Here is a 128,746-nt window from a genome sequence, read left to right as displayed (position 1 = left end):
TTTGTTTAACTACACCTTTGCTACCTTTGGACTCTAAAACTCAAAAACCTGTTTGTCCAGTTTAGTACATGGTTATTTTTTCCCTCACCCATGACTTACAATCATATTGCTGTAAGCTGATAAATATTTGGAACTATGTATACTTTTTATATGCTTAGATTATTATAAAAAGTAGCACCAATATGGAGAGGAGATAGCAGTAGAGACTCAGAGTTTTCACATTCACGGTATTTATTAGATGAGTAACTTTTTTAAGATCAAGATAGGTCAGGTGGCCAATCTGACAGCCCATAAATCACAATTTAGAGACTTACCTACCTTTTTCTGAAGTGTACATATAAAAGGATATAAATAACAGGCTTTTTAGATAATTGGGCATCAGTGATTCTTTTCAATAAAAATATAATCAGAGTCTTCATTCTTTTAGCAAATGTTTATTGAGCCCATACCACGTGCTAACAGTCATTATGCTAAGTTTTAAGTATAAAGTGGCAGACTAAATGAACATGATCCCGGCCTTAGAGAATAGATGTATTACACAAAAAACTCTTTATATATCTGTATACATACACACACACACACACACACACACACACACACACACATACTCCCTGGTATGAGTTATGAAGGAAATATATGGAGTTCACAGCAGGAGTAGAAGAAACTACTTTTTTTTGGTGGGGGGGTGCCATGTGGCTTGCGGGATCTTAGTTCCCCAAGCTGGGATTGAACCCGGGGCCACCACAGTGACAGCGCGAGTCCTAATCACTGGACCTCCAGGGAAGCCCCAGAAGAAGCTACTTTAAATAGAATAATCAGAAAAGGAACGGGAGGTGCAAAGAAAAGCATTCTAGGCAGAGAATAGCCTGTGCAAAGGCCCTGAGGGAGGAGGAAGGTGGGCTTGTTCAAGGAACAAGAAGAAAGTTAAGTTCCATGAGGAAAAGATTTTTCTCTTTTGTCTAGAACAATATTTTAAATAGTAGACACTACAGAAATATTTGTGTATGACTGAAGGAATATCTGTATACCTAGGATGTAGTGAGTACAAGCTGAAGTTGGAAAAGTAGGCAAGATCTAGAAGACAGCAAGTCCTGTTAAAAAAAATAGGGGGCTTCCCTGGTGGCACAGTGGTTGAGAGTCCGCCTGCCAATGCAGGGGACACGGGTTCGTGCCCCGGTCCGGGAAGACCCCGCATGCCGCGGAGCAGCTTGGCCCGTGAGCCATGGCCGCTGAGCCTGCGCGTCCAGAGCCTGTGCTCCGCAACGGGAGAGGTCACAATAGTGAGAGGCCCGAGTACCGCAAAAAAAAAAAAACTGGGGGATCTAATTTACATTTTATAAAGATCACTCACAACTGTGTGAGCAATTGTTTGGTGGGGAGCAAAAATGGAAGAAGGGAAACCCAGGTTCGTGAGTGCAGTAGAGGTGGAGACAAGTAGATCAAAGAAATCACTAAATGACTGTATGTTAGAGCCAAGATCAATGGGTTTAACTTCCTGCACATTTCACCTCTTCAGCATCTTAGCAAAGTGAATGTATCTGATTTACCTTTGTATCCCTAGAACTACCACTGCCCCTCAACCCTCAGACCAAGCCCCAAAAGAAATTAACCTTTGGCAAAGAATTTAATCGAGCCCTTGAAGAAAATAATTTCAAAGTTTCTCCTGGGTCTTTGTATTATTGAGGGAGTGACCATCCTAAATGCAGTCGCAAGGAAAATCAGAAATGTGTGTTATTCTGCAAGATTACAGACTTGGTCTTGTAAAAAAGTCAATGCCATGGAGGAAAAAAGGCAGAGAAACATTCTGGTTATCTACTACTGTATAGCAACTTATGCCCAGTGAGTATCCCTTCTGAAGAGATTTTACCACAGGTACAGAAGCAAAAGCAAAGGAAAATCATTTTTTAAATGTTGTTATGCTCAATAAACCCATGCAACTTAAACTAATGGTGATTTTTATAGAAGGCTTGCCCCTCTCACACCTCCTCTGGCACTATTGTAAGGGGATAGCTTGTTTTGTGGGGCCTCTACCCATAGTTCTAAGGAGTGACCAGCAGAGTTGAATCTTGGTACTAGCAGAGAAGTCTTTGGGAAGCTAAGAAGTGATTGCTTGGTGGAGAACTCAGAGGGACATTAAGACAAAACTCTCTTTTTCCCAACATATACTAAAAATAACCTTGAGGGGAGCTGCAAAGCTAATGGTTGTTTTATAGCACTGATCAGCACATAGATTCTCAGTGAATGGGGATTTGCTACCTCTCAGAGTAGTCTGTTCTACTTTTGAATTGCCCTAGTTGTTAGGAAGTTATTTCTTTCACTGAGCCAAACATTTTTACCCTCTTATTCCCACCCACTGCATGTGGTTTTACTCTCTAAAACCTTAGCAAATAAGGCTGATCTCTACTGTTGGAATTTTAAGATTTAATTTAATTTAATTTGGAATGGCTGCCTGGACCACTTTCAATCTTTTAATCTGTAAGAGAAAGTGAAGCTGTAGCAAGAGTTAAATTTAGTTGATGGGGGCTTCCCTGGTGGCACAGTGGTTGGGAGTCCACCTGCCGATGCAGGGGACATGGGTTCGCGCCCTGGTCCGGGAGTATCCCACATGCCGCGGAGCGGCTGGGCCCGTGAGCCATGGCCGCTGAGCCTGCGCGTCCGGAGCCTGTGCTCCGCAACTGGAGAGGCCACAGCAGTGAGAGGCCCACGTACCGCAAAAAAAAAAAAAAAAAAAAAGTAAAAAAAAAAATTTAGTTGATGCAGTAGACAAAGTTCCCCATGTGAAGGCAAGTTTTGTCTTAAGATTTGTCAGTCTCTACAGCCTTTTTAATGAGGCAACTCAGTCTGCTCCTATATAACTGCCAATTTATTCTCCTGGATCTTAAAGGAACCCCAGCTCCAGGTGGGCAGGCCTCTGCTGGAATAATAATAATAACCAAACTAATTAAAAGCCAGATCACCGCCCTATTCCCTTCCCTCTCCCCCTTTCCTAAGCCATCTACGTAACTGGTAGAATAGAATCAAGATCCTCCTTTTGAGTTCTACGGTACTCATCCTTTCACTACCTTGCTCTTGGTATGACCTGGTGCTTCCCATTCCTGAGATACTGCCAGGTTCTGCAGAAAGGAGTGGCTGTCCCCTCGGCCACACTCTCTGCATTTCTCGGCTGCACTGTTCCCTGCCCTCTTTCTTCATAGCTAATCCTCCGCCAGATTTCCTTCTTCCAGAAGTCTAATCTCTCAGCCAGGTATAGCCTCTACCATTCTCTTCATTTTGTGGTTTTACAAATGCTTCATTATCATTGTATTGGGGCCTCTTGGGGAAGAAGAGATAAATATGCATTGTCAGTCAGCCAACTTGAACCAGAATTGTAGTTAAAATCATATTTTAATATAACTAAATCATACTCCAGTGATTTTTTAAACAATTCAGTGATTTTTAGCATATTCACAAAGTTGTACAACCATCACCACAATCTAATTGCAAAACATTTTCATCACCCGAGAGAAGCCACATACCATTAGCAGTCACCCCCTTTTTCCTCTACGCTCCTGCCAGCCCTAGTCAATCACTAATCTACCTTCTGTCTAAAGATTTGTCATCAGTGCTGTTTGTAGAGGGGACAGGTGCAGATGGGGAGAAAGGTGAGCTCAGGTCTGGAGGGGAGCTTCTTCTTCTGATCTCTGCTTATCTGCCATCCCAGAATTTGAAGTGAAAACTCCTTGCTTCTTTGAAGATTAATTTCATTCCAAAGATTGTATCTGATCTCCTAAGGTATTTACATACAGTATTTATAAACATAAATAGATACATAGATACCAAAATTTAATCTTATTTCATAACTTTAATCTTATTTATTGGGAATGAGTAACCCTAGTACACACACATGCACACACTCCCACCTTTTCCTGAGTTATATTTCAAAGCCTTGTCTATACTGACAATAAAGGACACCATGCCTCAAACACTTTCCTCTAATTCCCTAATTCCTAGGTTTTTCAGATCAGGCTGCCATACCTGTATCTTGTTGATTTTAGGTAAGATATCCGAAATACTAGGTGACAATGAATGAAGCATGGGGAGTGACTTAGAGGAAACACCCTCTCTGCCCTGTGTACAACCAGAACTGAACATGGGGAGATGAGGAGGGGTAGCAGGTCAGTGTGGGAAGGCTCTTTAGCGGGTACTTTTTCTAGCCAGGGCATCTGGGCCTCCCCAGCACCCCCAGCCCTCAGGAGTGGTTCTTTGTGATGTATCAGCCCCCCGTAGCCACCATTGGCTGTCGGGAGTGCCCTAATGACCAAACAAAGCAGAACAGGTATGACTCCTCATTATCCTGGGGAGAGGTATATATACAGAGGGAGGCCTGGCAGACAGGTAGACAACTGAGTGGCTTCAACATGGCAGAAGTGACCAAGAAATCATGGAAGCCACAAACTACAAGCATCAAGCAGGGGAAGAAGAGGAAGACCCCCTCTCGGCCTGGATCAAGAGGCAAGGTCAGATGACCCTACCCGATCTCCTCTTCTTCTTTCCCTTTTATGCCCTCTATCCCCCAACCCACCCCAGATAATCCTGCCCCTGCCTGGCACAGACCTCCTCCTTAGCTGCCCCCTTTCCACCCAGCCCCCTTCTCTTCTCCCAACCAATGACCTCTGGGCTCACCTTGTTGCCTTAACAGGTGGTGAAGACATGTAAGAAGGTAAAACGACCACTTCACGTGTGTTCAAGGAAAAAATACTCTTCTAAAGTTTTAACTACTTCAAGAAGGCAGAAGAGGGCAAGAAGGGCCAAAAAGCTTCAGCCAGTCCCATAGACTGAGCCAAAAGCAGCTAGGCCAGGCCCAACGCCCCTGTAGAACAACACCACTCTGAGATAAGACCCAAGCAAACATCACCTGCAGAGCAAACTTGAGAAACCTCACACAATCTGCTGTATCTAGAGTCCTGGCTGCAAAGAAATGGCCAACTGGATAGAGACTGGCTCAGACGCTAACATGGAACATGGAACACAATGATGGTTATTAAAATAAAGTCAGCAAGGTGTGAGAAGCCGGTCGAACAAATAAAATTAGGCACTGTGCACAGAAATGTATCGTGTTGCATTGGCGTTGTCTGATATTGTTTCTCAAACTAAGAGAGTGAGAGGACAGAGAAATTTAGCATCTTTGATCCCCCCATATCCACCTGAGGAGAAAATGTACACGCATCTCACCAAGGGTGGAAAATACCCTTTCCACCAGGTTCCTCAGCTCTGGCAGACCAATTTCACCATTTCTGTACTTGGTAGTCAACATTTATTTTAAGTGTGAGTGAAGTCAGCAGAGCACAGCAGTGCCAAGTACACTCTAATAGATTTAAAGGCAACGGAGAAGGGAAAGGGGGAGAAAGAACAAGGAGAAAGCTCTGACTTTCTCAGTTATAACACAGAACTGAGCTGCGCTGGTCACTTGGGATAATTCAGTTGTGAGTTGAAGGCCCCTGAGCCTCATGGCTCCCTCATCCTTTGTTGACCTTGTGATGAGTTTTGTAAAAAGGAAAGGGCAGCACCAGGCCCAGCCCCTAGGAGAGGATAATCACGAGGCCACACTGAGCAGAGACCTTACCAGATACTTGTTGCTAGTCTGATTATGCCCGCCTTCCCCAGTCTCACCCTCCCCATCAGTCATTCTTCCCCTTTAAAGCCCAGAATGGAGTGCTTACTCAGAGTCCCCCACAGAGGCGGAAATGGTTGGGAGTTCAATATTTATAGGTTAGAACAGTGATCCTCAAAAATTTGTTTTGTGTCTCTCCAAGAATTTGAAAAACTATGCACCTCTTTACACAGTTTTAACTTAACGTTCAAAATTTTTATCATGAGTTTAAATATTTACTAAGGACATAATTTTTAATTTATTGTAAATACTGCTATTAAAAGTAAAACTATTACATCAGTCTTTTTTTTTCTTTTTTTAATTTATAGTCTGATGTATATTTTTATCTGGATAAATTCACCCCAGTTTGCTAAGGAATTAGACTAGAGGGGTGCCACCAGACAGGGTTATTATCTGGCGTGGATTTTTCTCTCAAAACTTTGAATCTTTGAACATGCACATGGTTGAGACTCAGTTCTTTGCCATGCCATATAAATGAGAGGATTTTTTTTCTGTACGCTTTTAAAGGCTGCTATTATGTGATATTGGCCTGAACCGTAAGTGCCTATCTGACTGCTGTGCGCTCCGTGCCCGTGGAACATGTTAGCTGCAAGCTGCACACCAGCAGTGGAGCCAATGAACTGATTGTAGCCGGTTGTTTAGGAGAAGTCACATAAAAGCCAGATGTCCAGTGTTGTACAGCGTCTTTTGTGAACAGGAATGTCCTGACCGTATTTTGCTAGTGAAAAATATAACACAGGTGTATTTCTATAGATTTGCTGAAATTTAGAATGCTTACAGCATAACACCAAAAACAGTCCCCTGTATCACCTTTTGGCTTTTTTCTATGTCTCTTTATTAAATTTAAAACGTTTCTTTGTCCCTAGGAAGATGGATCCACAGAAAATGATAGCATTAGTTGTCTCTGGAAAGGGGAACTGAGTGGCCTGGACAGGCATGAGAGGGAAACCTCTATTGTATGTCCTCTTGTATCTATTGAATATTAAGCCATGTGAATGCATTGCATGTTCATATTTAAAATCTAAAAAATAAGAGTTAACTATGTGATAACTTAAAAAAAAGACTTTGCTTGCCTGAATTGTAGTAAGATGTATTTATTTTGGTTTTCAATCATTAAAACATTTGTCTAGTTCTTGAAGATTTATCTAATTTATCCAACAAGCATACATAGTAATAACATAATGGCAACAAGAAAATTACTGTCAAGAAGACATCAAAACAGCATAATGAAGCCAGATTAGGGAAAGGGGGCCCAAATAAGAAATTAAGACTCAGTACCCCAACTTTTATTTTTTTAAACTGGGAAGGAATTCCCTGGCAGTCCAGTGGTTAGGACTCTGTGCTCTCACTGCCAAGGGCCTGGGTTCGATCCCTGCTCTGGGAACTAAGATCGCATGAGCTTTGTGGTGTGGCCAAAAAAAATAAGATTATATAAAATAATTAAATAAAAAACTGAGAGATTAGTACAATGAACATCCGTATTAACACTCTTCATTTCAGTTTCACCAGTTGTTAAATATATTACAAATACCATGTTTGCATTATCACTAATCATTATTGGGCTTCCACAGGCCCAACAGACCCCAGTGCTGTCTGGGACCTTTTTGATCTTGTTAACAGCTTCATCAGACTGTCCTATCAGGACTTTTCCCTGTGAAACTGTAGAGCATATTATTCTCCTATCACCAGAGCTGCTGGTCTGGTATCCTCAAAGAAACTGCAGACCTGAGGGTGCTACGTACTTTCACAACTTGGATCTAGGCCCATTTATGGTCTAAGAAAATCGTGAGAACTTGGCATTAACTGAATTGATACTTAACTTTTGTCAGGTGTGTTGTAGGCAGGTACTGTGGAACTGGTATAAAGGAAGGAAAAAATGAGGGCTCCTTGGAGGAGTTAAATCCCTTCATGGTAAACCAGTGACCTAGGAATAAAATGTTTCTCTGAGTTCTATGAGCCACTCTAGCAAATTAATCAAACCACGGGAGGGCGTTGTGGGAACCTCCTCTTTATAGCCAGTCAGTTAGAAGCACAGGTAACCACCTGGACCTGTGATTAGTGTCTGAAGTAGGGGGCAGCCTGGTGGGACTGAACCTTAACCTGTGGGATCTGATGCTATCTCCAGGTAAATAGTGTCAGAACTGAGTTGAATTGTAGGACACCCAGCTGGTGACTGAGAATTGGTTGGTGTGGGGAGAAAACCCACACATTTTCATTGGTGTCAGAATCGTAATAAACAAACAAATAGATGCGGGATTCAGGTGCCAAACCTAAAGAGAGAACTAGGACACTTAAATGACATTACTGTTAGAACATCTACATCTAATTTAAAAACAAATTATGAGGCTAATAAAACAACTTTAAAGTAAAAGAAAGTGGTACAAACTTCCTGGTTTCATCTCTCTCCCTCTGCATTTAAGAAATAAAGAGTGTAAACTGGAGAAGAAATATTTGTCTACATGCTTTGCCCAACAGGACCTCCAAATAGCAGAAGTGAGGACTTCCCTGGTGTTCCAGTGGTTAAGAATCCGCCTTCCAGTGGGGACGGGGGTTCAACCCCTGGTCAGGGAACTAAGATCCCACATGCTGCAGGGCAACTAAGCCCACACGCTGCAACTACTGAGCCCTCGAGCTCTGGAGCCCACGCACCACAACTAGAGAGAAGCCCGCATGTTGCAACGAAGACCCAACACAGCCAAAAATTTAAAAATAAAATAAATAATAAATAAATAAATATCTTAAAAAATAGCAGAAGTTACTTCAGAGAAGGAACTGCTTCTATTGGACAAAGAGAAAGGATAATTAACAGGGACCATTCTGGAGAGAATCATGTATCTCATGGTGGGGATTTCTGGGGAGTCTTTAATGAGGGTTGAACCTCAAGAAGCCAGACAAGCTGCTCACAACGCTGCCCCCCCACCAACCCCCCCCCCCCCACCAACACAAAGGAATTACCCTCATTCAGAAACTGAGAGACTTAATCCCAGAGCTCCTCTCTGTTCTTGCAAACCTGGGTCCCAAAGAAGGCCCCCAGATAGACCATTTTTTCTAAAAACATTCTGCATACTTGGTCTGGTATTTTTTACTTTTTAAATGCAATCCATCAAAATATTTTTCTATTTTCTAGGTTATTTCTATTTAAGTATAAAATTAAATTTATTTTAATGATATTATATGCAGAATTCTAACTTACAGATACCTCCATTCATCAATTTCTTAAAAGCTTTTTAGTTTAAGGTTTTCACAATATTTAATCCATACTTCCGTGGACTTTTATGTTCTTAATCCCATGATTTTTAACTTTCTGTTTAACCTAAACCTCAGACTTGGGAACCATCTCTTCACATAATTGTACTTAATCGTTCATCTTGCCCAAATGTCTTGCATTTGACTGAACATGCCCAGTTCTTCTGACAATTTTTCATAGGTCTAATTTAACAAACCTTCAATCAATTGCTGTTCTCTGAACACTCTCCAAGTTTTTTCCTGTATATAGCATGGCATGTAAAGTTGAATATCGTTTGATCCAACTGAAGCCTGGCCAGTGTCAAATAAAGCAAAAGTAACTGCTTTTCTTTTCTTTTTTTTTTTTTTTAACATCTTTATTGGAGTATAATTGCTTTACAATGGTGTGTTAGTTTCTGCTTTATAACAAAGTGAATCAGTTATACATATACATATGTTCCCATATGTCTTCCCTCTTGCGTCTCCCTCCCTCCCACCCTCCCTATCCCACCCCTCCAGGTGGTCACAAAGCACCGAGCCGATCTCCCAGTGCTATGTGGCTGCTTCCCACTAGCTAGCTATTTTACATTTGGTAGTGTATATATGTCCATGCCACTCTCTCACTTTGTCACAGCTTACCATTACCCCTCCCCATATCCTCAAGTCCATTCTCTAGTAGGTCTGTGTCTTTATTCCTGTCTTACTCCTAGGTTCTTCATGACATTTTTTCCCTTAGATTCCATATATATGTGTTAACATACGGTATTTGTCTTTCTGACTTACTTCACTCTGTATGACAGACTCTAGGTCATTCCACCTCATTACAAATAACTCAATTTCGTTTCTTTTTATGGCTGAGTAATATTCCATTGTATATATGTGCCACATGTTCTTTATCCATTCATTCAATGATGGACACTTAGGTTGTTTCCATCTCCTGGCTATTGTAAATATAGCTGCAATGAACATTTTGGTACATGACACTTTTTGAATTATGGTATCTCAGGGTATATGCCCAGTAGTGGGATTGCTGGGTCATATGATAGTTCTATTTGTAGTTTTTTAAGGAACCTCCATACTGTTCTCCATAGTGGCTGAACCAATTCACATTCCCACCAGCAGAGCAAGAGTGTTCCCTTTTCTCCACACCCTCTCCAGCATTTATTGTTTCTAGATTTTTTTGACGATGGCCATTCTGACCGGTGTGAGATGATATCTCATTGTAGTTTTGATTTGCATTTCTCTAATGATTAATGATCTTGAGCTTTCTTTCATATGTTTGTTGGCACTCTGTATATCTTCTTTGGAGAAATGTCTATTTAGGTCTCCTGCCCATTTTTGGATTGGGTTGTTTGTTTTTTTGTTATTGAGCTGCATGAGCTGCTTGTAAATTTTGGAGATTAATCCTTTGTCATTTGCTTCATTTGCAAATATTTTCTCCCATTCTGATGGTTGTCTTTTGGTCTTGTTTATGGTTTCCTTTGCTGTGCAAAAGCTTTGAAGTTTCATTAGGTCCCATTTATTTTTGTTTTTACTTGCATTTCTCTAGGAGGTGGGTCAAAAAGGATCTTGCTGTGATTTATGTCATAGAGTGTTCTGCCTATGTTTTCCTCTAAGAATTTTATAGTGTCTGGCCTTACATTTAGGTCTTTAATCCATTTTGAGCTTATTTTTGTGTATGGTGTTAGGGAGTGTTCTAATCTCATACTTTTACATATACCTGTCCAGTTTTCCCAGCACCATTTATTGAAGATGCTCTCCTTTCTCCACTGTACATTCCTGCCTCCTTTATCAAAGATAAGGTGACCATATGTGCGTGGGTTTATCTCTGGGCTTTCTATCCTGTTCCATTGATCTATCTTTCTGTGTTTGTGCCAGTACCATACTGTCTTGATTACTGTAGCTTTGTAGTATAGTCTGAAGTCAGGGAGTCTGATTCCTCCAGCTCCATTTTTCGTTCTCAAGATTGCTTTGGCTATTCGGGGTCTTTTGTGTTTCTATACAAATTGTGAAATTTTTTGTTCTAGTTCGGTGAAAAATGCCAGTGGTAGTTTGATAGGGATTGCATTGAATCTGTAGATTGCTTTGGGTAGTAGAGTCATTGTCACAATGTTGATTCTTCCAATCCAAGAACATGGTATATCTCTCCATCTATTTGTATCATCTTTAATTTCTTTCATCAGTGTCTTATAATTTTCTGCGTACAGGTCTTTTGTCTCCTTAGGTAGGTTTATTCCTAGGTATTTTATTCTTTTTGTTGCAATGGTAAATGGGAGTGTTTTCTTGATTTCACTTTCAGATTTTTCATCATTAGTGTATAGGAATGCCAGAGATTTCTGTGCATTAATTTTGTATCCTGCTACTTTACCAGATTCATTGATTAGCTCTAGTAGTTTCCTGGTAGCATCTTTAGGATTCTCTATGTATAGTATCATGTCATCTGCAAACAGTGACAGCTTTACTACTTCTTTTCCGATTCGGATTCCTTTTATTTCCTTTTCTTCTCTGATTGCTGTGGCTAAAACTTCCAAAACTATGTTGAATAAGAGTGGTGAGAGTGGGCAACCTTGTCTTGTTCCTGATCTTAGTGGAAACGCTTTCAGTTTTTCACCATTGAGGACGATGTTGGCTGTGGGTTTGTCATGTATGGCCTTTATTATGTTGAGGAAAGTTCCCTCTGTGCCTACTTTCTAGAGGGTTTTTATGATGAATGACTGTTGAATTTTGTCGAAAGCTTTCTCTGCATCTATTGAGATGACCATATGGTTTTTCTCCTTCAATTTGTTAATATGGTGTATCACATTGATTTATTTGTGTATATTGAAGAATCCTTGCATTTCTGGAATAAACCCCACTTGATCATGTTGTATGATCCTTTTAATATGCTGTTGGATTTTGTTTGCTAGTATTTTGTTGAGGATTTTTGCATCTATGTTCATCAGTGATATTGGCCTGTAGTTTTCTTTCTTTGTGACATCTTTGTCTGGTTTTGGTATCGGGATGATGGTGGCCTCGTAGAATGAGTTTGGGAGTGTTCCTCCCTCTTCTATATTTTGGAAGAATTTGAGAAGGATAGGTGTTAGCTCTTCTCTAAATGTTTGATAGAATTCGCCTGTGAAGCCATCTGGTCCTGGGCTTTTGTCTGTTGGAAGATTTTTAATCACAGTTTCAATTTCAGTGCTTGTGATTGGTCTGTTCATATTTTCTATTTCTTCCTGATTCAGTCTTGGCAGGTTGTGCATTTCTAAGAATTTGTCCATTTCTTCCAGGTTCTAAGAATTTGTCCATTTCTTCCAGGTTGTCCATTTTATTGGCATAGAATTGCTTGTAGTAATCTCTCATGATCTTTTGTATTTCTGTAGTGTCACTTGTTACTTCTCCTTTTTCATTTCTAATTCTATTGATTTGAGTCTTCTCCCCTTTTTTCTTGATGAGTCTGGCTAATGGTTTATCAATTTTGTTTATATTCTCAAAGAACCAGCTTTTAGTTTTATTGATCTTTGCTATCGTTTCCTTCACTTCTTTTTCATTTATTTCTGATCTGATCTTTATGATTTCTTTCCTTCTGCTAACTTTGGGGTTTTTTTGTTCTTCTTTCTCTTATTGCTTTAGGTGCAATTAGGTTGCACCTAGATTAGGTTGTTTCTTCGAGATGTTTCCTGTTTCTTACGGTAGGATTGTATTGCTATAAACTTCCCTCTTAGAACTGCTTTTGCTGCATCCCATAGGTTTTGGGTCGTCATATCTCCATTGTCATTTGTTTCTAGGTATTTTTTGATTTCCTCTTTGATTTCTTCAATGATCACTTCGTTATTAAGTAGTGTATTGTTTAGCCTCCATATGTTTGTAGTTTTTACAGATCTTTTCCTGTAATTGATATCTAGTCTCATAGCGTTGTGGTTGGAGAGGATACTTGATACAATTTCAATTTTCTTAAATTTACCAAAGCTTGATTTGTGACCCAAGATATGATCTATCCTGGAGAATGTTCCATGAGCACTTGAGAAAAATGTGTATTCTGTTGTTTTTGGATGGAATGTCCTATAATATCAATTAAGTCCATCTTGTTTAATGTATCATTTAAAGCTTGTGTTTCCTTATTTATTTTCATTTTGGATGATCTGTCCATTGGTGAAAGTGGTGTGTTAAAGTCCCCTACTATGAATGTGTTACTCTCGATTTCCCCTTTTATGGCTGTTAGTATTTGCCTTATGTATTGAGGTGCTCCTATGTTGGGTGCATAAATATTTACAATTGTTTTATCTTCTTCTTGGATCGATCCCTTGATCATTATGTAGTGTCCTTCTTTGTCTCTTGTAATTGTCTTTATTTTAAAGTCTATTTTGTCTGATATGAGAATTGCAACTTCAGCTTTCTTTTGGTTTCCATTTGCATGGAATATCTTTTTCCATTCCCTCACTTTCAGTCTGTATGTGTCTCTAGGTCTGAAGTGGGTCTCTTGTAGACAGCATATATATGGGTCTTGTTTTTGTATCCATTCAGCCATTCTGTGTCTTTTGATGGGAGCATTTAAACCATTTACATTTAAGGTAATTATCGATATGTATGTTCCTATTCCCATTTTCTTAATTGTTTTGGGTTTGTTATTGTAGGTCTTTTCCTTCTCTTGTGTTTTGTGCCTAGAGAAGATCCTTTATCATTTGTTGTAAAGCTGGTTTGGTGGTGCTGAACTCTCTCAGCTTTTGATTGTCTGTAAAGGTTTTAATTTCTCCATCAAATCTGAATGAGATCCTTGCTGGGTAGAGTAATCTTGGTTGCAGGTTTTTCTCCTTCATCACTTGAAATATGTCCTGCCACTCCCTTCTGGCTTGCAGAGTTTCTGCTGAAAGGTCAGCTGTTAACCGTATTGGGATTCCCTTGTGTGTTATTTGTTGTTTTTCCCTTGCTGCTTTTAACATGTTTTGTTTGTATTTGGTTTTTGACAGTTTGATTAGTATGTGTCTTGGCATGTTTCTCCTTGGATTTATCCTGTATGGGACTCTCTGTGCTTCCTGGACTTGATTAACTATTTCCTTTCCCATATTAGGGAAGTTTTCAACTATAATCTCTTCAAATACTTTCTCAGTCCCTTTCTTTTTCTCTTCTTCTTCTGGAACCCCTATAATTCGAATGTTGGTGCGTTTAATGTTGTCCCAGAGGTCTCTGAGACTGTCCTCAGTTCTTTTCATTCTTTTTCCTTTATTCTGCTCTGCAGTAGTTATTTCCACTATTTTATCTTCCAGGTCACTTATCCATTCTTCTGCCTCAGTTATTCTGCTATTGATCCCTTCTAGAGTATTTTTAATTTCATTTATTGTGTTGTTCACCGTTGTTTGTTTCATCTTTAGTTCTTCTAGGTCCTTGTTAAATGTTTCTTGCATTTTCTCTATTCTGTTTCCAACATTTTGGATCATCTTTACTATCATTATTGTGAATTCTTTTCCAGGTAGACTGCCTATTTCCTCCTCATTTGTTAGGTCTGGTGGGATTTTATCTTGCTCCTTCATCTGCTGTGTGTTTTTCTGTCTTCTCATTTTGCTTATCTTACTGTGTTTGGGGTCTCCTTTTTGCAGGCTGCAGGTTTGTAGTTCCCGTTGTTTTTGGTATCTGTCCCCAGTGGCTAACATTGGTTCAGTGGGTTGTGTAGGCTTCATGGTGAAGGGGACTAGTGCCTGTGGATGAGGCTGGATCTTGTCTTTCTGGTGGGCAGGTCCACGTCTGGTGGTGTGTTTTGGGGTGTCTGTGGACTTATTATGATTTTAAGCAGCCTCTCTGCTAATGGGTGGGGTTGTGTTCCTATCTTGCTAGTTGTTTGGCATAGGGTGTCCAGCACTGTAGCTTGCTGGTCGTTGAGTGAAGCTGGGTGTTGGTGTTGAGATGGAGATCTCTGGGAGATTTTTGCCGTTTGATATTATGTGGAGCTGGGAGATCTCTTATGGACCAGTGTCCTGAAGTTGTCTCTCCCACCTCAGAGGCACAGCACTGACTCCTGGCTGCAAAGAAAGACAGGAAGAGAGAGAGAGAGAGAGAAAGAAAGAGGATAAAAGAAAATAAAATTAAGATAAAATAAAATAAAGTTATTAAAATAAATAATTATTAAGAAAAAAAAATGTTTTTAAGTTTAAAAAAAAACGGACCGATAAAACCCTAGGACAAATGGTGAAAGCAAAGCTGTACAAAGTCTCACACAGAAGCATACACACTCACTAAAAGAGGAAAAGGGGAAAAAATCATAAATCTTGCTCCCAAAGCCCACCTCCTCAATTTGGGATGATTCGTTGTCTAATCATGTATTCCACAGACGCAGGGCACATCAAGTTGATTGTGGAGCTTTAATCCGCTGCTCCTGAGGCTGCTGGGAGAGATTTCCCTTTCTCTTTGTTCTCACAGCTCCCAGGGGCTCAGCTTTGGATTTGGCCCCGCCTCTGCGTGGAGGTCACCGGAGGGCGTCTGTTCTTCACTCAGACAGGACGGGGTTAAAGGAGCCGCTGATTCGGGGGCTCTGGCTCACTCAGGCCGGGGGGAAGGAGGGGCACGATGCGGGGCGAGCCTGCGGCGGCAGAGGCCAGTGTTACGTTGCACCAGCCAGAGGCGCGCCATGCATTCTCCTGGGTAAGTTGTCCCTGGATCCCAGGACCCTGGCAGTGGCGCGCTGCACGGGCTCCCGGGAAGGGGGGTGTGGATAGTGACCTGTGCTTGCACACAGGCTTCTTGGTGGCGGCAGCAGCAGCCTTAGCGTCTCATGCCCGTCTCTGGGTTCCGCGCTGTTAGCCGTGGCTCGCGCCCATCTCTGGAGCTCCTTTAAGCAGCGCTCTTAATCCCCTCTCCTTGCACACCAGGAAACAATGAGGGAAGAAAAAGTCTGTTGACTCTTCGGCAGGTCCAGACTTTTCCCCGGGACTCCCTCCCGGCTAGTCGTGGTGCACTAGCCCCTTCAGGCTGTGTTCACGCAGCCAACCCCAGTCCTCTCCCTGCGCTCCCACCGAAGCCCGAGCCTCAGCTCCCAGCCTCGCCCGCCCCGGCGGGTGAGCAGACAAGCCTCTCCGGCTGGTGAGTGCCGGTCGACACCGATCCTCTGTGCGGGAATCTCTCTGCTTTGCCTTCCGCACCCCTGTTGCTGCGCTCTCCTCCGCGGCTCCGAAGCTTCCCCGCTCCGCCACCCGCAGTCTCCGCCCGCGAAGGGGCTTCCTAGTGTATGGAAACCTTTCCTCCTTCACAGCTCCCTCCCACTGGTGCAGGTCCCGTCCCTATCATTTTGTCTCTGTTTATTCTTTTTTCTTTTGTCATACCCAGGTACGTGGGGAGTTTCTTGCCTTTTGGGAGGTCTGAGGTCTTCTGCCAGCGTTCAGTAGGTGTTCTGTAGGAGTTGTTCCACGTGTAGATGTATTTCTGGTGTATCTGTGGGGAGGAAGGTGATCTCCGCGTCTTACTCTTCCGCCATCTTCCCCCTCTCCTCAAGTAATTGCTTTTCTCCTTTTTCTCATATATGCCTTAATACACTCCTATTAAGTACTTATCTCATTTCAACATAGAGAAGACTCATCCAACTTGACACCAGCCATAATTGTTGGATCTCACTTGGCTTTGTTTCACTCATGGTTGTCTTAGCCTGTATTTCCACGTTTGTTGCAAATCAGTAGCATATTAAAAGTTAAATGTTAAATCCATAAGAGGATTCCATGTATTTTTCCTTCATAGATTGTTCCCTGAACAATTGGTATAAATGTGGAATTTAGTGCTTGGAGTCTCAAGGACCCCAAGGCTTGAAACATTCAGAATATTTCTGTGATGTGAATTGGAAAGGATTCAGATGGCTAGATACCAGGAGAGGTTGCTGAAACCTGCAAAAGCAGCAGGCTGCCTTTGCTTTCTCTTATCAGAGTTCAGCTGTAAGCACTATAAACCAATTTCAGCCAACTTAAGCAAAGGGGAATTTATTGGAAGGATATCAGTATTTTCAGTAGGCTGAAGAACCATGCTTAGAAACTAGCAAACACCAAGAATGCTCCAAAAAGCAAGAATCTCAGCCATGCTCTGAAGAAGAGCATTAGCATCCACTTGTTGAGACTGTTGTTTGGTTCTTCCTGAGTCCTTCAGGGTTCTAAACCCTGGTGTTGCAGGAAAAATGCACTTCAAGAGGATGGTCATGTCCCAGGTCTCAAGTTTGAGTCCCTGGGATGGGCTGCCAAGTGAGGGTCCTTGGCTTCACACAGGAAAGAATTCAAGAGCGAGCCACAGTGAAGTGGAAGCAAGTTAATTTAGAGAGATACATATTCCACAGACAGAATGTGGTCTGTCTCAGAAGGGAGACTGGCCCCCAAATATGGGGTGGTTCGTTTTTATGGGCTGGGTTGTTTCATAGGCTAACAAGTGGGAGGAGTATTCCAGCTATTTTGGGGAAGGGACAGGGATTTCCAGGAATTGGGCCACCACCCACTTTTTGGCTTTTTATGGTCAGCCTCAGAACTGTCCTGTTGCTGGTGGGTGTGTCATTTAGCATGCTAATGTATTACAGTGAGGCTCAAGTTCTACTGGAAGTCAAATCTTCTACCATTTTGGGCCTAATCGGTTCTAACCAGTTTATGTCATATCCTTGGGTATGTCATTCCTTTAAAGGTTATTCTCTGTATCTATAAGCTTAGCTTTATATACATATTTTAGATTCCACATTTAAAAAAGATCATACAGTATTTGTCTTTTTCTGTCTGACATCTCACTATTTCACTTAGCATAATGCACTCGAGGTCCATCCATGTTGTTGCAAATGGTACAATTCCATTCTTTTCTTATGGCTGAATAATTTTCCATTGTGTGTGTGTGTGTGTGTATATATATATATATATATATATATATATACACCACAATTTCTTTATCCATTCATCCATCAGTGGACACTCAGGTTGTTTCCATATCTTGGTTATTGTAAATAAGGCTGCAATGAATGGAGTTCATTTATCTTTTTGAATTAGTCCGTTTTCTCTGGATAAATGCCCAGAAGTAGAATTTCTGTATCATATGATAGTTTTATTCTTAATTTTTTAGTAATCTAAATACTGTTTTGCATAGTGGTTGCACTAATTTACATTCCCACGAACAATGCAGAAGGGTTCCCTTTTCTCTACATCCTCTTTGAGTCCTTTTGATAATACCCATTTTGTCATGTATGAGGTGATATCTCATTGTGGTTTTGATTTGCATTCGCCTGATAATTAATGATGTAGAGCATCTTTTCATGTACCTGCTGACCACCCGTATGTCTTTGGAAAAATGCTTGTTCATATTATCTACCCAGTTTTTAATTGGATTATTTGTTTTCTGATATATGAGTTCATTATATATTTTGGATATTAACCCCTTATCTGATATATGATTTGCAAATATTTTCTCCCATTCAGTAGGTTGCCTTTTCATTTTGTTGATGGTTTCCTTTGCTGTGCAGAAGTTTTTTAGTTTGATGTAGTCCCACTTGAATTTATTTTTGCTTTTGTTGCTTTTACTTTTGGTGTCTATTGTTCTTATTCTACAAATGATGAAATTGAGAGAGCTTAAGTGACTTGCAATGATATTGCACAAAGATGAATTACTAAGAGCTATCACAGTAATTTTATCAGCACAATCCAATTACTTGGGGGTGATGAGATGTGAAACTCAGAGTAAATTCTTGCTTGATTTTGTGGCTTGCATGTAAGATCCTCCCAAAATTAGTAAATTATAACTTAATAAATAATTCAAGTAATTTATTAAGAATATGTAATGTGACAATAGCCAAAAGGTGGAAACAACCTAAATTTTTATTGATAAATGAATGGACGAACAAAATGTGGTATTTCCACAGAAGTGAGTATTATTAACCTTAAAAAGGAGTGAAGTTCTGATACATGCTACAACATGAGTAAACCTTGGAAACTTTGTGCTAAGTGAAATAAGCCAGGCACAAAAAGCAAATACTGTATGACTTCACTTACATAAGGTGCCTGGATTAGTCAAATTCATAGAGATGAAAAGTAGAACAGTGTTCGCCGGGAGCTGGGGGGAAGAGGTAATGGGTAGTTATTGTTTAATAGGTACAGAGTTTCAGTTTAGGATGATGAAAAAGTGATGATGAAATCTTTACATGGATTACCTGACTTAATCTTCACAACAGCCCTATGATGTAGATACTATTATTATCTCCATTCTGTGAATAAGGAAATCAAGGCACAGAGTGGGTTAAGTAATTTGACCAAGATAATACAGTTGGTAAATGTTAGAGCTAAGAATTAAACTTAGGCAGTTGACTTCAGAAGCTCTCTTGTATTAGTTAATTTTATTACATCCCTTGAGGGAATTTGAGATGCTTTAGGGGGCTGAAAATGGGGGAATTCCTGCCCTACCAACCAATATTTTCAACTTGTTCAGTTTCATGTCCAACACCTGAATAGGGAAAATGAATTCATAGAGTTGTTGATTATTTTATTTATTTTTTGCATTGCAGAATCTTATTTTGGAAGAGACTTTTTGGTTTTTCTAGACATTGGACTTTCATATACAGTTAAATTTTCAAGATTACTTTTGGAGACTAACATGGAGTTTACTTTCATTTTTGCCAAGGTAAGTGCAAGAAAATATAAAACTAGCATTCATCACCACTACTAACAAAAAGGACCTCTTAACACCAAATAAATAGGAAAGTCATAAAGACAGAGAAAAAGAAATTTCAATTCAATTGGGTACGTTTACCCTTATGAAAGTGTCGCTCACTGCATGTTTCTTATTTCTCTGAATGTACCAGTGGCTAGTGGAAACCTTGACATAGAGAAGCAACATTCTTAGAAAAAGCAAATGAATATTTGGTCTTAGTCAACCACCTTCCACCAATATCCAGTGCTTGAATTCATCACATTCTCCCAAGTGGCAGGGAGCCTCTGATGTCTCACTTGGAAGAATGTGATTTCTCTTAGGTATGTTTTAATGACAGTTATCACTGGGCTATTTGAAAGTCTTGTGGGGACCTGCAGAGCATATGTTTATTTAGTGAGAGGGTAGCACTAGCTGTAGCAGGAGATTGCTTTGGACATTTAACCTTTTATAGCTTATGGCATAAAACTTCTCTACATACCGATTTTGAGTATAAAATACAAGGTGATTTTATGGTTTTTAAACCTAATTTGCCGGTCCCTTGATTCCCATCTCGGTAGGCCGCCATTGTGATCTCTAACAGGAAAATTGAATAGATTTGAAATTATTGTTTATGTTGCTCTCTATACAGACACAATAAAAAATAATTTGTCTCTCATTCTCTTGAAGAGACTAAAATATATTTTTAAAAATCTCACAGTAGCTGTTGAGATGTGTGCTAGCTTGTTGAACTTGTGCTGAATATGGAAATGCTCTTCCAGGCCAAGGAAATCTCAAAGAAAATTATCGCCTTAAAAAGGTAATTTTAACACTGCAGCACATTTAAATTTCCTCAGGTATCACCAGTCTGAAGGTACAAGAGGAGAGTAACATCAACGGTAATAATTCACATTCCACTGACTCTTGCCCCCACTGATTTACAGACAAACTTCGCATTTGTTTCTGGGCAGTCCAGGGTGTGTTTGCAAAGTGCCCAAACAGTTCTGGGAAGTTTTCCTATGGTCCCCATCAGAAGGCAGGGCTGGGACTTCCCCGGCCGTCCTGTGGTTAAGACTTCACCTTCCAGTGCAGGGGCTGCAGGTTCGATCCCTGGTCGGGGAGCTAAGCTCCCACATGCCTCGGGGCCAAAAAACCAAAACAGAAAACAGAAGCAATATTGTAATAAATTCAGTAAAGACTAAAAAGTAAAAAAATGCAAAGGCAATGCTGCTTCTTCCCAGCCATGGGCTTTGGCACAACGTGCCCCACAAGTCAGCTGAGCCTCAGCGGCGGGTGCACGGTAGGCTGGTGCTGAGGTTCCTGCTGCACATATGGAAACCATGGTCCCTTCTGTGTAATTGCAGTTCCAGCTCTAGGTAACCAACCCATGCTCTTATTTTTATGTTAAGGCTTATTTTTATTTTAGAAAAACTTCTTTCATTAGTAGTGGCATGAAATATATGAAGATTGTGTTTGGAATCAAGCACTTGAATTCACTACTTCCTTCAGTGAATATGTATTGAACACTAGTATGTGCCAGGCAGTGTTCTACATGCTGGGGATAAATGATAAAACAAACTAAGCCCCTGCCCTCAAGGAGAGTAACAATAACCAAATCAACATTGACTTTATGATGCCAGCTCATTTCTGCAAATATAACATCTTGATTTCCAGCAAGTTTTCTGAGATTCTGATCTAAAGAATTGCTGCCTTCAATAGCACAAATCATTTGACGGGGAGAGGGGCCAGTTATGTATTTCCTCTTTTATAATTAAAGTAACTGTAAAAAGAGGAGGAGAGTTCTGAGGGTAAAGGCAGAGAGTGTTGCAATCTTGCTAGATTTCACATTGAGTCTCTGACTCTGATTGATGCCATTTACACTCCGTGCAACTCCTTCTCTAGATCTTCGCCAGGACTTGACAATTCAGGACACTATAGACTAATTTACTTTCTAATGCATTTTATGTCATTTGGAAGCCCTTCAGTGCCCAAATACTATATACTATGTTTGCAACTTACTTTGAAATGTATCAAAAAATAAGATGGATTAATGTATGATAGAGGGATGCATAGATGGTTAGGTATGCAATAAAGCAAATATAACAATGTTAACTGTAGAGTCCAGGTGACAGGTATACGTATAATTAGGTCACTGGATAGGTCATGGTATAATTCTTTTAACTTCTCTGTGTTTGAACATTTATGTAGTAAAATATTGAATAAAAATCTCTTTACTAGACTGAAGATTTATACTTTTTAGTTCACATTATGGAATTAAAATTTCGTGAAGACAATATTTAAATTACCTTTCAGTAAAATAGTCTTCATTAATGGACATGGATTAATTTTTCTTAACATGGATTAATTTTTAAATGTTTTTAAAAAACACTGGGGGGAGGGGGAATTGGAGGAAGATGGTCAAAAGGTACAAACTTTCAGTTATAAGATAACTGAGTACTAGGGATGTGCTGTACAACATGATGACTATAGCTGATACTGCTGTATGACATACAGGAAAGTTATTAGGAGAGTCTCATCTAAGAGCTCTCCTAAGAGCTCTCATCTCAAGGAGAAAATTGTTTTCTTTTTATTGAATCTATGAGATGATAGATGTCACTTGAACCTATTATAGTAATCGTTTCACAATATATGTAAATCAAGCCATCATGCTGTCTGCCTTAAACTTGTATGGCAATGTTTGTCAATTATTTCTCAAAAAACTGGGGTGGGGGGGAAGCACTTCCGTGTTTCTTTTTAGAAAGTTTATACAATGGGAATGTGAAATTGCTATATGATTTTTTTGTTTTAAAAAGACATATCTTCCTAGAATATCTATTTTACATACTCAGGCAAATTGTTAACAAGTTTAACTATTAATAAATTCACTTCTTAAAATCAGAGAGGCAACTGTTTGACAACTGCTGAAAATACTTTTTCTTAGAGGAACTGTATTGGTCAGTGTTCAAAGCAGAGAACAAAATCTACTCTTCAGTAATTTAAGCCAAAAGGGATTTATTACATGGTCTATTACAAATGGTTGGCAGGATTGCAAAAACAGCCTGCCGGCTAAGCTTCAGGAGTGACTCACAAATCCAGGCTATAGAACCGAGCTGTCAAGGGACTGTTGTTCAGGCCATTCTCGAAGTCCACCTGTTGAATGGGGAAGCCACCCCTACAGCTACTGGTTCCACAGCCATATGTCCTTCACTACAATACACCCTGTCACGAAGATGCCTCATAAACTGCTCCTCCCCCACTTAGTTCACTCTACACAAGTGCCTCTAGTGGTGGAATTTATATCACATCAATAACTCTAGCTGCAAGGGAATTTGAGAAATGCATTTTCAGCCTTCTAGATACTAAAGCCCAAGAAGGCATGTTAAGAAGATGGTGGCATTAAATGAAAGACTGTTGGAGACTTTTTGATGAACAAATCAGCCTGACAGTGCTCACTGATCAACATTACCATTGAGTGTCTACATTATTAACTATAGCCCTTCTGCTGGGTGTAATGAGTAAATGGCAGCACCTATGAAGCCTTCTTGCCCAAAACATCAAACCTGAATCTGAGAAAGCCACCAGATCCAACTATCAAGTTTACAAGAACTAGAGGGATAGAGGCACATGGTAACACCACCACAGGGATGCAATTAGCAAAATCCAGTGTGGGAAACTTTATAGGACAAATGACACAGTTCAACAAATAAATGGAAAGGGAAAAAAAAAGGGAGGGGAACCTAAAATTAAGAAATTTAAGAGGTGTATCAAGTAAATGCAGTGTGTGAATCTTGTATGGATCTTGATTCAAACAAAACAATTGTCAAAAACATGAGACTCTCAGGGAAATTTGAACATGTATAATACTTGGAAAATTGATCATATTAAAGAATTATTAATTTTTTTAGATGCGATAATGGTATTGTGGTTATGTCAACAATAGTTTCAGTCACTTAGACAATAAGCTCTTTGCTTTTCAGTTGGTTATATATTGTTTCTTTCATAATTTATGGCTTCATGTTTTATTTATTTATTTATTTTGCTGTATTGGGTCTTCGTTGCTGCATGGGGGCTTTCTCTAGTTGCAGCGAGCGGGGGCTACTCTTCGTTGCGGTGCGCGGGCTTCTCATTGTGGTGGCTTCTCTTTGTTGCAGAGCACAGGCTCTAGGTACACAGGCTTTAGTAGTTGCGGCGCATGGACTTAGTTGCTCTGCAGCGTGTGGGATGTTCCCGAACCAGAGCTTGAACCCGTGTCTCTGCATTGGCGGGCGGATTCTTAACCACTGTGCCACCAGGGAAGTCCGTGTGTTTTATACTAAAGAGAAAGTTTATTGTGCTAGGCATTTTATGTATGTTAAATAATTTAATCCTTGTAACAATCCTTTGGTAAAAGGAAATTATGGTGTTCATTAAGGGAAACACCTATTACAGCCTTTCTGGAAGGCTGTAATATCTAATTTAAATATCTATCTATTTTAAAGTACACTTAGTATGTTTAGGAAGGAACAAGGAGGCAGAGAGTCTTTCAGGGAAGGAAAACCATTAGGCCTCTCAGCTAATTAATGGGTAAGGCAAATTATCAGATATCTCCTTTCAAGAAAACAGATTTGTTAGATTCCATAAAGTAAACATTAGATTCAATGTTCAAAATATTTTCAAATTTTTCCCTTGTCCCTAAAACTATGAGAGAGCGTGAAACTACTGTCTCATTTTAAAGATGAGGAAAAACCCAAAACACACTCCCATCAGGGTGAGCTAAGGGTGAGAAGCACATTGAGAGTCTTGATATTTTCAGACACAGCCAAGGGGATGACACCTGGCCCATCAGTGCGTCTAAAACTAGTTGGGCAGAATCTTGAATTTGCAGTTTTCTGTTAATGGGCTTATACCATGCATTCTGAAACTTCTTTCTTGGAGGCAAAAAGACCCTTAGATATGATAGTGGCTTGTGTCCCTTCAAAACTCAACTCTACCCAACAAAATCTTATTCCTTATTTCTCTCACTAGGAAGAATTTAAATTTAATTTAAATTTTCTCCTATACGGGGAGGGCAATAATGGAAAAAAAAAGTTTCAGAAACACTGCCTTAGTCCAAAAGATGTTTTATTTAGAATACAGTGATTTTTTTAAACTATAGTTGATTTGCAATGTTTCAAGTATATAGCAAAGTGATTCAGTCATGTGTGTGTGTATATATATATATATATATATGTATGTATATTCTTTTTCAGCTTATTTTCCATTATAGGCTATTACAAGATATTGAATATAGTTCCTTGTGCTATAGTGCTATACAGTAGGTCCTTGCTGTTTATCTATTTTATATATAGTAGTGTGTATTGGTTAATCCCAAATTCCTAATGATCCCTCTCTCCACTTTCCCCTTTGGTAACCATAAGGTTGTTTTCTATGTCTGAGTCTATTTTTGTTTTGTAAATAAGTTCATTTGCATCCTTTTTTAGATTCCACATATAAGTGATGTCATGTATTTGTCTTTCTCTGTCTGACTTGCTTCACTTAGAATGATTATCTCTAGGTTCATCCATTTTGCTGCAAATGACATTATTTCATTCTTTTTTATGGCTGAGTAATATTCCATTGTAGAATACAGTGATTTTTAAATCATGTTTTCATGTTCTTAGAAATGGATATCATTACATTTTTAACACCTTTATTAGAGTATAATTGCTTTACAGTGGTGTCTTTTTTCCTGCTTTATAACAAAGTAAATCAGCTATACATATACATATATTCCCATTATCTCCTCCCTCTTGCATCTCCCTCCCACCCTCCCTATCCCACCCCTCTAGGTGGTCACAAAGCACAGAGCTGATCTCCCTGTTCTATGTGGCTGCTTCCCACTAGCTATGTTACATTTGGTAGTGTATATAAGTCCATGCCACTCTCTCACTTCGTCCCAGCTTACCCTTCCCCCTCCCCGTGTCCTCAAGTCCATTCTCTACGTCTGCGACTTTATTCCTGTCCTGCCCCTAGGTTCTTCATAACCTTGTTTTTTCCCTTTAGATTCCATATATATGTGTTAGCATATGATATTTGTTTTTCTCTTTCTGACTTACTTCACTCTGTATGACAGTCTCTGGGTCCATCCACCTCACTACAAATAACTCAATTCCTTTCCATGGCTGCGTAATATTCCATTGTATGTATGTGCCACATCTTCTTTACCCATTCATCAGTCGATGGACACTTAGGTTGCTTCCATGTCCTGGCTATTGTAAATAGAGCTGCACTGAACATTGTGTTGTTCATTACTGTTTGCTCTTTAGTTCTTCTAGGTCCTTGTTAAACGTTTCTTGTATTTTCTCCATTCTATTTCTGAGATTTTAGATCATCTTTACTATCGTTACTCTGAATTCATTTTCAGGTAGAATGCCTATTTCCTCTTCATTTGTTAGGTCTGGTGGGTTTTTACCTTGCTCCTTCATCTACTGTGTGATTCTCTGTCTCCTCATTTTGCTTCATTTACTGTGTTTGGGGTCTTCTTTTCTCAGGCTTCAGGTTCGTAGTTCCTGATGTTTTTGGTGTCTGCCCCCAGTGGCTAAGGTTGGTTCAGTGGGTTGTGTAGGCTTCCTGGTGGGGGGACTCGTGCCTGTGTTCTGGTGAATGAGGCTGGATCTTGTCTTTCTGGTGGGCAGGACTGCGGCCGGTGGTGTGTTTGGGGTGTCTGTGACCTTACTATGATTTTAGGCAGCCTCTCTGCTAATGGGTGGGGTTGTGTTCCTGTCTTACTAGTTGTTTGGCATAGGATGTCCACCACTGTAGCTTGCTGGTCGTTGAGTGGAGCTGGGTCTTAGCATTGAGATGGAGATCTCTGGGAGAGCTTTCACTGTTTGATTTTACGTGGAGCCGGGAGGTCTGTTGTGGACTAATGTCCTGAACTTGGCTCTCCCACCTCAGAGGCTCAGGCCTGACACCCAGCCAGAGCACCAAGGCCCTGTCAGCCACATGGTATCTAGAAAAACGTCTAGGAGAAACCACAGCAAGGCCGGCTGCTTAGCAGCTGCAGCTGTAACAGGAAGCTTATTCCTCCCTATGGATGGGGCAAGTTGTCCTGCAGGTGCAAGGCTGCCTCCTTGGTCCTAAGGAAACTAACTTCTTTTCACCCTCACTGTGGACTAGGCGCCGACATTGTGTCATTACATTTGGTTTTAATTAAATTAATTTTAAAAGCAAATACTCAAGCATATATATAGTTATTTTTTTCCAGATTCCAAGTGGCTTATGAAATCAGAATGCTACCTTATCTTCCTAAAAATGATTCACCAAAAATAAATAAATTTTTTAAAAAAGAATTCTAGACCTAAGGAAACATGATGGAAAGAGCAATTGATTCTAGAAGTCAAGAGAGTAATATACTGAGAATTAGGAAGGCTTTATGGGGAAAGCACTACTGGTGGACTTTGAAAGGTATGTAACTCCCCTTTTACATTTGAAGAGAGTTCTATGCAGGGGGTCAATATTGGGTGGGACCAGATGAGCAAAGCACAGAGGAGAATAATTCCGAGGTATATTTGTTTTTTTAATAAATTTATTTATATTTTATTTATTTATTTTTGGCTGTGTTGGGTCTTCGTGGCTACGTGCGGGCTTTCTCTAGTTGAAGAGAGCAGGGGCTACTCTTTGTTGTGGTGCGCAGGCTTCTCATTGCAGTGGCTTCTCGTGGCGGAGCGTGGGCTCTAGGCATGTGGGCTCAGTAGTTGTGGCTCGTGGGCTCTAGAGCGCAGGTTCAGTAGTTGTGGCGCACGGGCTTAGTTGCTCCATGGCATGTGGGATCTTACCGGACCAGGGATGGAACCCATGTCCCCTGCATTGGCAAGCGGACTCTTAACCACTGCACCACCAGGGAAGCCCCTCCAAGGTATATTTTGGGGCTGAGTTTTCTATAGCTGAAGTTTACGGTGCAGGGCCCAGTGGTGGCAGATGAAGCTTTACGATTGGAGCCACATCATGGACCTCAAACGACATGCAAAAGCCTCCCTGCTTTCAAAGATACTTCTCTGGGAAGAATTATTTAAACGGAGCTGTTATTTGAATACATACCACCACCTAACTCCACTTCTGCCTCCTTCCCCTCCCCCTTTATCTGAGAGAGAGCAAAATGCCCCTGCATTGTTAACCTTGGACAACTTACTTCTCTCTGTACCCTGATTTCCTCATCTATAAATGGATATTAAAGGTAGTACCTACTCATTGAGTCACTTATAGCAGTATATGGGCATAGCAACGTATGAGTGTTTGTTACATAAATAATGGATATAGCTCTACCTAGTAGAAAATCTCAAAACATTATTCTGAGTCATATAAGGAAAGGGAAGGATTTCAGATCTGTTTAGATCTCTGCTAACTTCCAACCTTGGGCTTAAGACTTTTCACATTACAAATTTAAGTATATCATTACAGTCTTAAAGAACATAATTGCTAAAAGGACTGCTAGTGTGCCCTTTTATTTTAGAGCTCAGGTAGATGCTGCTTTTCCAGCCCTAGGAGCTGCTTACAGAGTTTCATTAAACGAGTACATTTCTAATTATGTAAGGCATTATTTAAGACTTTGGAAATTCCTTGGCTTCTAGCTACAGCATTTTGACATTTTCAGTTCATTACCAACTGTATATACACCTATGAACCGTGGAAAAGTGATAGTAAATAGGAAAAATGTGGAATCTACATTAAATATTTTGAGATTTGACTTATGCATTTTCTGTTCTCCATGTTTGTAGTTGTTACAGTAAAACATAATGTCTTTAAAACAACACTTTGTTATTTTGCACAGTTCTGGGGATTAGGAGGGCCACGTGGACACTGCTCCACGTGGTGTTGGCTGGGATTAGCTCTTCACATAGTTCCTCATCATTCTCTCATTGTTCAGTGGTTTAGCCTGAGGTTCTTTACATGCCAGCAAGGACCCAAGAGACTGAAGCAGCCTGTCCTCTTAAGGTCTACACAGAGAGTCAGCCTAGAAACACATCTGCTGCATTTGATTGGTCAAAGCAAAGCAGAAGGCCAGCCCGGATACTAGAAAACAAACTCCACCTTGATGGGAGGAGCTGAAAATATTGTGGCTGTGATTTCCAACCTGCCACAATAGCTTTTACCAAGTTAACTATAAAATTAAAATTGACCAAGTTGGTAAAATTCCAGATTCTGACTTCTGTCCGATACTTTTGCCCTAGAAATTTACTGCTGGATAGGAAGTAAACAGAGATACCAAGGAAAAGCATGCAGATGGCCTTCATCGGTTTTCTTTAACATTTATTTTTCCTCATTTTTTGTCTATGCCATGTGGCACATGGGATCTTAACTCCCCGACCAGGGATTGAACCCACGGCCCCTGCAGTGGAAGTGCGGATTCCCAACCACTGGACCGCCAGGGAAGTTCCCTTCATCAGTTTTCAAGCTGTGTGATTTTATAGCCTATTAGTGACATTTGACTTAAGTACCTAGTCAGTTAACTAGCACACACGTTTTCTAATCAGTTAACTAGCACACACGTTTCTTGCCTGCTAAAGCCTACACTCCAAGCTTCTCTGAAAAGTAGGGCATATAGTAGTGTCAGTAATTAAGTGCAAGGATTTTGTAACAGGAGCTAGGTTTAAATTCTGGCTTTGCTACTTTGTGTGACTCTAAATTATCTAAAGTCTGTATTCCTCAGATTCATCCATAAAACAGGGATGTCCATCTGGCAAAGTTTTCGTGAAGATTAAGAAAGATAATGTATTCAGAGATTAGCAGAAGGCCTGGCACTTGGTAAGCATTCAGCAAGGTTAATAATTATTAGATAGGCCTGAGTCTACATGAAGGTGTATCGATGCCTTAAGATTTGCATAATGACTCTTGCAAAGGGGGCCACTAGGCATTAGGGACTTCACAAACACTCTAAAACAGTGAAGCCACCCCGAGAAGCTTTGGGGCTATAGCTTTCTAAATTTTCTTGAGTGCCTTTCCTGACTTTTTTTTTTTTTGGTACCTATAAATTTCCTCTTGGCTTGCTTTGCTGCCCCCTTCTGACAGAATGGGGAAGAGTTCCATGCTGTCCCACCTCTACAGCCACTGAAACTGCTAAAAGCTATCAATGTCAAAGAATCCAACTTTCAAAAGCCTTTGGCCATAAATTCAAGTGAAATCAAATGAAAGCAAAGTCTAAATGTAAAATTTCTACATATAAATTTTACTTTATTTCTGTTACATGGAAATCGATATTGACAGATGAAATAATATTAAAATGGATCAATCCATTTTCAATCGTTAGATTGAAAAGATGCCAAGAATACTTTGTTATTCTGAATGGCAATAGTAAATTTCCTATAAACTTCATTTTACCTTTCTGAAACAATAAAATGTGTACATATATAATTTTAATTAAAAAAATGTTTTTCTAGGGAATTCCCTGGTGGTTAGGACTCAGTGCTTTCACTGTGGAGACCCAGGTTCATTCAGTCCCTGGCCGGGGAACTAAGATCCTGCCAGCCGCAAGCCACAGTGTGGTCAGAAAAAGAAATAAAAATGGTTTTCTAATGTTAATCTCAGCTTATCTCTACATATTTCAGATTACAGATTACATGTAGTGTGCCCAGATTGGTATTTAAAATTTTTTGCATAGAAGCTGCATGAAAATGTTATTGTATAATTAATTGAAATACAATGAGAAATGCTAAATACTTAGATTTTATATTTAATACAGTAAATTATTTAATGCTTTCTCACATTTTAGTTTTAGAAAGCATTGGAAATATTCTAACAGATTTACATATAAGTTGATAAAGCTAAAATTTAAAAACTACAATACTTTAAAATATCACAGATGTATTGTACATTTGTGTACTTACTATAAACTTAATCCTACTAAAATTTTTTTCAGTCAGGAAAACAATGTTTCAAGGAGAAATTTAGAACTACTTTTCTGTTTAATGTTTGGCTATTTGGGTATAAATCTGTAGTAGCTAAAGAATATGTTCTTGCTGAAATGCTGACAAGAGAGTTAAGTCACAAATACTATTACATTAAATCACAATTATAGTACATAGGCCATCTTATCTCTAAAACATGAAAAATGGCTGGAATCTTTGGAATTCCCTTCCCCCACTAACTCAACAAAGCCCAGATTTGTTGTAGTTTAAAACACTGAGACACATCTTCTTGAGCTACCCAAGCATAGCTGCTTTTCACTGATTAAATTGTTCACGATATAACTGGTCATCTGCATATCATGCAAGATTTGTGCACCTTAAAGACAAAAAGCGGGGGAAACAGACTACAGCAAATCTGTTAAGAAAATACAGCTTATATTCAAAACTAGAGCTACTTTTAGCACAATATATTGAATGGATATGTGCCAAAATTTTTGTTAAAGTTTTCGCAATTCTCCATCTGCCAGAATTGAAAATATGAGCTTCTGGCATTTAAGAGCTGTGTAATAACAAAGATCTAAAATTGGAGAATAGAGTATTAAAAAACTGAAATTAATTCACACCTGATTATTTAGAAAGCTATTAAATGTGAATGTGAACTTTTGATATCTAAAATAACGTCACTAGAAGCAGGCAATTAGGAGACATCTGTGTAAGAAAACAAAAACAGCAAACTTTTCCAAAACTATCACAACTGATTTAATTAAATTTAATTCTATATTTAGGATTAAAATAGAATGACTTCACAGATTGCAATCAAGACCGCCAAAAATGTACTTCAACAAAAATATTATAATCAGAACACATTTTAAGACTAAATATACTTAAGATGTCATTCTTCACTTGCATTTCTCTCAAAAGCTTCAGATTGCCAATTGCATTATTTTTATTGCTTCCCTTCTCATTTAGCACAAAATCATCTCTTTTTAGTTTAACTATGTGCCCATTAATAGACAAATGGATAAAGAAGATGTGGAGTATACATACGATGAATATATATTACTCGGCCATGAAAAAGAATGAAAATTTGCCATTTGCAACAACATGCATGGGACTAGAGCGTATTATGCTAAGTCAGACAGAGAAAAACAAATCCTGTACGATTTCACTTATATGTGGAATCTAAAAAACAAAACAAACCTAACAGAACAGAAACAGATTCATAGATAGAACAAGCTGGTGGTTGCCAGAGGGAAAGGGGGTGGGGGGATGAGTGAAATCGGTGGAGATTAAGAGGTACACACTTCCAGTTATAAATGAGTCACAGGGATGTCATGTACAGCACAGGGAATACCGTTCATTAATATTGTAGTAACTTTGTATGATTACAGATGGTAACTAGACTTATTGTGGTGATAATTTTGTAATGTATAAAAATATTGGATCACTATGTTGTACACCTGAAATTAATATAATATTGTAAGTCAGTTATACTTCAGTTAAAAACTGGCACAGGCAATGGCATTAAAAATGTTTTAAACAATAAAATAAAAAAAAAGAATTTCATAGTTTCAGCTATTTGAAATGACCACAGGGGTTTAGGACATAGTTATGTAAATTTGCTCAGGTAAAAACTTAACCACATGTCCTACGAGGCTGTTACCTGACAGGAAGTCACTTAGCTAATGACTGAGCCTAGCTCAGCACTGACATATGACTATGGCTTTACTGCTCTGTTTACCAATATTAGGAGAAAATGTCCATAAAGTGAAAAATACTAGAGTAAAAAATACTATTTGTGAAAATTTGCTTCCAAAAGAAAGGTAACTGATAGTGTTAGGATGGAAAAGGAAAGATTACAGGTCTTTGTAGCATTAGCTGTAAGGGAGAGGATTTGGATAAAGTGGCAGGATAAATTTGCTAGTGGTTTATCTCAGATACAAATGACCTTATTATATGCTTTATATAGAAAAATAAAAATGAGTAACTTTATTGAGTGTTCTAGGCAATATAAAAATCACTGGGAGAAAGCTAAAGGTGGAAAAAGGCAGAATTTAAAATATTATAAAGATAGGCAATGGAATAGAAAAAAAATCTAGTAATTGACTCAGATCAATGAATATATAACATATGACGAGACTATATATTTAATAGAGGAGGGACATTAACTGGTTATTCATAAAAGGAAAAAGAAATCTACCTCACACTCTATACAAAAAATTTAATTCTGTAGCTTTAGATAAAAACATAAAAATATAAATAAAAAATAAAGCTTCTAGAAAAATAAGAGTATCTTTATGATCGTGGGGTGGGCAAAGATTTCTAAAGAGGACACCAAAAAGGAGTGATTATAAAAGATTGATAAATTGGATTTAATTAAATTCAATTAAAACAAACAAACAAAAAAACACCATTAGTAGAGTGAAAAGGCAAAGCACAGGCAAACCCACTTGGAATATATAAATAATTCCAACAAATCAATAAGAAAAAGACAAACAACTAAATAGAAAAACAGGTGCAAAGTTACCAGATGATAGGATATCTGCATACTCAGCTTTAGTAGATACTGCCAAACAGTATCTGCTTGAGACTTGAACAGGTCCTTCACAAAAACGAATATCCACATGGTCATAAGCACATGAGAATGTGCTCAACCTCATTAGTCGGGAGGGAAATATGTTAACAATCAGAACCACCACTTTGGAAAATTGTTTGGCAATATCTACAAAGCTGAATATATATGTGCATACTCTGTAATCCAAAAATTGCACTCCTGGATATATACCCAACAGATTCATATATATATATAAGTATACCAAAACACATTTTAAAATGTTTGTAGCAACAAAATTTGTAATTTTCCCAAGCCAAATACAATCCAAATGTCTATTAGTAGCAGAATGAACAAACTGTGGTATATTCATAAAATGCAAAAACTCTAGCAATGAAAAATGAACAAGCAACTGCTACACATATAATAATGAACAGATCTTAGAAGCCCAAGGGGAAGCTTCTCAGTGGCTGGTCCTGTTCTACTGCTTGACCTAAGGGTGGTCACACTCAGAGGAGTGTATACTTTGTGGTGGTTAATATGCTTTTTTGCACCCTTCTGAATACATGTATACTTCAATGAAGGAGTTCCAAAGCAACTCCTTCTCAAGAAAAAAATCTTTACAAATGACTTTAGTGCCATATTATACAAATCATAAAGTGTATGGAGACTAATTTTTTTTTCAGTTATACTTTATTTCAGTTTAAATTTTATTAAGAAAATGATATGCTGTAGAGGTGTTTGTGTCTTATGATGGTCAAGGGTCCACTATATTTACATTTTTTGAACAAATATATGAGAAAAATGTGAAATTCTAAGACCACTAGGCTTTATAAATTTTCCAACATGAAATCATAGTATTATTTTCTCTTCCACAACAATCCTCTTTCTCTTCATATACGATTACTTTATCTCACCTTAGTCTCATAATTTCTTCCCTCTTTTATATGCAGAGGGAAAATACAGATGTCTATCAGCTTTGATCCATGATGTCAAAATTCAAACTTGGTACTTACAGAAAGGGCCTCTGCTCCAGTGCAGGATGGAAAGAAATCAGTTCCCTTTTCCCAGCTGCACCTTTGTTTGGTGTTTTCCTGGCATCCCAGTAGGCAACAATGAGAAGGCTAAGAAGGATGCCTAGGGCTGACTCCAGGATAAGTATTTAGAACTGCAAAGCCATGTTTCTGCAGAAGGTGCTCCCTATTCTGTAATTAAGAAATTAAACCCCATTCACACTCATGACTTAAAGATAAGACTGAGCTGGGAGGAAGGTGGATATTAAGTCTAATTTCCCACAAAAGAGGAATGAAAAACCAAAACAAGTAGACACTGTAAAATTGTTTTTGTCTTTTTAATGGCAGGTCAAATATCCTGAAACATACATATATTTTGATAGTCTTCTAATCCCAGTTGAGTTCAAATATTAAAGTAACACACACGAGCTAAGAGAATTCAATATTGTTCCAAGGCACTTACTGAATCTCCATGACTAAATGAAAACAAGGACAATTAGGATGGACAATTAGACAGTTTATAATATAAAAATAACTTTTTGCTTACAATTTACAAAATGTATTATTATTACAATCTTTGATCTCTGATAACCTGTAATGCTGGCTGCATGAATCCAGCAATTTTAAAATTCTGAAACTATTTTCTAAAACTTCAGGGCAAATAATTTACAAATAAGGTACACAAAGATTTAGACCATGCAGAAATTTCTTACATCTTCTGTTAATAATATTTTATGACTGTAACTTTATCAAATTATATACCTACTTGCCCTGTACATATACAAAATAATGCATACATGATAAAACATTAGCAAAAGAGTAGTCCTTAAACTCAATTTATCATAAAAGTATTACTATATTAACATGTCTACAAGCAGCGTGTAACAGGGTTAAGAGACATTAAGGCAATAATACTTGAAGTTACAAAATAAACCGTATGTAATACTTTTTCCTAAGTGTAATATAAGGCAGGTAGATGGTCCCAGCAAAAAACACTAAGGTAACAATCTACACTGCTGTTAGTCCCACATTTTTAAGATGGAATACTATAAATCTGGCTTTCAGTGGCACTTGAATTTTCCAGTATAATTTAAAGTGTCTTTTAGTTCCCTGAATCATGTCCATTCTGAAGGTGGATCTCTTGGTCCTTTGGGTTTTCCACAGCGATTACCAAAACCTATAATCAAAATACCACAATAATTCTCTAGTGTTCAGAAATATTATTAAGCTCATGTCTGTAGACATTCTTATTTTATGGAACAAATAAATTTCCATAGGGAAATTTAGAACTTAAAACTAAACAAATTTCTACAAACACAAACCAACTCAATTTGTTCTGGGTAGTTGAAAATAATTGCTTCTTTTATAAAAATAAAATCAATTCTATCAAAATGTAAGAAAAACAGCTAAGATATTTTAGTCTTTCCAACTCAAAAGAAAGATTTGTTTACATACTGCAGTTTTTTATATTTTAGTTTTTAACCTCAGTATGAAACAGAATAAATTAGTTCATTTGTTTCCTAATTAATTCCAAGCAACTTTGATGGTACATGTTGTATTCTTGGCAAGTGCCATTTAAGGACCTGAATAAATCATAGCACAAAGATAAACTGTGCCTTAAGGAAATTCTGGAATGATGCCAAATAACTTTTTTTCATTCTTGCCAGCATTAACTACACAATTACAGTTTTAAAATCATCTAATAAACAAATTACCAATCTCTGTGGCTTCTGTTGGACTTTCTGATATTTGATCTTTCTTGTTACTGAAAGTAGTTGGACATTCTGTACAAGTCTCTGTATGAATACCTCGTGCTGGATGGTCTAAAATGCAAACCAAAGCCATTGTTAGTCATAATCATGTGTAGCATCATAGGTAGAAGAATCCTCCAATTGTTTTAATGTGGGCAGTTAAGTTAAAAGAGCAAGTTTTTTCTTGGGCATAATAATTTTAGAGGCCCAGATAAATATAAATGCAAGGGTAATGAACACAGGAAATTACATTAGGTGTTCTTGCAGGCACGTAGAAACCTGCAGCGAGTACTTCTGCTGTGACGATTCTCCTTATGCTCCTACTTTAACTGCAACTGAAATGCCTTTATATGGAAATCAGTGGCAAACAAGTTCATAGCTTATTAATGGACTTAATATTTGTGCTTAAAAGTAGTAATTCTTTTCTTTTAAGATTTAGCATTGCTTAAATTTTAGTTAGTTTACTTATTTAACTGCCAATGCATATGATTAGTAACAAAAGAAATCAACTACTATGATTCAGGCATTCTTTCACCACCTTCATCACGTCCCCTACACCCCCTGTAAGGAACTTTTCTGGAAACTTGGAATACAAGTCAAATAACAGACAATCCTTGTCCTCAGGTGCTTATAGTCTAGACAAGGGTCGGCAAACGTTTTCTATAAAGGGCTAGAGAATATTTTAGGCTTTGCAAGCCACATACGGTCTCTGTCGCACATTCTTCATTGATTTTTGTTTCTTTGTTTTTATTTTTAAACAACTCTTTAAAATGTAAAAAGAATTCATTCAGCTCAAGGGCAGGATTAGGCCTGTGCGATACAGTTTGCTAACCTCTGGTCTAGTAGGAGAGACAGACAAGTACATTACTTATAGTAGTGTGATAAGGTTTATAATAAACGGGGACAGAAAGGAGAGGCATGTAGACGAAACTAGTGGCGGAGATTCAGGGTTGGCTTCTATAAGGAAATGATGATTTAGGCTAAAAGCCTCAATTTTCTCAATGAAGTAAAGGGTCTACTACTGAGTAAGAGTTAGTGGGATTCATGAAGAAAATAAAGATTTGGAAAATTCAGGGGAAATAAAAAGGGTATAAAGTAGAGCATGTTAGATAACCAAGCAACGCTGAGGGCTCAACTGTGGATCAGTCCTAGAACTGTATGCTCAACCTGTAAAACAGCCAAGTTCCTCAGCAGTATTCAGTAATCCTGAGGGATAAAGCAAAATGGTATGGGAATTAGGGGCAAGAAAGTTAAGGATAACTGTGAGTGTGACTAGAGTGATGGAATCTAGATTGAATAGAGAAGGAAGAGAAACCAGAAAGGAGTTAACAGATACTAAGAAAATAAAAGACCCAGGGATCTAGCCATAGCAGCAGTAGTCATATAACCTAGATAATAATAACTGCATTGCTACCATTTCAGTGCCTACCATGTGCCGGGCACTGTCTAATACTCTCCATGTATGATTTAATTTAATTAAATCTTCGCAACAATCCTCTAGGGTAGGTTACTACCATTATCTGCATTTAACAGAGAAGAAAACTGAAGCCTAGAAAGATGAGGTAACTTGCCCAAACCCAAATAGTAAGTAAAATGGCAAAAATGGGACTCCAGTCCAGGTGGGCTTGACGCTAAAGCTTCTGCTCTTTTCCTTATAATATGTTGCTGCAGAAAAGTAAACAGAATAATAAAGAGTTTATGAGATGGAATGGAGCCCCATTAGGCAAAGATCCAGGAAGAGAGCAGCTGAAGCAGAATGGAGGGTAAGGGCAGAGGTGATAGATAAATTGAGGGAACCGCATAAGCTAGGATGTTTGATGAGCTGCTTACATAGTTACTGATTTATAAGAATTAACAATAACTTGACCTATTTTACTATGATCATAAAAGTAAAGTAGTAGAAAAATTTTCTAACTTGGCATTATAACACTGCATTGAGCTAACATAGTCTTACTAGCCTTCACAAATGTAAAAGTCCTAAAAGGAAGATTTCCAAAACAATTGATCTTTAGGCCCCCAATTCAATCATCTAGGTTAATTTGGCACATTTATTCAAATCATTGTCAGATCTAGATTCTAAGTGTTTTTATAAACAACAGAAATAAAATACAGGAAAATATTTTTAAAATAATTTCCTTCCCATCAGCCTGTTAACTACTGATAATAAATGCTGTTATCCTCCTGATCAATAATTATATCTGGTATAATAACGAATTTAAAAGAATTATACTACATAATGCAGGTTCTAGAAGAGCTGTCCTACATATTTCCACATACTGAAATAAATTTCACAAATAAATAGCATACACCATGAGACATGCTATTTTATGGAAATTAATCTATATAATCTATAGCAAAAAGGAACACAGTCCAACTTACCACATGTTTCACTTCCAGAGGTTATCAAGCCCTATAAGGAAGACATTCAATAGCTATTACAGTACATCCCTTTCATGTACAAATTATAGAAAATTTGGTCTGTTATGAGTATATATCCCAATAAATCAAGATCTATCAAGATTCTCATGTCAAAGGAAAAGAAACAATGGGGTTTTCAATTAGGGTTAAAAATGTTTAATGTTGTGGTGTTTTATACTGGGAGTAAAAGGATAAGGGAATTCCTTTTCCTTCTGGATGAAAACTGAAAATGCAGAAGTTACTACATAAGAGAACATACACACAACTGCATTTTGCCAGCCCTCTACTGTATTCATCAAATTATGATATCACTGATTGTAAGACACAGCATCATTATTAGGTTACCAATACTTTATCTACCAATTAAAGTATATCACAATGCTTGTTTAATCAATTTTAAGATATACCCCAATTTCAGATATTCAAATATGAGAGAAATATGAAAAATATTAATGTTGATGAAAAATAGCATTTCCAGTGGCTAAAATATTTAGCTACCAAAACATTTCCTGAATGTGAAAGGAAGTCTGATGTGACCAGAAAAACCAAAGGGAGAGACAATATACCTGGTTGTATAATGGAAAGAACAAAATCTAGGAAAGTACTGGGACCCTGAAAATAGTAACTCCTGTTCTATTCATACCTCCAAAATGATTTGAAACAAGGCATAATTTACAAATTTCAAAAGCAGCTTGGGAAAATAATACTCTGAAGTGATGGTCATATGTAGATCATAATGCTCTTTAAAAAAATTTTAGATCTCACATTTTATACACTTTTTATCTGAAATCACTACGTAAGAAATAATTATCAAAAATTATATTTAATAGTCTTAAGGTAAGTTATTATAAAAAACAACTGTAAGATAAATTAATAAAACAAAAGAACAAAAATATTGAGCTATAGCTGTTCCAATCCCAAAAGGACTCACTTCAGGTTTTCTTTGTTCACACTGCTCCTGATTTTGAAGTTCACTCCACTCAGATCTTACAGGTGTATCTGAGAAAAATGAAATCTTACAATTAAAATTAACATCTTTAATTATGAAAATTTCTTGCTTTAAGGTAATATACAAAAACAGATACTGTAGATTTTTAGAAACAATCACTTCCACTAAAAAATTTCTAGCTTCTATTAATTGAAGAATATCCCTTTAAGCTTTGCTTTCTTCCTTAAAATTTAAAGAATTGAGTTATCAGAGTTTATTACAAGTGCATTGTAATCTACAGGTGTGACACACATAGACTTATTTATTTAATATTAGTGGAGTATACGGCTTCACTGTTTTTAACATTCTTAAAATCAGTTAAAATGAAAAAAATATTTGTAAAATGCAGCTCAGATAAGACTAGTAGCGTGCACCTCCACTGAGCACAAGACACCGTAAATATATTAAAGCTGTTTCTATACTCTTTTTCAGGATGGGAAGGAGGAGGAATATATTATCAATACGCTGAAATATCACTTTCTCCCTCACTGATACTCTTGTGGCCTTAAGGGTCCTCAGTTAACATCAACTGAGTGATGCCTGCCTACAACAGAATTTAGATGTTTACTTACCTAAACTGGTACCAAGTGAAGCAGTTAATGTCTTTTCATAAGTAAGTGCCATTTTTAATGAATGAAAAGACAATAAACTGTATACAGTTATAGTTGCATTTAACTGGATTATAGTGTTTGATATAAATGCAGCCATTTTATTAGCAGTCTTAGCAAATAAAAAATACCATTATAAGTATTTTTCATACTAGGAATTAAAAACATTTGTCAGTATAAATTCAAACCTGTTTTCGAATTTAATTGTGTAGCTCAACAGCAACAGACCGACATCAGCCATGTTTTTCAGAGCTTATTATTAAAGCATGAAATATGTAAAATCAGAAGATATACTTACTATGTTCACTGGCCAATACAAAAGACTCAGGAGTTCTTTCAGGTAGGGGAGGAGGCGAATCTTCACTAACATCAACATCTATAACAAATACATAAAATTTAGACAAATTATGAACTTGTTAAAAAATGTTAACTCATTTAAAAGTGAACTTGTTATCTAAACAAAATAAGACAGCTTTCTTGACATTCTTATAAATCACTGCCACAAGTATCTAGGAGAACCAGTTTTTAAAAATGCAAAAATAAACAAGATATCCTTATCACTTGACTTGTTATCAAAAACAATTATAAAGCTTATTGAGCAAAGACTGAACTCCATCACTGTTGCACAGAGAAAATGACTCTCCCATGACGTTCCTGACACCGTGTAGGCATTAATCACACTGTCCTCTGAGTCTGAAGGCATCTTCAGCAGAGAAGCCAGCAGGCGAGTGCCTTCTTTACTGGGTTTGCCGATAATGCTTTGAGTCCACAAAGGAAAGCTTTAGTCATTTGACTTAAATCAGTGTTTCCCACACTGTAATCAGTTGCTTAACTCCTTTTACAAGTTTTGCCATACTGTGGACCATATGTCCTATTTTTTTAAATCCCACTCATTTTAAACTTAACTATGTACTTCAGTCATGTTTTAAATAGTAATGACTAAAATAGCAGATTAAAAGTGTTAGTTATTTTTCTAATATACAAAAATATAACCATTAATATTTTTGGATGTTCATTTATTTATTGCCTAAAATCTTGTGAACAGTGGCATATGACCATACTTTGAGAATACTGAATGAAGCCATATAAAAGCTTTTCACCAGTAAAAACAAAATTAGCTCTTGGAAAAGATAATGCATTAAGTAAGCCTTGTCAGTTAGCCTCATTGTGGCATTAGGTGAAATGAGAGTATTAGATCCTTTGAGGTTTCACTGGAGGTAGAAAAAATATGAGGATACAATTCTGTGTGTGGACTCTCAGGTTAGAAAAGATGGGGCAAAGAAAGGAAGATGTGAGGATCCTACATTATCTGGGCCTTGACAACTGTTTTCTTAAAAATGTGAACTGTGCCATACTTGGCTATTTTACCACATTTGATAGGCTATGCATTAAAAAGAGTGAAAATCAAGAAAAGCCTTTTCAATTTTCAACATGCATGAGCCAGGTATGACTGTTCTGGTTCCTCCTGCAATTGTTTAGCTGAAGACACAAGAAAATACAGCCGCTGGATCCTGCTGAGAGAAGAGTTCCAGTCCAATACTTTATATATATGTGTGTGTGTGTGTATATATATAAAAATCTGTATATATATACACACACACACATATATATATAAAACATGAGTACTGGAACTCTCTTGTATATAAAGTTAAGCTATTAAAGAACTATCTACCCTGTCTGGTAGTAACAGTCTAAGCAATCATATTTCCCCTTGCTCTTTTGTTACTAAGAGCTCACAGTGAAGAGATGGCTGTTGAAAGGAAGGGATGCATAATCTTGACACTGTGGTGCCATTTCACAATTACGTGAACAAATCAGGAAGGACAGTATGGTTTGTTTACATCAAGTATCAAGTATCTTTCGGAAACTCTATACCTCTTCTGTTTTAACAGTCCTCGCTCTTAAAAGACTTTATTTTCTAACTGTGGCCTTGGCTTCTCAACTGCATGTTTCTCCCTGGATCTCTGGATTGCCTTTTCTGTGTTATAAATTTGTGTTTTAGAGGTTATCCAACCAGAGCCTGCACATTTTTCGTAGGCTTTTGTAAATCATACACTTTATGGGAGCCTAGTGTAGCCATGTTTAAGAAATCTTTCAGGAGGCCTGAGTCAATATTAAAATCAGAATGATAGCCAGGAATTTTTTTTAGGCGGTAACTTATGCAAAAGGTTGTTTTAGGTATCAAAACAAAATTATTCCATAGCAAATTTTAAAACAAACAAGCAAACAATAATCTAATCTTTGAGCCAAAGGTTTATCTACAAGGTAAATAATTACTAAAATTAAAAATAGGACTGCTTGTAGTTATGCTGCAATACAGAATACTTACACAGGAAAATCTTCTGTTAATACCAAACTCATTTAGCATAGTTAAGGTAGGGTGAAAAGAAACCAGAAATCACATTTACAGCTATCTTTGCTTTGAAATACAAATAAAATGGAGAGAAAGGAAGTGAGCTGGTATACAGAAGAGTGCTTTCAACTATTCTGTACAGTATGTTGTATTCTAAAGGAACTCTTTCTGTTATCACTAAAACACTGGTCATATGGCAGTAACTTTTAATGAGCATGTTATATCATGCATCCTTCCTGCCCTCACCAAACTCTATTTCTAGTAATGGTTTAAAAAAATTTATTTCCTAGGTACAAAACAAATGCCTGATACGCTAAAAAAAAAAACCAAAACAACAATTTCTTATCTACATGTTTTCTTGTGTAGTTACAACTTAGCAGTTATTTTTCAAACTCTGAAGTCGAGGGAAAAAATATCTTAACAATTTTAAATTATGCCAAACTGGTAAAGTAGTATTTATTGTGGCAACCATTATCTTCTGAAGATCCTTCAAATAAACCACAAAAGAATCAAGAACACAGAAAATCCTGTAAATTTAAAAAACTAACTTAGACTCTCATTTACTCTACCAGATACATCCCCAAGATAAAAAAAAGAAAAAAAAGTATGTGTGAGTTGAGGAAAATAGAGGCACCACAGTATGGGTGGTACTTACTGGATGAGAATTAGAAAAAGTCATCTTGCAAGTTCACAGTACTTATTTAAATGACTGCACATTATAAATACCAGTCTATGTGTGTCGCTGTCAAAGTTCACCAACAAGTAAAAGACCACTGATAATCAACCTATCAATAAACAGCTTTTGTGTTTATATATTTGCTGTCAACTTCATGGTCTTTTTTTTTTTTTTTTAATGGTCTGTTGAAGACGGCACCGTGGTAATTTTTAGCAGATTAAAGAGTTTCAAGACCCAGTAATACATCTTGGGAACTTAGGGGATATGTTATCTTGAAATGCTTAGACTGCTTAAAGAAGAGAGTCATTAATTAAACAGTAGTAGCACTGATGGCTAGACACGGAAGTATCCCACTTTCTACTGACTGAATTAAACTTCCTGTGTTCTGCTGAGCAGCTGCAATATTGCTCCTTGGTTAATAAACTTATTGTTGAAAGGAGCCATTTTGCAAGCATTTGTGAGGAGGTTTAAAATTTTAAAAAGGTATTTTGTAGTTAAAAGATCATAAAAAGATAACGAAATAGATATCTGTAATATACATGGGCGAAATTAAATGGCCAATCAAGCCATTCTACAATATTTGTGTCACTGTCACTTGAAGTAATCCCTAAATTGTTTCTAATTATTCAGTTATATAAAATTTTGACCCATATAAATACTAAGAGTTGTAAGATATAAGAAGAGAAAATTTTCAGTTACAACAATTTAAATATTTTGGAAACAAAAAGTCCAATAATGCAATGTGATCAAACTAAGGTAACAATAAATAAAGGCTTACTTAAAAAAAAAATTAGTATCAAAAATAATGAAATTTTGCGTAGGTTCTGGAGTAAAGTGTGGAATAAAACATAATGAATTAATATAGCTAAGCTGCTTAGAACAGTGACTGGCACATAGTAAAAATATTTAAGTGTTAAGATACTATTATCATTACCTTTTTCAGCACCTGAATGTATTGTTCCTGCTATATCATGTCTAGCAATGGACATTGATAATACTTTCCTTGTAGAAATGCTTTCAGTACTAGCGGCAGCAGAAACAGTGGCACTTGCTGTTGAAATACTGGTTTTATTCTTGGTCACAGCACCAGAGTTCCTTTCATCAGAGTCCGAGTCATCAGAGTGAAGAGGATTAGTAAAACTGAGGGGTGCTCTGAATAGAGGGGAACTGTTGTGATGATCTGTGAGATCATGGGTTGCAAGTTGTGTCGTGGGGCTTGGTGTTGAACTCCCAGTTTTCATTGTTTGACAGTGGGTATCTGAGGATTTGCCTTCAGAGGAATCAGGCATGGGTAGAGTATTCTCAGGTCCATGAAATGACCATGGTGCATGTCCTTTCTCATCAAGAGGTAAGCGGTCTGGCCTTGGAGGTGTGTCTGAATTCTTCTGTGATTCTTCTGGTAGGATAACTGGAGCTTTATTTGACTGTGTTGCATTGCAGTCCACACAGGAATTCTGGGAAATACCATCAATTTTTAGATCTCTTGAATTCAGTTCCTGTGATTTAAAGACTTTATCAATTGTACATGGTGAAGCCGAAGCCGATTTAATTTTAATTGCATGTCCCCTATTCAAGAGTGTGTTCCCTTCAAAACTTTTTGGTCCTTCTTGAAGAGGGACCTTCTTAATCTCAAAACTTAAATTTCGCTCCAATTTTTTATCTATTTGTTCAACAGTTGATTCATTTTTCCCTGTAAGTTCTGTTGATTTATTATAGTTTCTGTTGAGGTCTGTTGAATGTTGTTCTGATGAAACCACGTGCAGCACTGGCTTTGGATGGTATCTGTCATTGTCCTGCCACACAGTAGTGACTGTTGGGAAAGCTGAAGGGGGAGAAGGTGTCAAGATGGGTGGCACTGGGTGAGGTTCTGGAGGCTGCAGTATTTCTTCCTTAGCATCCCCTTCTACAAGGCAACTGGAAAATATTTTAAAAAAAGGGTATTAAAAGAATGTTCATCCTTTTAAAAAATAAGTTGATAGGTAACAGTTAATGTAGCTAAGCCTCTTTAAATTAAAAGTCAGTAGAGTCTGTGGTTATGAATTAAATTTGCCAAACTAAGTTAATGTTTAACAAGGTAGTAATGTATGTACATTGTTTAAAAAAGTCAAATAACACAAGAATTTTAATAAAAAACCAGCAGTCCCCTCCCACAGCCCTCCATTTACCCTGACACATCAAGTTTCAACTTTTTAAAAACAGCTACTTCGAAGATTTGCCTCCATATTTCAAAATATTTCAGAATGCATAAACGTTATTACTTGATCTATTTCACACATACTCTACTGTCTTCCTACTATGGAAATGTCTTCCTAATACTGCTAATTTTTGCTTAGTTCAATCTTATGACTACAGTTATTATTCATACCAATGACAGCATGATTTCCTATTTTTTCTTATATAACTTATTTTTTCCCTAATAATTGTCTTGGGTTTCCTATGTACCATCAGTAATTCAGCCCTTCTTCAAACTTTCCTGCAGATTTGTACACCTCCTCTCAATTGGTCAAGCATACCAGGTAACTATCAGTATCACAGACATCCATCTTAGAAACCTTGAGCCTCGCGCTCCAGTGTGGACCCCTGGCCCCCGAGGCTACCACAGAGCTGACACTCTCTCTTGTGTTACACTCTCCTGTTTCCCCGGTCCCATCTTCGTTTTTCTAGCTACACTTGCTCAATTTAGTGGGTTATATCCTCCAATTGCCTCTTAAGAACTATACATAGGAAACAAATTTCCTGAGGCCTACATAATTATTGTATTTTCAAGGTTACTGACTTCTGGAAAAGGTGTATTATTCTAGACTAGAAATAACTTTCCTTAAGAATTTTATAATTGTGATTCCTGTTCCTTTGAATGTGAGCTGTTTTTTCTCTCTTTTGAGCTTTTAGTTTTTTTTTTTAATTCTTCATGTTCTTCAACCTCATGGTATAACTTTTTTTAATCCATTGTATTACAATTTTTAATCCATTATATTGAGAACTTCCTGTGCAAAAATTCATGTTACTACTAGAAACTTCTTTCATAATTTCTTCTCTTCCAGTCTCCTTCCAGACTATGATTAGTTTTAGTTATAATTATTATTATTACTATGAGTATGTGACATACCTCCCGGTTTGATTCTCTAATTTCTTTATCTTCTCTCTCCTATTTTCTCTATTTGTTCATTTTCTTGGGAGATTTCCTTGACTGTCTTCTAGCCTTCTTTAATTAAAATTAAATTTTAATTTTTAAAATTTATGCTATTATATTTTTAATTTCCAAGAGCTTCTTATTTATTATGACCTGTTTCTTATTTCATGGTTGCAATATTTCCTAATTACTGAGAAAACAGACATTTGCCACCCCCCCATCTTTTTTCTATTCTGTGTTGTCTCCATTCCATCTATTTTTTCCTGCTTATTTGGATTATGTCTTTCATGTTAGAGGCTTTGTCAAGTGTCTGATAATACCTGGTTCTGTTCATTTTGAGAGAATGGAATATTTTAAATGACTGGGAAATGTGTATGTAAATGTAAGGGGGAGGGCTTGTGGCTTAGTGGCCATCTTACTGCTTGGTGACTGAATACAGTCCTTGCAATGTCATTGGTGGGCCACAACCATCAGTAACTATCGATTTCCTCTCTTGGGCTGGTTAGTTTTTCAAGAGAGGGGTTCTGTCTCCCACCAGAAGTGGCTATAAGTATTCTGGGAGCAAAATAAGGGGTGGGAGCAAACTCACTATTCAGCATGCAGATTCCTGCTTTCAGCAAGGAACTAACAACCCCACCATCAGTTGGACCTGATATACTGAACCCAGAGACTTCCAGGTTCAATCACACCAGAGTAAAATCCCTCCCTGCTCTGTTCCCAGGTGTGCGCGAAGCTGTCATCTGTCTGCTCAATTTGATGGAAGGAATCTGGGGTTCTAAACACTCTTTATAGAGACATTCAAGTACTCTTCTTGTTTTCAGTCCCATCCTACACACCAGGCTTAAGGGGGACCTCCAATTTCTGGGCCTTTCTGGGGGTTCTTTGAAGATAATCATCTTGATTCTTATTGGCTCCCCTCACCTACAGGAAAGCAAGTTTTAGCTTTCTCTGTTCTAAGTCCCTTTTCACATTGGTCAGTGTGTTTTCCACTTCCCAAAATTCTGTCAAAATCTCCTTTACTACCACCTTCTCTTCAGTTTTTTGGTTTTTAATCTTTATATATTTTTATGTTCCTCCACTATAATTTTAGGAAGTTTAGGGAGGGACCAGAGTTAAACGTGCTTAAACTGCCTATTTAACCAACAATCCTGTAAATGTTTTTAGAAGCAGTAGCCTTATGTGATGTTGATATGTACATAGTAAAGAAATTATTAGCTACTCACATTTTAAAAATAGCTTTAAGTGAGGTACAGTTGATATACAAAAACCTGAACATACATTTTTTCTAATTTATTTTATTTATTTATTTATTTTTGGCCGTGTTGGGTCTTCGTTGCTGCGCGTGGACTTTCTCACAAGACTGGTTGCGGTGATCAGGGCCTACTCTTCATTGCGATGTGTGGGCTCCTCATTGCGGTAGCTTCTCTTGTTGCGGAGCACAGGCTCTAGGCACACGGGCTTCAGTAGTTGTGGCTCACGGGCTCTAGAGCACAGGCTCAGTAGTTGTGTTGCATGGGCTTAGTTGCTCCGTGACATGTGGGATCTTCCCGGACCAGGGCTCAAACCCGTGTCCCCTGCATTGGCAGGCAGATTCTTAACCACTGTGCCACCAGGGAAACTCTGAATATATTTTTAAAAAAAAAAAAAAAATATATATATATATTTATGGCTGCGTTAGGTCTTAGTTGTGGCATGCAGGATCTTTTGTGGCGGTGCATGCAGACTTCTCTCTAGTTGTGGCACGTGGGCTTCTCTCTATTTGTGGCGCACAGGCTCCAGAGCACGTGGGCTCTGTAGTTGCAGCATGTGGGCTCTCTAGTTGTGGCGTGCAGGCTCAGTAGTTGCAGCGTGAGGTCTTAGTTGTCCCGCAGCATGTGGGATCTTAGTTCCCTGACCAGGGATTGAACCTGCATCCCCTGCGCTGGAAGGTGGATTCTTAACCACTGGACCACCACGGAAGTCCCTGAACATATTTAATGCATACAATTTGATGAGTTTGGACATACGCATATATTGGGTTGGCCAAAAAGTGCTTTTGCTTTCCAAGTAAAAATAAAAGACACATTTTTCATTTTTACCAGGAACTTTATTGAACAACGTATTCACCCTTTTGTTCCACTACCTTTTGCCATTTTTCAGGCAATTTTATAATTCCGTCTTCCCAAAACTTTTCATTTTTTGAGCAAAGAACTGTTCCAGGTGCCTTTTACAGTCTTCCAGGGAATTGAATTGTTTTTCCATTAAGAGAATTTTGTAAAGACTGAAATAAATGGAAATCCCAAGGTGCAATGTCTGGTGAATACGATGGATGAATCAGAACTTCCCAGCCGAGCTGTAACAGTTTTTGCCTGGTCATCAAAGAAACATGCGGTTTTGTGTTATCCTGATGGGAGATTATGCATTTTCTGTTGACTAGTTCTGGACGCTTTTTGCCAAGTGCTGCTTTCAGTTGGCTTAATTGGGAACAGTACTTGTTGGAATTAATTGTTTCGTTTTCCGGAAGGAGCTCATAATAGAGGACTCCACATACACAACATCCAATCCCACCACATACACAACATCACCTTCTTTGGATAAAGAGCAGCCTTTGGTGTGGTTGGTGGTGGTTCATTTCGCTTGCCCCACGATCTCTTCCATTCCACATTATTGTACAGTATCCACTTTTCATCGCCCATCGCGATTTGTTTTAAAAATGGAACATTTTCATTAGAGAATCACAGGCAGAAATATGGTCAAGAAAGTTTTTCTCACTTAACTTATATGGAACCCAAACATCAAAGCGATTCACACAACCAAGCTGGTGCAAATGATTTTCAGTGCTTGATTTGTATATTTTGAGTATGTCGGCTATCTCCCACGTCGTATTAAAATGTTCTCAATTAATGTCTCGATTTGATCGCTATCAACTTCAACTGGTCTACCTGACCGTGGAGCATTGTCCAGTGAGAAATCTCCAGCACGAAACTTCGCAAAACACTTTTGAAACATTCGATCAGTAACAGCACCGTCTCCATATACTGCACAAATCTTTTTTGCATTTCAGTTGCGTTTTTACCTTTCTTGAAATAGTAAAGCATAATATGCCAAAAATGTTGCTTTTTTTCTTCCATCTTCAATATTAAAATGGCTACACAAAAATTCACCAATTTTGATGTCTTTTTTTTTTTTTTTTTTTTTTTTTGCGGTACGCGGGCTTCTCACTATTGTGGCCTCTCCCGTTGCGGAGCACAGGCTCCGGACGTGCAGGCTCAGTGGCCATGGCTCACGGGCCCAGCCGCTCTGCGACATGTGGGATCTTCCCGGGCCGGGGCACGAACCCGTGTCCCCTTTATCGGCAGGCGGACTCTCAACCACTGCGCCACCAGGGAAGCCCTGATGTCTTTTTTAAATGCACACTGATATGACAGCTGTCACAATACAATCTAACAAAATTGTTTCGAATGAAGTTAAAGATAACTAAGTGCTACTAGAACCATCTTATGGAAAAAACCAAACGAACCTTTTGGCCAGCCCAATACATCCATGATACTATCACCACACTGAAGGTAATAAACATATCCATCACCTCCAAAAGTTTCCTTGTATCCCTTTGTGGTTCTTTTTGTTACTCAAATTTAACTGATAATTACACTAACAGACTTTCCCCTTATCCTTCCTTAATCTAACGCTTGTTGAAATAAGGCTTAATAAATACACTTTTATAGTACTTTCAATATGCACAAAAATTATAAGCCCCATCACAAAGAAATATATGTTACATACTGACTTTCCACTATGGTATTCAGCATTAATATTTTCACGAGGTATTCTGATGGAAAAAAATTCCACTGATGATAATGACTTGCCTCATTCTTATTGTAAATATTCTTAATTTCATCTGTCCTGAGGAATGCATTTTTTACTTCTCAAAAACAAAACAAAACATTCAGGACTTACCACTTGCTAGGTATTACACCAGTACCAGAAGACAGAACAATGAACACAACAGTTTGGGTCACAAAGGAGTAAAATAAGGCTAAAAAGGTAAGTTGGAGACATACTGTGAAGGCCCAGAATTTCACAGTAAGAAGTTTGGTCTTTATAATATAGAAATATTACATTTAATTGGTGTGACAAAGTCTTAAAACGAGTAACTCTATAACTTTTGTTTCAAATTGATGTTTTATAGAAAACTCAGAAAGTTATTTTCCTTATAATAAGTTAGGCTGGATTCCATATGAGATGGAAAGATTATAGAGGTGAAGGAAATGACAACCAAAATATTAGAACATAACATTATAAAAACAAAAAACCTTCACTACTACCCCTTCTTCTAGAGAGTTAATACTATATAATGAAAAGAGTACTGGACTAGAAGGTAACAGATGTGTGTTGTTAGTTGAACTCTGCTAGTCTATGCAGGTCAACACCTTTGAGAACTAGCTATATTAACATCCATGTGATCAAGATTACTGTAAAAATCACTGGGTTCACTATATCACTTATCACTTTGACATATCATTGACTGTCTACAGGATGAGAATACATGTGATCTAAAAAAGATGAGAAAACATATATAATAGACACTATATCAATGCTAATTATTACTTTTTCACCAAATGATATCTCCTAAACACCTTACACTTTGGAGTTGAGAAAGAAGATCCACTTGTGTTTAACCTTTATTTCTTGGTTTTATTATGTATTCTAATATCTATCAATAACTTTAAAAATACATCTGAGATTAAAGGTATTTCTAAACAGTGAAAAGGAACAAAACAAGAATTAGAAAAGAAATAAAGCACAGAGAGCACAGGAAATTAGAGAAGTACAGTAAGCATGCATTGTAGTGTGTTTTGCCAAAATCTACCCTCATTTATCTTAAAAAAATGCCAATTTGGATAATTCAATTAGAACTTTAAACTTTCAGTAGTCAAATAAATCAATCTTGTCCTTTGTGATTTCCTTTATCCCTTCTATTATATCCCCCTCTACAAGTCTGTCAAACATTAAACTATATTCTGTGTTTCAATGATTTGACTTTTTATATTTAATTAATTTAACTATCTGAAGCTTACTTTGGTATGTGGTGTGATATAAAGATCTAAATATATTTTTCCCCTAATCGTTAATAATATGACTTAATAAATAACCCTTTTCTTTTTCCTTGTTTAATATATGTTAAATTAATTCATAACACGATCTATATTTCCTAGTTGCTTATTCAAGTCCATCAACTAACTGGTATGTATGTATGTGTATATATACACACACACACACATATATGCACACTTTTTTTTTTTTTTTTTGGCCACTACATGCAGCATGCAGGATTTTAAGTCCCTGACCAGGGATTGAATTCATGCCCCCTGCACTGGGAGTGTGGAGTCTTAACCACTGGACTGCCAAGGAAGTCGCAACTGGTATATTCTTATACCACTAACAGATTATTTTTATGTTATAATGCATTTTATTTATTTATTTATTTTGGCTGCACTGGGTCTTAGTTGCGACATGCAGGATCTTTTAGTTGTGGCATGTGGGCTCATGGTTGAGGCATGTGGACTCTTAGCTGCGGCATGCATGTGGGATCTAGTTCCCTGACCAGGAATCAAACCCAGGCCCCCTGCATGGGGAGCATGGAGTCTTACCCACTGGAGCACCAGGGAAGTCCCACTAACAGATTGTTTTAAATATAGTTTTATAATTTTTAAAAGGGTTGGTTCTCACTCATCACTACTTTCATCCTAAGTTTTCTTTGGTATTTTTGTCTCTTTATTCTTACAAGTGAACTTTAACATTATATTGGAAAGTTCAGAGAAGATTCCTTTGGTATTTTGATGAGAACTGCATCAAATTTGAAAACAACTGATATTTTAAATATCACTGAAAAAACTAAATTACAGTTAACTTTTCCAACCAAGAACACTTAATTTTTTTCACTAATGCAAATGAATACATTTCTACTTCAGGTTCTACTTTCTACTTACGGTTATTTCCAGGTATTTATATTTTGAAAGGGATCACTTTTAAAATTTTTTCTTCTCCTATTTGGCTGGGCTATAGGACCACTTTCTACTTTTATTCAACCACTTTGCTCCTCTTTCTTATAAATTAGTCATTTTAAGGAAATACATTTGGTTTTAATGTAATTATTTTTTAAATCAACAAAAGGAAAATAACATTTCAAAGAAGAACCAAAGGGCTTCCCTGGTGGTACAGTGGTTAAGAATCCGCCTGCCAAGCCAGGGGACACGGGTTCGAGCCCTGGTCCAGGACGATCCCACATGCCGCGGAGCAACTAAAGCCCGTGCGCCACAACTACTGAGCCCACATGCTGCAACTACTGAAGCCCATGCGCCTAGAGCCCGTGCTCCACAACAAGAGAAGCCACTGCAATAAGAAGCTGGCACACCGCAACGAAGAGTAGCCCCGGCTCGCTGCAAAAGCCTGTACACAGCAACAAAGACCCAACACTGGCAAAAATAAATAAATTTATTTTTTAAAAAAAAAAAAACAGAAAAAACAGTCAAGTAGAATAATAGCTGTTTTATGTATATGGATTTCTCCCATAACCCAAGTTTCTACTCGCCTTTTTCCCAGGACCCTTGGTCACCTGAATCCCACCACATCCTGTGCTTGATGAGAGTTCCCGAATGCCTCTATTTGAGCATACCTCAGCTCCTTGTTTTGATCCCAGAAATACCCTCACCTATCCAGGATATTCTAAGTGCCACAGATGTTTAAAAGTCCAGTTCATTCTCCCAGGCAGCCCTTAAAGGAAGTAGATAGATATTCATGCATTTCTGCCAGATATAAAACTCTCTCGTTCTTGGCCTATATAATGCCACTGTTTCCTGGTTTTCCTTTATCCCTTGATTGTTCATTTCTTTTTTTTACAGCTTTCTTTTAGTTTGCTCTTCACACATTTTGGTGCTTACCCAGGTTCCCTCCTTGGTACTTTGAGATATTGTACACAGAATCTGAAAGATCTTATTCATGCCCAAGTCTTCTACATCAGCTATATACAGAGTCCTCAGTATATTTTTACCTCCAGCCTAGATATCAAAATGTCTAAAACAGAACCACTTTCTTTCTCCAGTCCTATTCCAACTTAAGTTTGTTTGAATTGAGAGGCATTAGAAGCATCAAGTGTATTGTTTTTGTCTCTGAAATATTTATAAATTAAGAAAAATTTACTAAGGCATACTTTTGTGTCTCTGTAGTAAATCTGTTGACAGTTTATAGAAATAACTAACAATATCTACTTCCAGAGTGCTGGTGTTAGTGACAAAATATCGAGAATATTATTAGTTTAACAACATATTTATTGAAAAGAGAAAATGAAATCTGCTATTCAAAATCTACAATTTGATTTCTTTAAGTATTTATAAACCAGAATCATATGACTGACTACATCTAATACAACAAACATGAGCCTTCCTCTCCAGATCCGTCTCCAAAAACTCCATGTACTCTGAACAACTGATTAACTTGCTTACTGTAGCCATACTGAAAAAATAAAGTATACTGTTTTTATCAATCTTATGCTCTTGGGATTTTATTTTCAGTTAACAAAGTATTCTTTGTGGAACACAATAAAATTCTGCCACTTACCTCTATTTCATGAATAAGAAAGAAGATGGACTAAGCATGTAATACAAACTCACACACATATAAAAACTTGAGCACATATCCCGAAATAAAGCCCTGACATAAGCTGAATGAACACTTTTCTGTTAATACTCATTTACTACTTTTTAGAATTATTTTTTCATTTACTGAAGAAAAATAGGGGCCAAACTTTTATTTTTTTGCGGTATGCGGGCATCTCACTGTTGTGGCCTCCCCCGTTACAGAGCACAGACTCCGGACGCGCAGGCCCAGTGGCGATGGCTCACAGGCCCAGCCTCTCCGCGGCATGTGGGATCTTTCCCAGACCGGGACACAAACCTATGTCCCCTGCATTGGCAGGCGGACTCTCAACCACTGCGCCACCAGGGAAGCCTGACCCAAACTTTTAAAAAGGTATATGAGAAAGGTTTAAAATTCAGAACACTCTACACTCATTTTTTTCCTTCAAAATTAGGAAAAGGCTACCACGATTTGTAGTTGGAGGTAGATGACCATATAAATCAAAAATATTAGTGTACACTCTGAGGGCCTCTACCCTGGCTCACTCTCAAAATCCAAATTAAAAGATATCAGTGTAGCAAAAATGTTTCTTAATTTCCTTTAAGGTCATTAGTTTCTTTAGGCCTCTACAGAACTGATATGGGAGACAAAAAAATTAGAGAACAGTTTATAGGTTTTAACTGGCTACCTTCCACAGTAAATACCAAAATGGAAATCAAACAGGAAAGAACTGTTGAGAAGTGTTGGTGTACAGTTAACATCCTGAGCATTTAAACACTTAGACCTAAACCCACCTATATAGGCTTTCTGATCTCCCTTAGAGAAGTATGCAAAGGCATTCCAGAGACTATAATAGCTACTACATCTTGGCTTAGTTGTTGTAAGCTTTTACTTTTGTAAAGAAGGATCTCATTAAGGTACAGCAACTCAATGCCAAGACACAACCATAGTCACCTCACCCAACTTTATTCAACTTCTATCAAACTTTTAAGGGGAAAAAATTGGTGAATCCTATACAAAGGAAGTCCTACTTTGAAGGAAGGTGAATCAGTTTGGGCAGATCTATGCTCGAGACAAGACACAGTATAAGTCATTCTAACAGTTTTATTACTTATCTTCCACTGTGTCTCCTTTTAAAAATAATTCAGTAACTCAATCTTTTTTTTTTTTTTGCGGTACGTGGGCCTCTCACTGCTGTGGCCTCTCCCGTTGCGGAGCACAGGCTCCAGACGCGCAGGCCCAGCGGCCATGGCCCACGGGCCCAGCCGCTCCGCAGCATGTGGGATCCCCCCGGACCGGGGCACAAACCCGCGTCCCCCACATCGGCAGGCAGACTCCCAACCACTGCGCCACCAGGAAAGCCCCCAGTAACTCAATCTTAACTCCACATTGTAATAGGAAAACCAACATTTAGTGAAGACCAAGTATGTGCCAGGTCCTATATGTAACATTTTCACATACTTTATTTCATTTAATTCTTAGGACAATACTTAAACAAACAAAAAAAACCCCAAGATCAAATAAATTAAGTGGCTTACTCACGACTTCAGAGCTAGTAAGTGGATGAAAAGGATTTGAAACTAAATCATTCTGACTCCATCTATATTCTTTCCATACTACCATCTAACTGACCTAGCTACCCTGAAAGAAAAGAGAGGGAAAAGGGGGGATAGGAATATATAGTGATTTTAACTGCTATAAATGAGAGCTTGGTATGAAAGTAAGAAAATCTAGAAAGAAATAAACTCAGCTTTGCCAGTGATATTATTAAACATCTTCACATAACCTCTTTAACAGGCATACAATTTTTGACAATCATATTACCTGTTCAGTCATTAGAAAACTGAAATAAATCTTAGGAACAGCTAAAATTTTAGTTGCACCACATACCAAAAGATGAGCTATAGTCAATTCATGGTTATGCTCACTGTTCTGGTATAGTATACTACTGAAATTTTATCTAAATTGAAAAGAATTTTTTATAGTACACCATCAAAAAAGTCAGTTGCCATACATATGCTACATACTAAACAAAAGAATGAAAAAGAAAACATAAAATAAAACTAAGAAATACTCAGAATTTTTTTGTTTTAGTAACAATGAGTAAAAGATAAGTATCCTTTCAAAGAAAATGTGACGTACAATACCTGCGGGTCCTTGGTGGTTTTGGAGGGGGAGAATCTTGTTTGTCAGGATCTATGGAGCTGACCATATTTTCAGTGTTAATTTCATTCTGCCAAGAAAAAAAAATGCTTCATTAAAGTTAGGGGAAAAATAATTTTCCTTCCTCATGTTTCAAATAAATTGTTATTGGGCTTGTGAATTTTTAAAACAATGCTAATTTTGCCAAATAATAAAATAGGCGTTATGTCCTCTATATTTAAGCCCGAAAGAACAAATTCAATGAGAAAACTTAATATCAAAAAAACAGTCCATATCCAGTTACCAAGAAAATCAACCGTGTAGAGCAGCATTTCAACATATTTCAAATGCTACTGTTAAGAAACAGATTTCCCAAGAAAATAAAGATCCAAGACGATCTTTTTTTCAGGCATTACTACCACTAGATTCGTAATGTGCACACAGGGGGAAAAAAAAACAAGGTAAGTCTTATATCCTTCACCTTTCCCAGACTTTTTTGGGACTCCTGTTGCTACCTACTACTTTAAAAGGGATGGTCCTGAGTCAATACAGTTCTTATACAACCTATAAGAACCTCAGGTTGTATTTAGGATTCTAAATAGAGGAGATGTGAAATTATTATATAAAACATTGTCTTGAATTAGTTTCAGCCTCAGAAAGTACCTCATTTTTATATAGCTAGGCTATGTCAATTCTGGGCCAGAAGACAAGAACGGTTTTCACCCTTGCCTACATCTCAGATAATTTCAGGAAAAAAGCCATCTGCATATACGATAATCAATTAAGGAACTCTGAAACTGTAGTTGGCTTTTTTTTTTTTTTTAAAGTCACAAGACACTTCTACCATATCCATCATGGCATCTTCTTTGTCTATATAACTGTTTCTTGCCAGTGTCCTTTTCTACTAAGTACTCCCAACAATAGAAAACAGAGACCTCAAGTTTACAGCAATTTTTAATGGACCCTGTTTCCTAATATCAGATGCATTAGAAGTGTCTTACACATCTTACTATGCATCTTGTTCTGACCAAAACAAGAGTTACATTATGAGACTAAAAGCCTGCATCCTTAATTACAGCTGCCTATCAAATCGGAGGCATCTGTTGCAGGGATATCTGCTATAGATAGAATAACCACATAATTTATTGTCCATATCAGGGCTTTTATACCTGGACAACAAGTATAAACTGGTTTTGCCTCGGGTAAATCAGGAGTTATCACACTTTTAGATCCTCAGATATTACCAGAATTTAAAGACTACTCTCATCATAAAGATTCCTCTCACATATTAGTGATTCATTTGCTTATTTCTATTAATTAATCATATTCCCATAACACTCATTAATGTTTTTGTATCAAAATCTATAAATATTATTAAGTAGGTTAAAGAAAGATTAGTGAACCATATGAAACTGCTTCGACTGAACTGTTGTTTCTAACCTACAAAAACACATCAATTTTTTACAATTTCAACATAAACAGCCTCATGTCACGTCAAGTCAGGTTTTGCTGCCAAATATCAAACACACACACACAGACACACACAGACACACAAACCAACTGTAGGTTTTCAGTGCATTTTAGATTTTGGGACAGCAGGTAAGGCATTGTGGATCTATATGTGAAAGGCAATGAACAGTAAGCACTGGAAAGGATACAAAAATGTAAAGGACATAGCCCTTAACTTCAAGAACTGTACAGTCATCAAACAAAAAAGTGAAAGGGTACTAATAAAACCATAAAATGGTAAAATCAGTATAATGAAGCTATGAAATCAGAGAAAGGAGATGTTATAGGTGAGAATATTAAGAATATACTTGGGAAAATATTAAGAAGTTGAAAACATTAAGGTAGCATGTTGAATGGCATTAAGGGGTGGATAAGACACTGACAAAAGAGAACAGAGGATGGAAGTATGGAACAGGTAGGAATGGAACAGGAAGAGAAAGTAAGGGTATTTGTAAGCAAATGACTGCATGTGACAAAGGAAAGAAGGTGTCATGATGATTCCTCATTCTGGGTGAATGAAAGCTATTAACAGAAAGGGACAAAACAGGAAAAGAACTTCTGGGGGAGGTAAGATTTTTGAGCATGTTGAATTTCATATGATTAAAGGAATCCATGTGGCAATGCAGAACTACAACTCAGAGAGCCACTGCCCCACACAGCATGAACAAAACCTCCTAGTCACTGGACTTGAGAATAAAACAATGTTCTTCTTGGATTCCTAGTTTTTACCTACAATCATGTTTGCTGTAGTTTTATCTTCTGATCCTCTTATATGTACAGCTTTTGTCCCCACACTTGTCCTAATGTATACAGCTCTCTTTGGCTGCTTCTATTACCACTTAAAACAATCACCAACTTTTGAAGTTGAAAGGAATTTTAGAAATTAAAGAATCTACTGGAGATTAGGTTCTAGTGTATTCTCTTGTTTAAAGCAGAGCTTGCTAAAGCTATTCTTTTTAAACTTTTGACCACCTTTACCCATTTTGCTAAAGTGTATTAATATTTTTTGTGTATTAATATTTCCACATAACAGCTTTATCAAGGGCCACAAAAGAAAAAAATCAGAACCTAATTATCAAATATATACAAAATAAATATTAAAACAAGGTGCTTTAAAAAAACTTTACATAGGAAAAAAATTCAGAGTTCAGTAATATCACATCTAAAATGTACAACACAAGCATAACAGAAGGACCATAACACAAACTACTGTTGCTGTTAATCACCCTAGAACTGAAAATCCTGGTGTAAACAGGTGGTAGTATCTTTTATATACAAGATAAAAAGGCATGTGCGCATACCTTAGAGATGCTTGCTTACTGAAGTGTTTCTAAATCCCAAGTCAAATGATACTGAATTCCAAAATAAATTTTCTCTTTACATCTTCTACTCTGAGAAGTGATTTTAGTTGTAAATACCTCTAACAAATAACATTTATCATAGAGTCATATTGCTGATTAGCATTTCAAACTAAAATCTCTACAAAAATAATTTTGGGACATAGAGCTTTAAGAGCTTTTTTAAAAGTTCCTTAACTTTACTTCTAAATTAAGTTGTCAGAGAAATAATGGAGATTTATGATTGTTTTTCAGAGCATAGGTTCAGAAAGATAAGTAAGATATTTCAAATCATTTTACTCAACCACACAGCTCTAAGATAATTTTCCCCAAATTTTTAGATCCTACATTTTCTCTAACTGGGATTTATGGTTTCTAACCATATATAAACATATTATAAAAACAGTCATTTATATTTTAAAGTACCTAGAAAATAAGATTTCTTAAGAGGAAAACATTAAAAAGTTATCTAGAATGATATGCTATCTTTTCTCCTATCCACTTGTCCTTCCACGTTTTTATCCATTCATCCATTGAGATATATAGTACCAGACATTATGGTACACAACCTTTGGCAAAATATTTATTCTCATAAAATATAGTTTTTCAGAATGGATTCTATAGAAAATTGTTTTCCCTTTTGCAAAATAGGAAAAAACATCTTGTACAAATGGCAAATTCAGCAGTCATCACGTCAGCTTTAACAAAACACAAGGACATAATCTAATATTTTAAGTTCAGTTAGCAAGCAAACATGTAGTGTGTGGCTCCTATATAACCAGGCAATGAGATAAGAAAGTAGGATTGAAGTAACCACTATCTGCTATTGGATGCTATTTCATCTAATCTCATATAATGTATGATTTTTCTTGTATTCCTTAGGGATTTGTAAACCTTTGACCTATTAGAAAAAATCTATAACAAAAATGTAACTGTAGTGTGGAGTTCAGGCTAGTAAAAAGGAAGTTTAATTTTATGAATAAAACCTTAAAAAAAGAAAAATCAGGTAATGAGAAAAATGAAGATGAGAGAGTAATGCAATATTTTTCACATTTTTTTGGAAATAAAGATATTAAAACCTTTAAAAATACAACATTGAACATTGCCTTAAAATTTTTTTCTAGCAAAGGCAACAAAAGCAAATTTAAGCAAGTGGTATTATATCACACTAAAAAGCTTCTGCATAGCAAAGGAAACCTCAAGAAAATGAAAAGGCAACCTACCAAATGGGAAAAAATATTCGCATATCATGTATCTGATAAGGGGTTAATATCCAAAAAAATATAAGGAACTCATATAATTCAGTAGCCAAAAAAACCCACAAGTCGATTAAAAAGTGAGAAGATCATTTGAATAGACATTTTTCCAAAAAGACATGCAGATGGCCAACAGGAACATGAAAAGGTGCTCAACATTACTAGCCTTCAGCGAAATGCAAATCAAAACCACAATGAGACCTCACACCTGTCAAAATGGCTATTATCAAAAAGACAAGAAAAAAGTGTTGAAGAGGATGTAAAGAAAAGGGAACCTTTGTCTATTGTTGGTGGAAATGCAAACTGGTGCAGCCACTATACAAAACAGCATGGAGGTTCCTCAAAAAATTAAAAATAGAACTACCATATGATCCAGCAATTCCATTTATGCATATTTATCTGAAGAAAACAAAAACACTAACTCTAACTAAAGATAAAAAACACTAACTAAAGATACTTGTACCCCCATGTTCACTGCAGCATCATTTACAACCTAACTGTGCACTGATGAACAGATAAAGAAAATGTGGTATTAAAAAAAAAAGAAAATGTAGTGTGTACACACACGAATATTATTCAGCCATAAAAAAGAATAAAACCTTGCCATTTACAACAACATGAATGGAACTTGAGGGCATTACATCAAGTGAACTAAGTCAGAGAAAAGACAAATGCTGTATGAACTCATATGTGGAATCAAAAAACAAAAAACGGAACTCGTAGATACACAGAACACATTGGTGCTTGCCGAAGTGGTGTTGGTGGTGGCGCCCAAAGTGGGTGAAACAGGGTCAAAAGTTGCAAACTTCCAGTTATAAAATAAGTAAGTCACAGGCTATAATGTACAGTTTGGTGACTATAGCTAATAATACTGTATTTTATATTTGAAGATTCGTAAGAGAGTAAATCTTAAAAGTTCTCCCCACAAGAAAAAAAAAATTCTGTAACTATGTATGATGATGGATGTTAACTAGACCTACTGTAGTGATAACTGCACAATATATGCAAATATTGAATCACTATGTTGTACACCTGAAAGTAACATGTTACATGTCAATTATATCTCAATAAAAATTAATTAATTAAAATTTTTTCTAGCTGATTCACTTTGCTGTACAGCAGAAACACAACATTGTAAAGCAACTATACTCCAATAAAAATTAATTAAAAAAAGAAAAAAATTTTTCTATACATTAAAAAATTATTTCACTTCTAGAAATAAGGAAATGGTATAACTCTGAAGTATAAAAACCTTAACTTTGAAATTAATATTGCATTTATGGAAAAAAACAAATATTTTTCAATTAAAGGTTAAAGAAAAAGTAGCCTATTTAGCTTTTTTAAATATTAAAGGAGTCTCAATTTAGATAAAATTATACACAGTAATATATAAGCATTCTATATTATAAAATATTTGGCTTCATTGAGCACAGGTTATAACAGGCTTTAGTTAAACTAAAGGGAAAAGAGAGATAATATATGAGGCATAGTTGCAAAATGATTTCTATGTTAGCAAAGGAAATAAGAATGAGGTCACATATATGAATCTTAAAAATCTGAAACTATCACCTGTCTAATAAAGGAAATACACTGTCCCCAAAACCCATGGATTAATATTAGATTATTTTAACACACTGAGGTAAGCATTTGGTTAACAAATCTCTCATTTGTAACACCAAGAAATTTCAAATAGTCTTGCAAATTACCAAAACCATACAAAGGGGAAAAAGGAAAACAGTGGTTATAAATTTTGCCACTAATTTCCTCATTTTACTTCAGTTATTGAGGCTAAATTGGTTTATCATGCGATAGTCATCTTAGATTCAATAATAAAGATGTAAAGAAATTCATCCAAAAAAACAGCCTGATACCTTCAAGGATAAGACGATATATAGAGGAAATAAGAGAAATACTTTAAAAAGAGGCAGAAATGAGAACACTGTGAGAAAAGAGTATTTTTGTCAGGTCAAAAGTTTGAATATCCAATAAATTCTAATGCTAAAATGACAGTGAACTAAAACAAGACCCAAAGGGACCTAATTATGGTCCTATATTTCTACATGATTAAAAAGCATGTACAAAATAATGACAAAGCTTTATATCATCATGACCAAGAACAAAACAAAATTCATGTAGAATCAACTTAGAATTACTTTGGTTGGATGGAAGGGGAGAGAGAAAAATGCAGTTAATTTGTTAAAAGTAATTTACGCTTGAAACAATATTGAATTATATAACTTCTGACTGAGATCTACATTCATAACTATATTTTACTTAGAATATTATTTAACTTGTAGTGGAGTCATTATATATCCATCACAATAGAGATTCAAAGAGGAAGAAGGAAAGGGGTTAAAAAATCAAAGTTAAATAAAAATAATAACTGTAACGGATATTCTCAGATAAAACACAAGATGGCAATTAAAAAGCTAAATATCACATCTTGGTTAAAAGTTTTCTAAAATTAATAGGTGAAGAATACCTACCACTCCATCAGCAATTTTCTGGGCTCCATGAATTTCATATAGTTGTAGCTGTTTTTCAAACAGTTGGGCGATAGCTCTATGAACAAGCTCATACTGCTCCTATTAGGGAGATGAAATGATAAACAAGGGGAAAGACATTAAAAAAAATAAGAAGGCATTTATAAAAATACAGTTTATACAGTGAAACAAAAAACTATACCTTAGTTTGTACTGCAGAATGCCTCTGTGTTCTCATTTCTTGTATTAAGTTGAAAACATTAAATTCCTCTGGTATTTTCTAAAACAAAGAATTTAAAACATGAACTGTGGACAACTGTTCAGAAAAAACAGTAAAATAGTCTTCAACTCAGCTTTTCACACAGACCTTATATACGTGCTGGGTAACTGAAAATTTATTGAGCACTATCTATCATGCATCAGAGACTGTGCTTAGTCAAGAACTAATCTTGACACTCAGCACTCAAGCTAGTGAGCTAGATACATGAACAAATAAATGTCCAGCCAATGTATGGTTGCAGTACAGTGGGAATAAACATGCTGTGACTAACTCTGGTGTGTGAGTGAAAAGTGAAATATACATAAGCATGGCGGATTAAATGTATAATCTATTTGGGGAATTGAGAAGCTTGATGTAGATAAAACTGACTAAAAGACTGAAAGAAGGAGAGCAATTCAAAGGAGGAGAAAAGATGAGGCTACTTGGCATCAGACTGCAAACATAATAGGGTGTGAACTCATTCTATAGGCCAGTGTTTCCTGGGCTGGCTACATAATGACCAGCTAAGAGAGCTACATCTCTGGAGACTGTGAAACATCCTAGACAATTCATCTGTACATCTGGAATTATAACTACTGCAATAGGCAACCATGACATGAGCAGATCTGATATTCAGGTAACTTTTGTAGCAGGGAAGATGACAGAGTAAAAAGGGGAGAAACTGGTGGAGGCTTACTGAAGCAGTCCAAAAAAACAGAAAGGTAGATTTAAGGCACATTTCTGAGGCAGAATTACTAGAACTTGGTGATCAACAAGAATATTTTGGAGTGATAAAGAAGACAGAAGAGTTAAACATGATTTCCAGATTCACTGCTTGGGAGTCTTTATATACACCAGAAGATTTTTATATCATTTCCTAAACTAAGGCTTAAGATTATATTTATGTTATGTCAAACTCAATCAAATGGGGACTGTGTTCAAAATACACAACTTTTGAAATGACAAGATGTTTGTTTGCTAGTATTCAACCAAATGTCTCTTCCCACCCCAATTTTTTTTTTTTTTTTTTTGTGGTACGCAGGCCTCTCACTGTTGTGGCCTCTCCCGTTGCGGAGCACAGGCTCCAGACGCGCAGGCTCAGCGGCCATGGCTCATGGGCCCAGCCGCTCCGCGGCATGTGGGATCTTCCCAGACCGGGGCACAAACCGGTGTCCCCTGCATCGGCAGGCGGACTCTCAACCACTGCACCACCAGGGAAGCCCCCCCAATTTTAATCTTTGACTTTTATGTTAAAATGTGTTAAAATCTAGCATTTTTATTCACTTAAAATTTTTCATATGAGTGTTAGAAGATGATTTGTTTAGGGGGAATACAAAAATAAAATTTAACAGAGGGCTTTTTGAAAAACTATTTAAAATTTAAATACTCTGGGGCTTCCCTGGTGGCACAGTGGTTGGGAGGCCGCCTGCCAATGCAGGGGACACGGGTTCGAGCCCTGGTCCAGGAAGATCCCACATGCCACACAGCAACTAAGCCCATGCACCACAACTACTGAGCCTGAACTCTAGAGCCCGCAAGCCACAACTACTAAGCCTGTGCTCTAGAGCCCACAAACCACAACTACTGAAGCCCGCGCGCCTAAAGCCCGTGCTCTGCAACAAGAGAAGCCACTGCAATGAGAAGCCTGCGCGCTGTGATGCAGAGGAGCCCCCACTCACTGCAACTAGAGAAAGCCCACGTGCAGCGATGAAGACCCAATGAAGCCAAAAGTAAATAAATAAAATAAATTTTAAAAACAATTAAATATTCCCTAAGCAAAAGTGAAAAATGGAACGAAGGCAGGGAAAAAAAGAATAGAAGGAAGAAAGAAGGAAAAAGAAACTAAATATTTTATTATTTCTATTTTATATGACACAGATTGACAAATTCATAGAAACTATAAAGCTATGAAGAATAAAAGCTTCTCCCTAATGTATAGAAAATAAACATACGATAGAACCAGCAAATAAACCAAATCCACATACAATGAGGAGACTTGTGCTTTTCAAATCTGTAATGAGGGCTATGTCTTTATATTCTCCATAGTATTAAACCCAATTTCTTGGAAACAGTACTGGCAGCAACAATAATACCAGGGATAGTAAGAGAAACGAACACTCAATTTAGCACTTGCTACACGTCACACATAGTACTGAGGAACTTTACAAACTTTCTTAAGAACTTATTTAATTCTTTGAGTTGTTAACATCATGATTCCCATTTTCAGATAAAGAAATTGTGGCACAATGAGATTAAGTAAATCGACCAAGATCCCACAGCTAGTAAATGAGAGAGCCAGAGTTTTAATCTGGGAAGTTTGGCTGCAGTTATTAGCATTCTTAACCACCATACTATATAATGTTTCCAGTTAGGCATAAATATTTACTGAATTGATTATACTTATACATAGAATAAATATAAAAGGCAACAAGAGTGCTGTATTTGGAAAAGTCAATGCAGAGTTTACAGGCCTAATGTAGGTATTAATTCATCCAGAACAAATGGATGACAATATGTTTATCTTGCTGCCCAGTGTATTACCTCAAGGTAATATCCATCATTTATACCTTTCACTGCCTTTATCTCTTACGTAGCAAAGCCACTTCTAAAAAAGTAACATATGTATAACAAAACATATGCTATAATTTACTGCAATTAATTATCAAGTTTGAAAATCATAACAGATCAACTAGATATAATGATACATAAAAATTATTCTTACCCCAGCTTTTAGTAAATTCCACGTATAATCTATGGCACAAATGGCACCTGTTCTTCCACAGCCTGCGCTATAGATATAAAATTTGAAAAAACAATTTGATTTTTGTGATAAAAGAACCGTTAAATATATGTGGGTGGACATGTTAATATTCAGAAGCAAAAAATCATTTAAGAAATCTGACAAAATTCTACTTATTTAGTAAGCAAACTACAACTTAAAGAGTGTGCATGGCAAACATCCTTAACATTAAGATTTATATCTTGTTTTCATTTAATTTAAGGAACTTCCAAAAGTAACTCACAGAATACCTAGAAGCCTTCACTTTGAAAGTCTGTCTACCTCAGAAAACCTTGTCTAGCTAACAAAATACCTTGCAGATATAAATTTATACTATGTTCTAGATGGCTCTGGTGCTTTAGAGTAGAGGAGAAAACTACATCATTTCAATTGCAAAAGGTACAGGAAAGACGAAGAATGCTACAAGCCCTAGAAACTGGTTTGAACACCAGCAGTGATTTCACCAAAGAAACAAAAGCCACTAATGCTCTCTAATCTCCTGAAGAACTAATAGAACCTGGAGAATGTAAAGTAAAATACAACAGGTTAGTTATTTTAAAATATGACAGAAATACTTTAAAGCAACTGATTTTCAGCTAGAGGGAGGCATATGCACTTAAGGATTGAGAATCACTATGAGTAATTAAAGATGTTACTGACATCACTAGAATAATTTTAGGCAGAAAAAAAGTTGGGCAGCACTTTAATGTGTATTTTGAAACTTTCAGAAGTAACAGTAGTTTGTTAAACATGTAATCTAAGAATTCCTGATAAAGTACAGTATAAGCAACTTAGTATGGTTTTTAAAAAGGTCTTAACAATAAACATTAATAATATTAATTTTAAACCACTGATATATTTGTCAATTCCACACATCAGAATGTTTCTAAAATTTTGGAGTTAACAGTTACTAGGGCTAAATGATATATATTTAAAACTTGATGGTTAAAAGTGTGATATTACAGAGACACAGAAAACCAGATCAATGAACACAACAGAAAATTCAGAAACAGATTTGAGTATATTCAAGTATTTATTACATAATGGTGGATTCTCCAATTAAAGTGGAAAGACTAGACCATTCAATAAATAGTACAGGGAAAGTTAAAGCAAAAATTAGATTCTTACCCTTTATCTTAATCACAGAAATATTCCAGATGCATTAATAATACAATGTTTAAAAAAACCTACAAGTGTATTTTTACGCACTACTGTGTTAGGGGAGGACTTTCTAAGCATATGTCAATGTACACAAGTCGTTAATGAAGATATTCACAATTATGTATGGTAAAACACAGGCAGAATAAAAACCATGAAAAACCAGAGCACTTACAACATGACTACACATTAACATCTTCAACATATAAAGATATATAAAGAATTCATAACGTACAATTACTGAGATGAAAATCACTGGCAAAGTAAACAAACAAGCAATTCGCAAAAGAATATAAATGACCAAGAAAAAAAAAAGCTTGCCTGTCACACTGACACTGAAACAAAAAGATAAAAGTATTGGGGAAAATACGGGGAAATGGGCATTCCCACAAACAAACCAGCAGTGGTATGCTTAATTATAATGAGCAGCGAATTTATGGATAACAAATTTTTAAATATATACTAAAGGTATGAAAAGGTTCATGTCCTTTAACTTAGAAATCCCACTTTTAGATATCTATTCTAATGAATTACAGATGCGTTCAACGATTTCACCGTAAGATTGGCCACTGGATATTTAAATTGTTGTTTAAAATAGCTGAAAATGAATGGGGTAATAAATGAAATGCCAAGAAATGGAGGTTAAATATAAAATACAGTGCAGTCATAATGTATTCCAGAAGAAAATTTATATGACTTAGAAAGATGTACATAATATATGAAATGGGGAAACATTCTTAAAAAAAAATACTATACACACATTGAAAGCACATACACTAAAATTTTAACAGTGGTCATCTCTAGTGGGATTGTGAGTGACTCCTTCCTTTTATGTTTGTGCTATCTAAGTCACTACAGTTACCATACTATTTTGGTTCAAAACTATTAAATGATCAATTTATTTTTTAAAGGAAAATCTTCCTATCAAATTGGATTTATGAACTATGTACATTGACTGGACAATATTAATAGAACAGGAAATAATTTCAACTAACTTGTAAAGAAGTTAAGCCAAAGCAATTTCTTTATCTTTTAATTCTATAATTAAATAGATCTTTTTAACCAGTTAACTACTTAATTAAAAAGTCAACTAACCACAGAATTAACTACAGAAAAATAATTTTAATTAACCAGATTGTTAACTTATTCCCACATCTCCATCAGCAAGCCACCTTTCTGGCCCATAAATAAAAAGAAGCCCTTTCACTTCACTAATATAAGGCAACACAATCCAACCAATGGCTAAGAAAACTATCTTTGGTGTTCCATCTCCACTAATATCTTTTAACTACTTAATTAACCAGTAAATCTCTGAGTCTGAAAAATTTTCATTTATTGATGCTTTTTATAACAAATGTGAATGAGATATAAGCCACTTAAAAAGATAAACTGTAGTTTTATAAGTACTATGGTTTTAAAATTTTTAGAAGCATTGAACGTAAAATAAAAATTAAGAGAAGAAAAGCTGCCTCAGGATTCAAATAGCTTTTACTATTTGGAAACCCATATAATGACCTATCTAATGAAATTCCAAAATTTAGGTTTCAAAATATCATACATTACCCATATTATAATGCCACCTATATTTCAAAGTATTTAAATATTTAGAAAATTCTTCTGTACCTGCAATGAATACAAATAGGCACATCTTCATGTTCTTGGTATTTCCTCATTAAGCTTATCATGTCCAGAATAGAATCAAATGATGAGGGAACATCATGGTCTGGCCAGTTCACATAATGAAACTGATATAGCCTACGAGATTCCTTCAAGAATAACAGAAATTCAGCCATTATGAAAATACACTTGCAAATTTTAAAGCATACAGAAAAGCTGCAAATCTCACTTTACTGCCATTTCTAAGAGATGTAATTCATATTTAGCACTTCCTTAAAAAGAGACAGCCTACATTTATCACGTATAAAGAATTGATCTAAGGGCTTCACATGTAACAATTTACTTAATCCCCATGTAACACCATGGGGAAGGTATTGTTAATACTATCCTCATTTTATAGGTAAGGAAATTGCGACAGAAAGAATAACATGCACAATGTTTCACAGCAAGTGACAGATATGGGATCTGAAAGCAGGCAGTCTTACTTCCTAAACCTACACTTTAACCATTATACTATGTATACTACTTAATTAATCTATAGTATTAAATGGATGAGCAATATACTATAAGCATTGTTTTAGAATCTATTGTAATCAGAAGACTAATAGACTACTTAAACCAAAAAGAAAATTAGAAACGAACTTGTCCAAACCCAAACCTACTCAAATTATGGTGTGGGCTGCCACCCATCTCCCTACCCTTTCAAGGGATCTGTGAGTTTCACACTATTTTTATAATAATACTAAGGTGTTATTTGCCATTTTCATTCTCATTCTCTCATGAGTGTCCAGCAGAGTCTTCTCAAGGCTATATGATTTAGGATGATGTCATCACTTGGAAAGGTAATGGAATGTCTGCTTGTATATTCATGCTTTTAAAAAAACTTCTCAGTTTTAATTTCAAATATAGTAAATATTAAAAGATATAACCCACAGAAACAAGAGCTCTTTGGAATCTTCAACAGTTTTTAAGACTGTAAGAGTCATGACATCAGAATGTTTTGAGAATGGCTATTCTGGTGTTTAATAGAAAGAGCACCACTTGGAATTCAGGTAAAACTGTATTCAAATTCTACTTCTGCCATTAACTGAATAACTTCAGGTAAGCTACCTAACTTCTCAAAGATTCCTTATCTTCATCTATGGGCAACAGAGATAACAGTACCTACCACTATGAAGCTAGGAGGATTGAAATGCCTGATACAATACTGAAATTCAGTAAGGTATCTATAATTAATATTATAGATTAAAAAATAGCAGCCAAATGGTAATAATTGACTCAATTAAAGGGAAATGATTAGTCAGGTCAGGGGTTGCTAAGAGTACTGGAACCATGTCTACTTATAAACAGGAAGGAGTTGTTAAGTATGCTTACAATGCACTGTTTGGGGAAGAATGATGAGCGTCATGGCCAAGCTTAATTACTTATAGTGATTTAAAATTTAAGATAATAAAAACAGAAAAATTGAGTTAGAATTGATAGGCATTCTCTAATGTCTATCAGATTTTTCTTTGATTCCTTCCTGGAGAAATTATCACTTTATATAGCTCTGAAACTGAAGTCATGGGCCTCCAGTGAAAACAAGTTATATCTAAATGAAGACTTAGCGTTAATAGCGGCTTGTCTCTTTCTAAAAAATTGTAAACTAGTAAAAGTGGGTAATAATTATGTAAATAATACTATAATCTGTTTACTGCAATAGAGGAAAAATATTTGCAGCAGAGAAACCAACTATTCCAAATACAGTAAATTTATTTTAGGGAAAGTTGTTCTAAGTAATTATATCAACTTTAATTGATAAAACATAAGGCTCAAAATGTAACTAATGTAAATGTAACTATATAAATAAAAAAATCAACAAACCTCCTTAACTATGTAAGGTAAGATGGTATACTATTTATATATATCCTCTCTTTAAAAACTATCCTTAGAAACTATCTCTAAATGGAAAATACTTACATTTTGAAATTCAAGTAAGAGTGTCCTAATGAAGTAGTCTGTTCTTGCTTGTTCAGCTTCCTAAGTAAAGGGAAACGATTGTGAGTGAGTAGAACATTAAAACAAAAACATACACACCAAAACAAACAATAACCTCATATTTAAAGTCCACAATATGCAATTAATCTTTAAAATTCCAGGTATGCCTGATAATTATAAAAACAACAATTCTAGAAGTCATCAATTTGTTTATCTAGGTTTTATTTATTTATTTATTTATTTATTTATAAACAGCAGTGTCTGTTAACCAATTACTTAGCTAGGAGTCTATCATCCAACAAAATATTTGCAGAGTGACAACCATCCCCAGAATCATGGAACAGAAATAACACCTACAAACAAAATGTCACTCCTTAGTACCTACAAACATCTTCAACCATTTTATCTTTCCATTAAGCTTGATTTTCTCTACCTAACACTCAACTCTGAATTAACTGGATTCCTAATGTGGAAGGAAAAGGATGCACTCACAAAATCCCAAATTATTATTTTGGTTGATGACAACATAATCACTTTAAAAGTCTCTTACTATCATTTGTCAATAGATTAGAAAGCTAACTATTCTTTTTGCTTTTTTAATTAAAACTACAGACAGGGTAGGACAGCGATTGTCGAGAACAACAGGGTATGCTGCTTTATTAATTTAAAAAAATTCAGTATTATTCCTGCTCTAATTTTTTAAACCATAGTAATTTGTTTTGAACTCTTCAAATAACATTGCAGGGGGACTTCCCTGGTGGTCCGATGGGTAAGACTCCACGCTCCCAATGCAGGGGGACCGGGTTCGATCCCTGGTCAGGGAACTAGATCCCGCATGCATGCTGCAGCTAAGAAGTCTGCATAGCACAACTAAGAAGCCTGCATGATGCAATGAAGGTCCCATGTGCCTCAACTAAGACCCAGCACAGCCAGAATAAATATATATTTTTTAAATAACATTAAGAGGAAAGTATGTTTTTATTTTCATCATAACAGAGTACAAATGAAAATATTGGTCCAAGACTTAACCTTTTCTCACCTATAAAAGGTGAGATAAATACTTCTGGCTTTGTGGGCCATAAAGTCTCTGTCTACTTTATGTTGCTGTTATGATAGGCAAATATATAAATTAATGGGTGTGGTTGTACTCCAATAAAACTTCACTCATAAAACAGGCAATGAGCTAGACTGACTCATGGACAGTGTGCTGCTGCTATCTGATCTAAGTGGTTACACACAGCAACATGCTACTGAGCTCCAGCCTGCCCAATCCCCACTGTTCACCAACACTTTACCCTCCTTCTCATCCCCAAACCAAGAGAGCTCCTGATACTGTCCTGTCTCAGTCTCAAAAACTCTGATTGCCAAGTATAGTCAAGTCACGTACTATGGTTATTTTCACTACCTTGCTTTCTACTTATAAATTTGATTTTTTGTTTGCAACAGTGATAACGAATCCTGAGTTGTCTGAAACAACCACATGCCATACAAATTACTTTCCATTTTGAAAGAAAAATTTTGCTTCTTCAGCATGGATTAATTCCATCATTGACAAATCAAACCAGCCGATACGAATCAAATCAAACCTCTTATCAAGAGGACTTTTAAAAATTACCTTTTAGTGCAACTGAAAAACCAACCCAAAAAGTCAATTCATCTTTTCCAAATTATAAACTATTTCTTACTTTTCTCTATTCATTATTATAAGCTGTTTACTATTTCTGATCCCCGACTGTTAAAAAATTTTAAGTTGTTTTGTTGTTGACTATTAATCACTATATGTGGTCACTTGAACTGTGACATTCATTACAATTATCTTATTACATTTAAATTTACAAATGTTCAACACAACCATGCTGCACAGAACTAGGTTTCCTGGACTGTCCAGGGACTTAATATTGTAGAATACTTTCTGAACTGGTGAGGGGGTAGTGTTCCCTCACTGGAGTACAATATGGTTATGTATTGGTTTTTATTCATTCCAAACAATAAGAAATGCAGTAGGATTTTTAAATTTTTTAAATTTAATCCACAAACAGTTAATTCTAACCAGGACTTTAGAGTACTGACTATACTTTAAATCCAGGCCATTTAACTAGGAGTTACAGTTAACATTACAAAAATCACACTGTATTTATAAAGGAGACTGTGTAAAACAGCCTGAGTCCTTTTCTGCATAAACCTAGAAAGCACTAAATTTCTGGTAGCATCAGAGGAATTCATAAGTCCTAAGTACAAATAAGTCATAAAATTAAGGACTTGAATTCACCAATGACGAGTAAAATCATAGAAATTATATTTCATTTAACCATGGAAAACAAAGTCAAAAACAAGCAATTATGAGATGGGTAATGTAATGGTTAATTTTATGTGTCAACCTGGCTGGGCCATGGTGTGCTCAGATACTTGGTCATTCGTTATTCTTGGTGTTCCTGTGAGGGAGTTTTGGGGTGAGATTAACATTTAAGTCCGTGGACTTTGAGTAGTGCAGACTGCTCTCTCTAAGGTGGCTGGCCCTCATCCAATCAGTTAAGGCTTGAATAGAAAAAAAGGACCAGCCTCCTCCAAGTCAGAGAATTCTCCAGGAGACTGCTTTCATGTGTAACATTAGCTCTTCTTGGTTCTACAGCAGACCGTCTTTGGACTGGAGCCGAACATCAGTTTGCCTGGGTCTCAGCCTGCCCACCTTCGGATTAGAACTATTGTATCAGCTCTCGGTCTCCAGGCTGCTGCTCTTCAGCGTGAAACTGAAGCATCAGCTCCTCGTGGGTCTCCAGCTTGCCCAACCTCCCCTGCAGATTTTGTACTTGCCAGCCTCCATAATCATGTGAGCCAATTCCTTATGATAAACCTCTCTCTCTATATATATAAACATCCTACTGCTTCTGTTTCTCTGGAAAACCATGCCTAATATAGGGAAGTTATTTAATTTTCATGTATGTTTAATCATTGTATTTTGAGCTGAGTAAATAAGACAGTATATTTCTTTCAAGTGATTAAAAAAGACACCTTCATGTGTAACCCAAAGCAAATTGTTGGTTCTATTCTAAAGCTTATATTTTACTTCTTTTTTGTTGTTCCTTCACTGTTTTTTTTAATTCATTTTCTCAGATTTGTGTTGTTAGTTTTAGAACTTGAATTTAATTCACTTCCACAGCTCATCAAATAGGTATATATTTTAAGTTTCATATCAAGTTTTCTGCCATAAAAGATCAACCTCTACTTTCAGGATGGAAGTTCTCAAACCCATCTTTGTACATAATTATAACAATTCTGGGGAGAATAACATAGATATGAAAGATTAACATAATAAACTATACTTCAGTAATCAAGGATCTTTCTTATTTGTTGAATTTGAAACTAATACTTTATACCACTTTTCAAATAGATCACTCAAAGCAGTTATTCGTTTATTCTTAGATACATAACACTTATGATCAACTTATATACAAAGAATAACACAGAATTAACAAAATAAGGTACAAGGAAATTGTAAGTTTCTGAAAAGTCATTCTCAAAGCTTCTTAGTTTAAAAGCAGTATAAAAACAAACATTATTATTAATGTTTGTTTATTAAGTGTAGATTTACGTTAAAACATTGAAGGCGTGGCTTATATAAAACCAGGTTCATACCATATTATAATTTAATTATCAGTCGAACATACTCATTACCTGATTAAATAATGTATATAAAAATAGGTACTTACACAAGAAATTTTAAATGGTGCGAATGTTATAGGGTCTTCTCCATACAAAGGCCAATAGCGCTCACATTTTTTCTGTTTTCCAAAAAAAAGTTAGTAAATAATTGATCATTTGTTTTACTTGAACTTTAACAAATATTTTGCGTTCAGGTTGTTCTTCCTTCCCAGAAAACAGAAAAACTGCCATCAATAGGCAAGGAGCTAGGAGCTCTCAGACTTACCTAACTAACCATAAAGGTGGGCTACCATGACCTCTCCAAGATTATTAGTCATAAGAACCTTATTAACATAAGTGTATAAACTGTTCATTGCTACCGGCTTGGTATATAGAGTAGACTCCAAAGATCCTCCTCTAGAAAAGAAAAATTGCTTAAAAAAAAAGTGCCTGGCACAAGGAGGTCCATTCAGTATAAAAAGTTGCCAGGCAAGTTTTAATGCTTGTAAAATGACAATCTCTGTAATAACTGGCTGAATTCTTGTTAAGTGTAAAATCTGTGGCATCGTGGAAAGAGCACTCCACTTGGTATCCGAAGAATTTTGCAAGTAGCAATTTTACTGTTTGGTTGACCTTTAGTTCCTTTACCTGTAAAAATGGGAATAATAATCCTTATCTTATATGATTGCTTCAAGTACTAAATAAGAGTTTATTTCAAATGTTCCACTGGTGGAACGCTATACAAGAATAATGTATTATTTAAACTATCCACTTTTGAGATTCTAGGAAGTATAATCGAACAGTTTCCCCTTTTACTTTCCCATTTTAAACAGGTATAGAAATAGTAGAATATTCAATTTTCATTGGTTTCTAATATCAAGCCCCATCATTTTAGAAACTTAGGTAAGTGAATGAAAGCCTAACTTTACAGAAGATCCAGTGATTCTGATGCAAGAAATGATGCAATTTTACCAAGACCCAATAAAATGAAACCGTTTAAGTGACAATTTAGCTTAAAATAAACCTTTGGCATGGGAAATACATCAGTTCTTACTAAATTCTCATAGTTCCATATATAGTAAGTGGACCTGTTACCTATAGGCTAGAATTAACTGTAAGCTGACAATACTGCTCTCAGGTCAACAAAGTAGAACTGCCTAGTATGTCAGTTTAGCTTAGAGTAAATACTATTAATATTTTAGAAGCCTTAGAGCCACAAACTTCATTTCCCAGTAGAAGTTTATAGAAAATGATAAAATTAAATTATATTGAAGGGGTTTTTTTTCTTGTTGTTTTGCCTAGTAAAGTTTTAACATCTTGAAACAGAAAACAAATTTATAGAAGATTAACTTAGTAAGAATGAAAGCTTGTGACTAACATGCCCCTCATTCAGAAGAGCAATAACTGAGTAATGATTATATTGGTATTTATATTTCAGGTATGAACTAATTACAATTGATACTAAAAATAATGTGTTAAACATCATATATACATAATCTATAATAATTTATCATTCGTTTCAGAGATGAGGAAGCTGAAGCTCAGAGGGGACAGTTCAATGTACCATGCTCCAAATGCTAGTAAAGTGTAGGTCTGTTTGATTTTATTACCTGTGCTCTTTTCATTAGGTCACATTCTAAGTCAAAGTCAAGGTTATCAAATAAATTCATAGCCCTAACTGACAAAACAACAAAACTGACTATTAAACACTATGAATCAAAAAAACATTAGCTTCAAAAATTTCTGCATACAATACAACTTAAGTTTTCAAGTATTATTACTGATATACAGTGTGAGCCTATTAATAGAATGAAGAGAAACAAAGCCTAAATCTTAAAAGTAACGGTAAAAAAATTAGGAAGGTGAAATTTAAATTTCCTAACACCACTGATTAATAGTAATGGTACTGAAGTACATACTGACGATACTTAAACAGATAATTACTTAACAGTCTGTACTGTAATTACAATTACTTAATTACTTTCTCAGTTTATTTTCTAATCTTAGACTGTTCATTTTCTGTCCAATATTGCTAATACTTCCACTATTTGTAAATGATATGGTTGAGCGGAATGACAAAAATTACTAGTAAAAATAAAGTTTTCCAATGATTTATACATCATAACATCTCACATAACTGAAAGATGTATTATCTTGTTTTATGCAACATATCTTTACTGAAATTTTTCATAATAAGTTTTACAACTTAAAAGTGACTTTTTACTTGAACTAATGAACTACCTTTGTATAAGGAGACTTCAAATCATCACATAATTTGTTTGATTTGTTTCTCACATTTATAGAAGCCCACACTTAAAAATGAAGACTTAAGAATTGATGCTGCAGGAGATCACAATGGTTTTGAAACTAATTTCACGTGGACAGAGTTTTTACCAATGTTAAAAATTTCAGATTAAGGAATTTTCTTCTCTTTGGAGATAACATTACAAAAATGTAGTGGTATTGGCAGACAGAAATCAGAATATTCAAGTTGTAAATTGATGAAAATTAATCAGAATTACTGAATTCATTTTTATTGCTCAATTTTATTCAATCCATAAAAAGTGTTCTACTTACACCACCATTAAATATTTGAAGACTACTAAGTAACAGTACAAAATGTATTAAATGTATTAATAAAATGTAAAAGTTTATGTGCTTGGGGATTATTTGGCTCCTTTTGATGAAATAAAAGCAACTGCAGAACACAAAAAAAGAAAAGAAGTAACTATTTTAAAAACTAGGGCTAAGAGTATAATAAAAGACCAGGAATATATATCCCTAGAAATGAAGTAATAAAAAGAATACTCCACAATTATTTTAAGTGTTAATAGTTATACATACCCTTCCCATCTCAAATTCACGACAGGCCATTACAATGATCTAAAAAGAAGTGGGGGTGGGATGAGATAAAGAATATATCAGTTATAAAGAATATATCAGTTAAAACACAATTTTGTTTTTTCAATAAAATATACATTTCAAGAATTATTTTTTATTCTGAGCAAAAGTATGCCTGGCCTGTCAGAAAAAAAAAAGTAGGTTGAGTTAAAGAAATGATCAAAATCATTCCTTTGAAGTAAAGGGCTAACTAACTAAATATCAACAAATTAAATTGGCTTCAAATAACATGATGTATTTGATTTGAATTAAATTTTTTGAAGCTTATAGACTTATTTCTGTCTTTTGACATAATATTAAAATAACGCATTCAGGATATTTACCCAATAAAATAGCAATAATTTACATACATTTAATAAAATTATCAAGGTTGAAGGTATTTAACTGTCTTTGATCATAAAGGTTATTACATTTGCTTACCCATCCCAACATTTTATAATGTAATACTTCAAACATACAGCGAAGTTGAAATAATCTTACAGTAAACTCTGTATAGGCACCATCTATTCTCTACTATTAACATTTCATAATAATTGTTTTTATCACATAGTTCTCCCTCCACTCATCTATCAGTCTATCTTATTTGGTAGTTGCCTTACTAGTACTGACACAGGACAAGATTCAAAGTATTATCACACCCTATTCTTGAAATATTTCGACAAGTTTGTCAAAGTTTAATGAGAAATCCTAGCCATCAGTTGCTGTCTTTTTAATAAACATTAGCTATGATTAACATATCATTATGGCTCAAAAGTCATGTCATTACATGTAATACTTACTACAACATTGTACTCCCATATCATCCTCCAAAAATCTATTACTGTATTTGCTAAAGGTCCTTGGGTTGCCACATATGCTTTTGGCCCATAAACACCCTAAAAGGGTTAAAAGCAAATTTCATATTTATTATGATTAACAAAAATATTTCCTTACCTAAATTTTAAGTTTTCAAATTTTATTAGTAATACTGCTGTTTTCACCTAAACCATTCCCAAATAATTTTTCTTTAATAGTACATAAAAGCATGGCGAAATATATTTCACTTCAGTTTCTGATGAAATGTTACTGCTTTTGAGTAATTATTAGACATGGTGCACAGAATTTATAATTAAACCTCCTTGTGCTAATTTTAAAATTATTAGTTACCTAGGAATTAAAAACAAAAGCCTTAGTACCTAGGCAACAAAGCTAACTCTAGCAGAAACATAAAAGCATGCATCAATTCTAAAAGATAATACTGGAATAGCTAACTTCTTTCTTACCTAGATTCTTCCATAACTACCTTTAGTTACTTATTCAACTTAAAGTTTTTTAAGCACCTACTATGTATACTCTAATAGTAAACCCAAAAATATATCAAACAAAATAGTGGACTAAAATACTAAACCAGCACATAATTGAATCATACAGTGAGTCAGTGTTATTAAGTGCAATTAAAACCTAGAACTTTTAACAGATGTCCTTATTAAAGAACATAAACATCAATAAATAATATCTGAAAGAACGAACTATCTACGTGTTAATTTTTGTTTAACCTATTAGTTTTGGGTTTTGCCATAACTGTAGTAAAATTGACTTTTTAGTAAAAACAGTTTTTATTTGAAACCATGACTGTTCAATGTTGACATAGATATTAATTTTACCATATAACTCTTACCACCTTAATATTTTTCTCAACAAAATATTATATTAAGATACGTATAGGGGCTTCCCTGGTGGCTCAGTGGTTAAGAATCTGCCTGCCAGTGCAGGGGACACGGGTTCGAGCCCTGGTCCGGGAAGATCCCACATGCTGTGGAACAACTAAACCAGTGTGCCACGACTACTGAGCCTGCGCTCTAGAGCCTGCGAGCCACAACTACTGAACCTGCATGCCACAACTACTGAAGCCCGAGTGCCTAGAGCTCAGGCTCCACAACAAGAGAAGCCACCATAATGAGAAGCCCGTGCGTCGCAATGAAGAGTAGCCCCCACTCGCCACAACTAGAGAAAGCCCACACAGCAATGAAGACCCAACACAGCCAAAAATAAATAAAGTAAATAAATTATTTAATTAAAAAAAAGAAAAAGAACCTTAAAAAATGTATAAATACCATATATAAAATAATTGAAATTATACTGCCATATAACTAGAAGGATTCAAAAGCACAGAATAACTAACAGAACAAAACAGTCTTTTATTTACTCAAGTAGCAGTTTGAATCTCTCTCTCTCTGCTGATAAATATGTTAAAAACTTGACTGCTTTTGATCAGCGTATCCAAAAAAGGTTATCTATAAAGACTATATTTAATCTTGCATTTCAGCTGTCACTTGAAACTTAGTGACAACTGCCAAATGTTTTTAATCTAAGTTTATATTCTGTAATTTTAAATCAGTATTATCCAGTAATTCCAGCCCTGGTAATTTATTCTAAGAAATTATTCAAAAGAATAACAATGTTCAGGGCTTCCCTGGTGGTACAGTGGTTAAGAATCCACCTGCCTAATGCAGGGGACACAGGTTCGAGCCCTGGTCCAGGAAGATCCCACATGCCATGGAGCAACTAAGCCCATGTACCACAACTACTGAGCCTGCGCTCTAGAGCCCGCATGCCACAACTACTGAGCCTGCGCTCTAGAACCCGCACACCACAACTACTGAGCCTGCGTGCCCAGAGCCCGTGCTCCACAACAAGAGAAGGCACCGCAATGAGAAGCCTACGCACCGCAATGCAGAGTAGCCGCAACTAGAGAAAACCCGTAGGCAACAATGAAGACCCAACGCAGCCAAAAATAAATAAATAAAATAAATAAGTTAAAAAAAGAAAAACAATGTTCACTACAATAATGCCATCAAGAAAAACTGGAAACAACCTATACGGTTCAACAACAGAAATGACCATGTACATTTGTGTACCTAAACTCAAGGGGACAAACAAGAAGATTTAGCAATCAGTAAGGTGTTTATAAGTCTTCAATGTAAAAGAAGAAACAAAAATAGAAAAACTTTATCTCCACTGTCATAAAACCAAGCAAAACTCTTTATGAATAAGGAAGCTAGAAGGAAAGCCCATAAAAATACGTCATGGCTGTGCTTTTAATTTTATTTCTTTTACTGTTGGTATCATGTTAGGCAATTTTAAAATTTTTAATAAAATTAGTATGTAGGAAGACATTAAATATGGCAGAGTTGATACTTAAAAGTTAATACCTACCTTAATAAAATTTGCATTGATATAGTCTGAATCTTGAGAAGGAGTCTTTAAAGTCAACTTAACTCGGCTGTGATCAACTACAAGAAAAAATAAAGGATTTCATAAATTATGTCCCATTGGCAAACAGGGTTTTTTCCTAACAAACCATAAACAAGATTAAATAAATAACTAAAATTATTTATTTTAAAAAACAATGAATGGGACTTCCCTGGTGGCACAGTAGTTAAGAATCCGCCTGCCAATGCAGGGGACACAGGTTCAAGCCCTGGTCCGGGAAGATCCCACATGCCGCAGAGCAACGAAGCCCATGCGCCACAACTACTGAGCCTATGCTCTAGAGCCCACGAGCCACAATTACTGAGCCCGTGCGCCACAACTACTGAAGCTCATGCGCCTAGAGCCTGTGCTCCGCAACAAGAGAAGCCTCGGCAATGAGAAGCCAGTGCACCGCAACGAAGAGGAGCCCTGGCTCGCCACAACTAGAGAAAGCCCGAGCACAGCAACAAAGATCCAACACAGCCAAAAATAAATGAATAAATTAAAAAAAAAAAAAAATGAATGAAAAGTGACTTTAGGTACCAGCAGGCTAATTTCTAACATCATATTGACAGGAAGTCTGATTGTAAAGCTGTGTTTTAAAGTTGGAATCAGAATAAATCTCAGGAGCTCTTTTAAAATACAAATTCCTGGGCATCGTCCTAGATTTACTATACAAGAGTCTGAGGTTTAAGTGTCTACAGTTTTTAACAAGCATACTAGGTGATGAACACTAACCATTTATACATAAATACATTTGACAAAGTTCTTGTAAGGAAATCTAACTTTCATATTTCACAAGAAATTAGGAAAATTAAGTAAACTGTGACAAATAAATGAATTAAGATGATGTATGAAAAGTGCTCAATACTGCACTTCACCAATGATACTTATTATTAGGTAATGTCCACTTATGGTAAATAAAATCTTTACAAGAAGGTCTCAAAATATAAATTTTATTAATTTTATAAAATTATGTAGTTTTATTTTTAAAATAAAGGTAATATCAATATGATTTTTAAAAATTATATCTTAAAGAAAGATAGAAGATGAGACTTCCCTGGTGGTCCAGTGGTTAAGAATCCATGCTCCCAATGCAGGGGGCCCAGGTTTGATTCCTGGTCAGGGAACTAGATCCCACATGCCGCAACTAAGAGCCCGCATGCCGCAACTAAAGATCCTGTGTGCCGCAACTAAGACCTGGCGCAGCCAAATAAATAAATAAATAATATTTTTTTAAAAAAAGATACAAGATGAAAAGTGAACTGCCCCTGTCCTTGAATTCCTGGGCTCTCTCTTTTCCAAAGAAGACACTATTAAAGTTCCTTTTTCATTCCAAAATTTTTATGCATATACCTATATACTTTGAAAAAGCAGACAAATACAATCATACTAAACATGTTGTTCTGAACCTTGTTATTTTTCAGTTAGCAATATATCCTAGAACTCTTCCCAGAGCAAAAACAGATCACCTTACTCGTTTTTAATGTTATATGGACGTTTCATTACTTATTTAACGAGCTACACTACTGATGGGCCATTTTTTCTTACTAGACACACTACTACAATGAACACTGCAGTACCTGTATCTGTTACCGGCAGTACCAGAGGGTAATAAGTTCCTAACAGAGGAATTGCTACTTGCCTTCTAAAAGGTATATACCAACTTATGCAAGTGTTATTAGTAAGATTAACTAACTGGGTGTTATCATATATTTTAATAGCTGACAATCTAAAAAATAAGACATCAGACTTGCATTTCTTGAATTATGCAAATGGTTGCATATTTTCATATAGTTGTTTGTATTTCTTTTACCAAAGTTGCTTGTTTATACCCTTTGAACATTACCCCCATGTGTCTATGTTTTCCTACTGATTTATATGAAATCTCTGTAAAGAGAGAAAAATCAGCCTTTGGTCATAGGTAGTGCAGATAGATTTTTTTAAACTTTTCATTTAGAACTAATTTTAGATTTACAGAAAAATTGCAAAAATAGCATAGAGAATTCTCATACATCCCTCACTCATCTTCCCTTAATGTTAACATCTTACTTACATAACCATAGCACAGTTATCAAAATGAGAAAACTAACATTGTTACAATACTATTAATTAAACAACAGACTGTATACAAATTTTACCAGTTAAAAAAAAGTATCTTTTTTCTTTCTAGGATCCCACAATACACTTTATTATTTCTCCTAAGTCTCTTCCAATCTATAAAAGTTCCTTTGACTGATATTTTTCTTATGATTGGAATGAGGTTATGCATTTTGTCCAGAACAGCAGAGAACAATCATGTGTCCTCAGTGAGAAAACACACCAAGGGGTTCATGATGTCAATATGTCATATTACTTGTGAGGTTAACCTTGGTCTTGGTTAATTTGGTGTCAGCTGGTGTCTCCACTGTTACTATCTTTCCCTTTGTAGTAAATAAATATTTGGGGACATACTTTGAGCCTATGAAACCCTAAAGTAGTAGGATTATCTAAGATTCACGGTCTCCAGATTAGAAAGCGCCATAACATGTAACATGCCACTATCATTTTGGTCCTTTCTAATCCAGGGACAGTGACTATTAAAGGCAATTAAAATACAAAAAAACATACAGAAATGGTAACAGATACAAATAAACTTCTTAGCAAACTTTTTTAAAGGAAAACTAATGAATAACTAATTTATTTGCCAATGACCCGAATTTTATACATTAGTACAAAGGCCTAGTTCTGCTGACTTCATTTATTTATTTTTGGTGAAATTTTCTTTGGAAATTTGTAGGAAGAGATATATAAGAAAGACATAGTAGCTTCTAATTAAAATTATGTATCTCCTTACCATGTTTCCAGGAAAGAGAATGTTTACATGTTTATCAGTGCTTTATTTCTTATTTCATTCCATCCTACGTGTCTTTTTAAAAAGCCATTTGGGATAAGGAATATACATATAAAGAATCCTATGCTTTGGGTAAATGACAATAGAATAATTCAGTAGTTAGGACAATGACAGTTAAGTAACTATATGAAGCTTCCTCTCAACCATGTTTGCCAGTAATGATGGGCCCCACCTAATTGCCCTTATTCATGTGGCATGTTAGCCTCTGTTCAAAGTATCTCAAAGCCAGAGACTTTGTACAATAGTTGGTTTACCACTGGATCCTTAGTAAATGTTTTGGGGACTGTGAATCCAAATGACAACAGTGGCTCCCAAATGATAGTCAAAACTTGTGCCAAGGTGCTTGCTACATGCAAGCTGGGAATTTTAAAAAATTTTTCTGTGATGGAAAATTATATGCATATACAAAAATATGATAGTATAATGAATCCCCATCTATCCAGTACCCAACTTCAATAATTATCAGTATTTTGCCAATCTTATTTCATCTATGGCTAATCATACAGCAGCTGGGGACTGGAAAAAGCAAACTAAAATGCAAGATTTCCGAGTCGCACATTCTGCAGTAAGTTTGATTCAGTCAGTTCAAGATGGGGCACAGAAATGGCTTTTTTAAAAAACGAAATAATGCCCTTTGCATGCAGCAACATGGATGGACCTAGAGATTCTCATACGAAGTAAAGTAAGTCAGAAAGAGAAAGACAAATACCATATGATATCACTTATATGTGGAATCTAAAATACGATACAAATGAACGTATCTGTGAAACAGAAACAGACTCATAGACATAGGTAACAGACTTGTGGTTGCCAAGGGGGAGGGTGGCAGGGGGAGAGAAAGATTGGGAGTTTGGGATTAGCAGATGCCAACTATTACATATAGGATGGATAAACAAGGTCCTACTGTATAGAACAGGAAACTGTATTCAATATCCTGTGATAAGCCATAATGGAAATGAATATGAAAAAGAATATATAACTGAATGACTTTGCTGTACAGCAAAAATTAACACAACATTGTAAATCAACTATGCTTCAATAAAAATTTTTAAAAAAGAAATGGCTTTTTTTAAAACTCTAAAGCACAGGCAAATTTTGTAGTCACTACTTCATACTATAGAATCATAGTATATATATATATTTTTTTATAATTTTTAGTTTATTTATTTATTTATTAGGCTGCACTGGGTCTTTGCTGCGGCACGGGCTTACTTGTGGTATGTGGGATCTTAGTTCCCCGACCTATTTATTTATTAAGGCTGCGCTGGGTCTTTGTTGCCGCGGGCTTGGTTGTGGTATGTGGGATCTTACTTCCCCAACCAGGGTTCCCAGCGATTGAACCTGGGCCCCCGGCATTGGGAGCACAGAGTCTTAACCACTGGACTGCGAGGGAAGTCCCAATCATAGTACATTACTGAGAATTTAAAAATCAATATTATGCTGTGTATAACACATAATGCATATTTTAATATTCTTCATTGGTGCTGTTATTAAGCATAAACATGAATTGAAATAATTTAAAGAATATTAAAGAAATGAAAACAATCATTCCTCTCCGTGGTTTTGCAGAATGCCTCTACAATCTCCCAAGAGCCCAATTCCAAATAGATAAAACCATTATTCGCTACACAAGAGGCTCTTTAAAGTAGCAACATTTTTTTCTTGAACAAACATCAACACCTATTACAACAACAAAAATATATATTGTCACCTCCAAGGAAACACGCACCTATTGATAAATCCTAGGTCTGAGAAATAAAAGGATCTCCATAATTAATATTGGGATAGGCAGAACACTCTGATCCATCACTTCTAAAGGCTAGCCAACTCAGTTTTAGCCCTTTTCAACAGACAAAAGCACAGGTCATCCTTGACACAAGAGTATCTAGAAATTTCTTAATTATAGGACTAGCCTCAGTGTTCTACCATAAAATAAACCAAATCTCCAAGATGGCTTGAGAAAAAAACTAAGTGATCTCTGAATAGTGATGAAACTGCTTTTAATGGATCAAAAGCAAGGATGTCTGCTCTTGCCACTTCAAGTTAACATTATACTAGAGGTTCTAGCCAGAGCAATAAGGCAAAAAAGACATGCAGATTGGAAAGGAAGTAGTAAAACGGTCAGTAGTTGCAAATGACAAGATTCTGATATGTAAAAAGCCCTAGTTTTCACAAAAAAAATACTAAACTAAATACTAAAATAAATGAGTCCAGGGAGGTCAGTGGATTAAAAAAATCAACATGCAAATGTAAACTGTATTTCTATATACTAGTAATAAAGAACTTGAAAATACAATTAAAATAATTCCATTCACAATAGCATAAAGACTTTTTAAAAAGAAATACAAGACTTGTACACTGAAAACCATAAAACATTGCTGAGAGAAATAAAGAAGATCTAAATAAATGGAGAGAGACATTCTATATATATATTTCACACCTTCTTTATCCATTCATCTGTTGATGGACACTTAGATTGGAAGAGTCAATATGGTTTAAGATGGCAATTCTCCCTAAATTGATCCACAGATTCATCACAACTCTTATCAAAATTCCAGTAGGATTTTTTGCAGAAATTGACAAGCTTATCTCACAATTTATATGGAAATGCAAAGGACTCAGAAGAACCAAACCAATTTTTTAAAAATAAGAACACAGAGAACCTAACACTTCTTGCTTTTAAAACTTACTATAAAGCTATAATGATCAAGACAGTGTGATACTGGCTGAAGAATAAGTCAATGAAATAGAATTAGGGGTCCAGAAATAAACCCTTACATTTGCAGTCAGATGATTTCCAACAAAGGAAAGAAGGCAATTCAATGGAGAAAGGATAATGTTCAACAAATAGTGCTGGAACAACGGCACATGCTCAAAGATTATTTTAGACCCTTACCTCACACCATATTAAAAATTAACTCAAAATGAATTATAGACTTAAATGTAGGAGCTAAAACTATAATACTTCTAGGAATGGAATGAGAAAACATAAGAGAAAATCTTTGTGAGTTTGGATTAGGCAAAGAGTTCTTGGATTGAATATAAAAAACATGATCCATAAAACTGATAAACTGAACTTCATGAAAATTAAAAGCTTGCACACTTTAAAAAACACCATTAAGAAAAGACAAGCTATAAACTGGGAAAAAATCTGCAAATCATAATATCTGAAAAAATATTTGTTATCTAGGGTATGTAAAAATCCTTTACAACTCAGCTTTATAAAACTTTATAACTTTTATAAAAGTTATGAACTTTTATAACTTTTATAAAAAATCAATATTAAAAAACTACAAATGATTTGAAGAGACTGTTCACCAAAGACAGTATACAGTGGCTAACAGAACATGAAAAGATGCTCAACATCATTAGTCATTAGGAAAATGCAAATTGGAACCATAGGAGATACCTCTATTCTTCTAGTGGATGTGTAGATAACTGTCAATAACTGTGTTAGACTGTCAATAACAAGTGTTAGCAAGGATGTAGAGAAACTAGAACGCTCATACACTGCTGGTGTAAAATGGTACACAGCTACTTTGAAAAACAATTTAACAGTCCCTTAAAATGTTAAACATAAGCTTCTGGGACTTCCCTGGAGGCGCAGTGGTTAAGACCCCGTGTTCCTAATGCAGGGGGCCAGGGTTCGATTCCAGGTCAGGGAACTAGATCCCACATGCATGCCACAACTAAGAGTTCGCATGTCACAATTAAGGAGCCAGCGAGCTGCAACTAAGGAGCCCGCAAGCCACAACTAAGGAGCCTGCAAGCCATAACTAAGACCAAATAGACCCAGGGCAACCAAATATAATTAATTAATTAATTAATTTCAAAAAATAATTTTAAAAAATAAACATAAGCTTCCATAGACCCAGAAATTCCATTCCTAAGTATCCACCCAAGAAAAATAAAACCATATACCCATACAAAGATTTACCTAGAAATGTTCATAGCAGCATTATTTATAATGTTCCTCAACTACTGAATGGATAAACAAAATGTGATAGCCATACAATGGAATACTAGTGAACAATAAAAAGGAATGAACTACGTACTAATATATTATACAACATGGATGAATCTCAAAAACATGCTAAGTGAAAAAAGCCAGACACAAAAGACTACATACTGTATGATTACATTTATATGAGATTTCCAGGAAAGGAAAATCCAGAGATGGAAAGCAGATTAGTGGTTGCCTGGGGCTGAAGATTACAAACTGGCATAAGTAACCTTTTTGGTGTGATGGAAATATTCTAAAACTGTATTGTGTTGATGACTGTACAACTCTATAAATTTTTTTTAAAGACTGCTTTCCATTTATAGTTATTACAAAATACTGGCTATATTCTCCATGTTGTATAATACATCCTTGAGCATATCGTACACCAATAGTTTATCCTTCCCACCCCTGCCCCCATATTGCCACTCCCACTCCCCGTAGCCACTAGTTTGTTCACTATATCTGTGAGCCTGCTTCTTTTCTGTTACATTCACTAGTTTGTTGTATTTTTTTTTAATTCCACATATAAGTGATATCATACAGTATTTGTCTTTGTCTGACTTATTTCACTTAGCATAACGCCCTCCAAGTCCATCCATGTCGCTGCAAATGGCAAAATTTCCTTCTTTTTCATAGTTCAGTAGTATTCCACTATATCTATATTTAAAATACCTCTTTATCCATTCATCTGTTGATGGACACTTAGGTTGCTTCCATATCTTGGCAATTATAAATAACGCTGCTATGAATATCGGGGTGCTTGTATCTCTTCAAATTAGTGTTTTTGTTTTTTGCACAGAGAGGATGAGTCCAAAGTCATAGATAGCAAGTGACAGAACCAGGATATGAACTTTCAGCGTCAGAACTCTTCACCATTATGCTATGCTGCCACTTTGTAAAAATGTTGCTACTACCAGCCACTCACAGATCCCACAGCTGAGAGTAAAGCTGAACAAAAATAGAAAGATGAAGGATTAAATTTATGCAAAGAAGACAGTAAGGGCTTCCCTGGTGGCGCAGTGGTTGAGAGTCTGCCTGCTGATGCAGCGGACATGGGTTCGTGTCCCGATCCGGGAGGATCCCACATGCCGTGGAGCGGCTGGGCCTGTGAGCCATGGCCACTGAGCCTGCATGTCCGGAGCCTGTGCTCCGCAGAGGGAGAGGCCACAGTAGTGAGAGGCCCGCGTACCAAAAAAAAAAAGACAGTAAGAAAGAAAGGGAAGGAGACAAGAAAGAGAGAGAGGAGGCAATTTGAAAAGGGGTTTTAAGGAAGAAGAAAATTTCAAATATAGGGACTGGTCAATGACATCAAAATAGTTAACAGAAAAGAATAAGCACTAAAAAAAGACTACCAAATATGGCAATTAAAGTCACTGGGAAATTTATCAAGGACATTTTAGAAGAACAAGCTTTAGGAATGAATGACATTTTGTCAACTGTACCTCAGTAAAGCTAGGGAAAAAAGGATGAATGGAGAGTTGAGGGAATGGTGTCATGGAATCTATATATTTCAAGATACTTGAAGGAAAAGAGAAAGACTACTGGTAGCTTTAACAGATAGCAGGTATGATATAAATTTTTACTTTATAAAATGGGGACCCTTATGTATGCATGCTTTTAGAGGTAAAGGTATTTTGCTAGAAACCTATGCTATTTAAGAATATAATTATGTTATCGTTATTAGAATATGATGCTATCAGTCTTAAGCATGCCCTCAGAGATGCCCTCAGAGATACCCTCAGAGATCATATTTAGACTACTGAGAACAGCAGACACACATGCATGAATCATCTTATGGTTCATTTTTAATGCATAATTAATCAATTAAGGTTCTTATTGTTAATAGACAATAGGTCCTAAGAGTTAATATTTTTAGCATTTTACAAAATGTATTCAATTATACTTATTGAATTATGTCTGTATTATTTTATTTTAACAAAATAACTTCTTTGAACAGGGAGTCCACAAAAGGTATTTTTACTTGGATTTTTCAGAATTTAAAAATGAGTATCAGAGTAATTGTGATGCTTAAAGAAAAATTAAACAATAAAACAACTACAACAACAAAACTATTATCAGAAGGAAAGGCAAGCACAATCACAAATTATTATCATTTATTTATTTAGAATAAAGCTAGTTTAGGCTATAAAACTGCTAATTAGCATTTCCATTTGTTCCTTTAATGGCATTTCAAACTTACATGGCAGTATGTCCTTATATCTGTTCTTTTTAACATTTTCTTCTTTTTCTCCAGTGGCTGTAGGATAAATCTTTTCTGTTCTATACTTGGTTGACAATCTTCTTAGTCGCTTAAAATCAAAAAAAAAAATTCAAGTTCAGAAAAACATTAGTATTTCAAAATTTTAATGAAAATTGTAATGATAAATAGCTCTTCATTGAATTTTGCTAACCCTGATTCCTCCCAACTCATTTTCTTGTTTTTGTAGTTTCACAATATCTCCCTACCCCTTTATAATTAACCCTAAGATTATTTAATTTTTAGCATAAGTGTAAACATAAGATTAATACTCCAAACAGTAGTAAAAAACAAAAAGGGGGGGGAGACACTAGAATAAAAGTAATTTTATTTAAATAAATCATTAATACACTGAATCAGAATATTTACCTCAGGGTCTCAAAAAGCAAATTTGAAAATCATGCCTAAAAGATTACGTACAAGTTTCTTTATTTCTTCTCTCAATAAACCTTGAGCACCCATGATGTGCAAGCGTCCTTCCAAGGCATAAGCTAATAATTACTTATAAGACACTGCAAAACAAAGTTCTTTGATATTGAATTGGAAATGTCTAACAAAGACCAATTCTGCTTATTCACTGCATTACAGAAGTGGTTTGTGAGTTAGTGACAAATTCTTACCACATATGGCGGTAGGGATGTTCTTTGGGCTGGAATATTTCTGCATGTCAGTAATACACTTCCTGCTTTCAGAAGCACTGAAAGTCAGCATTGTGAATTGTTTAAATTCACTACTCAACTACATTGCTGAAATTTAATTTCAAAGGAGCCTGCTTTCTTCCAGGCTTAAAGACATATTGAAGGCATTCTAGTTTAACTATTCCACAAAATTATTAAATACAAATGAAAAAGAAATCTGGTAATGTTTAACTTTTTCACCATTTTATTTTTGTTCCTCGTGATGCTAATAATTAAACAACTAAGAATATTATGTCTATATTTTTAAAAAATCACAGATAGAACTTTAATTCAAGATCCTTAACTTATTCTTGTATTGACATACTTTAACATATAACACTTGAAATAATCTTAAAATAGACCCTTACACATAGAATAGTAAGCTTTCTGTTTTTCTCTGAAAAACTACTGAACTTTATCATCACAATCTTAGAGATCTAAAGCAGGAATATTCATTTTTAAGATAAAAAGACTTAACTAGAACCTTGTTCTGCACTGGCACAATGCCAAAGCAAAATTCTCCACATTTATGATGTTATTTCCTGTGGTAATAAAGTTCTCAAAGTATGTAGGTGTACTGGGGGTAAAAATTGTATTTAAAAAGTAAATGTGCTGTTCGTGAGGGTGTGGGAAAACCAGAACTTTGACGCAATACTGGTAGAAAAGAACATTAGCACAACCCCTAAGGAGGGTAATTTGTCAACTACAAATACACATAACCCTTTAACCTAGGAACTGCACTTCTACAAATTTGTTCTCTAGGTAAATGGCACACACTCATGAAATGATGTACACACAAAGTTATTTATTGCAGAATTGTTTATAACAGCAAAAGACTGCAAAAATTGGAAAAGACTATTAATAGAGGACTGGCTAAAAAGATGTTTCATTTATATACAATCAAATATGACATATGTTGAAAACAAATGAGGAAGCTCTTGATATATTGTGATATGGAAAGGTCTCAAAAATATATATTAAGTGTAAAAAAGCAGAGGACACAATAGTATATATATAACTATTGGTGTTAAAAAGAAAAAAATACATATGTATGTGCTTGTACATGTGCATAAAACATCTCCGAAACTATTAACAAAAGTTGTTGTCTATGGGGAAGAGAATGAGTTGCTGTAGGAAATGGATGGGAAGGAAACATTAATATACGTCCTTTCATACTTTTTGGATTACATGAATGCATTACCTATTCAAAAATAAAATGTTTAAAAAAGTAAAAGAAAAGATTATTCATAATTTCATTATTCCACATTAACAAAGATCCTCCCAGTTATTAACATATATATCTCACATATTTAACCAGAATTTTTGCGTTTTCTCTGCTCAAAGATTTTCATTTTTAAGTACAGTTACCAAAATATTCTATGTGAATGTGACTAACAGAAGGATATCAATCCAAACAGTTGCAGAAACACAGGGGGAAAGGGATATAACTTAGGTAACTGTCACTGAAAAAAAACCCACACACACACATATAAAAAAACTACAAAGCAAAGGGAAGAGGGGATGAATTTAATTATAAAATGTAAATGCCCTTCTGGAATACCTGCTGCAATCACTCCAAGCATTTCTTCTTTTACAAGATAAATTGTGTTACTGAGAAATGTGCAAAACAAAGTTTTTATAGAAAATGACTTCTCATTTCTCATATAATGAAACTGAAGAACACTTCTGTGTACAAATAAATATCTAATTTGAGTTTGAATTTTTATACATTCAGTTTTCTTAAAGACTAGCACAGCATGGAATGCCTTCTACTGTCACGGTTCCAATGAAGAATGTTCTATTAAAATAAGTCTACATAAGTAGTGTACTTAGAAATTTTCATACCCCTTAGAGATACTAATCTTTGATGTAGTATAAATAAAACAACAGTGGCCTATTAAACATAAAAACTGTTTCGTACTTTTAAAAAAATTGGCATCAAAAAAATTCTACCCAACTGTATTAAAAAGATATCCTCAAATAGGAACTTATTTCCTAACAAAAAGATCAGCTTTATAGTTAGTTGCTTGAATTAAAATTCTTGATCTGACACTCTCTGGCTACAAGACACTGAATTAATTTAACCTGTATCTCATCCTCTGTGAGCTGAGGATAATACCTACTGCTCTCACCAAAAAGCCTGGCATGAAAAAATGGGCTCAATAAATGTTAACTATTACTATTGAGTAATTACTGAAACTCTTTAAATGTTATTTGCTACTACAGAATTCTTTCTTTCTTTAAATAAAACCTTTCTTAGATCAGAGATCAAAAGGAGTCACATATTCTAAGCCAATTTGTTTGCTTGGGAGTGTTGAGTATTTTAAAGCATGCTTCATTCATATTGTCAAATTTGCGCATGCTTCAGAGTCACCTGGAGGGCTTGTTAAAAGGACTGCAGAGCCCCACCCTCAGAGTTTCTGATTCGGCAGGTCTGGGATGCAGCCTGGGAATTGGTATTTAATGAGTTTCCAGGTGATGTTGCAGCTGCTGTCTGGGGTCTGTGCGTAAGAACCACTGGTATAAGGTATGTTCAAGAGGAAGGAGTATGGTGATCGACTGCATGGGGGAATGGATGTTGATTTTCAACAATTCTTAGATTCCTCTGGATCTTATGTACAGATTGGCAGCATTGACAATTTCTGAAAAGTGATTAGGGATTTTTCTTGGGAGGAGGAGCACGGATTAGGGATGAAGAAGGAAAAATGTAATTATCAAGTAGCAAAAACAAAGGGATGGGGAGGAGATCACTGTTCAGCAGCAAGTGGGAGCAAAAAAACCACACCGCCTATAAACAAAAGTACTTAAATGAAAGAATTAAAAGGTTTTGAGGGAATTCCCTGGAGGTCCAGTGGTTAGGCACTTTCACTGCCAGGACCTCAGGTTCGATCCCTGGTCGGGGAACTAAGATTCCACAAGCCGTGCGTGGCGTGGCCAAAAAAAACCCCACAAAGTTTTGAGATTAAATTCTAGATAAACTGGGAGGTACAGCAAACCAAAACTCCTTCCTAAATCTCTTAAAACATCAGAATAATACAACAATGTACAGATCTGGTAGCCCTTGACATCAGCAGTATGTAATTGGTAAACAAAACAAAACACCATAAAAAGATGCTTTCGAGATTCGACTTTTAAAAATTATCATGATAATCATCTTTCTGTGTCTTTGTGTATGCTCTTTCTTTGCTTCTTAGTAGTCATTCCACTCACATACTTCCAAATCTTATACATCTTTTAAGTCCTAGCTCCTTGAGAGTTTCTTACTCCCCTCATGCAACAATAATCTTTCCCTTCTGAGTTCTTTTTAGACTGTATATGTACTCTTGAAACACCATTTCCTTCTCTTTATGATAAATATATAAAGAGAATACATCTTATTTCCTCTACTAAACTCTAAACTCTATGAGTACAAGATTACTGTCAGATTAAAATGTGTAATGCCCTGCATCCCTGGAGAATATTTAATGCTTATACGTTAAATAAATTAATCTTAGAATAAGATTTGAATGCTGGCCTAAACGAAAGAAGACAGTTTTGTTCTTTGAATACCACACCAAATTTAATGTCCCAATAGTACTTGGGAGGAGACATAGCACCACCAAAGTTCATTTAACTATATGAAATGGAAAGTAGCTACACATATCATTTCATTTTAACTTCTGACCACCATTTCCATTGTCTGTAGTGAAGTTGTCAATATGAAATTGAGAAACATGCCATAATATATACTAAGGAACATTATTCGTAACTACAGTGCTCCGTGACAGTTTGTATGAGAACAGCACTGAACTAAACACTAATAAAATCATTTATTAAGCTATATATAATTACACTAAAGCATGAAAATATTTTGAATCGTTTACTGTCCTAACTGGCAAAAATATAGCTAAATGGTATATTTACGTCAACTTATAGGTACTATTGACACCCCTTATCATGTGTGGCGCTTTCTTTTTTTAACTAAACAAACAAAAAACCTTTAAGAAAGGCATTTTCAACTACCCTTAAAAGTCTTGAGAAAGTCACATAATAAACTCATATAATTCCATTCTTATCTCAGTTTCTATTCTAAAAAGCAAGCCTGATTATTTTAATTTGTCCCACGCTTAAAAACCCTCCAATGGGTCTATCACCTCCTAGATAAATTACCAAATCCTTTCATTTTAACATATTTTGAAAGCTGCCTGTCTGATTTCCCAGCTTCTTTTTATAACACTCTCTTACTCAGAGTATGACGCTTCAGCCGTATAGAATTATTTACCACCACCAGCAGAAGCACCCTTCCACCCCTCATCATCACAGTTCTACAATTTTTCCTCTTGCTGGTGAGTTAATAGGAGGACTCTGGCTAGAGTGTTATTTCCTTTCTGAAGGCTTTCTTTCTTTTTTTTTTTTTAAATAAATTTATCTATTTTGGGGTCTTTGTTGCGGTGCGCGGGCTTCTCGTTGTGGTGCGAAGCACGGGCTCTAGGCACGCGGGCTTTAGTAGTTGTGGCGCACGGGCTTAGCTGCTCTGAGGCACGTGGGATCTTTCCGGACGAGGGCTCGAACCCGTGTCCCCTGCATTGGCAGGCAGATTCTTAACGACTGTGCCACCAGGGAAGCCCCTAAGTCTTTCTTGAACACTCCCTTCCTCATTGCTCCCAGTTCCCAGCACTTAGTAGTCAATAATATTGTTTTATTACCACTTCTGAAAAGTATTTACAGTCTAATGTGTCACCCATTAGACTATAAAACTTAAAGAAGAGACCGGACTATCTTATTGTACTTTATAGCTAGTGCAATGCAAATCACATTAAAATGGGTGATTTCAAGAATTGTTTAATTAGCCTTCTCAGGTAAGTCAGAGATGTCTCTAATACATTAGAATTTGTGATGCAAACAAAAATGGAGTTTAATATTCACTGTTTTAAAGTTCCAAATTAGTTTCTCTTTATTTCTTAAAAACACAGAAGTTTTATTCCCCAATCCTAAATCAATAACTGATTCTCAGAGGCCCCTAAAGTCACATGCAGTATGACTATCCCCTTTAAGGTATCCAGTTGTGTGTCAAGATTTGGTTCTTTAAAACGGTAGAACAGTTCCCTTGTTTATCTAAGGACCAAAGCTAGTGACAATGTGTTTGTGACACTTGTTGAATCTCTCCAGTCAAAGAGCGAACTGTCTACTCAATTGTCCACTGGGTGTCTCACAGGCATCACAACCATGTCCAAAGAGCACCACCATTCAATAGCTGCTCAAGCCTCAAAGCTGGGAATAATCATGATTCCTATCTCCACCTCCCCTCACCCCCAACATCCAGTCAATCCATCAGCAAACTGTGTTAGCTCCACCGCTAAAACTTATCTAATTCTCTTCATACTCACCAAACAGACTTAGAATTCAGAATAAATGTAGACAGGAACAGGTGTTAAATTTACTTGTTGGCTGGATTTTCAATCAGGACAATTAAGAAAACAGACAGAAAAGTAGTAGAGCTAAAGTAAAATTAAGCTAACTCGAATTCTTTTTGTATAAGATGGCCTATAAATAAATACTGGAGCTCAAGCCTTCTCGTACTGTTACTAGGCCACACACTGCTGCCCCCAATTCCTGAATGCCATTAACACTTAAAAAACAGCTTCATAAGACATTAATTTTAGTAAATATGCACACACTATACAAATCCAAACAACATTACCTTAAAGTGAAATAAGATGGAATTACTTCAAGCTTTAGAGTTACACTGTAGCAAAATATATGAGTACCTATATAGTACTGCTTTTGCCATTGCTCTGAAATATTTCTGAGGCAAATACTGGAAAATCCATATGAATTTTAAAAGGCAGGGCGTTTGGCACATAGTTGGCACACAGTAATAACTGTTAAATGAAAAAATTCATCTGGTTTTATGCCTGAAATGTTAATGCCATCAGTCACAAAGGCCCCTCAATCGTGATACTACTGAGCTAATCCAACCACATAAGGTGGATGATTACTAAGACAAAATAAAATTTTTTTAAACCTTAAATATAAAGTAACAGCAAGTAGTAAAATCAGAGTAAAATTTCCACCAAACATATACTATCTCTAACTTAACTGGCTGTTCTTAAATCTTTACAAATATGTTTATATAAAACTATGTATGCCTCTAATAATAACTGTTGAAAGCAACTAAAATAACTAACGGGTCTTTCAGCTACACAACTGCAACGTTTACCTTTAGGTGCAAAATATGAAACTCTGCCTTTCAAAATTCATCTTCCTATCTTTGCTCACGCTTTACCTACTGCTGCATGACAGACTAAATTGTCTGCCATTCTTCTTCAGAAATGCATAGCTATGCCTTCTCATTAAAGCTAAGTCAGGGGCTTCCCTGGTGGCGCAGTGGTTGAGAGTCCACCTGCCGATGCAGAGGACACGGGTTCGTGCCCCGGTCCGGGAAGATCCCACATGCCGTGGAGCAGCTGGGCCCGTGAGCCGTGGCCGCTGGGCCTGCGCGTCCGGAGCCTGTGCTCCGCAACGGGAGAGGCCACAACAGGGAGAGGCCCGCGTACCACAAAAAAAGAAAAAAAGAAAAAAAAGAAAAAGCTATGTCAGGGCTGATACTAAAAGGACATACTTTGAAGTAAACAGGGGCCAATCTTACCAGTCTTTGGGTATTAATAAGAGTAATGATTTTTACTCTTTGATCATCCTGATTTCGATGCTTCAGTTATTTTCCTAGTAGTCTACCAAGCAAACTCCTCACTTCTTTCTAGCTCAGTACTGATATTATCTTGCTGAAACAGTCCCTGAGAATAGTCCTGGCACCCAATCCCATCTTCTACTTCCTCCCATACTGCTTCCTCATCTCTACCCACAGCACTTGCTATATACCTCTCATCTAGGACATCAGCCAATGTACAATAATTATTTATATGTGCACATATACCATCCCTGATAGAACATGAGTTCCCTGAAGATGCAGACCGTATCTTATTCTATTAATACCAGCTACTACAAGCATAACCTGTGACAAACTGCAGCAAGTCAATATACTCTTTAGGTCTTCTCAGGTGGTTATGTTCAGAAGAAACGGATGCAAATCAGAATTGACCAGTAAACTTAGGAAACGATTTTCTCTCACTCCTTAAATTTCATTACCACTTCATAATGAGACAGCTTTGAGTCAGAGAAGCTGGGGTTCAATTCCTAGTTCCATCAAATAACAGCAAAGGAGATCTCCTCAACATAGTAGCTTTATAATCCTCCCTGAATAGATGAAGCAATGGATCTTCATTTTGAGAATTCGTTTTTAAATAAAACTTTGTACTACAGACTTTATATTTTAAAACAATGAATATGGCAAAATATAAAAGTTTTTAAGAAAAAAGGTAATAAAAAAATTTCACAGCAAGACTATAATCATTTTTTGCACACCCTAGACAACAAGCAAATGGTTTCCTTTTCTTAAAGGAAAGGCTCCTGTTCTCTGGTTTGAAAAGAAAATACAGTACTTTCTCAAGATCAAAATATTAGGAGGATATAATCCAAGTTTATCCCCTCCCTACCTCTGGGCTATATTTTTTATGTAAAAAAAGTAGAATCCTATTTGAACTAAGAGGACAATACAATTGTTTTGTTAATACAGCAAATGGGAAAAAAAAAAAACAGTTCCCAGGTTTACTTTATTTTGTTTCTACTCACAAAGCCTTCAATTCTTTCATCTGTTTCATCATCCTTTATCTCATGTCCCTCTAACTATTTAACTCGTGTAACCACTGGTTCCACATTTTCCAGGTCAATCCCAACTTCAAATATTTTGTCCCACTGTCCCCACAGCAAATTGCTCAAAAATTCCAAAACCTGGGTATTAATACTATGGCTTCTGGCTATGCCTCCCTTTATCTAGTTATGTGTCTTGAGTTAAGGAAACATGATCACTATAGTGCTCTTTACCCTTTAGTCTCCACTGAGGAATACTCTGCCAAGCCCAGACTCTCAAAGTATTACAAAGCAATCCGTCACTAATCTCATTATTCCAAAATATATAATATAAACATACAGTGAGCTAGAGAATATTGAGTGCCAGGTTTAACACATTAAGTTACAATAACATCGACTGTTCAACTAAAAAATAAAACAAAGAAGACCCCTCAAATTAATAGCATGGATGCAGAATTCGTATTTTCATCTTTGCAAAAATGTAGCACAGGAAGAATCACCTTTGCAGTTTAAGAAAGCTCAATTCATATCTACCACTATATGGAAATAAATTATTTTTTGCTAGGCCAGACTGCCACAAAGCTGTGGTCAACAGACCAAACTTTTAAAGAGAAACCTATACTTCCTGGGGAACCATTAAGTCCTGAACCCCCTGAAAATTTCACTCTTCCCTCTACCACTTACACTGAAAACTACTTTCATGAAGTCACCAATAATCTCCAAAAGGCATCAAAACCATAAGCCTCAATTCCTATAAAGTATTTAACTCCTTTCTTCAATTTCATGAAACAAGTGTCTCTTGAGTCTCCTCTAACCCTTTCTGGTCCTTTGCATCCAGCCCCTTAAAGCATGTGTTCTCTCTTGAACTATTCTCTCCTCAGATTTTGTCTTTTATCAAGTTTATCTCCTGCCTACCACGCCTTTAACTATTACATTTATGACGATCCCCAAATCTGTATTTCTGCTGACTTTTCTCCCCAGTTCCAGTTCCATTTTTTTTTTAAGATTTTTTTTTATTAGTTTATTTATATTTATTTTTGGCTGCGTAGGGTCTTCGTTGCCGCGGGTGAGCTTTCTCTAGTTGCAACGAGCAGGGGCTACTCTTGGTTGCGCTGCGCGTGCTTCTCATTGCAGTGGCTTCTCTTATTGCAGAGCACAGGCTCTAGGGGCGCGGGCTCAGTAGTTGTGGCTCGCGGGCTCTAGAATGCAGGCTCAGTAGTTGTGGCGCACGGGCTTAGTTGCTCCACAGCATGTGGGATCTTCCCGGAACAGGGCTCGAACCCGTGTCCCCTGCGTTGACAAGCGGATTCTTAACCACTGCGCCACCAGGGAAGTCCCTGCTTCTGTTTTATGTTTTTTGGCCGTGCGGTATGTGAGATCCTAGCTCCCCGACCAGGGATTGAACCTGCACCCCCTGCATTGGAAGGCAAAGTCTTAGCCACTGGACTGCCAGGGAAATCCCTCCAGTTCCATATTCAAACTGCTTATGGAACATCCACAATAGCAACTCAAACCTAACTAGATAAAAAGATTCACCTGCTTCTATGTCCCTTTTTATTTCCGTGGCACCTCTGCCCTCCTTAACCATTCAGAGTTAAAAACCTCCTAGTAGTTTTGGACTCTTCCCCCTTATATGTCCACTTGCTCCCTCGCACATCCAGTCAGTTTCAAGTTCTGGTGAGTCCACCTCAATAAACATCTCCCAAACCTGTCCCTTAACTTTCTAGTCCCACTGCCAACGAAGAAAGATAGCTGTTTTAAGTATAGGATGATAGGTAACTTAATTTTCTTTCCTTTAATTATATTGTCTTTTCAATTAAAAATAAAAAGATTTAAGAAACGCTTTGTTGTTGCTGGTTTGTTTGTTTTTGCCACGCTGCGGGGCATGTGGGATTTTAGTTCCCCGACCAGGGATCGAACCCGTGCCCCCTGCATCGGAAGCACAGAGTCTTAACCACTGGACTGCCAGGGAAATCCCTCCAGTTCCATATTCAAACTGCTAGACTGCCAGGGAAGTCCCAAAGAAACCCTCTGAATGCCTGAGGAAAAAGAGAAAATTTGGTGAGCATAACAAAATAGTATAATAAATAAATAACTAATTAATTAATGTATGTCAAGGAGACAGAAAAAAATGCATTTATGTTTATTAAACCATGCGTATAAAGCACCATACCCAACATCTAGCATAGAGCATGCCTTTAAATATGTAAAGACGGAGGGGCTTCCCTGGTGGCGCAGTGGTTGAGAGTCCGCCTGCCGATGCAGGAGACACGGGTTCGTGCCCCGGTCCGGGAAGATCCCACATGCTGCGGAGCAGCTGGGCCCGTGAACCATGGCCGCTGAGCCTGCGCGTCCGGAGCCTGTGCTCCGCAACGGGAGAGGCCACAACAGTGAGAGGCCCGCGTACCACAAAACAAAATAATAATAAAAATATGTAAAGACTGAGATGACCATGTAAGATCTATTAACAGATGAGGAATTTAAGGAAATATTTTAATTACCTGCCTCAGATTAGTTGACATGTTATTGAAACTAGCAAATACCAAAATATCTTTATTTGTATACTCAAATACTATCTTTTTTTTTGGTCTTAAAGAGCATTTTAATCTTTTTGTGTGTACCCTAAGGTTTGATGCCATACCACAGTACAATGCTTGAGACCACACTGTTCATTACCAGTTACAGTTTCTATTTAAAAATTCAGAAAGCAATTTTCAACTGTATATTCCAAGTCTATTCTAGGCTGCATTAGACAAAATAAATTATGGACCAAATTCCAGAATGGTAGAATAAATTGTCATTGATGTTCTCCCTAATCCTTCCATTATGGATCTACACAGAGATCACACATGTCCCGTTATTTATTCGAAAGCTTGAAAATTACCTGGCAAACCAGACTTAACTTTACAAGCCATATTTTTGCAACCTCCCATTCCACTCCCCAAGTCTAGTAACACATAAGGAATTACTATTTAGGGATCTGCTGGGCCCATTTTTCCTATCAATGCATAAAAACGCTTTAATATATTTATGTTTTTAAAAAGATAAAAAATTAACTATAATAAAGGATGTGCTTTCACATAATCATTTCATTTTTCAAAAAGAAGGGAAGACCAAGTAGAGATAAAGTCAAGCTAGGCTGGCAAACTTTTGTTTGTAAAATTAAGGTTTAAATTCTTAACAGAGACACAGTTTGGCAACTATCACAAGGTTAAATATAGAGTTACCATATGACCCAGCAATTCCACTCCTAGGTAAATATACCCAAGAGCACTAAAAACGTATGTCCACACAAAAACGTGTACACAAGTGCTCACAGTAACATTGTTCATAAAAGCCAAAAAGTGGAAACAACCCCAATGTCCATCCACTAATGAATTAATAAACAAAATGTAGTCTAGTCATACAATAGAATGTTATTTGGCCACAAAAAGGAATAAAGTGCTGATACATGCTCAGCTGATAAATCTTGAAAACGTTATGCTAAGTGAAAGAAGACACAAAAAACATATATTATATGATTCCATTTATATGGAATGTCCAGAATAGGCAAATTTATAGTCAGAAAGTAGATTAGTGGTTTCCAGGGTGGTGGGGTGAAAGGGAGTGAGGTGTGACTGGTAATGGGTATGGGGTTTCTTTTCACAGTGATGAAAAAGTTCTGAAATTAGATAGTGATAATTTCCTGCAAAAAGTATTTCATTCTGGCATTATATTAGACTTGGTCCGGAAAAGGCCAGATCACACTACAGTGAAGTTATGTGCACCCCAAGTTACCAAGGGCATGATTTTGTCTTCGAATATCTCTTTGTAATAACGAGAAACAGTGCTCCTCTTTCCTATAACACACAAAAATCAAACAAAAAGCCAAACTTCAATCATGATAAAAACTAGGATCTACCTACATATAATTATCAAGATTTCTGCAAGAAATCTTGCACATAACTTCCTACCCCAAGTTACCAAGGGCATGATTTTTGTCTTCGAATATCTCTACCTATATAGTTGTTTGCCCTAACCACTAAAGGAAGAGGAACCAGCTAGTTGTTGCTAAGTGCCATTACAGTGTCTCAGATTACCAAGCCACACAATATTCATATAACATTAGATAGCTCTGCTCAACTCATGAATTAATTGTTATGATTTTCAAATAAAACCTACTTTCTCAGCTTGCTGACATACTGGATCTGGACACCTATAATAAAAGGAAAAAGTAAGATTCAATTATCACCTTCATGAGGATGACTGGTCTTATATCATTTTTCCTAACCTACTCTATGTGTCAGGTATTCTTTTAGGTGGTACAGATATAGTGGTGAACAATATATTGCCCTCAGGTAGCATATATTCCAAAAGTAGATCTTGGTCATATAGTATTTATCATTTCCGCTTCTTCTATCCATCATTTGTTTACAGGTTTTATCTCATCACTACAACCACTGCTGCCACCCAAGATAATAATTTTCTGTCTTCCAGAGATAATCTTTTATACTTTTCTTTATTCCTCCACAATACCTAGTATCTTCTATGTATCACATATTCAGTAAAGCATGGCAAGTCTTTTAAACAAAATGGGCACTGATACCATATTCAGAGCATCACATAGTCAATGAATTGGCACCCTACTATCACATTTATAACTTACTCAGTTCAGTAAGCTGAGATAATAGAGTTTGTATAACTGGAGAGTACACATTTAAAATGCTACTTGAAATTTGTTCTTTGTGGTTTACCATCATACTGACATATGAAACTGATAATGAAGTGTAATTTAAAATAATTTATTTAAAGTAATAAGCCCCTTGTCCTAAATAACATACCTGAAGACACTTTGTTTTTGATTTGCTTCTTTATTATATTACCTACAATGTCACCAAGGAAAGTTTTCAATCTTTTATCACCAGGGGGAAAATGTATAGAATATATGGGTGCTAATACACACATATAAAAACCCATCAACATATTCTTAGAGATGAGGTATATATGCGTGCCTATGTATACACATACATACAAATAATTTAAATATGTAATATATTAAATTTAACAGTTTAAAATTTATACAAGCAATGAGTGCAGATGCTAAAACATTCAAACCATAATGTCAAGTTGTGGCATGGGCTCCTAAGACCACCCGCAGGTTCAGTGATACGTGAGGACAACTCACAGGACTATCTCTACCGTCACATTCGCAGCTATGATTTATTACGGCTGAAGTATACAAAGCAAAAGCAGCAAAGGGAAAGGAGCATGAGGCAAAGTCCAGAAGAAACTAGGCACACGGTTTCAAGAGTCCTCCCCTAATGGAGTCACACAGGACCCACTGAATTACTCCAGCAATGAGTTGTGACAGCATTCGTGAAACGCTGTCTATCAGGGAAGCTCATTAGAGACTCAGTAGCCAGAGTTTTTATTGGTGGCTGGTCATACAGGTACTCTCTGTCTTAGCAGGAACCAAATTCCCAGATTTCCATAAGGAAAGTAGGTGTTTAACAAAAACTATATTTGTACAGTAAAGGCAAAGGGAGCCATTCTTATCATGGAATGATGGGAATCCTCCCCAAAAGTCCAAGTTCCCAGACCCCAGCCAAGGGCCAGTCTTACAAGTAGGCCTTTCTGAGGATAGCAGTCACAGGCTTGTTAACTTTTTCTGCATACAATTATAAATGAAAAAGTAATCACCTCTCCTCCATATCTCTCCCCTTTGAAGTAACCAACCATGTTAAGCCTCTTTATTAATAGATATTTTATACATTGTTTCACAAAAAATTGCTGTAACTAATATACTTGGACATACTATTTTACACACATATGCAAATATTTTAAAGAAAAGATTCCTAGAAGTTGACATGATGGGTCAAAGAGTATACACATGATCAATTCTATTACAAGTGGCCAAACTGCTTTCCAAAAAAGGCCTTACCAGTTTACCTTCCTAACAGATCCAGAATACTAGTTTTTCTCTATCCTTGCCAACATTTGCTATTATCAATTTCTGAATTGCCATGATTATCAATTTTTGAATTTCACCAAATTTGGTGAAATCTGATAGACTCCTCAAAAGTTAACATTAATTAATTTGTATTTCTCTGATTATTGAATAGGTTGGTGACTTTTCCCCCATGTTTAAATAATTATTTGCATTTTTCTTCTGTTAATTTTCTTAGCATTTGTTAATTTTCCTATTGGAGTGTTATATATAGAAGCTACTCATATATTTTAGACAATAATCCTCCAACTGTTTAATGTGGTTAAAATGTTTTATCTCAATCTACTGCTTATCTTGCATTACCTTTTGTATTATAGATGTCTTTCATTTTTATGAGGTCAAATTTGAGCTTTATTATTACAATATTTGTGCTTTAAATACAAGTCAGGAGGAAAAACACTCTAATTCAGACTGGCTTTGTCCCTAAATGTTTCACCAGTCTCTTTACACTGGCAAACTGACTCCTTTAGACAACTATTACATTAAAAAAGTTTACCCAAATATGGTGGATCTTTTTTGAACTTGCTTATTTTAAAATAAAATGAAAAACTCTTATAATTCAGCTACCATTTTAGACTACAAAGTGAAGTCTCAGGCAAAACAGTATTCTGCATCGCTTTGTGAAGTGACAATTCTTAGGTACAAGCTAATTTCTAATAGGATGAGGCCATTAGGGTGACTTGGTACTTCATTGTCAGCTTGACTTCTCTGAGCCATACAAAACCTCCTGTAATAATACTTAATGTGTAGTGTGGGTACACTGGCAATCTCTGGGAGTAAAACATTTTAAAGCATATCCCCTATAATCAAATAAAATTTATTATTTAAATTATAAATCTTCTGTTGGCTAGAACATTTCATGAATGACAAAGACCAAATCTTTTACCTCTGAAAAACTGATTTAGCAATTATTCTAAAAATTCATACTATTTTTAACCAATTCCTTGTTTATTTAGAAGTCTTAATATATAAATTCACCAACGGCCCTACTATATGAGTTATTTCTATAAATGTTCTTTTTGATTGTGCTTATTTAGTTAATAATGCTAACTGCTGTTCCCTGAAGTCTCTTCTTTATCCCCACCTTTATTTGTTTGCTCACAGGGTTCCCTCTACTTATAAAGTCCCTCCACCAAAATTCACCTATCCTTCTAGGCTCATTTTGAAAGCACTTGTTTATTAAGCATTCCATGACTCTCCTAACAGTATATGATTTTTCCTTTTTAAGAATCCTCATTTAAAAAAGAAAAAAAAAAGAATCCTCATTGCACAACAACATGAATGTACTTAATGCCAATGAACTGTACACATAAAAACGGTTAAAACATTGACTTTCGTTATGTACGTTTACCAATAAAACAGCTTCCCCCCCCCAAAAAAAAGTAGAGGGACTTCCCTGGTGGCGCAGCAGTTAAAAATCCACCTGCCAACGCAGGGGACACAGGTTTGATCCCTGGTCCAGGAAGATCCCACGTGCTGTGGAGCAACTATGTCTGCGTGCCGCAACTACCGAGCCCACGCTCTGCAACTACTGAAGCCTGCGCACCTAGTACCCATGCTCCACAACGAGAAGCTACCGCAATGAGAAGCCCGTGCACCGCAACAAAGAGTAGCCCCCACTCGCCACTAGAGAAAGCCTGCATGCAGCAACGGAGACCCAATGCAGCCAAAAAATTAAAATTAAAAAAAAAAAAGTATAGAGTGCCAGGTAAACAGTAACACAAGGCTTGGCAGTAAGAGGGTAGAAATGGGAGATGGGATCCAGGGTTAAGAGAGGAGGGGAGAATAATAAACCAAAACAGTACATTTATTAGCTTTCTGAGCAATCCTCACTCCCTTCCCCAACTTCTCTTTTCCCTAAAATGTCTACAGCTGATTTACCTTTCAGGACAACTCATATATATGATAGGATTTCATAGACAGGAGTAATTTTCCCACTGCTTTAAAAAAATAACATAAAATCCATTCAAAAAAATTTTAATGCAAATTTGTCCTACCCTCTTCTCAGTGCTTTTGACAAGCTCACCCATGACTTCTATTCCCAAATTCAGGGTTAAATCCAAATTCACAATTCTTTTTGTAACTCCTCAATCCATTTACCCTCTACATGACCCTGCAGGTTCTGTTCCTAACTCTCTAGGACTGAGAGTTTATCATCCTCAAGTAGACACTTAAGTGTCCCGAATGTTCCATATTCTTCCCTGTTATTCTCAGTATATATTCTTTATCTCAGAAATCTCATCTTCTTCCGTGAGTTCAACGATCACCCATACACAATAAATTAGAGAGCTACAGGGCCAACCACGACTGGCCTGAGATCTAAATTCAACTCAAACTCTATACATCTAAAATTGAACTCAGTACCCAACTCCTCAAATTTATCTTTCCTCCTGTATTCCCTATCTCATCACTACCACTTAGTGTCCACATTAGCTCAGATAAATTCTTCCTCACCCTCCCATATCACCAAATCTTGTGAATGCTATCTCAAAACTGCCTTCCAAATCCATCACTTTTCTTCATATTCATTGTCACTGTCTCCAGGCCCTCCTGCTTGAACAGCTCAAATAGCTTTCTAAGCAGTCTCTGCTTGTATCCTTACCTCTCTGCATTTTATTCTCCACACAGCAGCCAAGGTGATCCTGTTAAAATGTAAGTTAACATCATACCTAAGAGTAAAACTCATGTCATTTAGAGTAAAAGCCAAAGTCCTAACAATGACCTACAAGAACCCTGGATAGTTTGCCGTAACTCCCAACACTATTACAAATCTACTACTCTCTTCCTCACCCATTCTGCTCAAGCACACTGGCTTCCTTGATATCCCTTCAATACACTCTTAACTCAAATACTTGGGCACTTAATGCTCTTTCTGTCTGGAATACTCTTCTCCCAGATAACCGCATGGCTCATTCCCTCACTATTTCAAGTCCTGGTTCCATGTTTTAACCACCCTACATAATAATATCCCCTATACCTGTCATATGGTAGACTGATCATATTAATAGCCTGATTTTCAACTCTTCCTATATTAAAACCACATGTGACTTCACAGTTCTTCCGACTTAAAAGGTGTAATTTATCTCCCAACCCCTTGAAGTTGAGGTGGCATTATAACTTGCTTTGGCCAACAGAATGTGAGATCATTTTGGAACATATTTGAAAATATTAGATATGGCATAAACAATATATGGTTTGCAAACAAAACATGGCTTGTAAACAGTATAAAAACTGGCATATAATAAAGCAACAACAGAAAATTAAATGTGTTGGTTAAATATTCATCTTATACTTCTGGTTTAGATTAAATTGCATTTTCCAAAAATACCTTAAGAATAATCTACCAGCCATCACAAGAATGTAGAGAATGAGAAAATATCAATATTTTATTATTCTTTGAAACTCTTAAGCAGCATTAGAATAATTCATGTCACTGTAGTCTACTTTACAAGATTTGCAAGATTCTCTCTTATTTTTAAATATCCAATATTTAATTATATTTCCCTTAAGACCTAAGAGCATGAAAAATAGAAAGTATGCTGCATCTGAGCCAATAATAGAGGAGACTAAAGAGGCAGGTGAAAAACTAGGTATAAATGATGCTTCAACATCAAGGGCAGGAAGGACTTTAAAAAAAAAGTCAACAGTGCTGAATGCTAAAGAGGCAACAAGAAAGCTACACACTACTACTATAAAGTGTCTACTGGATATGTCCAGGAGATCTAAGGCAACCATAGTAAATGCAATTTCAGCAGAATGGCAGTGCTTGAAATCAGCTTACAGTGGGGGTTAAAGGAATGAAGAGGAGGCCAAGGAAGTAGAGCTAGCCACTGCCCACCTAATTACTCATTCAAGGAAGCTTAGTTTAAGCCTTCATTTTACCATTAATAACAGTTTCTTTAAATCCTTTCACACAAAAAAATTTCTAGCTTTTGAACTATTAAAATATCCATCCTCTTTACTTTTCCATAAAATGAAAAGATCAAAGCATCTGGTATACTGAACATTAAAACAGTGCTTCTTACTTTAATAATTAATCTTCTACTGTCTAAGTTATAAAGTAATGAAAAATATTTGTTATTTTGTACAACATCTAATAATGCCAGTGAATGGGTTTAGAGATATTTGAACATATTCAATTTCTTCAAATAGTTGCAAAATCCTATTATTAATACCCACCTACTCTGTGTTCCTCTTTGGCATTTACATATAACCTATTTACAGCACTAGAAGTAAAGAATTACAAACAACTAGGCATAAATTACAGGAAATTTCTAAATTACACAGTGCATCCAGATTTATCTCTAACACCCATTAATGAATCTTAGGCACAAAGAGGCCAATGGACAGAGTAGATAGAGAAAGCTAAGAAGACAGAGGTGCACAGGCAAGCAGCTACACAGCACAGACAGAGGCACACTGACAACCAGGCAAACACAGTATTACAGCACTTAGGTTTTAGATGATCCGGGAACTACAATTGGATTTATTTTATTAATGCAAAATCTATTGTGAAGAAAATACATTAGTCTTTGAGACAGTGATAAATTTCAGATACATATTCAGAGAGAGAATAAAAAAATGACAATATAATACTTGAATAAAACTGATCTTTAGAATTACACTTCCTTGCAAGAAGGTAATGTTCTGGTTCCATATTTTAACACTGAAAAATTACAACTTAAATCTTAAGTACCATAAATATGCAGCTTATAGATTATCTTAATTTTACAGTTTCTACACAGAAACCTTACAAGTTTGACGTTTAATATGTACTGAATATGTGAAATAATGCTCTGCCAAAGCCAACAGAATGTTCTCTCAACTCACAAGGACTCTTTATGCTTCTTTTTCCCTTCTCTGAAAGAAGGTGGGTGGAGTTTATTTGGGGCTGAAACCTTAAAATAGTTTTAAATTTTTTTGCTGTTTTGCTTCAAAACAAATACACTTTGGGCTACCTGCCTAGTTAGGGGACTATCCCTTTTCTCTTTAAGAAAAGTACCTACCAATCACATCTGAACAAGTTCACCACCTTGGTCAACTCCACACATTTATACTACACAAAACCCATTTCATCGGTGGCAAGTAGATTGATGTGATGTGAATTTCAGGAATGTGAAAGTGAGATAGAGCAATTCTAGTCATAATGAGTTCTTCCCCTAAACTGAGATACAGTGAATGAGATAGGTTAGATCACTGTAAGGGATGCCTTTATTCAATAGCAGGTGCAGCCCCAAGCAGTGAAAGTCAAATACAGACAGCTAAGAGTAAAGCAGGTGCACAGAGAAGCAAAGACAAGTATCCAAGCAGCCCTAGATAGACACAGAAACTGATAAATATGGAGAACCACAGAAAGACAGAGGGGCTGAAATGAAGAGTCACCCAGGTTACAGATGGCTCTCCATTTCTTGGTTCCTGTCCTTAAAGCAACTCAAGGGCAGTATTCTACTGCAATATTTTTTTTTCCACTTAAGCTGGTTTGCAAATAGGCTACAACCAAAAATCTATACCAACAAAGAAGTTTTCTATAATTTTCGATATTTATGCCCCCCTTTTTTTCCTTTATTGACTTTTTCCCTAAAGAATAAGAATGCAACTGTTGGTCTAAGCAACATCATGTCATAGAAAAAGCATCTTACTGTTGTACATCTTGCTTATTTGGGACAAACTCGGCTCTGCCAACTTCTAACCGTAAAACCTGTAACAACCTCCTTAAACAGCTTTCTTGTTCCCTTTAACATCAAAGGGTCTAGGACCTATGAGTAAATCCAGTGTACACAGTGAGGGGAGGTGTCCAGAAAAGCCACATTCTCCACATTTTCACAGCACGGGAGCTAGAACTCCTTTCCTTTCTCACTTTGGTTCTAGCCCCAAATGTGTAGTCTCAAAATCTCTCAGTCATCTCCTAGAAAACTCAAATATGCTGAGGAATCCAAACTAAACAGAGGCTTACCATTATAAATAACTTGCTGAGGTTCTAAAGACTCTTTTAAATGTAATTTTTTTACAGTGCACTTTTAAAAGAAGCCAATGAAAAACACTGATCTGGCCACTTAAGAACAATATAAACAGAGAGTGTATTACTTTATATATCTGGGATAAGGTAAAAATACCAGATTTAAGAACACTGGGCTTCTGGAACTCCATTATTAAAAGATCCTTCAGGGACTTCCCTGATGGCACAGTGGTTAAGAATCTGCCTGCCAATGCAGGGACACAGGTTTGAGCCCCGGTCCGGGAAGATCCCACATGCCGCGGAGCAACTAAGCCCGTGCGCCACAACTACTGAGCCTGTGCTCTAGAGCCCACGCGCCTAAGCCCGTGCTCCTCAACAAGAGAAGCCACCGCAATGAGAAGCCCGCGCACCACAACAAAGAATAGCCCCCGGAAGGGTAGTCCCTGCTAGCTGCAACTAGAGAAAGCCAGAAAGCCTGCATGAAGCAACGAAGACCCCACGCAGACAAAAAAAATTTTTTTAATAAAAAGATCCTTCATACCAAACAAACCATACATTATAAGAGTGAACAACTATGCCACAATAATGAGACATCAAAACACTCCTCACCAAAACATTCAGGAATGCTGAGGCCAATATTATATTCATCTCAAGCTCAGCATTTAAGCTGCTCTCCCTTTGGGAATCCCCTCCTATTTGTTTGGGAATATGGGCTTTGCTTATTTTTTACACTGCCACCCTGTTCCTCTCATCTAAAACCCACAGTTCTTATCTCTGTGTCTTTGCAAGTGCTGTTTGCTTTCTATCTCTGAAATGCCTTTTATCCTAATCCACATGACAAACTCTTCCTTCAAGAGTCAAGTCAAATGTGGCCTCCATGCTGAAATTGTCCATGTTCTATCCAGGCAGATTTAGGCTCTCCTGCCTCTGTGGTTTAAATCTTGAATACACTTCCCTTAGAGTAATACCAAGTCTTTAACTACTATTGACCACCTTCTATGTACTACATTAGAAGCTTTACATACATATTATCTTGGTCCTTCTAGGTAGGTATTATATTCCCAATTTCCCTAGATAACCTGCTTATAATCATACAGGGCCAGGACAGAAATTAACTACCTGATGACTCCAAAGCTGATTATCTTTCTACTAGTCTAGAGTTTCTAAGATTTTTGGAACCCAAACCCCTTGAGAATCTAACAGCTATGAACCTTCTCCACCCCTCTCCCAACGAGCTTACACACAAAACACTATGTATAATCTGAAAGGGTTCGCAAACCCCCTGAAGCCCATCCACTGCTCCCAGGAAAACTTCTTGCTGCTTCTCACAAGTCTATTCACAGCCAGTAAACTTCTTAAGGGCAACAACTGTCATATTTTCAAATATCAATTCTAAACACAGTACCTAGGGCATAGTGGGTACTCGGTGAACATCTTCTGAATGGTGGATGGTAGGAACCATGGAAGGATGACAGGGCTGCCATTTTTGCATTCCTTCAGAGCCTACAAGGGTAGCTACTCAACTGTTGTTAAATAGCTTTTCAAATGCAGATTGCATCTAAAAACAGTTACTATAGGAAATGTAGATATTAGCATACACCCCAAAGCCTCTGAGATTAACACGATCCACATTCCACATTCTCTAGGAAAAACTTTTGGGGAGCAACTACTTATATCTGCTATAAGCCAGTTCACAGACACTATAATATTATACAAATGGAAACAAGTATCTGTGCTATTTCAGATGGAAGGAGATAACAGTCGAGGTTTGAATGCATGAATCTAAAAAATTTAACTACTACCGGAAATATGAAATGCTGGGAGAGGGGTTCAATTCCTGTTTAGAAGAGACTAGTGGTTTAGAAGAACTGCATGGCTCTGGACTTGCCTTAGCAAGTCTTCAACTCAAATCTAATGAAGGCTTTTTTCCCATGGTATTAAAAATCAAATTTGCACTGGAGAACAAGTGCTTTAAGATAAACTGGGCTAATATATTTATCTCAGAAAGTGAGAGTTAATTACAATTCTTACTTCTGAGTTCTGGGTGAATGTGGTAAAGTCATTCTAAATTTTTAGTGTTTTGATCTTCAAGGTATTTGTCTATAAAATAGAAGGCAAGTTTTCTAAGAAAGGGGAAAAATATGCTCAACAGTACAAACACAGATAAGCAAGATTTCATTCATTCAGTGGGTATGCTCAAGGATGAGAAATAGCTCGTTCCAGAGGAACGAAAGGACACACACTGCAGAGTACAGGAAAGGTATGAGAGACTATGTTAAGAAGGCTCTGGAAGGCCCGGTTAAGAAGTGTAGACTTTATCCTATTGGCCTGTGATTCTAAACCAGGGCAAAAGCTACAAAATAGGCAGCAGGGGGATAGGAGAAAGGGAAATTCGTAAGACAGACATATAATTATAGTTTGAAAAAAAGCAGAGCTTGGGTCTGATGCTTTGAGTTGCCTTAGGCATTTAAAATTCCAATAATTTTAATGGTCATCAAAGGGAGCCTTGAGGGTTTTGTGAACTTATATTTTTCGATGATAAAAATAAAAACATGTTTCCAATACGGTTCTACATAAATGTATTAAAGAAAATTGAACTAGGCAGCAACACGGGAACTCAAACCCACATCTTCTGATTTTATAACCCGTATGCCCTCCATTATCCCACAGATGCCAACACTTGAAAGTGATATTTTAGGAAAGTGAGCATGATATATGGAATGAATCAGATGAGGCAAGAAACTAGAGGCAAGGAGAGAACAACAGCTATTGCTGTAATCACTCCCAAAACACCCACGATTTACAAGATACCACTATTGTTGAAGAGATGTCAGTGACATGTTATCTGGATTTCCTTAATGAAATCTAAAACCAAAAGTTAAAAGTGGACATTTTATTAAAATTAATCATGGTGTGGAGGATATACAAGTAGTTACTTTAAGTGGTTCCCTCAATCCTTATGCATATCAACCAGTGTCCAGAGAAAAATACGCACCGTACTATTTTTCACATTTATGTAGAAGATATTACAATTAATAAAAATGTATTTATTTAAAAGTTTTACTAAATTCAGTCTAATACTTTATCTTTTATTTTCTTTTTTCAGTGGATACTAAAAATAAAACAACATTTGTGCCTGCACACCTGTAGGTAAGAGGAAGAAAAAGCAATTCTCATGCTGGTCTAAGAGACAAGCCCCTTGGACCACCTGAAGAGCCAAACTCTGTTTTACAGCATTAAGCTCGCTACAATTTCTGCTAACGCAATGGCCGTTAATGCTTATTAAATGCCAGGCACTATATTAAGCAATGGGGATACAGAGATAGCTAACTAAGTCCCAGTCTGTAGCCTTGGAGGCTTTCAGTCTGGGGAAATCAGAAATGTAAATGTTTATGAATCTAATGAACTGAGTGCTATAGAAACCCAGAAATGTTTACCATACGAACAAAAAATTTTAATCTATCTAAATGTTAATGTCTAACTGTCAGTTTCAATCTTTCAAAAATCTTTTCCAAATTAGATATCAAATATTGAAGGAAGAAAAGTTAACAATATTCTAAAATTAAATACAGGAAAACATCCTTGAGAATTAACACTTGAGGTAAATTTTTATTGGGCTATCTCAGTGAGCCATGTCTGGAAAGTTACTTAAAAGTTCACTTCCACTTTTGAAGTTAGTTAAAATATAAATATGTTTGGCTGGACACTCATCAAAGGTAAGAAAATCTTAACTAAACCAGTGGCACTGGGAAAGGACTAAGATTAGCTCAGATGCTACGACTGGAAAATATTTCCTTTCACTCTAGCTTTAAAGACATGTTAGACATACCGCACCATTTATATAAGCTTACTGAGATATTTTAAAAACCTACAAGCCAACCACAAGATAGCACTTCACACCCTCTAAGGTGGTTATAATAAAAAAGACAGACAGTGACAAGTATTGGTGAGGATGTAAAGAAATTGGTGGGAATGGAAAATGTGCATTCTCCTGGTTGAAACGTAAAACATGGAGCAGCTTTGGAGAACACTCTGGCAGTTCCTCAAAATGTTAAACATACTTGTAGGTACATACCCAAGATAATCAAAAACATTGTGCAAAACAAAAACTTGTGTAAAAGGTTCATAGTAGCATTATTCATAAAATAATACAAATATATTACATCTTGTGTATTATTATATACAAAATATTCCAAAATGTGAAAACAATGCAAACTGTCTATCAACAAATGGATAAACAAAATATGGTATATCCATACAACAGAAAATTATTCAGTCATAAAAAGGAATGAAGTATTTCTGACCACGCAACAACACTGATGAACCTTGAAAACATTAAGTCAAAGGAGTCAGTCACAGAATACTGATTCCATTTATATGAAATGTCTAGACGAGGCAAATCTATGGAAACAGAAGGTAGAGTAGTGGTTGCCAAGGTCTGCAGGGAACGGGGAGGAAGGGAGAAATGACTGCTAATGGGTATGCGGTTTCTTTTGGGGGTGATAAAAACTGATTGTGATGATGGTTGCACAATTTTGTGAATACACTAAAACCTATTAAATTGTACAACTTAAATGAGTGAATTTTACACTAAGTGAATTATATCTCCATAAAGCTGTTATTAATTTTTAAAACACCTACAAGCCACAATATTCAACAGTTTAACAACGATGAAGTTTTTTATACTTATCTAGTCTGTGCAGCATGAAGATCTTGCCAGGCTTTCAGTCCTTCCTCCCCTCCTACTTTTTAACAAATCAAATCGTAGCCTTAAATCAAAACTTCAGAGGTCTTATTTAACCAAAAGACAAGTTCTTTTTATCTGTCTTTTAAAATTATACTTAAACAGCAATCATTTCACAAAAAAGAAATAGATAAGGAATGCATATATGAAAAATGTTCCTATCTCATCCTTTTTTTAAAAAGCAGAGGGTGGGAGGGGATCTGTGTCTTCCTCTGGCTTCTGCCATCTCCTTTCAGAATGTTAAAAGTAAATGGAAGAAATTTATACCACTTCGCCTATTTCTTCTTCAACCCACTATAGTCTAGTTTTTTCCCATACCCCAAACCCCAAACTGCTTTTTCTAGTCACCAAATCACTCCTACTTTGCAAATAGAATGGGTGCTTTCTCAAGCTCACCTTACAGGTCCTCCCAGAATTACTGTATCAGACTTTGGTGACTACTCCTTTCCTGAAACTCTCCCAGGCTTTTCTGACATCCTCTGGGTTCCCTTCCTTCCTCTTTGACCACACCTTCCCGGGAGCAATCACTAGCACTTCCGTTTAGAAGCTGCTCTTTAAATGCTGATGCTCTTCGACCTAAAGTTGGTCACTCTATAGGCTTGTCTGAATAAGCTCGTTTCACTTTCCTGCTTTCAAATAACTCTTACATGCTTTAATTCTGTCCCGTCAGCTCTCACATGCTCTACATTTCCACAAGATGTCTCATAGGCACCTCCTTTTAACGTGTCCAAAGCTAAATTCATTCTCTTCGACTTTGAAATTTCTTCCAACCATCTTCTGCTTGGTCTCCTCTGCTTGTTTCTCCTCTCTTCTTCCTTACCCTACCAAACAGTACCTTCCAACTTGAGTGACGGTATACCAAGCTAGAAACTTTGGAGCCATACTACAACATTCCTATCTCCTTCACTACTCACATCTAGTGACTCTTTGAGACCTCTTCCTTTATCCTTATCAGATCCTTTGTACACTCTCTGTTCTACTGTCTTAGTTTAGCTCTGGCCCTCATACCTCACTCCCTATATTTCAACAGCTTCAAAAATGCTCTCCTTCAATCCGGTAATCCATTCTTCATACTACCATCAGAATCAACTTTCTGCAACACAAATCTGTCAAATGACTGCTTACTTTTCTTAAAATATGCAGCGATCTGCAGAGACCTATAGTACTGATTCTCAGCATTTTACCAGAACCAACCTGAATGATATAAGTGAAGGCTCAAAGTAAAGCAGGCTGGGGTGGTGAGGGGACAACTGGAGGTGGGGAAACACTGCTGCAGTGTTCAAACAGAATGTCTATTTTCTTAACACCTGCCTACTTTCCCTGTAACTCTAAGACCTGTAGTGTGTTACTGTTCAAAATTACTACTACTGATCTATAGTATTCAGCATAGATTCAAGAACCTTCAAAACCTGATCCCTACCTAGGTGTTCATGTTAGCCTTTATCATGCACTATTTCACTGTTTCTCAAAATCTGGTGATGGCCCACCCCCAGACCATTTCAAAGAGTCCACGAGGTCAAAACTCTTTTCCTAACGATACTAAGTTATGCTTCCTCACCTGTAAATATGCAAATGCACAGACTTTAGTACAAGATTTTTTTTTAACACTTTCATTCCCTTTTGGAGTGTACAGCGGAGTTTTCTAGAGGGTACATGACATGTGATACTGTGAAATGTGACAATGCAACAGTGTGAATGCAACAGCTATAAGAATCCAGCTCTCTTCTATTAAGCCAGACATTAAAAAAATTTGCAAAAATATAAAAATAATGCTTCTTCCCACCAATAACTTTTTAGAAAATAATTACTTGTCATAAAATATAGTATACAGGTTAATATGGAATGGTTTTATTATCATTATTTTAAAGTAAATTGTATTTTTAAATATCTTCTAATTTCTAATACAGTAAATAAACAAAAGGTCTTTGGAGTCCTCAGTAATTTTTGAGAGTGTAAAAGACTCTTAAGATCAAAAGGTGTGAGAACTGCTACATTATTTACAGCAGATCATCTACCACTCCCTAAATATGCTCAACTCTGAAACCTCCATCCTTTTGCATGGCGATGCATCCTCCACCACCTGCCTAGTCCCAGCCAGGTCCTAAGGGACCTCAGATGCATTCTGGAGAAACGGGATAGAGAGAACAGGTTTTGAAGTCAAGCAAGATACTTAACTTCTCAGAGTGTGTTCCCTTACCTGTAAAATATAGGTTATATCTACCTCATAAATTGCCGATATGTTAAATAAGACACAGTGTAAAAATATCTGGCGCAGTGTTTAACATATAGTAGGGATGAAAAGATGTTCATTTCCTTTCTACCTAAAATAATTTATAAAATCACAAACACTACTGTAGTAAGATTAAAAACAATACAACAATTATTTAATCATAACAAAGCAAGCACACTGGTTGTTTTGAGCAGTTCCTTCAGGATTACTATTAGTAGAGCAGATGGTTTTATATAATAAATTCCCTGAAATGCATAACTACTACGGTAGTTCTGCAGTTACTTGTGATTGATAAATTCAGATTAATTTAAAATATCAGTTATTGGGACTTCCCTGGTGGTCCAGTGGTAAAGAATCCACCTTGCAATGGAGGGGACGTGGGTTCAATCCCTGGTCAGGCAACTAAGATCCCGCGTGCCATGGGACAACTAAGCCCGCCCACCAGAACTACTGAGCTCACACACCTCAGCTAGAGAACCCGGGTGCCACAAACTACAGGGCCCACGTGCCCTGGAACAAGCGTGCCACAACTAGAGAGAAGCCCACGTGCTGCAATGAAGATCCCAACTAAGACCTGACGCAGACAAAAATAAATTTAAAAAGTAAATAATAAATCTTAAAAAAAAAAATCAGTTATTTTAAATAGCATTTTAACATAGGAATGCTTGCTATTACACCTCAGTTTAGCCTTAGAAAAAAATGTCCATAAATCTTCTCCTTCCAGTGTTTCACAAAAAAGTACTATAATTCACACCTCCTCTGCATCCTGTTTTTTAAATACTCTACTAAGTCCACTCATTAAATTTTTGTTTTCATCTCCATAAGTAGAAATAGAACCAGTTTTTAAACTGAAACTGCCATATTTGTAGCTTCACTGTTGTCTTTTATGATTTTTTTTATATACAAGTGTCTAGTGTATAAACTTTAGCCTAATCAGAATAAATTTACTTCTTGTTTCAGTACTTTAATTATACATGATAAAGCTTTAAAAAGCAAAAGAAAATTACTGAAAATGGAAAGCCCAGACATCTCTTTTTCCTTCTGTCTCTAGTTACATGTAACTGACTACATAAATTAGCCATTTGAGAATATAGAGACAGCACAATAATTTGTTAGATGAAGACCCTAAATATTAGTTTCATATTTCAGTCTTGTGAAGTAGGTAGTATTTTTCTTCTTTTAAAGGTGAGAAAACTCAGTTAACTCATTTTCTTTCAAGTGGCCTGCCCAAGGTCAGAAAACTAGCCAATGGCAGAGATGGGAGTAAAACATCTGTCAAACATAAATGTGCACCACCCTACCATACACATTTACTTGTCATGATCACTGTCTCCCATTTCATAAAGAAGACTAAAAATCGAGATAGTTGAGATCACGTTCTGGATCTGCCACAGCTTAGCTATTTGATCATCAACTTGTAAAGTAATCATTTTGGTGCCGTAGTTTACACCACCTCAATACCTTAGTTTTCTCCTCTTTCACAGAATGGGGTGCACAGCAGGCAAAGGCCAAGAACAGACAACTCACAGAATAGTTAACAAGAGGAAAAATTTCTACCCTTACTAGTATCAAGATACTCAAATTAAAACAAGATACCATTTTTCAACCATCAAATTATCAAAGATCCAAGATAATTATTATGAACACTCATACAGTACTGACAGTTGTATAAACTGACAGAACTTCTTCAAAAAGCTATTCATAAACACATATTAAATGTTTATATCCCTTCATCTAGTACTTCCATTACTGGAAGATATCTTATGCAATAATCCAAAATAAAGAAGCTTTATGCATAAGTGTTCACTACAGAATTATGACATATAATAGCAGAAAATAAATGGCCTAACATTCAACCATAATAAAATAGTTAAGCTAAAAGACAGTGGCTAGGTGAAATATTATATAGCCACCTAAAATCATTTTTACAAATGAAAAACACTTAAATATTAAGCTGGAAAAAAATTTCCAAGAATATTAAATGGTATTGATTATGTAGTATGGTCACAGAGAAGCATTAAAAACATTAACAGAGATAGCCTTTGGGAGATGGGACTACAGGAAGGCTGAGTGGAATAATGGAAAGACCACAGTTGGAATGCCCATTCCACTTTCCTACAGGTAAGGCATTCCTAATTATTACTGTATAATTTCCAAATTTGAAACAATGAACATTATCACTTCATATCTGAATAAGGTTATAATACAGTAGCTAGATTACCCCTAAGGCTCAGTTCTAAGAAGCTAAAAATTTTTAAATGCATTTTTAATCCATCTCAGAATTTAAGAACAACAGAAGAGTTAGAATCTATCAGGGGATCTCCTATTCTCTTTCCATGGCAGAGGGGACAAAGTTTCCCTCCAGCCTTCTAGTCAAGGGAAAAAGAGGCACCAACGAGCAACCTTAATTACAGCTATTGCTTATCAAGTCACAGAATAAAAAAAGCAAGCACTACAAAAGAACAGCCCTAGTAATCAAATCTCAAGTGTAGAATCCCCTAACTACCCCTAGGTACTATGGAAGAAAAAGGAAACTCATTTAGTCCTGGAGAAATGAAATCTCCAATAGGAATCCCTGACTCATCCCCAAAGCATGAACCCTAAGGCTACTTCCCCTGTACAGGAGTTCAGAGACTGGGCACTTGTCCTGATGGCCTGCATCACCAAACAATGCTCTTTCCTGACAGGATATGCCCATAGATAACAAGATGATTAGCATGCAAAGAATAAGTGGCCAGGGACCACACCACCTCTCCTTCCACAACCAAAATAAGACTGTGTAAGACTAGTTTTAAACATTTAAAATATTCTAAATAAATATTTTCTTCTCTTTTGGCCGAAGAGTAGTAAAAAGGGGACTCTGTCCAATTATTGTGATACCATTCCAAAGATACCAACACATTTAAAATTCTCAATAGTAAAAAGGGAACATGTCTTCTTTTCTTTAACCTTTTCAGATCATAAAGTAATTTTTCAAATACATAGGCTAAATATCAAGAGAAAATCTTTAAAATAAGGCATAAATTACTTAATCAACATTTTCTACACCTTCAAAAGATACTAACAAAACCTAACTCCTAGCCTCCTCTATTATTGGTCTAGGGAGGCGGGAATCACAAAGCTCCAACAACACTGTTACAATATTGTATAAGGTGAAGGGTTAAGAATTTTAACGCTAAAGCTTTACTAGACCGAAGTCCCTTTAAAATGTGAAAAATTATTTCAGCACTAAAAGCCATTTCACCTGCACCTTGTAAACAATTAAACTGTACTTTGAAACAAAAACTAGTCAATGTTTGCTGCTCACTCACTTTTATACACATTAACTGTGTATCCCTTGAACAATCGCGAATTTCAGAGTTAAGTGACTATTCCTGGAGGTGTATCTGGCCCGGGAGCAAAATTTTCCCTAGCTTATTTCCCATTCCCAAACCCCGCCAAGACTAAGGAGCAGCCACTTCCCAAAGTCCCACTTCCTTTTCCATTCCCCAGACCTCCAGGGTTTCCAACGCCCCAGTCTTGCGCAATATCCGTAGGAGCAGCCGCCGCAACCACCGCCTCCTAAGCCGAGAAACAACCCTAAAGGGAACATTGTCCAGCAGAAAAATACGGGGCGGGGGGGGGCAATGAAGGAAGTCGACTTCTCCTCCCACGCCTTCGGATCTGACCCCCTCGTAGTGATGGACCAAGAGCAATTCCACGACCAGGACTTTTAACCTCCTCTCCAGCCCGCCTGTACAAGCAGAGGGCGGAAGGCGGGGTAGGGGGTGTCGGATGGGGGGGGAGTGTTGGGGAGACTTCGAAGGTTATCTCCCACTTCAGGGCTTCGGCCCGTACGGTCGCCTCCGCCTCAACACGACTATTGTTCCCAAGTTCCCCACCCCCACCCCGGATAGGAAGTGATAGTCACATCCCCTCTGCCTTCGGCAGTGTCCCCTAGGGAGTCTGAAGTAGGCTTCCTTCAGGATAACCACGCACCTCCCCACCCGTACACACACACGCGCTTACCCCCTCAACCTCAAGTTACGTTGACCCCAAAACCATCTCAAACCTGGGTCTCAAGAGACCAGATATGGAACAGGGGTAAAGGGAAATTGAGCAAACCACGAGAATGCTTAGCGACAGACCCTTTCCCATGCACGACAGACCCTTTCCCATGCACCGGAGATAACTGCGAACCCAGGAACGGCAAACAGTCCTACCTTGCCCACCCCAGTGACCAGCTTGAGCAAAGGGACCCCACGAGTTAATTGCCACCTTAAGAGACCCGTTCCTCCCTCAGCCGCGACCCTCCCTGGAGGGGCAGTTGGATGGGGAGGTGAGGAGAGACGAGCCCCCCGGCCTGTACCTCATTCGCCTCCGGCTCCCGGCCCGAGAAACAATAGGTGGTCTCTGGCGGCGGTGCTGAGTGCGGGCTCGGCCGGGCGGCCTCTCCCTTCGCGTCCCGGACGCCGGCGGAGGGGGCCGCGATCGCGGGAGGAGAAAAGGCGGCCGAGGGGCGGAGGCGACCTCACCTCCCGCCGGCCTCCGAGTCCACCCGGCCTTGGGGCTGGCGCGCGCCCCCTCCGCCCCTCTCCTTACAGCCGCACACAAAGCGCTGGCGGCCCGGGCCGGCCGGGCGAGGCTGCAGTGGGCTCCGGTGCCGGCGAGAGGAGTCGACAGCGAGGGGAAGGACTCACCATGAAGTCCCGGGCGAAGTTGTCCTCCCCATTGTGGTCCGGACTCTTCATGGCCTGGACCCTCTGTATGAATTTCCTCAGGATCTCCACTTGCTCCATCCTCCCGAGTCCCCTCGGCTGCGGTCGCTGGCCCCCCCGCCGCCCTCCCGCCCGGCGCAGAGCCCGCTCAGTCTTCCCCAGCTCGCTCCCCCTACCAGACCCCTCTCTCCCGACCCCCGCCGCTCCCTGCTCCTCCCCACCGCCCAAGGCGGTGGCAGCGGCGGCACCAGCCCGGCTCCCGATCCTACAACTTCCAGGAGCAGCCGCCGCTCTCCCACAGTACGGGGCGAGCCACTGCGGCTAGCGCCAACCCCAACCCCCAGCTTGCTCCATCCTCCTTCCCCGCCCTCCTCCTGCTCTGCCGGAGACGCCGCCACCGCCTTAGGAACACGGCTCTCCGACCGCCCTGCCCCCCCCCCCCAACCCCTTCCCGGTTCCTCCTTCCCTCCCTCCCTCCCTCCCGGCTAGCAGCCGCAGCCGCCTCTCCCCACGGGCTCGCCCCCGCCGCCACCCAAACGCGCGTCTCCGCGCAGCGGCTCCGTCCCGGGCGCTACGCCGCGCCGAGTCGCCCCCGCCCGCCACGCCCCCAAGCCCGCCCCGCCGGCCCTAGCCCGGCTAGGAGTGGCTGGGAGGCGCTTCGGCAGTCGGCTAAGAGACTTGACTCTACTTCCGGGGCGTGGTCCCGCCCGGGCTGCGCATAGGTTTGAGGAGCGGTCGTAGGAGGGAATTCGACACAGCCGGGCAAAAGCTACTCAATTGGAGTAGGACTTGAGTTGGAAACTGCGGTCTCACCGCCTATTAGTGGGAAAAACATATTTCTAGAGTGCTTCCGCCCGCCGCCAGCCATGGGCTGGGACTACAAATCCAGGCCGGCCGGAGTCCAGGAATGGGGCGGGGGAGGGCGGCGGTGGGAAGAGAGGCATGCTGGGAACTGTAGTAGTGTCATATCTACGTTCGCCGCAGGTATGTCTTCATCTTAATGTTGAGGGCACTTAGACCTTGGCACTTTGGGGAATGGCTACAGCCAAGAGAAACGAAACGCTTCTTCAGTGATAGGACTTTTGCTTTTTGCACATCCGTCTAAACGCCGGCGAGTGAGCGCCTGAGATTCAGTTTGTCCTGGTGTGAATTGACAGGAATCTATCTTCTTGCCTTTAGATTCGCAGCACCTCAGAACTGAATAATATATTTTTCTCCGTAGAATGCATCTTTGTAAGTCTTCTAATAATCAGAGAAATCCGTCCCAGTCTAATTCATCATTTTACAAAGAAAGTGTTTGCGCATGGTCCCCCAGCATATTCCTAGCAGAGCCCAAACTAGAGCTCAGATCCTTTTGCTTTCACTACAACACCATATTGTTTCTCACAAAGGAGCGTAAACTTGTGATAATGTGACTGAGGTGAAGGACCTGATCCGTGGACTTCTTTTGGTCACTTAGACCCGCACACACGTTTTTTACAGATCAGATTGGTCAGGCAATTTGGTTAAAATAGGAAATGTCAGTGGTAGGCCCCTTTTCCCAGATGAATGTTTAGAAGCACCGTGAAATTTAGTGATAAACTTGAAGAAAATAAGTATGAGTAACAAGATCCAATTTCCTGTTTGTTTTAAAGAAAAATATTACTCTTTAAAATAATACAACTGACATATACCAATCTACTCTTCTTCTCAGAAATAACCACTTCCAGATGTGCCCTTCCAAGTGTCTTCCTATGCATTTATATACAGGTATGTGCATGTAAAAAGATACAGTTTTGTCCTGTATTTTAAAAATTCACTTAGAGGAATAGTTTAATTTCTAAGGTAAGCTTTACTTAAAACAAGGGTCTGGAGTATTTCACTTTAATCAGATTACTGAGACTCAGTTTCACTGGATATGAGAAAAGATTAGGATCTGGGTTTGATCACCTACCAGTATAGCTCACTGTAAGGTACCCTTTCCCCCCAGAACTAGGAGAGAAATTAGACGTGGGCTGAGAAATGGGCAGATGATTGAGGACTGCTTCTACTTTTGATATGTCAGAAGAATGTGCAAATCAGATGGTGATTGATAAAGACTATATGCTGGACAAGTTGTATATCAGGCTAGTGTCAGTCGGGTTACCTGTTTGAGTTATCAAAAGTGTTAGTTGTTTCAGTTATTGAGTCCTATTTTCGCTAGTGGTTTTGCAGTCTTTTTTTTTTAACTTTTCCTCTTATTGCAAGCATTTCTCTCTTTCTTGCAACACAAGTCTCTTTTGCGTTCTCAGCATCTACCTTTGGCATCTCATGTAGGTTAAGGAAAACAAAAGTAAAGTACCTTTATGGATTTCAGGTCTTTTGGAAAGACTTTCCTCTTTTTAATACATTTAAATCTTGTTTCAATCTACAGATATTTTTTGAGCACCGCAAAATAGGAGGGGTTGTGCTGTGTGAGGGCAGAGAGAGATACAAAAATATCTCAGAGGTGGTTTCTTCTAGACCTTACAGCTGTTTCAGGAGACAGGAAAAAACACTAAAATCTTGGCTACTGTAAGTTAATAAATGCCAAATGAGTGATACAGACAATGAGTAGTTTAGCAATTCTCAGAAGAGAGAATTATGAACTGGGTTGTCAGCATGAAGTAGTCACAGAGGACCTTGAAAGAGAAGTTAAATTAGGTTTGAATGGGAAGAAGAACTCCCAGGGAAGAGAAGTGACGAAACTAAGAGCATGAAGATAGCAAAGCAGAAGTTTGAAGCAGAACTTTTGTATATGTGTAAAGGCAATAAAGTAGACTAGGACTGGACTCTGGCTGAGGATTTGGACCTGATACTGTTGTCAGTAGGAGCCACCAAAGGTTTCTGAGTATAAAAGTGAAATTAGGAAAATATTAGTCTGGCCGCGTATGGTAAGTTGTGAAGTAATAAGGGAAGAGAATGGCATGAGAGCTATTGGGAGCGAATACATGACACGACAAAAGCTGAAACTAAGGTCATAGCACTGCAGTTACAAAGACACAGATGGAGGTGAGAGAGACTGAAAACTCACAGAACTCAGTGACTGACTTAGTGGACAAGAAAGAAGGTGGAATTTTAAAATGACTGAAATTGGATTGGAAAAGGTCAGGAAGTTTGACAGAACACAGGGCTGTGCATGGTATGAGCAGATGGGGACTTTGCACAGAAGGTGAGAGGAACTGGCACATCATCTTTGGAGGCAATTTGGCCATAAATGTATCAGAGTGGAAACGTCATGCATGCTTTGACTGAAAAATTTATAGGTAATATTTATAGCTGTGTACAAACATATATGCTTACTGCAGGCTTTTTTGTAACAGGGCAAGAGTGGAAACAATGTATCTGCCTATCAAAAGTTAAAAAACGGAATCACATATATATAATTAAGTCCTGTGAAGCCATTAAAAAGTGAAAAAAAAATCTGTATGTGTTGATGTGGAATAGGTTTCAGGATCTGCTTATTAAATGAGAAGAACTAGACACACATTGCGTTTATCATATTCTTCCATTTATGTAAAATGGAATGTGGATAAAATATGGATAAAATGCTTAAACATGCATAGGATTTTCCTGAAGGATACTTCAAAAACTGTTAGCTGTGATCACCTCTAGGAGGGCCTTGAGGATCTTTGGTGGAGAGGGTACAACTTCCAGTGTGCATACCCTGTCATATTCTGAGTATTTTATGATGTGTGTACATTACTTTTCCAACAAAGTTAAATCTATTTGATTGAAAATTTTTTTAGACTTTCAATCCGGTCAATAGGAAGAATGGTGATATCTTTAACAGAAACACAAATAAATAAAAATGAAGCAGATCTTGTCTGGGTGATGCTTTAAAATGGCACAGCTGTTTCAGAATGTCCACCTACTTACACCACAGTTCTCAAGGAACACAACTGCCCTGCCCATTCACAGCCACAGCTGAGGGTTTGGGCACTTGACCCAAGTTAACCAACCCATGTGGACTGGCCAGCAGCCTATGGCCTGGTGTAGGAACATGATCTGGGAGTATCGGTCCTCACTGTGAAGAATCGGAACTTAGAAACCTAGAGGGAATAAGTCATTAAGCCGCAAGGGCAGAAGCTGAATGCCATGGGGTAGAATTAGGGATCTGACAAGCCGAAGCCTTGTGAGAAGAGTAGAAAGTATGGAGAATCTAGTTAGTCAAGAAAGGAGCATGAAGCATGCATGCAGAAATAGGTAGATATGTCACCTTATACCCATGTGGCCATGGGAGAGATGGGGAGAATCTCTGGAGCAACTTAACTTCTTCATAACTGTTTAGGACAGGTTCCATTGACATTTATTCCAGAAGTCAGTTCTGCTTTTCCTGAAACAGAATAGGGCAATAATAAAGAGCGTGGGCTCTGAAATGAGAGAGATGAAGATTCAAAAACCCACTCCATTTCTTACTCAGGGCAAATCACTTAACCTCTCTAATCCTCAGTTTCATCTTCTAGGAAAGCTGCCTGGTGCTGTCTTAAAGAGGTGTGTTTCAGAATTAGTGTACTACACCTTACACTTGCTTATAGAAAACACAAGAACTGGTTAAACAAAGAATTAATGATTTCCAGACCTTTTACTTTTTTACCCTGCGTCTCTTCTTTTGGCTTTTTTTCTGTTCACTGGCCACCTTTACTCAGGGTAAACACACGACGGATGAGAAGGAAGCCAAATACTGTTTTCAGAAATCACCCTTCTTAGTATTGCGATACTTTTGTGAAGGTTTGAGTGGGAGTTTAAAACTAATAATCCAAAAGAGGGTTCAGAATTATATACCTACTTCATATTCAGTATCCCTTCCCCTCCCAGCTCAGGTAGAAGTAATGCTTTATATCTATATAGAAATTTTAACTTCTGGAGTATTGTTACACCTGTTCTCTCATAAAAACTACCTTTGTTATGGCTTTCATGGCATTATAGCTCTTTGTGAGCTCTGTTTTTCTTTACAACCCTGGGAAGTAATTTGGCATCATTGTCCTCATTAATAGATGAAAAACTAAATAAAACATGGGAGTGAACATGACTAGCTTATGTAAAAAACAAATGACATGCATGGCCAGAAGCCACAGATCCTGAGTTTCCAGCTTGTTGCATAAACCACTGAGTCACAAAACTTTTATACCTGTGAGACTACAGGTGAAGAGTCAAACCATTCCTAAGATTCTCCTAAAGTAGCACTTCTAATATTAACCTGTCATTTCATGCTACATTCCTCAGTCTTCTCCATACTCTCAAACTTAAGGACTCATAGCTGAGAAGTTATGGGAGCGTGGATAAGAAAGGAGGGAGGGAAATTCTTCTCTACTTCATTCCTGGTATTCTTTACTCCCTCATTCCTAGACCTAGTTACAGCAACAAAGCTGTTCACCATTTTTTTAATATGTGAGTTTATTGTTGAAATATGAAATCCATTTTATAGGGAACGGGGGGGGAGGAGCATATCTTTTTAGTCTAGTGTAGTATGAGAGTTTTAGAAGAAAGGCATATAAAAATGGAGAGAAATTTGGAAAAGATGAAATTTTTAAAATAATATATATTTCTAAACTTAATATGTCAGAGTTTTTTTTCACACAGTACTCCCTGTTTATTCTTATAACACTACCCTAAAGTAAGCAGGCTGGATAGTATCATCTCCATCTTTATTTATGCATTAGAATGCTAGTAGGGATAGTAATGCCTAAGCTTAGAGAAATTAAATGATTTGCCCAAGGTCATATAGATGGCAGAACTAAAACCAAAACACAGGTGGTTCTGCACTCAGTGTTACACAACGAAGGCTAAATAGTGTAATAATAAATACTAACTGCAGGAGAATGCTGTAATTAAATACACTCTCTAAATTTTCTATCTCATATTTCTCATGCTGTTTCATTTAGCATTCGAAGAAAAATTAAAATTTTATAAGTAACTTCAAAGTCAAGTACTACCTGAGCATCTAATTACTGATCCTTTAACCTGATGACATTTAGTTTCTGTATTCAGGAATGGATGATCAACAAGGGCTGTGACATATGATTGCACCATAAATAAAATCCATACAGTATATTGGTTGGTCTCAGGTCCAACTATCAGCAAAAAGCCACAAAACAAGTAAAAAATCCCTTTCATTCAGTGACTGCTATTATTTTTAATTAAAAATAAATTGTTGGGGGGCTTCCCTGGTGGCGCAGTGGTTGAGAGTCCGCCTGCTGATGCAGGGGACACAGGTTCATGCCCTGGTCTGGGAAGATCCCACATGCCGCGGAGTGGCTAGGCCCATGAGCCATGGCCGCTGAGCCTGCGCGTCTGGAGCCTGTGCTCCGCAACGGGAGAGGCCACAACAGTGAGAGGCCTGCATACCACAAAAAAATAAAATAAAAAATAAATGAATAAATAAATTGTGGGGGCTTCCCTGGTGGCGCAGTGGTTAAGAATCCATCTGCCAATGCAGAGGACACAGGTTTGAGCCCTGGTCCGGGAAGATCCCACATGCCACGGAGCAACTAAGCCCGTGCGCCACAACTACTGAGCCTGTGTGCCACAACTACTGAGCCCGTGTGCCACAACTACTGAAGCCCGCGTGCCTAGAGCCCATGCTCCACAACAAGAGAAGCCACCACGACGAGAAGCCTATGCACCACAACTAGAGAAAGCCTGCGCACAGCAATGAAGACCCAATGCAGCCAAAAATTAAATAAATAAAATGGTGGACAGAGAAAGAGAAATACTGTATGATCTCAATTATGTGTGGAGTCTAAAACAAACGCATAGAAAAAAGAGATCAGACTTGTGGTTACCAGAGTCAGAGGGTATGGGGAGGGGGAATCAGAGGAAGGTGGTCAAAAGGTACAAACTTCCAGTTATAACGTAAATAAGTACTAGGGATATGATGTACAATATGATGACTATAGCTAACACTTATATAGGAAAATTGTAGGAGGAGAGTAAATCCTAAGAGTTCTCATCACAAGGAGAAAAGTTATTTTCTTTTTTCTTCTTTCTTTTTATTGTATTTATATGAGATGATGGGTGTTAGCTAAACCTATTGTGGTAATCATTTCACAATATATGTGAATCAAACCATCATGCTGTACACTTTAAACTTACACAGTGATTCATGTCAATTATTTCTCAATAAAACTAGAAAAAATAAATTGTGATTCCACTTATATGAGGTATCTAAAGTTGTCAAATTCATAGAAACATAAAGTAGAATGGTGGTTACCAGGGTCTGGGGGTGAGGGGAAAGGGCAGCTGTTTAATGGGTATAGAGTTTTGACTTGCAAGATGGAAAAGTTCTAGAGATCTGCTTCACAACAATGTGAATATACCCAACACCACTGAACTGTACACTTAAAAAGTGTTTAAGTGTTGCCTGGAGGGAAGCTTTATATATGCTTGGTACCCTGGTTTTTATGTCTGTTGCCCCAGTTTGGGGGTCTGCTGCCTGGGGAATGCCTCTTGATTCGCCTGGCTCTGGTAGCCATGAGGCTTGCATTTCTGGGTCCCATGGCACTGTGGCAATTGGAGAAATGGGCTTTGGCAAGTTACATCCCCAAGGCACTGTACAGATAGTGGACTGAGGCATACCCCCCAGCCTTTCTGTGAAGGAGGCCTCTTTGCTTGTCCTGGAGCTTCAGCCTGAGGGGCAGGCTTCGGGTTTGACCACATTTTGTGGCATATAGAGCTGCTTTTAAGGAACATAGGGCTTGCCATGCCATCTGGGCTTTGCTCCAGTTCATTAATATCACCCAGGAAAGACCTTATACACTTGTCTGGAGCCCTGAGTTTTGCTAATGCCACTCAGGGACACCTCCAGATCTTATGGCTCTGGTGGCCAGTGGGGCTTACACTTGTGGTCCTACAGGAGTGTATATATTTGCATACATTGAAAAACTGATGCTTGAGG

At 37.0% G+C, this 128,746-nt stretch overlaps 1 protein-coding gene across 1 annotated transcript; it reads right to left on the bottom strand.

The window, feature by feature from the left end:
* Positions 1 to 34,225: 34,225 nt before the first annotated feature.
* On the bottom strand, positions 34,226 to 121,237 carry PTPN12 (protein tyrosine phosphatase non-receptor type 12). Its single transcript, XM_065883744.1, has 18 exons — positions 120,835 to 121,237; positions 88,820 to 88,928; positions 79,688 to 79,764; positions 77,272 to 77,367; positions 76,436 to 76,474; positions 73,660 to 73,731; positions 69,935 to 69,994; positions 67,982 to 68,124; positions 65,144 to 65,210; positions 62,365 to 62,442; positions 62,166 to 62,264; positions 55,583 to 55,668; positions 43,626 to 44,605; positions 39,961 to 40,038; positions 38,998 to 39,065; positions 38,028 to 38,058; positions 35,613 to 35,720; positions 34,226 to 35,074 (listed from the first exon to the last, which is right to left on the bottom strand). The coding sequence occupies exons 1-18, from the start codon at positions 120,931 to 120,933 to the stop codon at positions 35,013 to 35,015; spliced, it is 2,352 nt and encodes a 783-aa protein (XP_065739816.1). The 5' UTR covers positions 120,934 to 121,237; the 3' UTR covers positions 34,226 to 35,012.
* Positions 121,238 to 128,746: the final 7,509 nt, after the last annotated feature.

The sequence above is a fragment of the Phocoena phocoena genome, chromosome 9 (assembly GCF_963924675.1).
Source record: "Phocoena phocoena chromosome 9, mPhoPho1.1, whole genome shotgun sequence".
Taxonomy (NCBI): domain Eukaryota; kingdom Metazoa; phylum Chordata; class Mammalia; order Artiodactyla; family Phocoenidae; genus Phocoena; species Phocoena phocoena.
Note: the sequence above shows the minus strand (reverse complement) of the source record. Positions and strands in the feature narration are given on the sequence as shown.

What these genes read in the sequence shown, in the direction of transcription:
- PTPN12 (XM_065883744.1), bottom strand. Translation starts at nt 120,933, where the DNA reads ATGGAGCAAGTGGAGATCCTGAGGAAATTCATACAGAGGGTCCAGGCC. An exon ending in TCTTACTTGAATTTCAAAAT is followed by an intron (nt 68,125 to 69,934) that starts GTAAGTATTTTC and finishes TTATTCTTGAAG; the next exon opens with GAATCTCGTAGGCTATATCA. An exon ending in TGTATTGGCCAGTGAACATA is followed by an intron (nt 39,066 to 39,960) that starts GTAAGTATATCT and finishes CATTTTTCTCAG; the next exon opens with ATACACCTGTAAGATCTGAG.